The sequence below is a fragment of the Cyphomyrmex costatus genome, unplaced genomic scaffold, assembly GCF_001594065.2.
Source record: "Cyphomyrmex costatus isolate MS0001 unplaced genomic scaffold, Ccosl1.0 scaffold219, whole genome shotgun sequence".
NCBI lineage: Eukaryota > Metazoa > Arthropoda > Insecta > Hymenoptera > Formicidae > Cyphomyrmex > Cyphomyrmex costatus.
The window spans coordinates 713,164-826,809 of NW_017276246.1; the positions used below are offsets into that span (position 1 = coordinate 713,164).

The following is a 113,646-nucleotide window of genomic DNA, read 5'->3' on the forward strand; positions in this document are numbered from 1 at the left end:
ATATATATATATATATATGTTAAACGGGCTTAATTCGGCTGAAAGTGTAAAACGTTTTCACTGGTTGTATGCGCGGGGAATGCAGCGTTCGTAGAATTCCAATGGAAATTCAATATCGGAACCGGTAATCGGAACTCGCTGAAACATCAGGACGATTTAGGACGAGGAGGGCACTCCGCGCTGAAAGTCGCGATATTATTCGTTTTTTGTGTTGGCGATGAAATTTTCCAGGGAATATGAAACTTCACGATTTTACAGCTCGCGTTAAACATTAATTATTGAAACGGGTAATATCATGCTCGCTGAAACCGCCGCCGCCGCCGTCGGTAGATCGATAAACCGTTAGTGCGGATGTGCACGTCGCTTCGCTCATTCCGTTCGCTCATTTTAGCGTGCGCTTAACGCGAGCTTACGCCCGACCGTAAATTTCGATGCGGTAATTACCCGGTATTCTTCCGTCGAAACGGAACGCGTTTTAATTGATTTACGCGGAAATCAACGCGCGAGTGCAATCGCTCCCTCTTCAGCGATGTACAAATATATGATTGTCGCAAAAGGAAGTAACCGCGAGGTCGCGTAAGGAAATTACACGCTTACGTATAAAGTTACGATAAAGATATACATATATAAATCGGGATCTTTGAGCAAAACGTATTAAATATAATGTTGGCTAATAGAAATATATATGTACATTTGCGACTCATGAGCGGATAGTACGAACGGATTTTTCGCAAATACTGCACGGCTAATAAGAATACTTATAAATGACACTAAAATTTGATAACGATATTGTAGATGAGTTTCACTTCTCTCATTAGAAGCGTGTGTTGTATGTGTTATCATTAATTCAGGAATCTTTATGAATTTTAATAGTGAATTGTATTAGGGGAGATTTTTTAAATCCCTTTTCTGAAGCTTTTTCTGAAAAAAAAAAAAAAAAAAAAAAAATGAAAAAGGATCACACAGGAATATTTTGCATGAGACTCTTGTTTCAAACGGGCAGTGCTCGCATGAATGTATTCCCGATATCGGATTACGGCAATTTCGGATTTTTATATCCAGCGAAGTTCAGAATTCAGGCTTTCCTCGATCCTCGACTCGCCCTCGTCACCGATGTGTGGTTAGTCACGATTTCGAGTTACTAATAGCGTCTGTACGGAGTGTTGAAGTACCCGATACTTCCGGCAACTGTCCAGTAGTGGATTCTCACCTACAAGCTATAGAATCGTCATCCCTCGGCGGAGCTGGACGAACGGACCGTTTCCGGTTTACAACTTCGAGCTTGGAAAGCGAGATCCGAGTCTCTAATTTCCATTGATAAATTATTCCGGTAAAAACGACATAAATGGATGAAACTGTCTCTCATTTTGCTCTACGATTTTTTTTTTTTTTTTGCATACGTAATTGAGATAAATAAATAAAGCTGTTTTGGGTGACAATATTGATCGATACCGAGAAACGGTGAAACCTTTCGCTCAACTCCGACGACATTTTCTCGAGAAAACTTTCCAAGCGAGTTCGTTATTCCTCCCACCGTCGTTGCAGGAGGCGAAAGAGATTCTACGAAGTGCTCGCCGAAAGTTTTCCGATGGGGACGATGGGGTGCATTGCGAATGGCCGATCGGTAAATAGGGAAACGGCGTAGAGAGACGCGTCTTGGCAGGGTCGCTGTCTACGACGTGCGAGCGGTAGACGAAAACTTTATCTATATATTTGCCACAATATTTAATATGTGAATGAGTATATCTATTGAATATATAACATTGACATATAATATAGATATATATATATATATATAATATATGAGAAAGTGAGAGAGAAAGAAAAAGAGAGTGAGAGAAAGAGATATAGAATGCGAGAGGAAGAGCGAGCGCGAAAGAGTGTATGGTAATATCATAAAATTATTATTCTCTTTGTTACTTCTTTATAATTAAAACAATAAAAAAGCTACTGAATAAAAAGACGCTGTGCACGTTGTTATTTAAGCCGGATGTGGACGGCGGTGTTCTCTTCTGTGTGTCTATCGGTGTGTAACTGTAGCGCTACGTTCCTCCTTTCCGATTTCCTCGAGTCATTATTATCGAGCTATTTGTCGTGTTGTATAATTCAATTGACAGCGGAATGCCGTAGTTATCCTTAAAAAGTGAATAAGCAGTCACTTGGATTAGCGACGGTCACATAATGTTAGAGTAATGCTAGTCATGGATGCGCTTATCTGTTAATTTCCGGTTGTTATCGGTACTTTACTACTTTATATCGAATATATAATCTTTTTGTAACTCTCTCTCTTGATGATAATGATGAAAATGATAACTGTGTTCTTTAAATTAGAACATGATAAATGCAATAGATTTTTTAAGCCGTTCTTCCTTTTTAAGCCTTTTATCTTTTCTAATAATGTTTTATAAATGGTATTTTTAATATTATTTATATAATTATAGGTCGATTTTAATTTAATTACATTATATACTTTTAAAGACTCAATTTCTGTAAATTGGACCGCGTGATACTAACGCGATTTTCGATTTTCGATTTTCAATGACTCGATGAACCCGCAGCACATTTCCGAGCAAACGATAGCATAATGATCTTTGGATATCATTTAATTTCATTCCTATTTTTATTTCACAAAAATATATACATAATGACGAGAATGTTTCGTGACCGAAATAGTTGTTAATCTTCTAATTTATTCTCCAACGTAATATTTGGTCAGTTTTTTGTGACTACGCTCTATGTTTTCGTATGCAAAGATTAAGGGCGATTAGGCTATTTGAAAAAAAAAAAAAAAAAACAGATAAGGGAACACGAAAGGGTATGATTGAACGGAGGAACAAAAATCGAGCTAATAAAAAAGGAACCAGTATTTCGTACGTACATATTTCCTCGTTATCTAAAAGTAAAGGTGAGATAGAGGAGGAATAATTAAGTATCAACGGCCAAGGAAACGCGTTTTTCATCCTTCCTACTCTTGCGTATGTTTATATACCTCTTGAAACTTAATTATGTGCGGTGTAACTGCGCCAGTGGAATGCATGAGAAGTGAGAGAGAGAGAGAGAGAAAACGCGGAGGACAAAATTAAGCGAGTTATATTTTTCACTCGGAGAGGAAGCGGCGAGAAGAAGAGAATCGTTAAACGAAAGTGATCGTTTGTTTAGAACGGTGGATTGAGAATGTGAATGTATACCGATGCATTTCGCGGCATGTTGCACGTATATACATATACATATATATATATATATACACACATACATATATGTATATATATATAATTATGTGCTGAAAAATCTATATTACGTCGTTCTGGAATGATCCTCGTATTACGATGTTAAAACAAGCATATTCGACTTTATATTCTAAAGTAACGCTAAGGGACGCATACTTTTTACGCCGTAGGGCGTGTACCTACCATTAGATGTATGTGAGGGCAAACATGTGAGTATATGAATATGCATGTAATACCTTCGGTATTATTAAAAAAAAAATCGAATCTATCGAATCTCTCTCAGTTGACACGGGAAAATAAAAGTAAAGAAAATTGCCATAAATATTTTCCATGAAATGGAAATTGAAAGTCTGTTACTTTCTTATTGACAATGTGACGAAAAGCTTGTGGAGCAACTCGCGACTTAATTGCCAGTTGTTAAATGAAATCATCCAAGGAATTACGTTATCGGGTCGCGCAATTTTTTTGTATAATACCAGAAACTGCGATATTAAAAGAATTTAAATATACAGAACTGTGCTCTAAGGGGACAAACATTTTCTATACGCGTGATATTAATCCAGGTACTCTGATGATATTTAGAGAAACTATTTTCCCCGCAATTTTGAGAAGTCGACAGATCGGTCACGCGATTTTCGTGATTAGCACATACGATCGTTGTTCTATCGCTGCGAGAGAGATGCGTGGTCCTTGTATAATATTCGTACCATGTCTGTGTTTTGTGTCTACTTACGTATCCATATCTATCTGCCTACCCGCCTGTATTAATCTCGCACACTTGCATACCAGTGTTGTGTCGTTACGAAATCAAAATATATAAATCAACCGGATAGGTCGGCTGAAGAGAGAACGGCAAGTATAACTCCGTTTGAACTCCGCAGATGCATGTAAAACGATCTTGCGACTTGCACGATATCGATTTACATGGAAGTAATCCGCAGGATTACCGATTGGGGATTTTGGAATTCTATTACAATAACGGGAGAAAAAATTTGACAAGTTCGACAGGCAAAATAGACGACGATTAAGTGATACTGCGTGGTATTGCTTTATGTAATTTGTTGTGAATATGTATTATGGAATTATTCAAAATGGATTCTGACCAGAATTATTCAGTTATTCCTTAAATTTCTATTGTATTTTCTAGGGAAAACGGAATAATTCCAATCAGAATCCATTCCAACTTGTTCCATGATATCGTTTATTCGGTTCGGGCGTGGATTTGAATCCATAAATGTTCGCGCAAAGAATTCTATAAAATTCTATGTTGTATACAGTTTATTGAATGCAGTTTGTTTTTATAAGAGTTATTAAAAGGAAAACAGCTCTCTCTAAGGTACTCGCGTCCACTCTCTTCAGCCGAACGACAGTGTCGTATTTGGAGTTCCTGATCAAACAGCATCTATCTCAGCGCTTTTTAATCCTCAGGATATATCTTCTAGTTACATGACGAAATATATGCGTTTCTGTGTGTAGACAAAATGACAGAATACAAAGTGCATGTACGATACACACGCACGCACAGACACAAGCACACTCTCACACGATGGAAAGCAGTAGAAAATGGGGCAGAAGCCACAAGAGCGAGACAGAAAAAGAGATTATACATACATATACTATAATAGAGGCCGTGGAGTTGGACACGGCAGCTAGATACTTTTTTCACGGATTTTAATAGCTGTACGACATTCGTGCGTAGTTCATAAGTATTATTATTATCCTTAAGAATATCATAAGATACATTAAAATAATAAACAGATGAATATATATACGCCGTATATTCTATCGGGGGACGTAGATGTTTAGCGATAATTTCTTAGCAAGAATTTTCACGTATTCTTGTAAGACGACAATGTATACGCGACAAAGAGAGAGAAAGGAAATGAGAAGGACACATATAGTTTCCCAATAAAGCGGCTCTCTCTATGATACGAAAAAGCTCGTACCATAGAAATCACTTTAGGTCTGCACTACGACGGCGATAAAATGATCAAACGACGATAAAGTTCGAAGTCCGGAAGACTCTAAGTGCCAAAGAACGCTAAGGGCGATTTAAGCGTAAGGAGAATTTTCTCGAGTAACATCAGAAGTACATCGACGACCGACCGAAGACAACTCTTCATCGTTTTCGAAATATTCTTACCGTTTGGATTTCCTTATGCGCGCGTACGTGTAGTCGTATACGTTATGTATTTGTGATTTCACATCCCCTTTTGTATCATACTTATGCTAATATAATTTCCGCATGAATAACTCGACTCGAAGTTTGTAACTTCGGAGATCTCACGAAAGAGTCTCCCCGATGAAATACTTCCCGAATAATCTCCGAGAATAACATCCGAATGGAGTGACCGAGAATCACAAATTTGTTTTCCATGAATATCATATTTTGTCTCTTTTTAATAATTTTTTTTAGCACAACATACATTATAAAGTTTGGACATGTCGTTTCGCTGACATGGTTAGCCTTGATAAATTAATTAGTACATCCCGTGCTCCGTACGATTACTATAATCAGTCGCTGTATCGATCGCAACTGATAAGTGCGCATTCAGGTGTGTTATCCGAATGATTGGAAAACGAATCTGGTTTCGTCGGAAGGATGAAATAAATCTTCCTCCGAGTATGAAGACGTGAGCGTGCAAATACCTTCGACGTTAATTATCCAGTCTCCTGTGAGCCCTGTGATGCTCGCGTGTCCTTGATGCGAATGTAACAGCATCACTCCAGAGCGGACGTTCCAGAGAGGCGAGGCTTGTCTCGCTTGTGGTGAAAACCAGAGAGAAAGAGAGAGATACGTTAATTAGTATCGTGATAGTTGACGCTGTTGCGTCAGTTTATTTATCTTCGCCTGAAAGATAGAGAAAATGAACGTAAAAACGAAATAAAGTTCAAAACTTCAATATCTGTTGAACAAACACGATAATATCGATCGCAATAAAACATAAATATTTTACAGTTTGTTTTACGTGAATTTAATTTATAACCTTGTGTCAAAATTGTCAACGTTTAGAATTTCCCGATAGTTTTCTTGAGATGGTATTTTTCGATTTATACTCTATATTATCATTCGCAAACTCTTTAATTAAAGATCTTCAAACACATTGCGAAGAGGAAACTAATCGTTTTATCGAAATTGAAAGAGTATTAGAATATCTATACCGTTCAGAATATCATACCGAAATAATTATTTATAAATTATTTATAAAAAATTGCAGCCGACTTAATTTAGAATTAAAGATCTTATATTTGTTCGAATTGCATGGCGTTAGATTGTCAGTATTACTATTTAAATATTATGCGCAAATGTAGTAAGAATACCTTAGGTAAATAAGTTTCAAGCGGCTTTAGACGTAGCATTAAGTAAACGATCCGTATATTACGCGATCACGCTAGAAAAATATCTTGACGATTCTGCGATTCATCTCGTTTCAGCTAGCATAATCATAGCTCCAGCTCGTTATTACAGGTGTGACAGGTGAATTGAATTGAGAGATTGATCGAACTTTTATAAGTTATGGTCTCTGCAACGAACTTCCGCGCTCACTTCGTCTTTCCCCATTAATTATTGCCGAGAAACAATTTATTTTCCCCATTCCAACATTACGCTTTCTCCGAAGGAAAACGCAAACTCCTGCGTTTGATCTCGCGAGTTCGCTCTTCGATTCCATTCACCCGTCGTTCCTGAATCATCCGATTGTTTCCTCGCAAAGCGTGCCGCGGCTGCGGTGCATTCCATGTCGGATTGGCTTGTTGCAAGCCGTAAATAGTCCGCCATTGAATGGAATATCGAGAGACCCTACCAGCAGCGGTCCGATTTTGCGGCGGAAAATGGATCCTGGCGAGAGAAGATTATAAAGAGTTAGAACCCACGTGAAAAGTCGATATCGCTCTTCAATCAGAGCCGTAATTTAGTATGTTAGTCGTACAAGTTACTTTGCTCGTCCTTCGATCAGGTTTCCGATTCACCTGTAGGACGTATAAATAGCGCACCTGTAGGATATACATACGCAGGTTCTGCAACCTATACTCCCGCGCTCAAAGTATGATTAACAAGCATCGATTAATCAACATTCACCTTGTCACGGTATAATCGGATGTGTATGAGAGAGGGAAGAAAAAAAAAAGAGAGAAGTGGGAGAGAGAAAGAGAGAGAGAGAGAGAGAGAGAGAGAACGACGACGACGACGAACGATCGCATTAGTCGCCCGAGGGGACCGAGTTTCTGAGTTCTCCAATGCGAGAAGACTAGCCAGAAGTATGGCGAGGACGGGCCCCGCGGCCCTTTTTTCTGCCACAATGGCGTCGAATTTGTGGGACCGAGAGTTAATTCTTTTCTTCTATTTTCTTTTCGAGCGAGTGTGGCTTAGTGTGTTATTAACAAATCGTTCATAAGCTCTGAATGATTTAGGAAGTGCATGACAATATGTATGACATCACGGAGAAATTACGGAATCGTATATCGAGCGAAAGCATGATATTCTTGAGTTCTCGACGCGGGCGTATGATAAGTGAGAGAGGTGCGAGTTTCGACGTTATTGGCGAATGAAAAATGAAGGAGAGGAGATACGTCGTGATTAAATATATATCTCGGGCGAGAGATATGCGATCGTTTCTCATTCAATAGCGATCAATCACGCGTTTCTGTCATGGCGCGCAATTATGTCCGGTCTCAGTTACACACACTGAGTATGGGATAGATAGAGAGGAGAAGAAACAAAGAGGGAGACCTATCACTTAACAGCTAATCGCGTTATCTTTAAGAAAACTACTGTTGATTCGATATCGATGTCGTATCTTCCTACATCTAAATTACGATCTCTTTAGAATTAATGAATGTGACGTAATAATGTTCGATAGTCAGTGTTATTAGCGTATACCTAATAGCGCTTTGATTAATTGCAAACTGCCCTCGCGTAAATCGTCGTGTTAGTCTTTTTCCTTTTTTTTTTCCTTTTTTTTCATAATAGAGGCCAGAGATAGGCTGAGTGAAAAGAGACTCATAATTAATTTATGAAGATCATTAAATAAACGTCTAATTAATATCCGATGTGTATGCCTAAATCTTTAATTGTACGCTGAGATCTTCTGTAACTTTATTCTTGGCGAAGCGCTTACCAGCGAGTATTAAGGGCGATGTTTGTTGTCTGAAACTGAACACGGATACAACCGTTCGCGGCGTCGATCAATTAATTAAGCAGCGACACACGACGCGTTACTCAAGGGCGCCTGATTAATCGGGCAGTCTCGAACAGCGCAGCTACACCTCGTACATGATCTTAAGGGTTAAAGTACATTTACGCAAATAATTAATAGATAATGATTAAAGTTAGGCGGCGAAGTCGACTCCACGCGATAATCGACTATCCAAGGGTAATTAACAAATACGTAAAACGGCCATCGGTGCCGAAAAAACCAACGTCGATCGCGTCGAAATAATATGCAGTTGTTCCGTATCAAAGTATATCATATATATATTTCATTTGAAATTTTATTCATATCATTTTTGTATCTTGCTTTACATTCATATTGCATTTGAAGTCGCACGTGTGCGGCTGCAGCTGCGTATAGATTCTTCAATTGAGTTCCAAGCGGGAGTTCGTCAGCGATCTATATATACGTTATTCGATCGGGGTACATCGAATCAATTTTCTGGAAACCTTAATTCGTCCGTAACATCGCGATTCGTTACACCGGATTTCTCTCTCACGGTATATCACATCGCGGATTAGCCTCGACACGATCGGTCGGTGGTGACGTAACAGCCACTTTGTATGCAAACCGCGTTCTCTCCTGGACTTTTTCAGCGCGCGATGCCGTTTCAGAGAAGTAGAAAAAAAAAAAAAGAGTGCTGGAGGAAATTCGCTGTTTTAGAGGCGAGAGAGCGCGAAGAAACGAATAATGCAGAATCCCAAGAACCGTCGACGAAACCGTTTAACGTATATCCCTGGTGTATATAATACTGTGTGTGTCATACATTCCTAGATGTACTTACTTTTCTCGTATGAGCGAATACTCGTTCAGCTTCGCTAAACGACCGATGGAAGGAGCGAACGGCCGCGAGAGCAAAACGTACGCGAGTGCAAACGTTCCCGTTCGAACAGGCGAGATTTACTACGGATATTTTTCACGAGGTGCTATCGATTGCGGTTAGTCTTAGTTGCTTACAGCGGATGAGCGCGTACGAGCGACGGCGAGTACGACTAATGCTACGGGGGAGAGGGAGTGGGGGGCAACCGGAAGTGGGCCGGAAACCATCAAAGTGTAAAGGGAACGACGATAGAACACGATTGCGCGATTAGAAAGCCGGTTCCACATGCATACGGAGTGGCGGACTAGTTAAAAATTCGATCGATATACCGCCTCTCTATAACTTAACTCCCGCGTATGCTGAATAATTAAATCGCGATGGAGGAGGCCCTTCCCCGATAGCATTCTCGTAACGCCAGAGCGAACGGGGGTAACGTAGTTGTTAAGAAACGGGGCTATACTTTTCGTGATTTCCCAAGATAGGGACGTGCGACGAATCCAGATGGATAAACCGATAAAACTTTTCGTCCCGAAAAAAGTCCTGTTTACCTTGTAGAATACGCGGCTCCGTTGAAGCAAGAACTGTTAGTTCTTCGAGGTAGCGCGGTTCAGCTTGGTTCAGCTGTATAACGAGACACGGAAACATGTTTTATATCGTTTCTATTCATTAAATCGCAGGCAGCTTCTTTCTGTGAAAATTGCTTGCGTTTGTTCTGCACCGCGCTGTACCGCTATTTTCTGAAAATTGTAACTCCGCGGCGTGTCTATACGACACGGGGAAATTCAACCGGGAACGTTTCACTCGTTCGAGCGCTACTCCAGCCTGATTATCCTTCTGATTGTGAGAGATACACGCGAACTCACACTTCTCTGTATTTTCATCCGAGCCTGATAACAGCACAACGATAATACCTCTCCTCTTTACTCGTAAAGCTCTTTGTATGTAGCTATACGTATTCTAACTCGTGGAAGAAAGTGAAATTTTCAAAGTCGCGATCGAATGTGTATGTGCGAGGTGTATCCCTTCGACTTTTTTATCCTCCGATCGTGCTCTTACAAACATCGCGATCTACGCCATTACGACGCGATCTAAAAGTAGATTCGTGATCTCCTAATCAGATCCAAGTCATTTTAGACATTACTCGTACCTGAATGAATTTTGAACTTGAAGAAGCGTTTAACTAAATCGAGAAAAAGTAAAGGAATCGACGAGGAATTATAATCATGGATCAAAAATGAAAAAAAAAAAAAAGAATTGTAAAAATCAAAACAGCCTTGCGAAATTACGAGATATATTCCTAGTAAGTTTTATAGTCTGGGTATCGGACTGAATATTACACCGCCGCAATTTTGCGACGCAGTTTATAAACTCTGTACATTATTTAAAATTATTACTTCCCACTTGGAAAGGAAAGTTCTCTCGTGATTTCTAAACTAAAGGCAAGCATTAGCCGCGCACCGTTCCATTTATTTCGAAAGGATACACCTACAGTTAGGATGAGACGGAGCAACAATACAACCGCAATCGCGAGAGACTCGCATATATCAAGTTGCAAAAAAGGCGAACAATCGCCGTGCGGCGCGCACGAGCACAGCCGAGACAGGAAGACGAGACGGAGGGACAGGAAAGATTTGGCCTAATCTACGTCTCTATCGATATATATGTTATCTACTGTTTAATCCACGTTCGCGCTGCGATATGCATACGCATTGTGCGGTACGTCATGCCCGGCGGGAAAGAAAGCGCGAGGCGTCTGTATTAAAATCCCCGAGCCCATCATATCCACCGCTATGCAGATATACCGCATAATGCGTTAACAACGTTCACCTGACATCTGACATCGCGCGCACACTCGTCCGCATCACGCACACGTACATCACGCACGGACAGACGTGGCTCCTCGATGCACTCCGGCGATGATCACACAGCGTATTGCGACACGAGATGCATACAAACAGACGCGAAAGCACTCGCGATACGAACGATCCGACGAGCGTGAGCGCGACATTCGCGCACCTTTTCTCGCCATCCTATCGTGAAAAAGAAGAAAAGAAAAGACAAAAAAAAAAAAAAGAAAAAAAAAAAAAAAAAGAAAAACCTTCCCCCGACGTGTTGTTACAAGATAAACTGTGCGCGTAACCCCCGCCCTCCTCCCCCTCATCGCTAATTACTGTCGTTGTTAATGATTAATTGTCGGCGTTACTGCAAGTACGATTATCAATATACAATTATTGTCTCTGAATTTAGTGAGTTGAAACACTCTGATTGTAAGACACGACACGCGGAATCGTGCAATGGTTCACTTTATATTTCTACATTAATACATACCTATAATAATAATAAAAATAATAATGATAGTAATAATACTCTAATAATAATATATATAATATACATATACTTAGTGAGAGACGGAAGTTTTCCATCCCGTTATAATAAAAAAAAGATATATAGCAAAGAAATATAAAAAAATAAATAAATATATATATATATATTGATAAACCCGGAAAATGGAAAAAATAAAAAGTACGACATATAAATATATATATATCTATATACATGTGTATAATAGTCTATAATTTTTCATATTGTTGTACGGATTTTTAAGTTTATATTAAAATGTTTTGTGCATTCATAAAAAAAAGGAAGTACCAAATATTCGTGTGATGAATTCTTTACCTGTTCGCCTTAATCCCCTCCATCTCCCCATAAGATTTTATCATTGCTAAATATACCATTAATTTATATGCAAAGTTACTATTTTATTGTTTCTCTTATAAATAATTAATTAGTCTCAAGACAATTAAGTTACAATTTTAACAATTTTTAGTATTATAGATATTAAGCATACATCAGATGATGCTAAATAACTTAAAGCATCAATTAAAAGATTCAATCCGATTATTATAATTGTCATTTCGAATACAACTTAATTGAGGAAAAATAAATCACATCGTTATTTGAAGTTTACAATCTTTTTTTCTAAACATCTAAAAATTATAATCAACAAAGAGCAAGAGAAAAAGTTGAAGTTTATGAAAAAACTTTTTTTTAAGAAACAAATGACAATTTAATTAAAACATTGTATAATACATATAATTCAAAAAATATGAGATAATCAAATATTATTTTATATATTACATTGTATAACTCTTATGATTCACTATACGAGGATAATTCGAAAAGTTCTCGGCATGACAATAAGATGAGTAGTTCGAAAAATTCTCGGCCTGGTAGTTTAAAAAGTCTCCCTGGTAGTTCGAAAAGTCTCGGTCTGGTTTTCGGTAATTACCGACCTGGTGTGTTCGAAAAGTCTCCGCCTGAAGTTCAAAAAGTTTAGCGTGGTAATCGGAAAGTCCCGTCTGGCCATCAGAAAGTTCCATCTGGTCACGTCTGGCGAACGGAAAGTTCCGTCTGGTGGCCGGAAAGTTTCGTCTGGCGGCAGGTAAGTTTCGTCTGGCGACCGGAAAGTTTCGTCTGGCGATCGGAAAGTTCCGTCCGACGATCAAAAAGTTCCGTCTGGTGATCGAACAGTTCCGTATGGCGATCAGAAAGTCCCGTCTGGTGATCGGAAAGTTTCGCCTCGTGATTGGAAATTCTCGGCCTGGTGTTGATGTACCGGCGAATATAATGGTTATGTTGAGTTGTGCTACGATAGCACAACTCAGATATAGTGTATCGATCACATGGAAGCACTACAAACCCGATTATGGCAGAAATTTATGGGCAAAAAACCGAACACGGAGGGAAAAACTATTTTTAGTCATAACTTTTGGTGTTATGAAAGAACGGCTGAAATCTTTGCGGCACAATGTAGCACAAATCGAGCACAACTCAGCACAATGTTTATTTTACCGATTAAACAAAATGGCGGTGCTGGCGAAAAAAAACGTTTTTTTCAATTTAACGCTTTGTTTTTTGAGTTATGTCATTAATTCTTGCGGCACAATGTAGCACAAATCTAGCACAATTCAGCACAAATTTTATTTTATTTTTTTTCAAAATGGCGGTGCTAACTTCACGCACATAGGGTTTTGTGCTGCTGGTATATCACCGTTAGTGGCGTCGCCGCTGTATGACACCTGGTAATGCGGAACTAATATTTATATTTAATTATTTAATATAGCTATTAAAATCAACATAAACGCGTTATTCACAAGATTTTCACGTTCACAGTGATTCAGCGATCAGCGATAAGTCTTGAGCGATCGCTTGAGTGAAATGGACCTGTTTCGCCTCGTCTCGAGTGTTGCAGCATTATTTTTGGAAAGCGTTGTTGGCTTCGATTGTACCCAGCAAGCTTGGTCAAGTTTACCTCGTCACCTACAATCGTGATGTATGTACTACAAGATCAAGCGTTTTATTCCGAATTTACGTAATAATTTGTTGATCTGCAACATAGTTAATAAATTAAATATTAAATTAATTATTAATTAATAACTAGTTAATTAATTTTGTTGTATGCATAATCGACCCAGTTACGTTATGCATACAACAAAATTAATTAACTAGTTATTAATTAATAATTAATTTAATATTTAATTTATTAACTATGTTGCAGATCAACAAATTATTACGTAAATTCGGAATAAAACGCTTGATCTTGTAATACATCTCGATTACGGGTGATCAGAAACATCTTGTTATATGTGCCTATATATCCGTCAAGGCACTAGTTTCTGATCAGTTAAGGAACACTTTCATGTTACTCTCAATATTTAAACGAAAATACAAACTTTTTTATTTTTAGACGATAGATCAACATTTGAACTTTAAATTGCATTGGAAAAATTATATATGTATAATAACCATAATTAATTTAATAATTAGATAAAATCGTCGTGAGTCACATGAAACCAATTTCTGATCAGATATTCTCGAGGGATAAACTGTTGAGGGAATTAGGTACGAGGCATTACTGTTGAATTTTTATGTAATGCCCTATGTTGCGTGGTTATTTAGGTTAGGAAATCTATCACTGACAGATAATAAATTAATATATTGTAATTTCCATATTTTTAATATGATAGATTAATATATTTTTATATTATTTTAATATATTTTTACGGGCTATACCTCGAGCGGCTGGAGCGTTTCTATCGGAGCGCTCTCATTTATTAGTACAATTACAAACATTAATATCTCGATTATTATTACGATTTACGAATTTCGCTAAACAGTAAAGGACTTTAATGTTTATTTCGATCCCATCTACCTTCCTGTGGCCGGCAGGAGAAGTCTCGCTGGACACCCTGTATATATCTGATATACAGTCTGTCTAGTAAGAGCGTGGCAAACCCCTATCTCAAAGAAAAATGGCTTATTAGTCTTAAATTTATATTGATTGTATTCAGTAGGATTATGGCCAAAATGCAATTATATTAATAAGGAATCCAGTCACCAGCTGAGTCTATAATAAAATACTAAAGAAATCGCATATTTACGTGGCAAAGACTTCCAGATTCGTCGAATTTCATTTTTTAAGCGCTTCGAAGTTGATGTCGGTCTTCCATGAAGCTTCCTCTTAATGAGTGACCACACATTTTCAGTGTTATGACAACCTATATATATAGCGGCTATATTGAGTATTAGTTTTCCAGGTGTCATATAGCGGCGGCACCACTAACGGTGGTAATGCCAAAACAATAGTCCAAACAATGGGTGGAAGCGGAAGTGCTCCAAAGAAGGCGAAAACTGTCCCGTCAGCCGGAAGGTGATGGCGACTGTTTTTGGGGGATTCGTATCGAGTGGTGCTCATAGACTATTTAGAAAAAGGCAAAACTATCAATGGAGAGTATTATGCAGCATTGCTGGAGCAATTAAACGATGCTATTAAGTATTAAGACCAAATGTCCACATTTGGTCGAGAACTTTTTGTATTTATACTTTTACTTTAAAAAAAGAATTATAAACTTCTATCTTATTGCAGCTACTTTTTTAATTGTAAATTTTTTTAAATTAATTATGAGTACACTATTTAACGTAGAATTAATTTATCTCATAATTAAAGGAGATATAATTGGAAATTTATCTAATTTCTCTTAAAAATTCAATAATTAGAATCAATAATTCTCTTTCTTTTCTTTTATTGCTAGTAATTCATACATTAGAAATACAAATACGCAGTTAGTAATAAAACTAATCTAACACATTGCTAATGCAACAAGAGAGGAAGATGAAAAGAACGAGAGGAATGATAAGTATACGCGCAAACTGGCAAGATAAGCGAAAACAATGAAAACAATAAAAAGGACATTCTTAATAAATATTGTTACATATAAGCAAGATATTCACGATTTTTATTTGCACACCATATATAATAATAGTTATAATTATTACCCAATGTGAATCTTCTCTATTATAGTAGATTAAGAAATTTGTAATTGTTGCAGCATTCCCGTGTTGATCATTATCATTATCGCTGCAACCAGGTAAACATGGTGAAAAATCTACTATAATATCGGTTAATACTTATACAATTATTTTATTTTATTTTTTTGAAAAAATTCAAAAACATACACGTTAAAATCGAAAAATAATAACATGATTCACGTAAAAAAACATATTAAAAGTTTTAATCTTGTGGAAGAATTGACCACGTAGATACCTGACTGCAGCAATCAACTTATTATAACTGCATCAAGAGGCTGCCACGTTTCATAAACTCGTCATACATATGTTTATTCTACCGCTTTGATATTTACACAGCTCATTGGTCGCAGTTATACAATCGCTATATTAAGCGGGTAACAAATTACTCATAATAAATCGTTACCTATAAAAGTAACTATGAAATAAAAGCTTTATCAATGTATAGAACAATAAGACAACTTCATTTTAATTACACACTGCAAATATTTTAATTGTTCTTTTCTCTCTCTCTCTCTCTCTCTCAATCATACTAGAAAAAAACTTTTCTAAAATAAACAACTAAGATATTTGAAGTGTTTATAAAATGGCACACTTTCTATATCTGAAGATAAGATAATGTAATTTGTCTTCTTATCGTTTTATTTAATCTTACGAAATTATAGTTTAACGGTACTTGCACATGACTTTACCTGTTAATCATAACTATTCAGAATGTATGATAAAGATTGAAATCGCAAAACAATGTCGTTAGATTAAGAAAATCTTATTAGAATATTATACATCAGAATCAAATCGAAATTACATTATGGATTAAAATATCGGTCTGATTACGACTGTGATCCGAAGCCAACTTTCAGTTCCAATGTTCATCATTTCCAATTTGTTTTAGTGATAACGGTAACAGGTATACAATATAATATACTTAAGATTTGATAATATACATAATGTAATATTATATCATATACATATAATATATATTTTTATATAATATAATATTATACAAATATCTATATAATTATTGAAAACCGAAATCGAAAAGACCAAAATCCAAACGGACCCGGTAACCGTTACAGTAAAAGAACAGAAACTAAAAATTAAATTTAATCTTAAGCCGTTATTTGAATCAAAATTTTTCGGTTTACATTTCTATTCAGAATCGATGCTATTTCGAGAATATATCACCTTATGTAGACAATCGTGATTTAAGGATAATCTTTCGATTTTTGTGATTACACTTTGTGATTAAAAAATCTTTCCGCGTCTGGAGCAGTCAATGGTCTGATTTTAACATCAATTTCAATTATTATTTTCGTGGAATTTAATGTAGTGTATCTTCAGAGCTCTGTTATTAGGATATTTAACATCACATAGCGGACAAGTAGCTCCAATCGCATCTTTCACTACGTAAGTGCTCAGAGTGACCTCCCTGTGGAACGTATTGCTATCAGCCTGATACACTGCGTTGTGCACATTGGTGATATGATTTATGATAGACTCCTTATTGAAGACGTGACACTGCTTGCACAATTTACAGCTGTACATTACGTTATTGTAGGCCACTTCACTGGTTTTCACATCCCTCGGACGTTCGGGTGTTGGGAGCGACAATCTTTCATTGCTCACTATCATTGATGTGTTGTTGGCTTCGGACGTCTTTTTGTGTTTGATTGTGAAATGTTGTCGCAGATTTGATAGACCAGGGAATTTTTTGAAACAGATGTTGCATGAAAATTGGCCATCGTGAGTCGACATCGGTATACACTCGGGTATCAATTCTTTTTTTGGTCGTTTGTGAACCATTTGCTTATGCTTATACAGCACGCTCATATTAGGGAACATTTTCTTGCAAACATGGCACATGACCGGCTTCCTTCTCTCGCCAGCAAAGTCCATGGCGAAAGGCGACAATTTGGTCTGTGAATTATCGTTTTCAACGTCTTGTTTCATACGCTTTACCCTTGGTTCATTAAATGACGGTAATTGACTGCTGTTGTAAAACTGTTGCTGGGCACGATTCTGCGGATCACTGTGGAAGGTGAATTTGTGCCGTTGCAGAGACTGATTGCTTGAAAAGACTTTACGACAGAAGTTGCACAAGAATTGTGTAGCCATCGGTTTTCTAGCTATAGATTGGAATTTAATTGAGGCTACAACGGTAGTTTTATGAAGCCTCTTATGCTTCCATAGAACCTTCTTCGAACTGTAAGACTTGCCGCATATATCGCAGGAGAAGGTCGTCTTTTGTATATCACTAAGAATAGGATTGGCCTTGTGCCATTGCATGTGAGATGCTAGGGTTTCCTTGTCGGGGAAAATGTTCGTGCAAAGTTCGCATTGAAGTTCATCATTAGAGAAACTCTTTTCTAGTTTGTTGCGAGCGCAATGGACATCCCACAAATGGGTCCTCAGTTCTACGACATCATTGAATTTGTCATTGCATACTTGACATTGATAATTATCTGATGTCTTTATTAATGATTGGAGTGGTGCATTAGGGAAGGACTTTCGTGCTCTCGCTGGCCGTTCTGAATTCTCAACAAATTCAACGCTACTTGATTCTTTTGTGTCATCGGACGCGTTCTGATATCCCAGTATAAATCGAGTGCTCAAACGTGAATTTGCGCGATTGTGCCAGCCCTTATGTATTTTTAAAGACGCTTCCTCAACAAAGACTTTACCGCAGATATCACAAGCATAACCGGTTCGTGATTTCTCGATATGAGCAGTACGGAAGTGATAAGAGAAATTCGAATGGAAGACAAAACTCTTAGGGCATTGCGGACACTGCAGCATTGTCTTCTTAGAATTGTGCTTGATTTCCATATGAGTATCATACAAATCTTTACGCATAAACATTCGTGAGCAGTTGACACAATCGTAGATCTTAGTATTCCGGTGAGCGATTTTAGCGTGTCGTCGAAGATTAGCGTAACTGGATAGTACCTTACCACATTCGCCACATTCATGATTTTGCGGACCAGGGTCCGACATGGCACTGATATTCACTGAATCTTTTTCAATCATTACATCCTCATCTAAGCTGCCGAATTCCATGTTAGAGACATTGGCGTCCCTTTCGTGCGCATCTTCGATACCATGATCTTTCATATGGCTCTCCAAGGCGCCGGCGCTGCTGAATAAGCTACGGCAAATGGCGCACGAATATATCTTCATTTTGAGATGAAGAGTTCGATGCTCTTTCAGTTCAACTCTCGTGGAGAACTTCTGGGAACAAAGAGGGCAAGGATACTGCTGATTTGATATTCGTGAACTAACCCTTGGTTTGACATTTGTTTCGTAAGCATTACGTTCTTTCAATGGTGTTTGAACTGAATTCTGCGAGGTACTCTCGTGTTGCATTTGTCGGTTGGCTGGCATTGTCGTGCGATGGGTTTCATAATGAGTTACAAAATCACTAGGCGATCGGAATTTGGAAAAGCACTCAGAACATGTAAAATCTTTTTTCTTATGATCGGCTGTTATATGATAGTGGAACTTTTTAAATACAAGGAACGTCATGTAACAATGCACGCATCTGTACAATGTTCTGCTGTCTGGGTCCAATCGCGCACACATCTCCCTGTGCTTTATCATATTGGGCCGATATCGGTAGATCATGCCGCATAAATCGCAGGCATGATTATGTTTTGGATCACCATTCATGTAAGGTCCGCTCATGATAGCGCTGGTTTTCGAGGATGGCAACGGTGCCATTGGCTTCAGTTTAGGCGGAGCTCGCGTCGACGATGACATCATTTCCTCATACTGCTTATCAGAATGCTTCGACAAATGGCTGAGTAACTCCTTCCTGCCTTGCATTGAGCGCAAGCACATATTACATGTAAAATATCGCTCGCTACCAAGTTTCGGTACAACTAGGGCAATCTTCATGGCGCATTCAAAGGAAGCTCCGCAATGTAACTGATACATCGATCGATCTGGAAATTCAGTCAAACAAGCAATACATGTGTACGGTCTTAAATCCGGCATATGTTGACGTATATGAGAAAGAGTGCTACGTCGATCGTTAAACGTCTGTTCGCAAGAGTAGCAAGAAAAAGTTTTCAGTTGACTAATAATATCCTGTTGAACTTGTGTCAGCGGTGAGTCCTTCTCCATACTGATCAATTCATCTTCTAGATCCTCGATCATCTCCTCATCGTTGTTCTGTATCTCTGAATTCTCAATGCCGTTTTCTTTGCTGTGGAATCTCTTCATGTGTTTCAAATATGAGTATTTAGAATGCAAAAATATCTGGCAGTGCGTGCACTTCTGCTTAAAAACACGCGTTCCTCTGAAATGAGTGTGAGGACCGCGTTTTAATTTCTTCTTAGGCAATATACCAGCTGCATTGGACTTTTGTGTAGAATCGGCCTCCATAACAATGTCCTCTGTCTCATCGATTGCCATAGGATTCAATTCACTGCTATTCGTGGATTCTACTTCTATAGTACCATCGGTATCGTCTTCATCTTGTGGTTCACTTTTAACGGAACATAGAACTATGGAACTCTGCTGATCCGTTTGATTCTCTTCCTTATCAGTTTCTTTTTCCGTTGCAGATGAAATTGGTTCCGGGTCCTTGTCAATATTATTCGTAGTATCATTAGTACTACTGTTATCTACTACATCTTGTACCTTTTCACTAGATTCATCGTTTTCCACTATTTGAATTAGTGAATGCTGAAAAACAGATAATTTTTATGTAAAAAAATCGTTTTAATTATAATCAGTTTTTCTAAATTATACTTACCACTTGTTCTGAGTTATTGGTGGTCTCCTCAATAATTTCTGTATTATTGATGGTCATTTCAATAATTTCTACATTATTGGTCTTTTCAATAATTTCTATATTATTGGTGGTCTTTTCAATTACTTCTTCATTATTGATGGTCTTCTCAATCACTTCTTCATTATTGGTAGTCTTCTCAATCATTTCTTCATTATTGGTAGTCTTCTCAATTACTTCTTCATTATTGGTGGTCTCCTCAATAACTTCTACATTATTGGCGACCTCCTCGATAATTTCTACATCATCTTCATAATCCACGTCCATTGGTTCATCTTTGATTGTGTTAACCTATAGATATTAGAAAAACGTGAGGATAAGTGTGTGTATGTGTGTTTAAGGGTCATTGTCAGTGTCAAAATAAGTTATACAATCAAAATTGATGCTAGACAGTGAAAAATGCTAAAAAAATAATGTAGCATCGTGTACATAACATTAAATTATTTTATGTTTGATCCGAGTAATCGTTGGATGTTAAATAAATTCATCCAAAAAAAAAAAATTAATTTAATCAGAGTACTTTATCATTTTTTATGAAAGAAAAAACTGATTAATGCTTTCATGCAAAAGTCTATATTATCGTTCTTAAGCCTCGTCTGAGCCTCGTATTGTATTTGTACAGCAAATGTTTTAAACTTGTTAATTGGCTACAGGATAAGTAAGTTCTTTGATTTCTAGAAATCTTCTAATTTGTGGCTAATCGATACATACGCTTGAAAAATTTATCATATAGATGCAGTATGTGAGATTCGGATGTTAAAAGTCAGAGTACAGATATTTACATAAAGCATAATGCATCATGATAAAAGAATAAAAATCCTTATTTCATGAAAAGAAGAATTCTGATCTCTTATGCTTATACTTTTTTATGTATTATACTTGTATGTTATACAAATGTGTGTGCTAATGATGCGAATTGATGATTTTTTCCCGATTCTTGAAGGTCGATTCTTTTGGCAAACAATCAATTATTAATCGATTTCTAAGAACCTTGATTCTTACTAAAGCGATTCTCCTTGTTTAGAGAAATTATCTTTTATAACTTTTAATAGCCGATTGGCCATTCTAATGTCAATCCTACGTCAAGATGTAATGAAAAAAAAGGTAAAAAAAGAATCGATTTTTAAGAAATGCTTCTTTTTGTATCGACTCTGAAAAATCGATTCGGTAGAAAAGGAGGCGGGCGATTCTTCAGAATCGATTCTTTCATATTTATGCATTACTAGTCTATACTTCTGTCCTAAAGTCCTATGTCCACGGTGCTACAACTTCGTCTGAGTTCTTGAATCAAAGAATATACAACTACCAATATGTAGTTTTTACAGAAAAACGGTAAGTTGATTGACTGCACGTTTCTCGGTTTGAACCGAGTTTTAGCACCATGGGGACAGGATACAGGACTTAAGGACGTTATTTCATTTGTGCATTCTTGTCGTATGACAAATGTATACAAAATAGAGAGGTCCTCGGATCTCTTTATCTTAGAGCCAATCAAGAAATTAGAAAATTTGTCGCACGATAAAAACGCACAAATAGCGGCTTATAGCCTTGTGTTCATGGTGCTAAAACTTGGTCTGAATTCTCGGTTCGAGAAATGTACAGCCACAAATCAACCTGCAATTTTTCTGTAAAAACTACATATTGATTCACTACATGGCTACATATTCAAGAATTCAAGCGTCTCAAGAGAAAACAGATTTAATAGTATAGTAAAAATGACTTAAACTATTGTATTCTAGTAAATTTTAAAATACAACATACCGTAGAATTTGACTGCAATTGATTTGTCAGCCATTCTTTCAGTTTGTCCTGGGAGCGCAAACACGATTGCTTATAGATGTGCCATTGATTAACGCTTTTTACACAATTTGCGCATATCCATGTGGACAGCTTATCGGCTGTTAAAATCTAAAAAATTGAGCATATCCATCACTACATAAAAATCTCAACAAAATTTGAAACACATTACAAATATTAAAAAACTGTAAATAAAACTGAACTTATTCTGATCTGCAATTTCCTTGTTTTAAATTTTTTTCTTGAAACTTTGTACTTTTATATTCTATCAAACGTACAAAACATAAAATTTAATTTAAAAAAAAGTAAATGTTTGAAACTTTAAGGTGAATATGTTATATTTTTTGCTCCTAATAATTAGAACTAATACATATGTCCATTTTTTGAAAATAGTTAAACAATAAAAATCTTATTGGACTGTATATGTAAAAAAAATTAATTTAAATTTTGAATTTGTTAATTTTCTGATTTTATATACAATTTATACTTCAAATAATATCGATATTATTAAAAAAATTTTGACGATGTTAGCCTACAAAAACAAAAGAACTTCGTTTAATAATGATTTTATACAGAAAAATGTGATCATATTATTCTGCAGTTTTAGATCAATAAACTTTGAAACGAGTAAATGGATTTAAATAAATTTATGCAGAAATATTTATTGATGTTTTATTTTTTAATATATATATGTAAAATTTAATTTAATCCTTAGTTATTACTTTCTCAATAAACTATGATTTTACATAAAAAAAAATTAAATAACTTTTAAACTAATAAGAGAATTGTGCTCAAATTTTACATAAATACTTAGATGTAAAAAATAGAATCTGTAAAATTTTTGTTAAATTTCTAACACATTAAAAATATTGTAGCTGTTAAACATTCTTATAATACAATGCTCATTTTAAAGTCATTTCTGTTAACTGATATTACCTAACAATCTTCTTATAGCCCTAACATGTATCACTCTTTTCAAACTTCAAACACCTAAAAAGACGTATTTAAAAGAGTATTTGAAATGTTTGATTCGCTTATTCGTAAGAATGAGATAGATGCTATAATTACGCTTCACATCAAAAGAAGGAAAGAGATAGGACATGAGTAATGTGCGATTAGGAGGAACAACCAGATTGTATGACCCTCGACTGTGAATCGACACTTATGTAGACATAACCTCAAACTGTGCGTCGCAAAGCGGCGTACCACGGCGAGACTGTGTAGAAATCGGTCATGGATGATCGTGACTTTCTCACGTCTCGATCATCAGAGTATTCCAGTTCCTACGTGGAATGAATGCAAATCGCGTACATACGCACCTGAATCGACAGGCAGGCCTGAATTTTAGCAACCAGCGGCACACTGGATAACTCCTCTTCTTCCTCCTGCGTCGCAAACACCGAAGATCTAGGTCCATCCGTGGAAAGGCACAGTCTGCAGACATTCTCCACGTTCTCGAACTCCATCACGTCTTCGTTCATCGTTGTCCGTTGACCACGTTAACTCTCGGCACAGGACACCACAATGTCCACAATTAGGACGCCGTCGCTGACGCCGACGCCACGTAACTCTTTCAAAGATTCTCCCAGGTTAGGGACACGTTGTGTTTGCGGCGTTTGCGCTAACAGAAGATTAGTAATGGCTCCGAACGAACGCCGGACCGGAACTAGACTGGATTAAAGGCTACTAAAGAGGCGAGGGAGCGAGCAAGAAACCGTTTCCGTGCGTCCAACTTGCCGGTGATGCGCCAAGATGGCGCGATCGGACGCTTGACGAATTCTGTGCTCAGAGCTGTCCAATTAGATCCAGGGTCCTTAGGCTAATATTTTTCATTCGCAGTACGACAACAATTTTTTTCTAATTATGTTCATTGTGAACGAACATACTGTACTGCAGGATAAAAACATTCTTCAATTCCTAGAAATTTTCTATCTTATAGTTAATCAATGTACTTGAACAATTTGTTATTTAACAAATTAAATAGCAAGAGTTAATATGGCTAGTATTACATTCGTCGTATGACGTACAATAAATTTTTCATAATTATAGAAGCATCTGCACACGTTGGAACACGAACCTGTCGACATTGGTCATATATGATCGATGACATATATTATACATGTGTAAATTATTCCGTTTGAAGGAATTTTTTCTCTACTTCCCAAACTTCCTAACTAAAGGATACTATTTATCTATTTTATTATTATGCGTTTTTTTGTCAAATTTTTTTAAGCCTGGTTGGCCATAAGACAGAGAGATCCAAGGACTTCTCTGTAGGTCTGTGCTGTAAACATTTATTGCATGACAAAAACGCATAAATAGCACTCATTAGATGCCTTCCGATTCACACATGATGCATTAACGTCCTTGTTTAACATTTGGTGAGCAACAAAGATAAACGATGCATTATGCGCATCATGCGAGAAACGAAATGCATCTAAGGACTCATGATAAACCTAGTATCCCCCATGGTAAAAGTGAAACTGACAGAACAGCGACTACGTTTACACTTTTAATCGAGTTTAATAACATCAGTAGTTAGAAACTGACCAATTATAATTTATAGCTATTCCTCCTGAAGAATGAAATGACTGTAATTGGCCAGTTTCTAATTAGTTTTTAATTTAATGTTATTAAATCCGATTAAGAGCGTCCGTGTAAACATAATCATTGGCTGCATTCAGCAGAAAGATCAGCTTTACAACTGTTATAAAATTCTTGAATATAATTGATTTATACATTTTTAGGTCCAATGAGAAACTAAGAATAAGGCCATATTAATAAATTTTACAACACAGGTGGCTTCACTTTTATCATAGGAGCATATACTGTGCCAATCTAAAGCCCTGTGTCCACGATGCTAAAACTCTGTCCGAGTTCTTGAATTCAGGGAATGTGTATCCAATCAGCATGCAGTTTTTACGGAAAAACGGTAAATTGATTGGCTACACATTTCTTGGTCCGAGAATTCGGATCGAGTTCTAGCATCGTGGACGCAGGGCTTTATAAGTCTGTTCTTTTTTGAAGAATTCTGAACTACAGTTATGAACTGTGATTTTAACTTATTGCACTAGTTAGTATACTACTGACTATAGTTACTACTAACTAGTGCAATAAGTTAAAATCAAACAAACTGTAGCTGTTCTACTTTAATTCATATTGTACCACTGTACACTATTTCAGAACTTGGAGTGGAAAAAGAACAGACCTTATGTTCTTAACATACACTCCCTCTTCTCTCTCTTTCTCTCTAATCTGATTCGCATGGTCATTTAGTTTAGATCGTACCCACGGATCCGAGCACACTGCAGATATTCGCATATGCATTTACAATCATACACATACATTGAATAATTGCACAATTAATAATGAGGAAAAAAAATAAGATTTAAGATTATATTAAAGATTTAAGATTATATTAGAATAAATCAATCATAAATATCAATCATGTCAACTTCAGGTATTTTCGAGGCAAAACGTCTTTGTATTTTTAAAATTTCAAACACAAAATATTTCTGCAATAGTAGATAAACAAATTCAACGATTCTGTTTTTATTCGAGTTCATATAAAAAAAATTAATTCATAAACATTGTGATAATCAGGAGAGATAGGAATATTAAAAAGGTATATATTGTATGCTTGGTCGACTTTTATTTCATATATTCCTTCTGATATATATTTGATACACGAAATTGTCATTTGTACACTGCAGGTAAGACAGATTGCACGTCATATACATCAGGATGTAACATACGTGATATAATCTTTCAATCTTCTGTTTAAACCGACTCTAAATTTCCGGATTCCTATTTGCTATAAAATTAACATCCGCGCATCTTTGGTATTATACTTCCGTTAATTCTGTCGCAAAATAGAGGCTTAAAAAAATTAAGAGCGATTAAACGGTCCTTCGCAATAACGTCGGTAGAGCTTTATTAAACAGTATATTAAGCTTATTGACTCTTCAACAGACAGCGGTCCTCAACTTTGGTTAGAACTCTGACATCATAACGATCGATAAATTTCCCGATTCCTTTGTTGTCGTGGATAACCATGTTTTTTTTTTTTTCGATTAATTGGCATTAATATGTCTCTCTAACATTACATAAATATCAGTTTGTTGATTATAAAATATGCTTTATTAGCTTGATAACAATCACAAAATGTACGTCACAGATTTCTAAAGAATATCTAGATCACCAAACATTCTCGCAATTTGTCACAAGTCATTTGTCACAAGGGCAAACGATATCTGGTGAAATAATATTGTGACATAACCACTGATTATTCTAAAAAAATATGGTTCAATGCTGACGATTTTGGACTCGTTAAAAATGACCGTCATTCTCCTCTTGTTCGTCTCATTTTCGTTTTTCACAGCTATCAGAGTGATATTCGTGTAGAAGCCTGTAACGTACTTTCGTCGGCTATAAAGAAGAGAAAGAAAAAAAAACCAAAGAAGAGAGGAGGAAGTAATCATAGGAAAACTTGAGCGTATTCGTGCTCACTCCGTTCGACTGTGGCTACGAATCGTTTTCTCAACGTTCTCCCTACGAGATGTAACTCTCTTCCCTCTCCCTCCTCCCTCTTTCTCTATCTCTTTCGACACGCGCTACTTCGCAACTACTTGGTACGTCGACTGAACTTGCATTGACATTTTGTTCGCTCACGCAGGCACCGCGAAAGAAACACAACACCGCGCCGGGTTATAACTCGTAATAAGCACATTGTATGCAAATCGAAGATTATTCGCGCTCCTTTGTTGCGAACAGCGAACGCTAATGGAGCACAACGTAACGAACGATTACGGAATCGATATACGACAATCGACGTTATACAACTTATGCTCGTAACAATCGTTTAATGATCGCCTTTGAGCGCTTAATGATATATATGTATATGCATGTGTACGCAGATGTGGCGTACATGAAATTAGAACCATCAAGCTAAAGCCTTATCTACGGGGGTATCCTGCGTGTGAAACTCTCTCTATCCTCTTAGAACTATTCACATTAATATACAGCGTGTGCGAGTAACCATTGACACATGTTTACTTACGTTTAACGAGAACTTTGTCAGTCCCCCCTGACGCTATGCTAAAAAAACAAATTCAACTCTCTGACCTTGATTCTTTTAAAAGCGCAAACGGATTTCGTACTCGTCGAGCCTATCCACATATATGCGGTTTACGTTAACATTCATGACTTTTCGTTGAACGAAACAATATCTCGTGTTTCCCAAAAATCTTGACCACTGGGTGGTGCACGCTTGTGGTTTCGATTTACCCGACGAACCTCTCTGCTTGCATTGTGGTTTATTCGCAAAGTTACTCTATGAATCGAGTATAAAATTTATACCGTCTCGCAACGAATGTTACACCGATGTTCTCTTTCACGCGGAAATCAAATGAATGCCTGGCTCACAATGGCAATTTCGCGCCGTATCTCCTCGTGATCAACGCGGTTCCAGTTCGCGTGTCCTCTTAATTTAACGTAAAAAAAGGAAAGCAGTTCAAGTTGACAGGCAGCTGGAGTTGAAGCAGGAGCTTCGTTGCGACTGCTGACGCACATAGTCCTGAACGTTGAATTTCATCCCATCAGGATTGTCGCTTTTTCTAGCCTTCAGCTCCCTGAAAACAACCAGTATCGTTTAGTTCCATCGATTTTATTCAGCCCTAGTCTTCCATCCACAAATACATGAAACGCTTTCTAAGTTCGAATAAACTTTTATTTCAACTCGTTTATCTTTCGTTTGTTTTCGATTCTTAAAATTTTCAATTTCAAAGATACAGTGGAAAATTGAAGCTAAAAAAAGAACGTTGACGCGAAATCGATTAAAAATCAGTGCAGTTTCAAGCATTGTTTGTTCAAGCATTGTTTATTCAAGCATTGTTCGTTCACTCTATTGTAGATTCGTCGATTTTGTCGAAATCATACCGAGCAACGGCGAGGAACGCCAATTCGACATTGAGACCAGTCTTGGCAGACGTTTCCATGAACGGCACTTTGTACTCCTGCGCTAATCGCTCGCCGTCTTCCCGCTTAACGGCACGCTCTGTCCCACAATCAGACTTGTTACCTACGGTTTAATACAGCGACGAGAAGATAAATTACACAAAATATTCACCTTTTTCATGATGAAGCTAACGACGTTCTCAGTCGATCTCGACTGCCTACGAGCAATTAAGACCAATTTGCATGAACTAGTAGTTCACACGTGATACATTCGGATCGAAATTGAATTTTGAATTAAAAGCTAAAAATTACACGTGAAAATGCGAGAGATTGAAAATATTTATATTCCTTTTACACTCATAACGAATTCATTTTCTAGCTAAACGCGGACTCGTAAAGATTGCTCTTAATTGCTTTCCAAAGCAGTCCAAAATGCATTAAGCGAAAACGCTACGAGTTGAACTCGATAATACTTCCAAAAACTTGGATTGTTATATACATATATATATAGCTGTAAATTTTTTATTCAAATTGGATTCGATAACTGGATGTATATCAGCTTGAGACAAGCTGATCGATAAAATCAAATCTGGGTCGTTCGTGTCGTTTTCCTGGTGTTTAGCCGGAGATCAACCATTCCAAGTGGGCAGATCTATCGTATCATCACGGGAACCATAAATATAAACGCAACTCACCCAGCAGCATGATGACGACATCCTCGTTCGCGTGTTCCCGGATTTCGCTTAGCCAAGCCCTGATGTTGTCATAACTCGTCTTATTCGTCACGTCGTACAGCAGCAAAAGCGCTGGAACATGCAGTCTTGTGAATTGCCTTTTTTATCGACTACTTAATCGACTTTACATCACGCGACGGTCAGAAACTTTTTACGAATAAAAAGATGCATCTATTTACATCTTATATACACATACATATAAAAAAGTATATTAAAAGATAATCAAATTCAATGCAAAAGTGCAAGAAATTGTAATTTGTATTAGATATTTTCTCGCTTTAAACATTATCTTGAAACAAATCTTAATAACATTACGTTTCGATCTTTAGATTGATTATTCAATTATTTTATATTTAAACTGTAACTGCTATAAAATGTTTTACAAATTACAAAATCTATTAACTTTGGAACTTTGGATGTTTCGATTCTGCATGATCTCAATGGTTTAATCTCCTAAATGAGTGACGTGTCTAATTATTGCCGAATTCACTCAACTGGAATGATTGCTTTCGAAGTTGGGATGCAACGTAGCGTTATTGTCGTAACAACTTCAGAACTCAGATGGATAAACAATGAGGTTTCCCCCCTTCAGACTCTCCGTATTACCTCTCCGCTGTCTATATAAGTAAATCGAATTTGGCACCCGGCCAAAACTGACACGGGAGTAACAAAATCGAGAACAGCTAGGATTTGGGTTAGGAAGTTACGAACGGTTCATGCATTGTAAAGTTGAGTTCGCCGCGAGTGATAGTGGTAACGTTCCAAATTGATTATCCTAAGTCCGAAAACGGACTGGATTCGTCTCGGATTCGAGTGTGAACAACAAAGTCGGGACGAGCAATTAAGATTTCCCCGGAGACGCAGCAATGTAATGCTTTTGTTCTACGCCGCACATTGGAAAGTTCGTTGTTATATGCACAAGAAGTCTCAAATTCCCAATCCCAAAACCAATTTGGTATAGACGAGTCCTTGAAAAACAAAAAAGAAAATAAAAATCTGAATTCTAAAGCACGATATATTATATCCATTTCTATACTCTTTTCGTAACACTTTAAGTACCCGAAAATTAATTATACGAAATTAATTCTGAAAATTATATATAATAGACATTATAATCAATTACATTATATTAAATTAAATAACAATAATTTAAATTGCCTCGGAAGTTTATTTAAAATTAAAAAAGAAGACATATATAGAATCAAATCATCATTTTCTTGTTATGGAAAAGTCGATTTTGAATCAATGGATTCGCCAATTAAGAGAAAATCCGAGAAAAATTTGAAACTTCTTGCATAAAGGACAATCAATAGTAATAATTGGATAAAATTCCACATTTCGTAATTGTAAGAGAAAAGCTCCCCTATTATATAAACCAAGCGTGCATTAAACATCCGACGCGACGTTCCAAAGCGTCATATCTCTCGCCAAGAGAGATGTTTCTCATTAATTTCCGCTGTGTAAAACGAGGAGCTAGTAAAACATATGCACAGCTTCGAGACCGGTGGCATTTGCAACGCGATAATTAAATTGTTACGAGACATTGCAAAATACCGTATATTTATCAATGACGCGAAGCTGTGATAAACATATTTCTAATTAAGAATATCGCCGCGTCAATTTTATTTCAATCAGTTAAATTATAATATAACGAGAAACTTATACAATATATGTATATGTATAATATATATAAAATACATTATATTGCTCATTTGCTGCAGTAAGAAATAACTAAAAAATTATTACATATATCTACATCTAGTATATATTTAAAAACAATCAAATATTTTAAGCATAATTCGCTTGCACAATATTAGCGACCAAATATTTGTGCTTAATTTATTTACAAATTAATTCCTTTAAATGTTATACCAATTTCACTTTCGATCTACTTATCAATTTATACTATGAACATCGTTCCGATCTTTATCGATAGCAGAATTGTTACGTAAAAGAAAAGAGTTTACCATGTGCGTCTCGATAGTAAGCGTGCGTCACGCTTCGGAACCTTTCCTGGCCGGCTGTGTCCCATATCTGCAGCTTGATCGGCGTGTCGTCGACGGTGACAACTTTGTTCTGCAAAGGTAGGAAAGGTACTTCTTTGAATTTCTGTAGTCCTGCGAGGACTAAGCTTTAATAAATCACGGAGACACCGTCGTCCAATGTGAGCAACATGCGCTTCATTGCGTTAAAGAATCATTAATCAAAAGTTCATCAGCATTCTCTGCTAATTGCATACAGAGTAAATATGTAAGGTAGAATAAAGTCTCACCCTAAAGTCAATGCCGACGGTCGTTATATAGTTTCCCGACAGGAAGCGACCGTCACGGAAACGCGTCAGAAGACAGGTTTTCCCAACGCCGCTGTCACCGAGTAACATCACCTGCATCGAGCAACGATTATTCAAGTAATCGTTTCATTCTTATTCCATTCTTACTCGCTCATCCGCGTCCGCGTAATGCTAATCAAATTTTTGTTTCGATCAAACTAATATTTCATAGAAGATAAGAAAATAGATAATATATAAATATATGTACATAGTAAATTCGGTTGCTTGCATTGTAATTTGTGTAGCAAAAAAAAATATTTTGCTGCTTCAGCTAGAATTATCGCTGGTTTTTGTATCTGGTAGAAAATTATGTGTCATGTGCGTAGAATTTATAGCACAACATTCTAATAATTATACAAGAAAATTTTGGTCTCATAATCTAACATGATTCACTGCTAAATATAAATCACAATCACCTGATCGAACTTACAGAGAGACCCTGATAAAAAAAATTGATAAATAGTTCAGGTGTAAATTTTATCTGTCATCTATATTGATTAGATACAAAACATATTCGATATATTGCAGTGCTTATATTAATAATTTATTTATTTCAGCAAATTTTTCGTATTTAGATAATTTTTCTCTATAATTACAAAATCATTTTTTCAGTGTACATACACATAATATTAAAAACTATTGTACATAAAGTTAACAAAGTTAAAAGCATATAAATATGTTAAACAATTAAACATTCAATAATAACAATAATAATACTGATACACATGATTTAACAAAATAAACGTGTATAATTTCATTGTCAAAGTTGATTATATTATGCCACTTTAGATGATTTATATAAAATAGCCTTTAATGTGCTAATTCAGGGTGATGCAAGTGACCGAATTCACCAATAGTTAACTATCCAAATTTACATTGTTTATTCACTTCCTGGAAAAAAATACATACAAGTTTCCAATGAAGAAAATAAACAAAGAATATTTAATTAAATCGATTAAATTAAAATAATAAATTGAACAAAATAGAAATAAATAGAATAAAATAAATAAGACTGCATTTCACGCGGAAAGTAAGAAGCGATTAACATCTGACGGAAGGTCGTTCTTGGGATAGGCGAGAAAGAAACAGAAGAAGCGACAAATGCCTGCGCGTATCATCGTCGTAAGATGAGCGAGCACACAATAAGAAAACGGATATCAGGGAGCAAGGTAGGACCTTGAAGAGAAGGTCCGCGTGATCAGGTGGGGTGTGCTGGCCGGCGGAGTCGACGCTATCGCGCGAGGACTGGCGTCTGGTCGGGCCCGTGATATCTTGGGGCCTGGCGAAGGCGGTGGACGTGGCGGCCGGCGCAGCAACGGGGGTCGGCTGGGCCGGGCCCCGTACGGCCGACGCGGACCAATCGGCGCCGGTCGAGCTGCCGCTGCCGCGCGTGCCGTGTCTGCTGCGCCTCGACACGTTGCGCAACGTTTCCTCCACGGTGCTCATGGGCCCCTGCTACCGGGAGCACCAATTTGCTCTTCTTCTTCTCGGCCACTCCTCGTCGTCTCGTTGCGCCTTGGCGTCGTCGTGCTTGCGCCCGTGCTCGTTGTCGTCGTCGTCGTCGCCGCCGCCGCCGCCGCCGCCGCCGCCGCCGTCGTCGTCGTCGTCCTACTCCTTCTGCTTCTCTTTAGGACGACGACGACACGCCGAGGTCACTAAACCTCTCCCTGGACTCGCGAGCGCCCACTCGTTCGTTTCTGTTCGTTTCTCGTACGTACGCGCGTAAGTGCGTATGTGTGTGCTTCCTCTTCTCGCGTTTCTCCTTCTACCCGGAGTCCCCTGCCTTCTCGCGTCGCGCCCCTCTGCGTCCCAGACGTTTTTCTCTTGGCGTTTACGGCGGCGAGGGCTCGCCGTGCCACGGGGTACGAGTGATCGAGTGAAAGTACGGCTCGCCGTTCGAATCGTGCAAATGCAACCCGACTCTTTCGGAGAGCCCTTACTTTAGTGGGAACAAAGCGCTGTGCCAACACGGTCGAGACGACACGGCGAAATCTCCACGGAACAACCTGGTTGAATGACAAATCACGGAAATTCATTCACCTAAATTGGTGCAAATTTTCTAAATAATTTTTCATTATACGATATTTAATTATTTCCGGTTATTAGAACCTGCAGAATAGAGGGAGTTATGATACGAAGAGCGAAAATTTTTCGAAACGCTTTTTTATCACGCTTGATATTAATCCGCATGCACTTTAAAAATACCATATTTAACTGGTGTTACGTTTGTCGTAACGAAGTACGCGTTTGTACAACGTACAATGCGAAATCAGAAGAGAGATGGCTAATCGGAGCAAGATTGGAAATTTTTCGGGTGTAAAATTGCGCTGTCACCGCTATGAACAGCCGCGCGAGGTTAATGGAGGCCGGTCGGTAGCTCTACATAGGATTTTGCGAATATTAAAACGGAATTCAGTCGATGAGTGCAAAAGGAAAAGTATCCCCTTTGATCCCCGACGCATAAACCGCGCAAAGCCGAGCCGCGCAGTGTTGAAATATTCCGACGTTTGACGTTTTGACGAATGGGAGTATAATTCGTAGCGTCAGGCATCGCGTGCGTCGGTGGACAGCAATTTCCATCCAGTGACGAATTGAACCGTCTAAAGTGCGTCACGACCAGTTACGTAAACGTAAGCGCCGGCGGCTTTAATGAATTCCCGAAACACGGGAACGTCAGTCACATTCGCCGGTAACGAGTTTCCCCCGAAGACCGAAATCGATCTTCGTGACGCGATTAATCCGCTCGGAGGAGCGCATCTGATAAATTCCGTCCGAGCTACACGTATATATGACATATGTCCTCCGAAAACTAACAAGCTTTCTCCTCTCCTTCGCTTCACGTAACAATAATGCATGCGATTATCGCGTCGTAAACGATATCAGGCTCGATAAAAATTTTCTTTTTCTAGCTGATGATTAATCACTAAACTGATGATTTTGTGATAAATGACTCCAGTAGGTTTTTTTTCTTTATAAACCACACCATTATACGCTTCAAGTTTTAAGCCGTAAGAAATCAACCACATAATACACAATTTTTATATTATCATCAAGTGAGATTAAGTCTAAAACCACAAGTTAATAAAATAAAAAGCTGGACTTAGGAATTAGAAGAAGATGAAGTGTAAGTTGAACTGACATGAGATTAAAGTTAATCCACAGTGGCGGAAACGGGCGTTAATCCCTCGCAGAATTGAAGCCCTACACACCGCGTTACAGCAAAGCTGGATCGAGCTGCAACTGCAAGTTCGTCCCTGTGTATGTAGTGCTTGCCGCGATAACGAGCTGCCTAGCTTGCGTGTAAATCGAGAGCGGAAACGGTCTTTGTTTCTCGGGGAAAACATCGAATCGCTAATAGGCATGTATTCTCCGCGGCCCATGGCCGAATCCTTTTACGTTCTCGTAAATTACTGTATCATCCGATAATAACGGATACACGTGTCGCGTATCGCAACATTGAAAGGGAACGCGCGCTCGTATAACGCTCTGAAAAAAACACCTTGCATTTTCTATGCCGTGCTCGTAAAAAAAAATCGTTTCGGAATTTGCCCCATGGTGAAGTCCGTCGAAGCCGACCGCCGCGGATCATTTCCGGTTCGAACCCATCCTTCGCGAATCGATATTATCGGCGACCATTTTACGCCGTAACGTATCAAAACTCGCCCCGCTAAAGAAAGATCTTCCGAGCCTAAAATAATCCCGATATTCGCCGTCGAGTTTTCAGATATCGATATTTTCTAGCTTTTATTATCATGTGATACAATACTGCCTTATGTACCTATCGTTATTTCTTTTTATTTATCCACATCCGTTCGCGGCAGTAAAATCTCACGAAAGTGTACCTTTCGCTGCCTCTCGCGTTGCTCTGGAAAACAACAGGAAGTAAAAACTTTCGTTTCCCCATGCCAATTCGCTGCAAATCAAAATGACCTCATATGTGTAGCGTTTAATTGTCCGTGTAGAAATAACACACTGTACTACATACAAAAATGGATTTACAAATTTAAACGTGTAGTGTCATTTTTTTCAGGAAGGTTTAAATTATAGTATACGTATGTTAAAGTCACTTTGTACTCTTTTTAGTTAACCAAAAAATGAAATCATATTATATAAAATTACCATTGTAAAATTATTAATTATTATAATCTAATTATTAATCATAAAGATATTTTAAATAATTGTATAATATAATATTAATATTAAATAATGATATATAAAATAAATTATTAAAAGCAATGGTAAAATTTGAATAATTATCAATTATTTATTTAGTAATTAATTATATGTAGGAAATCACAATTTTTATATTATGATCAAGTTTAAGTGAGATTAAGTCTACGTTAATAATAAGAAAATAAAAAACTATGTTAAAAAATTATAGAAAAAAAATTTTATTCAGTTTAATTTGCAATGTTACGAGCGAAATAACGTAAATGAATCCGATGGGACTCGAGCTTGTTTTGTATCTTTCTAATACAGGCACAATCCGAAAATACAAAAAAATCGATGCATACGTGCAATTCGCACGGAAGATATGATTCCATCACGCGATTTAACTCCGTCCAATAATTTCGATGAATCACTTTTCGGCGTTTTTCCATCTGTTTGCCGCCGGACGACGCTTATCGAACTGGACCCTCGGCAGGCGCTAAAACTCGCACTCGACCGCCCGATCATTTCCGACTTCATTGGGCACGAAATAACACGGGCGATTTGGCAATTTGCTGGACGTGGCTGCGACACGTGCGGATTCGCGGTCGTGCAATCGCGGGAAAGAGACCGCCGACGATTCGACGATTGCATTCAGTGACCAGATTGCTTGACCGTCCATTTGCAACGCGTATTTCGAGAGAAAACTGAAAATTCCGATTTGAATAATTTAACGTATGAACGCGCCACGTGTTTTCGAATAATGTATAATGCAATGTATCGCACGGACAAAAATAAAAATAAACGTGAAAAACATTCCTAATAAATTAACGATTTATCATCTATGATTATTCAAAAATACGGAAAGAAATCCTCGTAAATGGGAATCTCTAATGTTACTCTTGGATTAACGTTTTTATACAGATATATAAATACATAAAATTTTATGTATTTACACAATGTTATGTATATTTTACTTTTTCATATTATATGTACAATGTATATAATAATACAATAACATATTTATCTATCATTATGTGTGTATAATATAATAATTAATAAATTTTCTAATGTAAGTAGTTTCGAGAAGTTTACTTTTTCGAGGAGATCAATGACGTTTTGTACGACGACAAAGATTTCCCAGATTTCCTAAAAAAAAAATTGCACCATGTAACAAATTGAGCAACAGCGCGACTCGGAACCCTCGTAGAAATTTCCTTCGACGTCGGCTGCGTCGCAGAAACCGGATTGCAGTGCAGATTCGAGGCCGGCAGGCCCAGCCTACCTCTTTTGGGCCCACCCACGCCGTGGTCGGCACCGAAAAGGCACACCACTGTGAACCCAACGGTTACCCGACTGGTGGCGCCCTTTTACAGCATACCTCGGAGAGAGAACGGGTGTAACCGTGGACCCTCAGGAACGCGCGTCACGAGAACATCAGGCGCGATTAATTAATTAATTATGTCGGCGCGCGGCCCAGCAGCGGCGTGATTAATTGTGCCGTTCGAACGAATCGCCCGCGCGCACCGTGTCGGTTACTGACACCATCTTCTCCCGTGACCCTCTTGTGACTCCGAATTGCGTCATGCACGGTCACGCGCCGGTGACTCGCTTATCCCATGCCACTCGTGCGATTCTTCAACTTTCCCGACTTCAATGGTGACATTCTAACGTTACTTAATTAGCACGTATAACATCGTGCGATTTATATATGATTCGAAACTGCTTACATTAAAACTTTATTATTTTAATTTTTGTGTTTTAATAATTGCATAATTATATTACAAATGTATATTATTGCTCATATCATATACATATATCTAATTAAATGAAAAGTAAAATATATATATATATATATATATATATATATAAACGTGAAATTTTATATTATACATATAAATTTCTTAAATATATAGAATATAGGAATAATATATGTAATCACCTGTAAATAGGTTCATTTTATGTAACAGATGATTACCCTATAAAATCAAGAGAGAAAAGTGAGTAAAGTTACAAAAAAAAGTTAAATCTTTACTCTATACTGTTCGATTAATCTAGATTTGCCAATTTTATTTTTATTATTTTTTTATGGAACTCGTTTTACCAATTTTCCCTCTGTGTTTAATATTTTATTTTCATTTAAATATGACACAAACATAAAAGAAGAAAAAACATTCTTTTTTTTTTTTCAATAATAATTAAATATAGTATGTAATTTTTTTATTAATAGAACAAAAAATGCTTTAAAAAATCATAAAAATTCAATTTAATTAAATAACCTACTCTAAGATTTAATTCGCATCATCACTTTAGTTTTAAAATCAGCTAAATCTTTTTTCTTTAATTGCAAAACATGACTTCTTTTTAATTTAAAAAAGGTCTTATTAATAGTTTGAGTGAACAAAATTATAACAAACTTTTTCATAAAAAAAAAGTGTTTCAAGTATTTCAAGAAAAGATAACTACTTTTGCAAATAGACTGTTCAAATTGTATATATGGTATATATATAGTAGTTATGCACCTCCCAAAAATGGACTTTGGTGGCTCGGGATAAGAGACTTGTAGCGTCTCTCAGTTTTTGAATATGGCCGGAGACACTACCGCGTCTCCTGATATATATGTGTTATATATTTTTATAAAAGATTATTAAATTACATGTTCTACATATTTAAAAAATATGCACTTATATTTATGTTATATAAACATCATACGTATTTTATGTTTTAATATATATTATGTTCTCAAAGTTGCATTTATTTTATATTTCTTTTTTAAATATCAAAATTAAAACTATTTTTACTTTTTAAAACTGATTTACTAAATATACGCATGTTTCTGCGATTGATGCACTGCTGCAAGATACATGAACAGTTCGACGAAACTCACACTGCACTGTATGATGTATTCCGAACTACATAGTTAAAAGGTTAAGAGTTGACGTGGAATAATAAACACGCGGAAGATCTATCTGATGTAATCGGATGTTTTTAGGTAAATAGCGCTTGCACATAAAAGTAGGATGTTGAACCCGGACTGATTTCAGTTGCGATCGCGGTAATCCACGTGGGGTTCTCGACACGTACCGACGGTGCTTGGCACAACGAGAACATCATGAATGTTCGTAACGAGACGTAAAAGAAAAAATTAACGACCGTACGCTCTACGAATATTGAAATATACACAGTAAAAGAAAACGAATATATTTTCTAATTAGAAATAGGAATCATATGAAAGGACATTCCTAATTTTAATTGGTTCCGCTATTCTTCAGTAAACTAACAATACAAAACGTTTTTAATTGCAATTTAGAATCAATATGAGGTTGATTAATGTTACATGTTTTAGAAACTTTTTGGTTTCTAATTAGACGAGTTTCATGACACTTTCGGATTCCGGGTTAATTGATCTCGGATCAAACTAAACCCGCTGCAGTCAAAAGCTGTATGATTATATTATACGTATTCGACATTACCGCAGTGGTACTATTTTTGTTAAAAAATGGCGTTGGTGACCTTTGATATTATTTCGTGACTCTTTCTAAAAGGTCTCTATTTATGATGAATCGATCACAATTTTTCACGATTAGTTCGTCGGCATCGTTGTGTCATATTGATTAACATAAAAGTAAAAATATAATAAGTAAAAAATTATTATGCTTTCGCTTTATTTTACACGCATGATGCGTAAAATTTCATTTTGTCTGTCCATAAAGTAAAAAAAAAAAACTTCTTTGTGCGTGCTTGAAACGAAAAACGAATTCCCTTCGCAGCCTTTCATATTGGCTCGTGACTTGATAGATAAGATAAGGTAAACAGCATCACTACGGAGTGACGAAGAGCTTATTTATCAATCGCATTTATATTCTAAAAATTTGTGAAAATGTCTCTTTCACAGCGCTTTTATATACCTTGTGAACGATGAGGCTATGAAAATCACAACATGAAAACCGTATCTCGTTATAATAAAGATTTTTTTTCTTCATTTTTTTCGTGACTGTCTCTATAACTCGAGTTAGATAATATTTATCGCGTCCGCCTATTAGTCATAATATCGATAATATTCTATTCGGGACTGCATGTTGACTTGTCAGTTATATCAAAGTTGCGGCTGCCTACAAAGTCTGCGAGTTGACGCACCGATTTATCTCTGCGAAAGAGTGTCGCCCTTTATTTTTCTTTCGCGCGGCCGACGGCCAACGACCGTCCGACAAAGCGCACTCATTAAGTCGACGCAGCGGCCATTATGGGAATTAATCACGCCCTTTCGGAGGGTGCCATTGGACATTACAGAGGCATCGGCCGTGCAGTTGCATGGCATTACCGGCGCAATGACAGCGCGATAAAAGCTGTTGCGGCTGCTTCCGGCCTCGTAGAAGAGGAAGAAAGAGAACGCGAAGTTTAAGGTCGGCTCGCGAAAGGTCAACATTGCATTGCCGTAGCACAGTAGTCATTACGGACGTCGCTAATTATCGAGCTAATTAACGTGTTGATTGCGACGAACCGCATTTATCATCACCGTCTGTGCCGATCACTCTTAGCGCTTTTCTTCATTTATCGTGTTTCTTTAATATGCACTTCCCAGTTTTCTCTGTTGCAACTTAAGTCAATATTTTACTATTGGCACACAAAAAAAAAATAAAGAAACAACAGTTTAGAGCTTGTATTACGCCGTACGACAAATTTTTCAAGTCTGTTGATCGGCTATAAGATGGAAAGATTTAAGAATCTATATCTTGCAACTTTATTAACACACCTGAACAATTTATCATATAATCAATTATTTAAATGTGTAAATTAGCAAGATAGATCTCAGATCTCTCTATCTTAGCAGTCAATCTATTGTATATTTTGCATAGCTTAAGAGGAAATTCCATATAAAACTGTTATTCTTTTTTTTCGAGCGGTAATGAAAATAATATTATATATAATAATTAATAAATATAGAAGATTCTCTCTGTCAATGGATTTGAAATACGCACTTTGTAAGAAATAAATTATAATGTACAATAATATAATATGTAGAAGAAAAAATAGTAATCAACAATTTTTTTACTTTAATATTAGTTATAAAATAATGTTTATTGAACTTCATGCTCAGAGTAACTATGACAAGCAATTCACTCACTGGCCACGATGCATGATGCAACATCGAAACCTCAAGTAAACGTTAAAATATCATCATTGCATGAACTTCTCAAGTGAGAGAGAGAGAGAAATTAGACACATAACGTGTTCTCTGTGAAAAACAAGTTTCTTGGGTCGTCCCGTCTCTTGAAGAGAGTGAGATTCGAACCCGTGACGGTGGCTCTAAAAGAGTGTGACGTTACCGGCAACGCACGCAAGCTTCGTAGCCAAACGTGGCTATTGGAAATCGTTCGTAAGAAACGTACTTAAGAGTGTATCTGAGAGTCATTTTATATAAATGTGGTTAATATTTATACTTTAAAAAACTATATACATATAAAAATTATGTTTATAACATTCTGTGTTTATTAAGCAATAAGTTTTTGTAATTTATTTATTTTATTTGTTATTATTTTCATTGTTATAAACAAAAATTTACAAACTTTTATTTTGAAATTTTAGTTTATAACAATAAAAACAATTACTAACGATAATTATTAACTAATTTTTTATAATTTTTTTTTCAAAATCTATGTAAAGTTTTACTGCGATTCACTGATTAATTACAAAGATTTACAAACAAATATTTTGTTTGATAACTAGTCATCAAACAAACCACGCATCGCAATATAATTTTACATAAATAAAATCTGAGTACATAAAGTAATCACATTTAAAAAATTGAGATTTTTGTTATTTATTTTATAATACATTTCTATATTCGAGCAAGGATTTAAAAAATATTACTACTTAGTTTTTTTAATAATTTACATAAGATACACCCTTAAAGATATCGGGAGACAAAGTAGTGTCTTGCATTCATATTTTTATTGAAATATTGAAAAATTGTTGAAAACATGTTGATAAAAAAAAATACGAAAAAATAAATAAATATATAAAAATAAATACTGTTTTTAAATATTGAAACTATTATAAATTATATTTTATCGCATTAGACTAACGCGAACAAAATGTTCTGATATATCAATAAGAGATACAAACAAAATGCTAATCATATCAATCAGAATTCTGATTACTGTAACTGAAATGAATCTGATTATCTTGACTAAAATGTTTGATCGATTTAAACTGTAAATGTTTGATATGTACCATTATGGTTAAATGTACCCATAATTTCAATTAATGCAAACTTAAGCTCTGATTCTAACGAAGTTATTAAAATTTTTCTTAAAAAATAGATATCGTCTAAAATGTTCTTTTAGATGGAAAAAGCGTATTGAAGCTTATGATAATTATTACGATTAATAACAATTAGTTGAAAAATATACAAATAATTTTTTTTTCAATTTATATTCAAGTGTGACAAATGATTTGCATCCACATGGACACATATGTTTTTATGAGCTCATAATACACATAATTTGTCAATATAATAAATTTATAATATATTATATTAATAATAATACATAAGTACATATATTTATATATTGTTTGATTAAAATGTATGTTTTGAGAACATTCTTTAAATTCTCCATTCAAATTAATATAAAGATAAAAAAATAAATACATGAAAATACTATATCAATTATATTTTAAAATACATTTGATATTTAGAGAGATTACTACGAATATATCGTTTATATTAGAATGGCAAAGAATTTGATGTTTTTTACTAGGTTCTTTGCAGCATATTACAAAAAGATTTATAACAAATTAATTTGTTATTGGTGAAAAGATAAATATATAATAATGAGTGTTCAAAACCTCAAGCTACAATTTCTAATGTTTATTTACCAAACAGTGCCAAATAGGAAATGCAATAAAAAATAGATTAAGTGGTACGCATTCGGCAACTCTCCCGTAGCTATCGAATCCAACTAACTTTATTGCTGCTAATTGCTTACCTAACATCGAAAGGAAAAGAGCGCTGGAAACGTAATAAGTTGTCAATGGAAATTCCGGCGTATGCGGGTGTTCGAATGGAAAATAAACCGAAACCGAATTACCTCCGGTAATTGAAACGAATCGAAGTTCGTCGAGGGATTTCGCCTGAGGGATATCGGCAAAAGTACGAGCTGTCTCGTACGCGGATTGCGAATTTTAATCGAAACGCGCGCGTAAATAAATATACGGCAGCCTCTCTCGCGATTCCGATCTTGCCTCCATGAAATATGTCGCTTCAGGGACTTTGCCGGGCGAATTTTAGTACGCTCTATGTCATTTCATTTCTTGTGTTGTATTTCACTTTAGAAACAATTTGGAATAGATAATTGCTGTTTGTTTCAATTCATATGCGATTTTGATGAAGAAAAAAGACAACCGTGAGAAAGAAAGAGAGAGAGAGAGAGAGAGAGAGAGAGAGAGAGAGAGAGAGAGAGAGAGAGAGAGAGTGTGTGTGTGTGTGTGTGTGTCTGTGTGTGTGTGTCATTTTTTAACACTCTGAGACGAGTTCCTTTAGGTGTTATAATACAAAAAATTAATGAGTAATATAAAAGAATTAATAATAAAAAAAGATGGGCATTACAGTTGAAAATAAAATAATGGAATAAAAATTAAAGAATTAAATCAAATTAATATACAATGTATATGTATGTGTGTATAAGAAAAATGAAAAAAATGTAGAAAATAAGACAACACTTGAATTGATCATCAAAAGAGTACAAGATCGACTTTACCTCGATGTAATATATTTCACAAACATAATATAAAATCCTATCTATTGATTGAAACAATAAATAATCCTTTAAGCTCACAGCTACTTAATGCAATAAAATTTTCATTTGTCGAAACGCTGAAATCACACAGCTGCGTTCAACGCAAATACGTCTTCCGTTTTCGTTAACAACTTCTGTTACTGAAGCATAGAAACAGAGAATGTACGGCCTGTTGATTGAATCTTGTTGAAATATATTGTGGTTGTCGAGATCGACCGCGAATTCGAGTCTCCGATTGACACCGACACGATGGAAAATATAGATATTCTCAATCGTGTGTGCGTAACATCCTCGCGACTCAATCGCTTCGGGCAAAATTGTTTATCACCGGGATTTTAAAAGCCTGGTTTTTGAATCGCCCACCGCGCTGCAGCAGGCAACGCTCACTGGAGCGAATATCAGGCGCATCAGGTTGATGAATGAACATGTTACTCGTACCATTACGCCAACACGAATCTAATTCTTTCGACAGACGCACAACGTTGTGACACACACATTATCAAAACTGCATTTTCCGCCTTTTTTTGTTTTTTTTTACAAAAACAAACAAAACGTGAATGTCAAACATCAGCTAATGTGGTAAGAGATGTTACGCGCGCGCGCGTTGTCTTAAATTTTACACTTGAAATTTTTCTATATTTTTATAAATTCGCAACTTTGTATAATTGTGAACATGCGACCTGACGTATGAAAAAAGTATTATTGTATAAATTGTATACTGCGAGTCATAAATATCATCATATCTTAAAATTGGCGTATCACGCTTTTTTGAAGCCTCTTTTCGTTGAGGCTGCTGGAATTCTCTGATTTTGATGTGGTTTCGTATTCGGAGATTTTCGGAGTCGATTATTTCGAATCTGTACTCAAAAATTAAAAATTCGAAATAGTGGATCCAATATGGCGGAAGTAAAATTAACGTAAATCCTAAAGATTGTTCGATTTTGGAGAAATTAGATATATTGGTGATTTAGAGGGTGTTTGTTACGAATCCGTTCTCAAAAATTGAAAGTTCGAAATAGTTGATCCAATATGATGGACGGAAAAGTAACGGAAATCATAAACATTTTTCAATTTTGGTGAAATTTGGTATATTGGTGATTTAGGAGGCGTTCGATACGAATCTTTACTCAAAAATTGAAAGTTTGAAATAGTTGATCCAATATGGCAGACGGAAATGTTACGGAAATTCTTAAGATTCTTCGATTTTGTTGAAATTTGGTTACAGGTGATTTTTGGGAACGTTCGTTACGAATCCGTATTTAAAAATTGAAAGTTCAAAATGGCGTTTTGATTCAGTTTTCGTTAATCTGGCGGATGGAATATAAGGAGGATTTTGGTTTTAGTGTTTTTGAAGTAGAATTTAAATTAGCAAAAAAAAGCCCTTCAAGAATATGTACTTGATTTTTCATTTGCTGCTATTTTTCTTTGTGGCTGTGCCAACTTTAGTCTTAAGTCAGCACAGCCACACTGTGGATCGAATCCTTCGACGTAAACGATGAGCAAAAAAATCGGATTCTGGATATTCTTAGAGCAAATAATTCTAGAAACATTTTGAGACCAAAATGATCCCGGCAATTGATTGCTTTAATGTACTTTACTCTTGTACGCGACCCAGCACAGCCACACTGTGGGTCGAATTTTTCGACATAAACGGTGAATAAAAAAATAAACTAAATATTGTTTATCAAAATGGTAGAATTAATGTGGCGATCGAAAACAATAATGAAATTTTAAACGTTTTCAAATTTCAGGGAAATTTTGTATTAGTAGGAATTAGAGGAGTTGATTTCAAAACAAGTTTCAAAGAAACATAATTCATAATATTTAAAAAGAGTATAATGGACCATCGTGCGTGTAGCGCGCGCAAGGAATGTGCTAGTATTTTAAAATTTTGTAAGCGGGTTTCTAGATAAAAGGAAAAACAAATTTTTCTACAAACATCAATAAGTCGCAACTGTTTTATTGTCGAAATAATGGACACAGTAGTACCAAATAATGACTTTACTTGAAAATTTCTAAAGAGAGTATTCTTTGTATTTATAAGAAATATTCAAAATGTCCTCCATTATTTTCCACACGTGTCTGAGCACGACTTTACGTTCATTATGGAAACATTTGTGTTCTTATGTTTTATCCAAGAACATGCTTACAAAGTTTTAAATACACTTATAACTCATGTTTAAAAAATATGTGCTTCGTATAATTTATAAAAAGTTAGAGAGCACAACAATATTATAACAATAGTATAATACATGAAAACTGGTGAGCAATTGCAAGTGCATTTGTTACATTAATTACATTAGGAAAAATTGCAATGCACATTGTAAAAAGTGCGGAAAGTGCATTAGGAAAAATTGCAATGCACATCGTAAAACGTTACGATCAAGTATTATTATTTCATATACAGGTACCTATATAATATGTGTGTGTGCGAGTTAGGAGATTGCGATGGAAATGTTAGATATACGTTTGAGAATTTCGGAAATGTAGGAAATAATATTCGCTTTCGAACGGATGGCGAAATCCACATTTCATGTGTAAATTTACATATTATTACATATTATGTGATAATTTTCAATGAATTGTATGACCACCAATGTGACATGAATAGAAATTAATTACAATTGTCAGCCTGATCGATCACCCTGATCATCATCAACCGATTATGCGAATGTTGCAATAAATCCGTCGCAGTTGACGTTTAAATCACATTAACATTTATCTATGTCAATTTAATATATATGCTGTTGTAAAATACATTGTTGATAACGAGGTGTAATGTAGCATAATAATTATCGGTCTCGTTCCGACATATATCATATATTATAAACAATAAATAAAACATAAAGCATATAAATAAATATAAGAATTCATTACTCATACATTCTATTTGTTATGCATACAAAATGTATGTGTCATAATAAATGATCAGTCGTTATTTATATTAATATTATTTAATTAATTCTCTCTCTCTCTCTCCCTCTCTCACATTCTTTTCTCTATATATCCATTAACAAATTTGGAAATATACAAAACTCGCCCTTTTAATTACGTCTTTCCACAATGCATATAGTCATTTTCATTTAATAATATATCCAATCCTAATAATAAACACCGTCAATTACTAGAAAAATATAGACAAAAACTCTTACAGCGAATTAGCTTGGACGCAGCAGTGCGCACTAATGTATTAATACAAAGTTGTACGCAAATCAACGTAAAAATGTATGTTTAATATAAATATGCATTAAATCGTGAAATCCTCGATACACTTTATCATGCTATAAAATACGTACTGGACATTTTATCATTCTAGATATTTACATTTCATTTGTATACTCAGACAAGATCCGCGTAGAACGGCTTCAATACACGCACTAATGCATCCAATTAAATTCGCCGTTAGCCTGAATTTGAATTATAGTTTAACAGAGGCAACATCTTTATCCCACTAGTTAGTTTTCAGGACTGTTACAAATCAAAAGAAAGAACTGTAATTTGATGTGTTAATGCGGCGATTGCCAAATCCATGTGGCACCTGCACTTCCTGATGGAAAGGTGCAACGCGAAATGCAGTCAATCACTTAGGTCGACAAGTTGCGTAATGAGAGAGCGGCCACACCCCGCATTAGCAGTTAAGAATCGCTCGCGTAATGTCTGTCATACCCTTCATAAATCACTCGCGTAACGGACCCGGTTGACAGTGCTCGGTGCATCGCCACACCGAGGACCGATTGACATAGACAAATCTGGCTGTTAACGATAAATGGCAGTTACATAATCGATAGCTCCTGTGTAGATTTTTATCTCACACGTTTCGCATTGACGCCACGTACATTCTGAGCGTACAAATATGTTTAATAATTGAGCTCGCGCGCATTGCAACTGTTCAATATGTGTTGGCATACAAAATATCACAGGAGAAATTACTATAGATCTTTTTAATTCAATGTTGTTTAATTAACGAATAATTACGGGAATTATTGCTGTAAAATTAAAACACTGACGAGAATTATTACTTCAAAATTAAAACACTGATGGAAGTTATTATTTTAAAATTAAAACATTGACGAGAATTATTACTTTAAAATTAAAACGATGACGAGGATTATTACCTTGAAATTAAAATATGGACGAGATACTTATTAATCTACAAATCGACAATAATCGTAATATTAAATAATACGAGATATATATTATTTGAAAATATTTTTTATTTCAAAAAGTCGCTTTAATTTAATTAGAGTGAAAATATTGCTATCGATTCTCTCGTGTCTTTTTCCATTGCCAGTTGCAAATATGGACGGCGAGATATTCTTAAGAGGGCGTGTAGAGTATACGGGAAAGTACTAAAAGAAATATCTGAAGTGCCTTGTTGCTAATTAGCGTGGTTTCAGGAATTCGTAGAAAACGTGCCGTGCACGGCATATCCAGATTGCTGCGTACTGGATAATTATCGCTTTAAATCATATTAATGCGATAGACATTGGATCGCTCTTATCCGACTTGTTCCACGAGAACTGGTTCTTTCATGGACTTTTCCGTGATTCTCGATCTCGTCCCTTTTTACTGATCACTTCGAGTCCCCTTCGTGCTCACCGCGTTTCCACTTTGTTGATTTCCGTTCTTTCCGTTATCTCGTTGTCTTTAGAGACGATAATAAATCTGGTGTGTGCATCCTTCTGGCAAAAAAGTAATGACGATTGATAGTATCATCGACGATTGAATTCTTATCAATGGAACATCGGCACGTTGAAGCAGCACAATGGAATCGCGAGAATGTAAATTACGGATCAGAAGAGAGAGAAGGAAAAAAGGAAAGGCGCGCTTTTTGCATTCTTTTCGTATTTTGGAGATTTCACATTATAAGTTCATTTAGTCCATACAAATATTGCATTACGATCAATTTTATAAACCGCGGTTTCACGATTTCTGCGCAAAGAACTTTGTCCCATGCAGAAGACTGCGAGTTAATTTTAATCCGACAATTGAGAGTACAGGATGTAAAGAAATAAAGAGAGGAGGAGGGGGGGATTAACTGTTTCACTGGAACATAAATTGTTGTAGGTCGGTCGGAGAATGCAGCTACCGTGTGGCGCATTCACATTCCACTACATTCCGCGTTTTCCTCGCCCCCGAGGACAATATTATGACTTAAACGATGCAGCGGCAGATTCTACCCGCGATGGACATTTCCTTCTCTGCTAACGTTTCGCTTTTGCAGCATAATTTCGGAGTTCTCGTTGTATCTAAAGCCGCCCGGTAAGATCAGAGAACATTGAATTTCGCAGCTAAAATTAGATGCAACTGCATTCGAGTAATTATAGTTACGTGTTGCCTTCCTTAAAATGGCACACCGTAAGCGTACGAGAAAATTTTAAACTATTGATCGTCATGAAACTACCGCTATAATCGTTCAACAATCTCTAAATAATCCTTCAAATTTATATCGTTAATCAGTAACACAAGTTTCTTTTCAACGAGCTGTTTGTCCCCGTAATTAATACGAAATAAAGAGATGCTATGATAAACATATATATATATTCTACATTAAAAAGATATTTATAGCATTAAATCTCAAACCTATTCTCGAAAAAAAGCGCATTTGATAGATAAAAATATGAAATATATGTAATACACGAAAGTTATGTAATAAAAGATCGTGACACATACATTAGACAGAATTTGATATGTAGACAATCAATTTTTGTTACTCGTATATATCTTCGATTGTTTTTGTGTGAGAAATCGTTTGTTTTTCGGATGTCTATGGAGTGTTATATACGAAATGTTGTATCCCGCAGAACTTTGGCAATAGTCGTGAAAATGCAAGGCATTGCTGCAATCGACAGAAAAAGCAGTATTGTACCTATTGTGTAAGATTCTTTAATATGATCGATTCATATGTATAGATCCAGTGAAAAGCTATAAGACCAATCATATTAAAGAATTCTACGGCTACAGTTGCAAAGTTCCTTTTTCTGCTTAACGCAGCCATTCAAAGGCCGATCAGTTACCGTTGGCGAATGATCGCATTAACATGTTTGAATGCGAAATCCAACGCGCGTTAGCCTCTGTAATCTATTATAGTTGTATATCACAATGTCGTTATCAGTGCGAGCACAGGAGTAGACGGTATATCGCCCGAGGATAACCTTCAAGGTAATACGAGATCCACGGTAGCGCGAGTAGCGCGCTTCCTCTCAATCGCGTTCAAAATGACAGTTAAGTCAGTTTAGGTATTTAATAAATCGCGACGTCGTGCTCGCCAGGACGATCGACATCGGCGAGGGATCGATATTCAATTACAGGGAGGCGGATACTGGAGTCTCGCGAGTGCGAGATACCGAACGGGCTAACGTAATTCGACGGGTTAACGAGCGAGACGGCTTAATATATTATCCGTCCCGATATAGGATACATTTTGCAATATCAAGCGCCCCGCAAGAGACAGCTGTCGCCTGAGGCGACATGCGAAAGCAAGCGTACTCGCGTTCGCGCGATATTATCGCTCGTCAAGACCATTTTTTCCCGTGGCGAGAGCCGAGGCTAAAACGTCACGAGGTACCCCGAAATTAAGCGACTTTATCGAACGATCTACTTTCTACGTATAATACGATACGATGCGATGCAGCGCGGGCAACCTGAACGTGCTGCGGGATGAATATGCAAGGCCGGCGCGGCGGCAGCATTATGCTAATTCACCGAGGAGGAATAACGCCTGTCTGGATGAAGAATCAATAGCCGATAGAGAAACTACTAGAGCATTACCCGAATGGTGTGAGCGGACCCGTTCCACTGTGAAATGATGGCTTCGCGTGAGATTTATATCTTTGACGATCAGTCACGACTAGATCGTCCACTTATAGCTCACAAAGTTCTATATCTCTTACTTAATTCCATTTAGGCCCGATCGCACCAACGTTACTTTAACTAGCTAAAACTCTCTCCCATTTTGTGTCTCTCTCGGCTTTAAAAAGAAAAAGAGATTGTTAAGCCTCGTTCAAAGTCAAAGTAACGGTTGGTGCAATCGAATCTTAACTCTGAAACGTTTTAGCATATCCGACTTTCTTTTCCCCAATGTTTTTCCAATGCTTTTCCATTATCTATATTCTTTTTTTATTAATAAAAGGAGCTTCTAAAATGCGTTTTGTCCAAAATTTATAATTTTCAGAAAACGAGAAAAAAAAGTCATGAGAAAACCACGCGCCTTACAGAAAATAACAATTTGTCAATCGATAAGATGTAAAATGTTAAACGAATGCATTTTGTTTGTCTCTATAGCTAAAGAATATAATGCACTTCGAATGTCTAGACTTTTTTCAGCATATAAATTGATGGTGAAAAATGCTTTCAGAATATCGTAGGGTAGCTTAAAATATGAGTCTTTCAAAGTCTAACTCAAAAAGTGGTATTTTGGGCAAAATGCATTTTGGAAGTCCGCTCCTCATCTATGTACATTTGCATATACCGATATATTTCTTAATATCTAGCGTTTTGAATAAAAACGATTTTATATTTATTATTATGAAAATGATCATATAAACTGTCATGAGTTGTTCATTTGCTACATATACCGTATAGTGCAGTATTTAAGGGTCAAAACACATAACCGGTGGTAACGATTAACTATGCGAATTCGATTGGACGCACTAGTGCGTGTATTGGTGCATATTAAAGCCGTTGTACACCGATTTAACCTGAGTGTAAAACTAAAATGCAAATATTTTGAATTATAAAACGCATACTCTTTACCTTTAACAGCACGATAAAGTATATCGAGCATTTCATAGTTTAACCGGGTTCCATGTTACAATAAACGTACATATATCTTATTAATTTGTGTACTATGGCTTTTAATGTGCACCAATACGCACTGAGTGCATCCAATCGAATTATAAAAATCATTACTGTTTGATAAAAAATAAAAGAAAATTTCGTAAACGTAAACAAATAAAGTACTATTCTATGTATCTCTTTAAGAGATTGTCATTGATGAGTTGATGACGGACGCTCTGTCGAAATTTTTTCAACCCTCTTTTTAAAAAGTAAATGTTATCTACTTAAAATTTTGAATTACATAAATGCTAGATAATTACGTAAAAAGCGCGCATTGATGATTATTAACTTTATTTTGAACTAAATTATACAATATTTTATTGTGACATATATTCGTAGATATATATATAAAACTCGTTGCATAGACACTCCGTTAAGTAATTTTTTATGACCAAAATCGAACGTTTTTTTCTTACAACGCGGCCGACAATCGAAACAATGGATAAAGAGACCGAACTTTCCGCTCGAGCCGCAAGAGTTCATCAGACGAAATATCTCTAAGTTAACGAGAGAAGGCTGACCGGCCGACCGTGAGAAAGGAAGCAAAAGTCGCCCGACCGACGCCGAATGGGAAAAACTCGTTAAGGTCGACGAGAGTTGTACCTACTGTTTGAGAAAGAGGCGGGGGGGAGAGAGAAAGAGAGAGAGAGAGAGAGAGAGTAAGGCGACTCGCGATCGAAATCGGCCTCGACTGGGCGATTAAACGAACCTATCTCGTGCTGCCTCAAGTAACACGCGCCGCGCGCCGATCGGTCGTAAAAAGGAAAAAGGGAAGAAAAGGACGACGAAAGGACGTCTTCCCGCAGGCAAAAAAACGATCGCAAGTAGGTACGTTAAAAATCTAAAGGGAGAAAAAATAGTTATAGGCGAGAAAAACTGGCGTACCCCGATGAAACGAGCCAGTGGAAACAATTTAATTGCGCGGGCATCGCGAACCGAGCGATAAACGATTTTACGAGTTCGCGCGCAGTTTTGCATGTGCGCGACCGCGGAGCGAATGTGAAAATTGCTCTCGTAATTCACGGAGGCGGCGTAAACTGTGCGAAAACTCGCCTCCGCTTCTGCATAAGTGAAAAGTAACTATACTGCTACATGGTTGCGAAACCATCACCGCCACCGGAACTTCGTAAAGGACGTAACAAAGCAGCTCGATTCGGTTCTTGAGCGCCTTCCCGTCTTCAACGGCACGTAAAGGTAAACGCATATTTGTCATATTTCGGCCCAAAAGTTCCTGCAAATTGTCGACTGAAAGTATGTCTCATCGTTACTTTCGATTCTAAAAGTATGAAAGAGTAATATTATTAATTGAAATGTTGTAGTGAAAAAATGAATAAAAGAAAATCTGTGATATAAGAGCTGTCTTTTCCAGCATAATCACCAGCACTTAGCTAGAATTTTGTTTCAAAATAGCAATTATCTTGCTCCTGTCTTCAGTGGTTCAGTTATGGATTTATAAAGAAAAGATGGAAAATAAATATTTGACTTTCCGATACGTTTTTTTCCCGAAGAGGTATTGAAATATGTATGTTAAGAAAATTAAATGTTTCCTCTCCTTCGTGAAATTATCATCAAAAGTATACAGATTTTTCATGAATCGATGGATAAGTCTCCGCGTCATAAATATAAATGTATTCGTAAGATATTCTCTAACATTTCTCTTTTTCCATAATGGAGCTGTTAAGAACCGGAATAATGTAACAGGTCGCGGATCCTCAACGAAGATTGCGGAAAGTTGACTGTAGGAGCACGAAGTCGCTGCGTGACGAGTGCGAGCGTACGTGCAGAAACGATGAACGAGCGATGGCAACGCGAAGGATGTGTAAAAAAATAAGATTCCAGGGATCCGCAGAGTTTCGCTAAGAACGTCGTGTGCATCGAAGGTGCTTCGAGCTTAAAAAGTAAGCTCGAAGTATAAAAATCTTCGGTGAGACAGTTATTGCATGGAAAGAAGAAATTCTGCCAGAGTATCTAAAAGTATAACAGATCTGAAAATAATTTTGTTAGACTATCAAAATAATTGTAAGACGCTGAAACTCTAAATTGCCAGCGTATCAAAACTTTTTACAGCATTACTCATCATACTTAAGATTTCCATGTAATTGACTTGATAGTCTAATGGCTTTCTACAGTGAGCCATTACCTAAACTTCAAGTCTCGTAAGCCACGAGAAATTGACCAATCGTAGTCGATTATTTCTCTTACATTTGACTGTAATAGTTCATTTCTCATGATTAATAAAACTTGAAGCTTAATAACGGCTTATTATAGAAATATAGAAAACCCATAACAAATCATTTTTTAGATCCAAATCCAGTTAATTTTCAAGATACTTTCGTAAAAACGTTCCTTCCATGTACGCAACCGTGTAAATAGGTAACGATAAATCGCAACGATATCAAGACACAGACAAAATTTTACGTTTACAAGATTAGTACTAATTCGCATATTTATTCTCGTGTTAAACGTGTAAAAGAAATTTACGTTGAAATATCGTTAGATCCTCAAGGGGGCAGAATGACGTCGAGCTCTGAAACGATGACACGTGCTTTCATTACGCTTCCACATGTGACAACGTTTGAACAAGTGCCGTCTGTCCTCTAATGCGAAGCCGTTCGCAGAGACGTTTATGTGCAGCTGGTCGCCCACCGTTCGTAACGCTACGGTACCGCGTGTCGTACGCGACTCTGGTGTGCAGTCGCGAAGTGTGTACAGCGTACACATTGCACATATTGTCACTTGCATCTCAGTTCACAGTCTCACGCTGCACACCCGAGTTAACGTGCAGCCGGATGCGCGGCATTCGGGGACACGAAAAATTCATTCCTTTAATCACCAAATAAATCGTTAGCCTGCGTTCTTAAATGATCGCATCTGATCCAGCGAAACCAGTCACATTAAAATAAGAACGATTAGCGGATTGTCGGATGAAAATAAATCCAATTTTATGCTTTTCTCGATATTTTCGCATATGCTCCTATATTGAACTATATTTTCCGGAAATATCAAACATTGACGTAATCACGTATCTTATGCTTTATTAAATATTTTTTCCTACTGATTTGCGCACTTCTTATCGCGTTGACTTTAGCCGATTTACATTTTCTTGGTTTTATTGAACTATATGAATTAGATCATTTCTTAGAAAACAGGTTTTTAATTTCAAAGCGATTTTTATATCTATATCCCATGTGTTCATGCAATTTATAATATTTGCTAAATATAAAAAGACGAATGTGCAGTGTAATCTGCTGATTGTAAGTGTTAGATGTACATAGTATTATATATATACATATATATATATATATATATACACACAAGGAAAACAACAAACTGCTAACGATGTTGTTTCAAACAAGATATAAGAGAGAACATAATAATTCGACTTCAATTTAATTTCGTTGCAGTATTAATGATGTTTGCGTGTAAAAACATCGGTGCGTATAAAAACATTAATGAGTAAAAATAAAATATAACTAAATAGATAGTTGCTATGTAATGAAATTGTATCAAAATTATCTCCAAATAATCTTAGCAATATTATATATATATATATATATATATATACATATAAAATCCCCGAATGTTCGTTGAATAGGAAAAAGTAGATTGTGGCTCGTCTTATCGCTAATTAGATAATAGCGTAGCGATCAATGGAACGATTGCCTTACATGAAAGTAGGTTAATGCAAGACAAATTGCGGTACAATTTCACATTTATCACAAAAAGAGAATACCGCGCGTTGAAAAGTCTAAACGAGAAAGGGAAACAAGCGGGACATAATTAGAAGATACAAAGTTTATCCGACAAACGCGGCGCGAGCAAACAAATGACGCGACTGTAGAGACAGTCCAGAAAAGGCAAATCGAATTAAACGGACAAATCCTATAAAGCGTTGCCGTACAAATTGTGAAATTCTCACGAGACTAGCGAAGTGTCCCGAGATGTAACAACAACGGTGTACAACGCTAATTGGAATTAAACGCTAATTCGTTAAGTGAACGGAACGGAATTGGGAGGTAGTTTCCAACTCGCTTTGCAGCTACATCTTGTTTACCATTTGCAAGCGAGCAGAAAAACGATGTGAAATATTGAAACAAACGTAAATTTCGCCCGTCGGATTTTCCAGGCAGGAAAAAAAAATGCATTATTCCTAATAGACTCCTAATTTATCGGATAAACATTGCAACGCACTTTTTGATCCTCTAACAAGACTCTAAATTTATTTTTTCATCATTTATGACGTTAATCGATCGCACGCTCTTTAATAAAAACATAATTTTCCAATTTGTTTCATAATTCAATAATTATTCGAACATCTTGCCGAGCTATTGATTTTGCTATAAAACAGCTAAGTTCTTTGACATCTCTCTCCCATCAGAAACTCACCCACCCACTTAACGCTTTTATCGTATAAAGCCGAGATTTTATCGGAGAGCTACGTCAGATCATCCGTATAGTAATTCTCGGTGATTATCGTATGAACCCACGACGGTTTAAACGTGTTTTATTCGCTCGCCCTGGAGCATCACGCAATATAAACCTGGAGAGTCACCCTTTATCACGTCCTGATTATTATTGGTACGAGCCAGACTTCCTGCTCCGCATCGCGACGCGACCGAGGCAAACGGGGTAGGAAATTAACGACACAAACAACCCCTCTACTATCTATGGGGAGTAAAAGGGAAGAGAGGAAGAAGAGAGAGGAAGAGAGAAAGAGGGGGAGGAGAGAGAGAGATCGCTTTGATTCCCCTTGTGGTTCATTAATGGTCCTTTTGTTGGATAGCACGTGCTATCCTATATACGTATATAGGAATGCATTAACACCTGATCCGCATGATTCCTAGAAATTAAACACAGCATATTATCGCATTATAAATCGAAATTATATCGCGATAACGAATCCGAGACGAGTCGTGATATGGACCAGCGATTCTTTTCACATAAAAATACACGCATGGAGAAATACTGTATAGAAGTAATAATTATTTGTTTCAAGTATTTTTCAAAAGTTATGATCGTAAATTATATATATAACATATGTACGTAAATTTATCGTAAATTCATCACAAGCGTCATTCAAAATAAATTCCACAAATCCTAAATAATTTAATACTTCAATCAAGATTATTAAATTAATAAATTCGATTTGTTCATTATAAATTGCTTTTTGCGATTAATTTTATAATATATTCTCCACACAAAAAAGAAAATAAATACTTGTTTGAAGCACATAACAATGATTTTTTCTATTTGTAATAAAAGTATATCTATGTTTTAACATTATAAGAAAATATTCTCTTTATTAAAGATAGTCGTTAAATTTAAAGGGGAAAGAAAGTGAATTGAGTTAGTCATTGTTCTTAGCAATGATATTTTTCTACGTACGGGAGGAAAATTTACAATATCAAATATCTTAGTCGGTTAGCTAATCCTCGCGGTTCTGAATCTTTCAGTCTATCATCATCCAAATATGTTAAGGATCTCTATATTTTTACTAAAGAATATGCTATTACAGTAAATAATTAACGTAGAGGCGATTTTGCGTGCGTTTACTTTGATCGGAAAGGAGGTTGTCCGATTAAGGGTTAAGAGCATACGAAGAGAGAGATATATACCTTCTCGATGTGTGTCTCCCTTCCTCCGTTTATCCATCCCAGCGACTAACGAGCGCACACCTCCGGCACGGATCCCGAGCGCTCGAGTGAGCGCAATCATGTATCGGGCCGATTATCGGTATATCGATGCCTCTATCTATCGCTGCGAATAATATATGAATAAAGTGCCACTTCTCTTCCCGAGAGACTGTCGTAATACGCGTGGCGGCGGCGATGTCGATATTCAATCACCGGCACGTAATGTGTATCGCTCACCAGGTTATCCACGTGTGCCTTGCTTATATATAACGAAATACGCGAGGAATCACTTTTCTCTTCGACCGCGCCGAACCATATCGTTTCTTGTGACGACTGTCAGTCGCTTCGTGTAACGAACTTAATGTCCGACTTTCCGATATTCCTGATTGACGGAATGAACTTTCTCATCTTTGGAACTAAACGCGATGGCGTAACATCGATAAACGGAAACTTGTGCGATCGAAGCCATTGACAGATCTTCGATTAAAACGAATAGTGAAAACAAAATTAGTATGCAATTTGGCATTAAATAACTTTATTTAATGCCAAATTGCATACTAATTTTGTTTGAGACGAGAAATTAAAGATATTTTTCTGTTTAAATTTTCACTGAGAGAGAAAATTTCTAAAACAATTTCACATTAAAATGGTCTCACAACCTTTTGCGCGTGTACTTGTCATACACATTCGCCACTCGTAGATCTACGTCGAGTAGCGTATTTGCGATAAAATTCAGCAGCTTTCATTCTAGACATGCCGAATATTCCGTCAGATGTAGAAGTGCACTCTCTTCAAAAGCCGATTAAAAGCAGTCGAAATGAATGGAAACCAAGAACTGCGATGAAGGCAAAGTTTCACGATGCACGTGCAAGGAGCAAATAGTACAAAGATCCTAGCGGCAGGCACTGTCATTATCGTTGCACAGCTCGATAACGCGCGTAATAACATAACGAAGATAACATTGGTTTTCCAAATCTCGTGTCGATATCTTCGTTACGTCGAGTTTCACCGCGCGGCCGTAAAAATCCTTCGAGAGGGCATCATCGGCTCGCCCGTCCAGAAAATCATCTTCGCGTCGCGCTCGTGCTAAAAATCTCCGTCTCCGTTCTCTTTCGACGACGGGAGAACGAAAGAGAAGCTCGGCAATCACTGCAACGGCACGATATGCACGGCGAATCGCTTTGTAGCGACTATTTCCAGAGACAGGCGTCGTCACTCATAGGTGAGCGAAGGGTAGACGAGTGGGGTGACCGCAGGGGTGACGGACGAAAGGAAGTAGAGGGTGTGTATGTGTAACGGGACACGGGATGGCGGGGGGTAGAGAAGCGCACGGGGGGGGTAGATCGTCGTCGTCGATGTTGTATAGGGTGCAACGAGCGCGGAGAGGGTGCGCGAGGGTAAGTGCATCGGCACGGAAAATGTGTCGGTCGCAGGACGCGTTTGCCGGACGCCGCAACGCGTTGTGTTCAACTGCTCTACCCTCTTCTTCCACTCTTCTCTTTTTCTCACCCTGTCACTCTTTTTTTTTTTTTTTTTTTTTAACGATTTTTCCCCCTTTTTTTCCTTTCTTCGCTACAGCCGGTTTGGCGATCGACGCGAGACGCTCTCCGGTTAACATTCGAATTGCACCGTGACCGAAGAAATTGCGAGAATAAAATTAGGGATTGGAAAAGTGACAGCTTGAAATGTCTCTCTTTAGAAAATAATTATCGAAAAAGAATTATGGAAAAATTATTAAATAAGCGTGATGTCAATATACGCACCGTTAATAAACGGAGTAAAGAATGATCGATGATCTAATTATATTTATAAGTTGATCAATGGAAAAAAAGATCTCTCTCATTGAGATTAAAACGGTTTATTTTGAAAGCTCCTGCTGTATGTGTGATGAGATGACGTGTATATCCCACAGATTATAAATAATGCTCTGCCTTAAATGATAGCTTGTAAATCCTCTTAAAGTATGTGACATGATATTTGAGGCATAAAAGTGCATTACGTTTAATACTTGATGAAAAAATAACAGGGAGACAGAGACGGATTTGACGTCTTGATGTTTCATGAGTTTTATAGCAGTTTTACCTGGTTTATGCGATAATACGAAAGGTTAACGGAAGTAATATGCAGTCGTGACACAACGGTTTAAATCTGAAATTTAACTCTGCGAAGTATAAATCGTCTATTATTCGACGTAACAAGTGTGTCACGTGAATTACAAAATAGGATGTATATATCCCTGCGGCTAAATCACAATAAATGTTTAGACTCGTATCAAAAGTATTATATATTCTCGAATATATGTATGTATAAATATACGTTATAAGTATAGGTATATGTATATAATACTCTGATTTATTCAGTTATCAGTCAATAACTGAACGTTGAGTATTATCACATAGCAATTTCATAAATATTGATCGAGAGGGAATCCGATTAATTACAATATATGCAATATTTTTCTCTATTTGCGAGAATAAACATCCCGTTTATCAATGCATTTATTTATTTGAGAATTACTGCAATAAATATTTCTTTATTAAACACAATCATCGTATGCCACATAAAAAATATTCTAAATACATTTTGCGGAAAAGAAAAGAACTATTCTGTAAAATACGGCAAATCGTCAATTAACGCGACAATTTTAACGCGACGTTAATATATTACAATGAGAAAATTAAAGTTGTCTCTCATCGATAGGTCATTTTCGCACCGGATGTCAAAAATTAATGATTGCTTGCAAGACTACCTATTGTAAACTACAAGAGTCTAGAATTCTAGATATAGAGATGAACAAAAGCGAGAGGCTTGATATCGATGGCGTGTTGATTACGTAAAGATCGTACTTGAACGGGATATTTCGATGATCTCTCGGTGCACTGCCAATCGCGATTTTCGCGAATCGATGTTCTCTGCCGTGTCGCGTGCGTATCCGTTTTCCAATGGATGAAACCGAGAGAGAGAGAGAGAGAGAGAGAGAGAGAGAGAGAGAGAGAGGCCGAATGATGGTACGTGTTTCCTGTGTTACGCGCGACTGATGCGAACGCGAACGGTAACGCATGCCGGCATTTTCTCTTCCCTCCGGCCGGCCTCGCGCTACAAACTGATGATACACGCGGTTCGAGTGGCCGCTCTCCAACATACGCCGACCGATGAAATTAACTCTTATCGCCTTTATTGCCCATTGTTCACGTTGCACGAGCGAGCAAAAGCCGATTTCCTACGGTCGCATTCACACCAACCGTCGCCAGTTCAAACAGCCATCCTCGGCAACTTGTTTAAACTATTACCTAGTTAGCTAATAATCTGGCTCTTTTTACGAACTGAATTAAATCTCCCATTTTTTTTTTCATTTATCAATTAATAACATCGAATCTCTACGAAGATTGTTGTTCTGATATTTAATCAGTTTTCGCCATTTCTGTGAATTCTTGATGAACTGCGTGAATTATTGATGTACCACAGTTACGTGACACTTGTAAAAAAATATCATTACACGAGATGATACAATTTATAAAATATTGCACCAAAGAATCTCACCATTAAAACGAGGAAACGGTAACAGGAATAATCTCTAAAAACAGGTTAAGCGTGAATGTCGGGACAAGAGCGACAGTAATAATAAAAAAAAATAACAGTAGTAAAAAGAAGAGCAAAACAATATTACTTGCAGAATGAGAGAAAACGAATTTGCGAGACTCCGCAAGTTCGAGAGTGGCACCGTCTTATATCTTCGTGAAAATAAGTTACCGCCTACGAAATGAGATATCGCCCGAGTTTGGCGTATAAATATGTCGAAAGAAATCTTGCAATTTATATAATAAACCATAATTCATGAAGGAGCCTTGATAAGTCAATCGGTAAAGTTGAAGTTAAAATTATCTAAAATGAATACACACAAATACGTTCGACTATCGATGATACACTTGCGAATTCATATTTAATAAAATTCCGATCGAGAGGAGCATATTGACGATCGCTCGCAATATTCTTGCATCAATGAGAAAACATGTTGGAGCAAACACAAATTGCACGCTCTTCGTGTCGCTCGTAGCTGCTTACGATGGCGATATCTGAAAAACGATCGATGAAAAGCGAATAGGAATCCGTTGAGTGCATCGAGCAACGAAACGAAGCTCTATTCTTATCAAGATTCTATCGTTATGAACGACGCGGATGAAGCGACGATACGCGGGATCGCATCGTAAAGTTGAAAGGTGTACCGATTTGCAATACCTCGGGGATACTATCGGCGCAAAATCCGTGTTCAATCGCCGGAGAAATTCTCCGAAACAAATGAGACGGATCTGCGGAAATCTTTCTTGTAAGAGCTGAGGAAGAAATAAAAACGACGCGGCTCCCAAGACACATGTATCCGAAAATCTCTTGGGATACATCTCGGTGTACAGCTCGGAACTCCCGAAGCGAACCCGGCTGTTACATGATGGATGAGATGGGCACGTGGCCGTGGCTCGTAAGCATAAGTGTTGCGATGTTTCGCATCGCAAACTAGATCACTGCAACTTGGAGGGACGATGCATTATAACTTGATAGAGCTTAACGTTTGTCGACGATTCAAAGCAGGCCACACACAGTCCAATTTGAGCTTCGGGACCAAAACGGAAAGCTATCGACGCAATAAAATCAATATGGATAAAATTTCTATGGAGACTAAAGTGTCGATACGATGTCGATACCTGAGCGATGATTATCAACATTTTATAGTACATGAAATCTTATCCACATTACATTATTTTGCGTCGCCACATTAAATTACTTTGCGTTTTGGCTATGGAGTAGTGGCTCAAATTGACCTGATTTAAATGAATATACATCGCTGTTTCTCGGAAACCGATTAATGTAACAATTACCATGCGAGAAGAGCGATTTCTATTCAACGGAAATATTTACTCTCGAAACAAATAACAATGCCTCTCATGTAAGCCGATATAAGTAAGAAGAATCGAGGTTTCTTGTGAAAATGCACTGCAAAAGTAGCAATTTGATTCGCTGTAACCGACACGCGGTTGGCGTTTATATTAATAATAAAGGAGATTTTCGAAGCTAGAAATCGGATATTTAACAATAATCTGTTATAGATAATCTTTAACGTTATATCTCCATTGTAATCATCATTTCGGAGAACTTAGTGGTTGAAGTGGTTCTCCGGAGAATTTAGGTTGTATCTCGGGTTTCGCTTTTGTATAAGATATTCCACTATGTAATAAGTTGAAATGCGAGGTCGTCACTTTGTAACACACAAACACACATACACATACTCCCTTTCTCTCTCGTACGACGTTAACTTCAATTACAGGACTCGCGACATAGCATTTCCAAAGCCATAATCAGTATTACGGTTGCTGAACGGAATCGAATTCCGTTTGACATGTATATGATTCCAGTTTTAGCTAAATAATACGAGACAGATTAATACCTGCAATGATCTAATGTGATGTGTGAGATCAATGGCATCAATTTGAAACAACACTTTACACACATTCATATATTACGAAATAATTTTGCTTAAATAAACGTTAATTTATTTAAGAATTTATCGCCATTTAGGCAAAATTAGCAGTTTCCTTTTTGTGTTGAAAATTTTAGTAATTATTAAAGGGAAAGGATTTTAGAAATAGCTGTAATCTCTCCTTGTTTAATTGTAGTTGTTAACGCAATTATATGTATAATCACAAAGAGAACAAATTTGCCATGAACACTATAATAATATATTATAAAGGCAAATTCTATTTGCAAATACAGAGATTAAACATTATTTGCAAGTGTAATAAAAACTTGTTTTTAACTCACGAAAAAATTATTTGCAACAAATATTTATCAAATATGCAAATTTGTTTGCTATAAATAGTAAATAAATAATTTGACAATTAAATTTCGTAATCTCTTTTGCAAATGTTTTCTCTCTGTGATATTCAAACTATCTATAAACCGCGATAAACAATCATATATGGTCGGATTTGTCAAAATATCCTCAGGTTGCAATAAATACGTTGAAATATTTCTTAGATGTTAACACACTAGTACAACTTAAACTACAAAATCGGTCTATGTTGAGAAAACATTTTTCGCGAAAAATGTGAATAATAAATGTTTCTTTAACATTTCCTGTATACCTATAAATCGATTTTCAGATTCAATTTGAAAATATTCGTTTCATTTGTTATTTTAACTTTATCTTTCTTCACAGAGCGCTTTGTGCGATGCCGAGCACACTCCTGTGTCTTCCAATAAATTTATTCTATATATATATATATATCTTTTTCTGCGAACGCAAAAATCCCGTAGTTTCACGACGGGGATGCGCGGATAACGTAGTTATTGTATCCGCTACAAAAGCAGAGGTTTACAGTAAAATAAACCTCCGGATGTCTCCACCCATTTATTCGATAAATAGTTTCGCATGTTCATTCAAAGTCAGTAATAAGGTCGCGAGTATTGTGACGCGTGGCACCTCGCATTCCCAATAGCGCTTTTTATATTGCTTTTTTTTTCTCATCAATCAACAAACCCTCAAATGCCTTTCAAATGTACTCGTAAATAAATCCGCATTTGGGTCGTCCCTTCTAGAAAAAGAATCACAGTCGCCAAAATCATGGCCGGTAGCCAAACGCGACGACCGTCGGATATAAATTTCGACGATCGGGTGGCTTGAGGGGTCAGTTTCACGATTATTCGGTCCCTCTATTCTTATTCTTATATTGGTTCCTACGGGATAAAATGTTGCGTGGAAGGCGGTGGCGCGGCCTGAAAAATGGTCGTCCTACAACCTGAAACGACCTTCTAGAAAGTGATGACGGAATAGCGACGCGTACAAGCAAGATCGGCGACCGTATCAGCAATCTCACCCCTTGGAAACGCAACGCCTGGAAGGAGCGGTAATGTCGAAGCCCTTTCATCTCGAAGAAAGAACCAGGAAGTATGGTCTCTATGGCGCGCGCGATCGCGAAGACCTCCTCTTCTCTTTCTCTCTCTTTTTTCCCCCCCAAGTATATACAGTCACATTCGAGAGAAAAAAGTACGCGTAATTAACGTGTCGACCGTAGAACGACGAAGTTTCCGTTTTGCCTGAAAGAAAAAAATATTCGCGACGAAGATATGCCACTATTCGCGAGAAATATGTCGGGGAGAAAAAATCACGAGAGACTTGCAGAGCGTACTGACAAAAAAAGTAACGCGAGTAAAAAAGGAGAGATCTGTTTTTCTGCAACTGAACCGGTTACACTTTTGCGAATTAAAATAAAATAAATATATATTTGGTATTTGTGGTGAAAATGAGAAAGATAATTCTAGTACAGGGATAAAAAGTAAACTTTACGTATAACTGGAGAATTTAGTGAAATGGAAAGTCTGCGGTATCAAAATATCTCAATTTTGCAAAGATTGAGTGTCGAATTTCGATTGAGATCACTCTATCATGGGAAATATCTCTGAACAAACGTTACGACTAACGTAACGTAATTTTCAAACGAGAAAAATATTTACCATTCCGAAAACGCAAATAAATCTGAAAATATGCGATTTAGAGAAACTTTACTCCCGCAGCGAAGTGTCATCGATTCTGTGAATTTGCAAGCGGCAAAGTTCAATCGTTGAAGGGAAACTGCATGTTTATCTTCCGCGAAGTTGCAAGTCTTTCACAAACAGCACGGAATGTCACGATTTGCATCACAATTTCCGCTAACTGTTTACTGCAAACTATATGAACACGTGGTAGCAAGTTTATTTTTTAATCTCGGACTGTTTCATCAAAATATCACATTTCTATATTCAAATGAAGTAGCTCATAAATGCGTGACGTTCTTGCTATTTGTATTATGAGCGTCAATTTTTTTAGCTAAGGAAAGAAATCTTCGAAAAAAATTCACGCATAATCATGATGACTAATTTTCTTGAAACCTACATATAGGGTAACTCTGGTATATACGCCGCACCTAACAAAAACTTTATTTATTAAGTATTATTTATTATGTTTAAGATAAACGAATTGTATCAATAAAAACTTTGTACTATCTACTACTCTAAAAAAAAATTAAAAATTCGAAATATTTATTTTTCGTGTAAAAAAAAAGAACTTTTTAAAACCCTTGCATTTTTGCCATGTATCCTATGGGGGTGGGTCATGTGGTGCGGCCACTCTTAAGGGGGATGGGGAAAGTATATATAGCTCACGAAAAATTTACAAATTCTTATAAATAAGACGTAAAATGACACGATAACTTATAAAATGTGTTTACAACGTTTTATCAAGGAATAAGAATAATAAAATGTATATGAAGTAATAAATAATAATTACAATCTTCCTACACACACAAATATTACAAGTGTTATGACATGAGATATACATGTATATTTCATGTAATACGTTTATTGCATTTAGTGCACTGAATCCAATATGCGCACTTTGTATGCTTTGGGCATAAATCCCGCCTTAAAGCATACTTGTATTTGGCTGTACAACATGCTTTACTATTTCTCTACACTTGTGTATCAAGAAGTAATCACTAAGTCCTTTACATATCCTACAATAATTGTTTAATGTAAATTATAATTTATGATGACGCTACTTATTACAGTGATAAATCGATACAATTCACAATAATTTCGTTAATACTAACAATAAAAATCTGAAACCATAACATAAAGGTAATAGAGTAGTTGCCAGAAAATTATCCCCATTCCCCCATTTTTTTCTGACTTTTGCGGCGTATTTGTCAGTTACCCTAGTTTCTTGATCGTTTTTTGTCGTTTTCCATTATCTTATCTTAAAAATTCTACATAAATAAATATAATTTTGCAGATAAATAATCTGTTGTAAACAATAATGTTTTTACTATAAACAATGATAATAATATGAACAGTAATAAATTGTATTATAGAATAAATCACAATTAATAGCTAGCCAGCCAACTTTACGTACTGTGTATACGTAGACACAGACCAATTCCTTTTGGCCCGAATTCAAGTACGCGATTGTTAAAAAGGCAAGACAGCTCTTTAGAAAAAGAAGAAAAATTATCAAAGAAATTAAAACGTTCTGACATTACAAATTGCCAATTACGAACGTATTATTTGCGTTAAATCGTTCGCTTGCGAAACATATAAAGTATATTAGCAACGAGTCGCGGGAAGCTGCCAGAGATAACCGCGTCAAGGTGATTTCTTTTCCGCGTTTCGTCCCGATTTTACATCCTTGTCGTAATAAGAGATAAAAAGGTGGCCTACCACATAATGTCTGTGACAAATGTTTTACAGAGACGGATGCGATGAAATTATACGCCGCTTTATACCGATCGTGCAAGAATTCCGTTTGCATTCAGCGGAATACGCTAATCCCAATTTAATAACTTCCGAGAGTACCGGCTTACAGTAATAATCCATAACCCAGTAATATCTGTTGGAGCATACATTAGCGATTATCTTCTTCGAGAAAATTAGCAGCAGCAGCGTGCAGTTATAATTTACTGTGCAGTTTATAATTTACTACGCTTATGTAGAAACATGTATGTACATTTCGTTTAATTTATGGATTAAAAATCATAATTTTTATCGCTATACTCCACGTATGATTTAAACGTTGTTGAATGGGATACTACTACAATATAGATTCCCGCTGCATTTTCGTAATTATCATAAGATTAATGAAAATCGAAGATAGCATAGGACGCAGGTGTTCAATTTTGTGCGAGCTAATCCAGCGCGGCTATATATAGATTGTCCCCTCGGGTGATTTTTGAAACAAGACATTTCTGATTGATTTGAAGACGATTTTTCTTTATCGAAACTGTCAAAGAAACCATTACCATCATTCTCAATTTTTGCTATTTCTAATACCTGACATTGTTACATTTTTAACATTTAAATATCATTTTAGGACTACGCTTCGTATAAAAATCTCATTAAATTAAAAACTATTCTTATAAATTAAGAATATGATTCAAACGTTCACTTTCTTCTTCCAAAAATTACTCTCTTAAAGGTTCATCTTCAATCGACAGTCATGCGGAAACTATAAAGACACTTCGAATCTCATAGATAGAATCGATCTCAAATCGGTCAGAGGATTAATAATCAGAACGTCCGGTAATTCTATACCAATCTGTATGTAATAAATTGACTCACCTCTTTTTCCATACATCGCCTATTACTTCCGGAGAAGCGATCGCTTCGTTTTGGTATCGATCGACAGACCTTGATACCATCTGAATTTCACGATTCAGCGCTTAACCAGTCATGTCAATACTTGTATCTCGCCTAACTAATAAAGTCGTTAATGAAATAATAATTGACTCAAAATTCCGGTTTGTACTGTTTTCAATGGCGAGAACTGCGCACACAGTCAAGCTGTACCTCGTCGTTTTTTTCCTTGATCACTGTGAGAATAATTAATTGGACACCGTCCGCTGTAAATCCGTTAACGATGTCTTATGCATGGAATTTTCAACTTTATTTTCTTTTCTAATTTAACTGTATTTCTCTCACTGCACTAAAATATGAATTAATGATGTATTTATCGTTTCACTAATGCAGTGTTACATGATAATATTAAAATATCGATGCACGATAAGATCTGTTAATATTTTTCTCAGTTATATGTTCAAAGATATAAAATTGATTGATGTAATAACGCACGAACGACGTAATAAAATTATAAATGTTTCGCACAACATGATATTTATGATCGAGTTTAGTGTAAAATCGAAGAAGTTTTAGCTGTATAATATCAGCTGAAAGTATCAACTAAAAAATTAGCAAAAAATTTGTGTAGTAAATATGCTCCGAAATCAATAATTAACAAAATAATAAATAACAAAACAATAAATAATTTGGCTTATAACGATTTCAACCAGCAAAATGTTTTGCATTTTTGGGTAATATTTAAATGAGTTAAGAGCATTCAAATAAACTTTTGCACGAATATTTATTACAGTCTTATTATTGTCTATATATAAAAAATTTGATTTAATTTATACTACATATCAAGTTTGTAAATAAATTTTACACAAAAATCAAGGCGAATAAAAAATTAAATAACTTTTAAATAAAAAATAAGAGAATTAATTGTTAGAATTAATAATTAGTTGTAAATGTAATTAAATTAAATGTAATTAAATTTTACAGAGATACTCATATTTGTGGAATCTTTATATTTTTGTATCGCTACACATCTCTTTAATTATTGAATTTATGATCATATATATAATAAATAAATCTTCATATTATTTTAAAACTTAAATTTACCTCTACTTCTTCTACTCTACATTAAAATGCAGAAGCATTCACGGATTTACACAAATTAACGGCTAAATTCTAGTATATATGTATCTATATACGTTTGATACTGAATTTCAAAGCGCAAACATCCGTATAGCTCTATCTTGCAAACGTAAACTTCGAATATAATGATTATCCAAGTAAGTTGAATATTGCATATAACAAGCTATAATATTTAGTATTTGTCTCGTATGATTTCCGGTAGGATGATTATTCTACTCGATAAACGGTGAAATAATAACTAATCCGCGAATTTGGCGGAGCTGGGGCGATTCTAGGAATTTGGGTTGATAGGAATTATTCGAGACAACTAAATCAGTTACAATTACAATCTGTCCGCAAATTGGAGAAAAGGCCTCAATAGAGCGGTGCATAAAATTGGAGAATCGCGCCGCAGACAAAAGAAAAATGCACACTTCGTCGCGCGGCATCGGTATTCCAAATTTAATCAAATCATTTAATTTGTCAGATTCTGAACGACAGCTTCATTTGTGTATAATCGAAGAAAGAATAATTTAAAGAATCTTCATTGCTTTCACTGATCGAGCAAAGAGCAATCTATCGATATTTGTTTAAATCTTTTCTGAAATATGTATATTCGTTACACACAAGTTTCGTTAGTTATGTTTCGTTAATTACATTTCAACAAAAGTTGTCATGTAAATCATCCTGAATAATGGAAATTTTTATAAATTCAATATACGGATAAATGTATTTTGTCTATTTAATATTTACGCTTACAGATACACATATAAGTGAAGAGAAATATAAAATTCCAGTTTTATTATAATTTCAGCCAATTTTTCTCTTTCTAAAATTACGAGATAACAATGTAAAAGCTTCGAGGAACTTCTCACTAGCAAGCATACTTTGATCTAAGCAAAAGACAATTAGTTGGGATTAGCATTGTTAAGTCGGGAAAACAAGATTGTTGGAAACTTCACAATGCAGAATGTTTTGGTCAGAAAACCTTTCAAGAACGTCTTAAACTTTCGGAAACTACCCTACATCGATCGAGCGAAATTGACCGATAAAAACTGGTTGCGCCTGACTTTGAATAACTACTTCGGCAGCCTGCAATTATTCGGGATTTATCACCTGGACTCTCGCGATGGTAAATCAGCCGAATGTACTGACCTCGAACTCGGAATTAACTAGATAGGCGTCGAGAACGTGTGAGACTCAATGTCGCTTTTCACAAGTATAAAAGTATACCTTTTTCTCTGTTCCTTCCGACGTGCGTAGACAGACAACGATAAATATCCTCCGTTATATTCCGTACCATCAATCTTTTAGCAAATCATTCCGTCTCTCGATTCTACTTGATGTCGTACTTTTCAATAAAATATGACGTTAACGTAACATATAGCCTTCCATCAATCATCATATGTATCATATCATACGAATCCATTGTGACAATTGCAACATTTACACGAACATTAATCAAATATATAGAGAGAATGTTGCTACGATCCAGCATCAAAAAGATTATAATACTTATATAATATATATTGCTCAAAACAATTAACTCGTCACAAATTAAATTAAATATCAAAAAGCAAATAACTCAAAAAAGTTGAACCCATGGATACATTTATATACCATAAAAGATATACATCTCATGAAAAGTATTCACTACATTTATTCTCTAATAAATGATATGGGCATCTACATTTTTAAAAATAAAGTGTCAATTTTAACTTAAAAACGTATAGTGGACTTTCCAAGACATGCAAAACTGTTAAAATTAACATTTTTGTATAAAAAAATGTTAATGTCTCAGGAAGTTCACTATTACACGTCTTTAAGTTAAAATTGACATTTTATCTTCAACAGTAATAACTTTTAATTATTTAGAGCAATGTATAGCTATAAAATAAAATTATATATCACATATATTACATATATAACACCATAGAAAAGAAATCCGAGCACAACACCGATTAGCCAACAAATACCTTAATACGCCGGTGAAAAAAAAAAAACGCGCGGAAACTTTCAACGTCGACTAATTAATGAATAAAATCTACGATTAGAACCATCACGTGTTACTCGCGTCGGAAGAATCGAGGCGTCGAGATGCCTCTTTCGTCTCGCGCGAGGCGCGAGAGTCCGCGAGATGCCGCGGAACGGGCGCGAGTTCGGGAACTGCCGACTTCGACAGTTCGGGGAAACTGTCGGCGCTCTGTGTGCGATGGGGGGTTTCCTACCCCCCCCCTATAGCGCGCGCCGGGTACCTGACGTTCCTCCGGGGACAGGGGAAGGAGAGGGATATTCCGTCTCCGCACCCGTTCCGCCGCTCACCCACGCAGGCAACAAGAGTGTCTCGGTACTCTGCGCTCACCAGCCAGGAACCACTCACGTTCCCATGACGACACGCGCGCGATTCATCCCTTGGCCCCGTCCACCCTCTTGTCCCGTTCCAACGCACCCTCTCGAGCGCACGCGCCACCGGGCGCCTCGTGGCAACAGGTTTTGGATCCCGCGCTGCGAAGCACGGATTGCCCGAAATCGCGTACAGTCGAATCCTGGGATGAACGATCGATCGATGTATAGTATATCGACGAACGGGAATTACGGGAGATGCGAGAAAGACGGAGAAGGGAGAGAACTTGGCGAGAGGAAATCTCGGACCACACACAGCGGGTTTGCGGCGTCGCATGATCTGGATTATCGTGGCTTCATGACACGGATTTCGAGAAAATAATGTATGCCGCAATGAGAAAGGGACTGACAGAGATTATGATGAGATATAGAGATAATTTTGCTGGCGCAGGAAGATGCCTGGACCCTTCTCTTTAGGGTACGGTTTAGAGGCGCGACAACTGGGATTTATTTTAGGGGTAAAAAGTCGAATCGTTAATATTGGTGAGGGTACCATCGTGCACTTTACGATTCTATATTTCCAATTTATTTCCATCCGGCTTAGTCTGTAGATTTCGCAAAAAAAATATAGAGAATTCATAATTATTTTCCACACACATACATGGTGAATTCATATGCTTTCGTTATATTGTAATACATGGTACTATCGAATATAATAACAAAAAAACTCTAACAAGTTAAATAATAAATTGTTACAATTATTAAAAGATTAGACTTTTCTCACACTGTAAAAGTTTGGAAAACGATTTCGAGAATCTAATTTATATATAGTTATTTTTTAAATAATAAATTGTGTACCTTTCTTTCTATTGTATAAAATGTAACGAAGACAATTAATATCAGTTTTTAATATTAAAACACAATTTTATTTTCTATTTTCCAAATAAAAATCCTAAAATTAATTTGTTACATTGGTCTAATATTTTTCAACGCACAGGTTTCTATTTATTCTAGAATAGTCTCGAAAAAAAAAATGTTCGTTCAAAAAACAAAAGAATCGTATAAAATTAATTATTCATATTTTTCTCTTATTCTAACTGAGCAATGTGAGGAAAATGACCGAGGATAATGTTCAAAAATTTCCTAATGTTAGAGCGAAAGAATTATCTTGACTTCAGCCATTAGGAGAAAACAGCGGGGGAAAAAAATATACGAGTGTTTGCACCCTACAGTCATTTTGACGAGGCTCAGTAGGCGGTAACGCGGTCAACGATTTTCTCAAGAAGAAGGAAGTGCTCTTCAAGGGTGGCCCCAGATGATGGCAGGTACGAAGGCAGAAACTCCTTTGATCGGTTCTACACGTCATCGCCATGCGATAGCTTAGGTTTCGACCTTGCGATCATTGCCTACTTGACACGATTGCAGCGCACGAACGTTCCTCCATCGATCCTTGTGGAATCGCGGTTTATTGGCTCTCATGGGAGATTACGCGTGTTGCATAGCACGAGGATTAATGCATTATTTACAACCGTAATTAAAGGAAAATTAGTTAGACATTAATTTATTCTCCAATAAGAACGATTTGCGATTTTATATCGACAAATAATTGTGAAATAATGATTTTGCACCTGTATGATTTTAATAACGATACGAGGCAATAATGTGTACGATAATATGTTAAAATAATAATAAAAATAGAGAAATTTATCTGTATGTGCATCACATTTTATCCAACAATATTTCATGGATAATATATCGTAAATATCGTAAAATAAATCACCACATGGGAATGAATCGCGATTCTTCATTTAGATAACTTATTTCATGTTCTTAAACACACCTGAGATACTTTTTCTTGATCGGAGTTTTTTCCAAGTTTTACAAACCTGCACCTGGTACACTGCTAGCTCGTGTAACAGATTCCGTGATTAGAACTGGAGTACTTATTAATCCTTCAAACATGTCGCATGATTTTCTAAAAATTTTTTTGTTTTCAAAGATGCTTAAATTGTCATCGATACACTTGTAATGCTTTTACTCTCTTTCAATGTTTCTAACAACGGAAAAATTTCTTTATTGATAGTTATCTTTCTTCACAAATCAGGAAAACTAATTATTTCTGATATGATAAGTAATTTGTTAATGGTAATTCAAATAATACATTTTAGTTGAAAGATTTTTCACGTATATAACAATATACGTGAAAAATCTCAATATAACAAAAAGAGATGCGCGATTTTTAGCACGGTGTTTACGGAGTTTCAATCATCAAACCTCAATTAACGTCAAAGTAGGTGATTGGCTGTGTCATAGAAGAGAGAGATGTAGTCTAAAAACGTCAAAGAACAAAATTAAAAAAATCCCCTTCCATCCACTGACATTTTTCCCGACATCCGTGGGGAACGCAGGATGCGAACAAATTGGCCCGAATCTTTCTCCGTGGAAATCATTTCTATGACTTCCCTCATTCCAGGAGCAAAAAAGGCACTCGCGACTCGTTCCTTTTCAGCGATATCCGAAGCGATTTATATGATTTCCGATGTTGCTATTTTTGCGCTTGGAAAATTCATGCGTCACTCTTTTTCATTCTCCGCTTTTCAAATTAAATGTTTAATTAGCAAACACAGCTATGGATAACGCAATTAATGCTGTTCTTGTTATAAGTTTTCTGTTTACGGAAAATAAGCCACCTCCGAAAAAAGAAAATTGCGAAAAATATTTATGGATTTTTTTCAAGCGTAAATATAACATGTACAAAGAAACGAGTCATAAAAAAATCCATAAAATAATGAACCATTTCTTCTATTAATAAAATAATTAAAAGTTCCGTGTGTATATACGTATCGTTCTCAATAAGCGATCGTATTTTTAATAAAAACATGTTATTTAAATTCGATACATTTTTCGTTCGATTTGAAAAATATTTGAACAGCTCTTGAGTTTTAGATATTTCATATACGAGTTCCGTAGAACGTTAATAGCCAGATTCGTGTTTCATTTAATTCGCAAATATTTTAGATTAAAATGTCGCTTGTAAAAAAAAAACCATTTTTTTTTTAATTCCGACAAAGTTTCGCCTTATTGCGACAATATTTAGTCATTTTCCAAAACGCAATGTCGTTATCAAAGCATGAATTATATATGCCGCGATATTCACAATCAATAGCTGTGTTTTCTCGTTAAATAAATGAGCTGTATAGCCGGATATGAATAATGACAATCATATTTGTACGAATGTGTACAATCTCGCTTCAATTATTACAATTCGTCATTATGATATGAGCATCATTTGGAATTGTTAATAATATGTACATTTGGAAGGCTCTCTCTTATGTGTGACATTTGTAATTATACGATACAAAATCTGCTAAGTATAATCATATTTTGCGACATTCTATAAATTAAGAAAATTACGTAAATAAATCGCTTGTATACTCACGTAAAATTTTAAAGATATTCATTAATTATGTATAACATATTTAAAAATACAAAACGAAATCATATCACCGATGAAAGAAATAAATTCCACAACTACATGTAAATCGGGACAACTATAAATTTATTTTATTCAACGGATTAAAATATACGACTCTCTGTCGTATTAATTAAATTTTACGCATAGGAATTGTAAGTAATAACCTTGTTCACAATAGAGATTTGTAATCCGTTTATAATTAATAAAATTAATACGTCTGACATTAATAATGAGAGAATCGCTGTCAATCATATTTTCAATCTCAACTTGCATATAAACTGTAATTTACTTTACCGCTACAATTTTGCTTGCACTTTGCAATGCAAATCGACTTACCACTAACACCACAGGTAAATTCCCTCATAAACAGGCATAGAGAATGAAAATTTAATTTCCTTCAAGTTGTAACCATGGACGTTTATATAATCCTATAATTACATGTAAGTTTTAATATAGGATCTAACTATCGCAAAGCGATTACTCATGCACATAGCCGTCAATTGTCGCATCGTGTCGACAATTACACACATCGCGTTTACGTGACATGAATTCAATACGTGTACTAATACATCTCTAAGTTCAACAATTATCGCATGTAACGTCGCAAATAGTATACCATAGCGAAGCAATGAAGCACAGCAGGCGAGTTCTTAGGCTTGCATTGGCCTAACATTAAGCCCGCTTCAAACGCACCAATAGAAATTACGACGGTTCGAATACTTCGACGAACCAATACACTATTGGATGCCGATCTCCGTTATGTTCCTAACTCCTCGCTGTTTAAGCTAACAGCATTCGACAATGCAAGCTTTCACTTAAGAAGCTTCTCTTATAGGCGCATCTCGATATACAAAGTCGATACATATCATGCACTCGAAAAGATAAATCTGTAATATTCAACCCATCGTTTGTATATATTTACTCCAGTCTTTAATTTTATACTTCCGACTTTTATAAAATTGTAAATATATGGAAGAGGATAAATATAAAATATATAAATCAGGAAGAATAGATATAAGTATATTAGAACTGAAATTATATAACATAGATATTTTTCATTTCCAATTACTAGAAATATAATAAGAAATAGAAAGTAATTCGTTTTTCAATTTCGTTGATTTATGTTTTTTAATATTGAATTATGAAGGATGCCGGGATCTAAGCTTCAGTTCGAATTCGAACTGGATTGTCGCGAATCGATGAAAATTCAATATAAAGCATCAGAGTTGCTTATCACAATCAAATCCGTGCACTGAAATGGAAAATCAACGATGCTAGATTTGCGCTCGTATAACGAGCGCAAAGTTATGCGGAACTACGACAAATATACTTTAAAGCGTTTGAATTTTCATGGCTTTCTGCGTTCACCATGAAATTCTAGAACCTGTTTGATAATAAATTTTGATTGGCCAAACTCGCAGTTTCGCAAATTATGTTTGACAACTTTTAGTCCACTTCGGTTTTGTACGTCTTGCATCAATTTACTATACACTCACACGATCGCAATACTCAGCTTAGCTTTTCCACTATTGAATATCTCGTTCTTTTTACTCCTATTTATTGCACGGGTAGCCATGTTTCGCTCGGAATACGCCATTATACTATTAAGTGCCAGTTGAAACGATCAATTCGTCGTTCAAGCGACTTTATATGTCTTCATGTTCTGTATATAATATTTACAAATCATCTCTTAATTCGCTTCACTTTTCTTTCACGTTTTATTCAACGAAATTGGAGACTTTTGTTTTCATTACGTTTATTTCCCTTCTCTTGTCGTTATTCTATTGTTATGTTTCAATTCAAGTTCTTAATGCAACATTTTTGTCAATTGTTGCGAAAATATCAGTGTATATCCACGGGGATACGCCACCGTCACGTACCTTGTAACATACTCGTTTCTTTCTTTCCATATTTCATTCTGTTTCTTCCTTTTATCTTATGTATATAGGTTTTTAAACGTACACACAACACATACATATACGCACAAAAGAGAAGACGAAATGGGCAAAGTCTACTATCGGGCGTCCCACTGTGAGGGGAACCCCGGAGGCCGGAGTTTATTAGCTCAACCCCCGGTTAGCGATGGCAGTGACGTAGGAACGTGTATAAAAAGACAAGTGTCATCAACTAAAAAAATTAATAAGGCATAAATGCAGGAGGGTAGAGCGCACGATACGTCGGCATGGCGTAATCGACACGGTAGACTGAAGGTTGTTGATTTCAACGAACAAAAGGTTAACTAAATGCCAACCGCTGCACTAGCACACACACACACAAGTCGATAAAATAATAAAACGGCGATCCGAAGAAACCAGTCGTAAATGCGACTGCCGCTACAAAAGTCTTCGTTTTCTACGAAGAAGAATGCGGTTGAGTTGCGGTCTCGCCAAATCTGAAGGTACTTGCTACTAAAGAATATTATCGATTTTTGACCAAACGTTGATTCGTCATCGATCCCATCACGAGCGACTCCAATCCATCACTATCAAAAGGGTGCCCCACTGAGATCCCGGTCCCCTTCCACCGTTTTACAACATGGAAACGGAAAACATATAGGGGCGCCTCCAGCCATATAAACGAAGTGTGTTTCTCTATCGCGATGGGAATATAGAGGAGTGAGCGGGGGGAGCCTCTCCTTTAGCAAGAGGGAGAGAGAACACGCGAGTGGGGAAGGAAGACAGCGGCTATTTGCACACCGCGAGCGGTCAGATGACTTCGTATATACCACCCCTTGACGGCAGATGTCGGATGCCTCTCTAACATGGGACCGCGTCTCTCCTTTCTCGCTTGTTTTCAAAATGGCAGAAGTACAAAGTACTTAAGGGCGTGGGCCGTGCCGACTGTTCACGCCTGACCTTTTCATCATATGGGTCGAGGCAAGAGGATAGGAGCGATGGGCCTTAAACATGAATCTGTAGGATTTGCCGGAGTGGGAGGAAGCCGTTTCGAAACAGTCGTTTAAACGGTCGCCTTCGGTTTGCACAATCATTTTCTTGCGGTTGTCCAGCGCGCGATAATGAAAGGTAAACGTATACGTAACGGGATCTTAAATGAGAGCTCAAGAGTCGAGAAATAGAAGAGTCAAAGTCGACGAGAGAGAATAAGTCTGTATAGAAACCACAGCGGAACAGTGTCAAAAAAAAAAAAAAAAAAAAACGAGAGATATTTGATAAATTCAACGAGAAAGAAAAAATATTGAAGAATCGCGATTATTCGCGATTGGTGGGCTGAATATTATTCATTTATGCAACATCGTGAAAACAAAACCGTCCGTGACACTATCGCAGCTATCGGCGGATGGATCAAAGTAAAATATTAACTTCGATCAAATATCTGTCGATTGGAGAAATCTGCAAACAAGAAAATTTGTATGCGCTGCATGACAAAATCGCAACGTCAAACACTAGAACATGATTCAAACAACACGCGCGGCACTAATTCAATCCCTCTTAATCGATCCGACCGTGCGGCCGCACGTGGCCGATTATTTTCGAGGGAAAACGCGCTTCGGAAACGCGCGCAGCAACAATATCGAAAACCAATAATCAACGACAAATGTTGCCGAACCACCACCCGCCACCGCACCCCGCCGCGTTCTGCCGCGATATCCCCCTCGCTGTCGCGCGGTCTGATCTTCCAGCGATGTAGTTTACACTCGGCCTCGATTAGATTACACGGGGCAGAGCAACAGGCAGATGTGGTATTAATCCCCGGCGCAATTTATCGCGCTCGTGCTGCCTGAAAGAGTAATTCGATATCGTCGACGGCGGACGTCGCGCGCTCTCGCACCTTCGTGTTCCGTTTCGTGCGAATTCGCTATTCGCCGGTGATTTATGAGAAGCTAAATGATCGGCGATTATATCGCGCCGATAAGAAACGTGAGAAATGTATACACGATGCCCTCTCGGTCGATATTGACCTTCGAGGGATAACGACGTGAGTACAATCACCTTGTCTCAGAAAAATGCGAGTGCTCATGTTCCTCAAGCCGTAATCGCACTACAGGTTGCCGGTTAACGGTTCTATTTTAGCCAATTACGATGCGACGAGTACGAACCGGCGGCATCGCGATTGGCTAAAATAGAACCGTCAACTGGAAATCGCAACCGGCAATCCGTGAGTCCGAGACTCATAGACGGCTTCATGTCGAAATAAGACTCGATATTCATAGTCGGTTCTTATTTCAAGATCGTCTTAAGTAATATTTTAAGATACCAATAGGGCTTTGTGATTGACTTATGACGTCTTAAGGCTGTACTTAAGACGATTAAATGTCTTATAAAGAACCGACTATGAAAACCGGCCGTGTAGACTTTGCAAACTACAGCTATACTGTTCATTTGATGCTATAAACGCTTTGAAGCATTCTCGGAATGGTCAATTAGCAAAGTTCTTTCTTCTGATTGGTCAATCAAATGCTTTGAAGCGTTAAGTGGACTGCATCCTCTGTAACATTGTCCACAAGTGCTTCGTCAAAATGAGATGTAAATAAGACATTAATATTTATAAAAAAAAAAAGAACTTTTAGCCAAGACTTCGATTACTTGAATCTGGCGAACTTTTCTTCTTTGTTCTTTCCTTTTCTTCTTTAAACGGTTTCTTTCATGATAAAGTAGCAAAGAAATAGATGAGTTAGGAAGTTCTTTTTTTTTTTTTTTTTTTCGATATTTTGACCAAATTGGCATAAATATTGATAAGCGGTGCGGATGAAGCAGCAGCCGCAAAATGAGTGAAAGAAGTGGAAGAACACGAACGAAGAGGCGGAGTGGAGCAAGAAGAATGAACGGAGAGCGAAAAGGGGGGCCCAAGTTCGTGACCAGAATAACGTCCAAGCCTCTCTCGTACCGTCGATGCATGCAAGAGCAAAAGATCCGAAACGATTCGAGCAACACGAGCACCGTCCGGAGTTGGCGATTCTCGTCTGCGCAAACCGCGCGCGTTTGGTTACAGCGATCCGCATCGCTTCTCTCACAGCGAGGCGCACCGGGAAGCCACCGCGGCGAAGAAACCATCGATAAATCGCGCTTTGGGGCTATCTCGTATATAGGAGAAAGCGTAGATCCGCCTTGCACCGCGTTGTACACTACGAGAGAAACCGGAGGCGGATCTAGGATGGAGGGTAAATATCGCATCGAAAGCGATAAATTTGAATTCGGTAAGCCGCGGATTCATCCGCAGATAATAGCAACCGTGGGAGATAGATTATTACAAACACGATGCGAATACGAATCGGGGATCCGAATGCAATTAATCGGTGAGTGAAATTTGAATACGAGGTAGACGCGGAGTGCTCTTTGCACGACTGCGATTAAATGCGCAGTCAATTATTCAGATCGTACGAAACATGGTGTTATCGCAAACGTAACGAGCAGCACATCCTACGTTCCCTCCCTGCGGATTTTCCCGCTGGGAAATAAATTCCACGGATGGTTGCTCTTGTACTGTGTTTCAATATTCGCTTGATGAGACTCTTTATAATCAAGCTGGAGATCTGTGGAATGATTTTATTTCGAAGTGCCACGAGCACAGTTAATCAGCGTCCAACGTTATAATTATGCGGGACAGGCGTGCGTTTTGACATGCGTTTCCGGCCTCTTCTCTCTCGCTTTTCTCGCGCTGTACGTTTCATATCATTTTTTTCCTGTCATAAATACGATCGCGACGCGCGTGATCGCAACGCAGCAACCTCGCAGGTGCTCGCCTCAAACAGATCGGCGAAGTTGCGTGTAATTAAAATCTTCTTTACGGCCGTCGCCGAGTATGCGATCCAGTTTGCTCTATAATCATATTACCTCGATGTCGTAAAGCGGATCGGAAATTTCCTTTAATCTCCGAGCAGATATAACTCTCGGCCCAATATAAATCTTCATTATTGCAGAATTCAAAAAGTGGAAAAAAAAAACAAGAAAAAGATAAGACCACGCACATTACAGTTACTTTAGATCACATAATGTTCGTATATGAGGGACCCTCATGCAAATTAAATATCATAAATAAACGTCACTAAACAAACTTTTAGATAAATAGGTCTTTAAGTACAGGCATTTTATATACATATTTTTTTTAGACATAATGAAAAATTAGATCTCTATACTCGCCGTTATTTCTCTTGAATTTCTCTATTCGATGAAAAATGAAGCAACATTAACAAACATGTGAAATTAATATCCCCATAAGTATACGCAGGCAATTTGATAAATATCATGGAAATCCGTACGATTCGCCTTGGGATTTTTCTTCGCGAGTGAGAAGACGCACTTGGAGCAGGAAAAAGGAGCAGAAGGATTGAATCTGCTTCGTCACGTGGCACAGCCCAACTTGGTACTGTCGGCCCGAGTGATTTATTGCTCACCTTCCCCTCGCCCCTTAACCCTCGATATTCCGGTTGCACACAATGAAAAAGAGAGAAAGAGAAAGAAAGAAGAGAGAGAGAGAGAGAGAGAAAGAGACCGAGCATGCGCTTACCTCCATCTTGCGTCTCTTAAAATTATAATCAATTTTACTCTTACTCCCCGCCATTCGCTTCTTATTTTGCGAGGAAATGTGGATTATCAGACTTGATATCAGAATTGATATCAGATAAGCTATAGGACGTGTAAATTTTCATACGTAATTAGCATTATCTATAGATGCATAGATATAGCTTATTTCTGTCTAGTCTCTTTTTATTTCTATTTCTTATCTACTTTATTATCTATTTAAAATATATATTGTATCTGTTATGTTTAACTCATCGTGCGACATACTTGAAACGAACGAGCTTTTCTATATGCTCTCAAATATCTCTGAGGTATTTTGCACAATTTTTTGCATCTGAAAGGAGACCACTGCTTTTTTCCGTGCCCAAGTTCGAGTTCCTTCGGTTTCCTTTATTCATCCCTCGATTCTCTTTGGCTTTTTACCTAAGTGTCTCAATGCAGACGCTAGCATACGCTTTGTCTTCTCCTCTTTCGAGTCTTGTCAAAGATCGCTCCGACGTTTTCTCACATTCTCTGCTTTATGCACTAGTAAGCCTCAATGTGATCACGGTCCATTTTACTCTCTGCCAATATACAAAGCTTGCACAGACGCTGGGATTTTTCTATTCGATTCCATCTCTCTATACATTTTTATAATGAATTTTGCATTGACTTTTAACAAGCAAGCGTTAATAATAAGAATAAAATGGTGACTCTAAATTTAAGTGGTTAATTCAAAATTTTAATAAAATTTGAAAAGAAACGTTAACTTTTTTTCGTCCAAGTTAAATAATATACGAATTATGTAATAGATAGAATCTATTAATACCGACTCATCGAAATTCGTCAATCACGAAACGCGGATAATCGTCACTATACAGATACTCGTAGTACGTAATGAAAATCTCGTAAAGTCGAATTCCCAAAATCAAGGGCAATTAATATTAATTAATAATTTCATATGTATACACTGGCTAATACGTATCAATTGATATATTTTTATCAAATATTCAGTACCATCAAGACAAAGCAATTTAACAGGTACTTGGATTAATTTTTCGTAATATGATTTCATATTCGCGTATTTAAGTGATAACTCTCGTGCGCGATGCATGTTAAGGATAATGTTGAGACATCGCGAGATACACTTAATTGAGCGAGCCAAGATTAATTAACAAGATTGACGTTCAGTACGCGTAAGCGTTTAATTAGCACTGTACGGAGACTCTTCCTCGTTGGGTGGACGCTGATTAACTATAACGGTCTTTAACTTGAGCTGGAATTCGCAGTAATTAATTAGCTCTGACCATCGACGCTTCCTCGGTACGGATTAAATGTACAGAAGAGGACACTCCCATACTAATTACAGAACACATTCGACTCGTCTCTCCGTCCATCTCTCTCTCTCTCTCTCTCTCTCTCTCTCTCTCTCTCTTACTTACGTCATAACAAAATTATTATTATACACTGGTCAATTGTAGTAAATACATAAGGTATTAAATTAAAGCATAATTAGTTTCCTTGTACGAGTATTATCATTTGTAAATTTTAATAGGTTTAAAATACAACTCGCTAAAACCACGTGTAAAATTTGCATAATAGCAAGAGAGAGGAGGAAAAGGATGAAACGAAGGGGATATTATTTGTGCAAAATACCAGATATATAAACACAGAAATGTAACTGTAAGTAATATCGCCGAGTTCATTTAAAGTTGTACTCGTGCAATATTGAAAATCAATCACTTTGTGTAATCAATTCCAATTACGCGTATGCAGACCTTCCTTAACCAAATATTAATTATCGTCTTCTCAGACGAAAATCGGGCAAGCGATTTCTCTAAAGTCACACATATGTCTGTCCGCGACGCGACGTTGCTCGGTTTGTAATGAAATGAAACTTTCATGCGCGGGAGAGCATTCAAGATAGACTTCTCTCGCGTTGCTGGAGAAATCCGCAGCGGGACGGTCGTTTTGATAGAGCAATTTCAACTTTCTCGACGAACTGTTAGCAAAACAACGACCGCTGTGCGAGCGCGAGTGAGAAGATACGAGACGCGTTCTTGTAACTGGAAAGTGCAGCGACTCGATGCCCTATAATCATCAACGACTCGATATCCAAGTTCTATACTTCATAATACTTTATCGCGGAAAGAAAGCCTCCTATAATGGACACACAACGAAGTTCTCCACGCGTGGAGAATGCAAACTAGGGGATTACACCTTATATTTCAAGATAACGTTCACATGAAAATTCTTTACGTTACTGTTTACATGAATTTTTGTTTTGTAGACAATATATTATAAAAGCAACGTAAATTATTATAAATTAAATAATAGAACGTAGAAAAAAGTAAATTGAATTAATTAATTAAAAATAAATTTTATGACTGTAATATATCTAAATTTAATATTGATAATATATAAGAGAGAGATAGTAGTACGACATATTGAATAAGAGTAGCGTCAACGGGTAGAAATGATTAAAAATAGCTCAAATTAGATATAGATAATTTGACATTATGAATTAAACCGCGTAGATATAGATTATTATATAGTATAAATGCATAACCAATTGCGTAAGTGCGGCGTACAAACAGTTTTGTGGCCTTGTTTTTCTGTACATTCGATAAAAAGTACCTTCGTTACTTGACTTTTTTATTAAGATATCTTTCCGTGTAAGCACAAATGCCATATCAACGAGATTCGTGTAGCGGACTGTTAAATTCCACGGATAATCGAGTCGATGAAGAAGAATTATGACCGACTGCGGGCTGACAGACACGTGCTATGCGCTTGATAAATGCCAAGGTCGAGTTGAAGCTACTCCCCGGACGATTCACAAGTCGGCCGCTACCGACGTTCCTCCCCCGTAATTGCATAGTTTATCACAAAGACTTTTCTGTGCCGGCGTTTGCATCAAAGGCGGGTAACCAACCACCTGAAAACCTCAATACAAACGCCTCTGTAAATCCCACCGACCTGTCCTCCTCGTCTATCTCTCTCTATCTTGTCGCTTTATCTCTCTTCATCTTTTCGGTGACTCGTGAAAGCTCGTGCCGTGGGGTAATCGGGGAATCGAGTGGTGAACAAAAGGGAGGGGCCCCTACTCGCTCGAATGACTCTTTTTCGAGGCTGGTGCCCCCGATAATCGTCGGTCCGGCTGCGAGAATATCAAATGCAAATGGCTGTCACGGACCCTCGCAATGTTTCTCGTCCTTTCTCTCTCCTTCAAATCGGTGACGTAGCCATAAATCGAATTTTTCCCTGACAAGAAGTCCGAAGGAAATGCCATAAATATTCATTTGACGCCACGACGGCGAACGGTGCCAACGTTTCAGATGACATGCAAATCTATGTGATGTCTACGGTATTCATACAACACAGCATCGACAAAGTCTCTCTCCTCTCATGCTTTCGCAAAGATAACTAAATTCCTAGAGTGAGCATGGCACATTTGATGTATCGTCGGTATTTGGGATATGAAAGTGGTAACGTTACCTGCAGCAAGGTACAGACAGCAATTTGCAAGTGGTACTTGTTTGGTTTTGCTTCTTATCGGCTCACCCGAGAGAAGTTTACTTTAAGTTAAGAACTTGAAGTCAAACATATGCAAACGCATATAACTCAGCCTTAAGAATCTCTATTTAGATATACATATATGTATGTCAAATGATATTACATTGTTAGACAAAATTCATATTCGCAATACAATCTGAATGATAATATAAAAAAATGTAATCGCTTAGATTCCTTCCTAAAAATAAAAAAAATAAGATGTTTTTAGAAATTTTTCAAGAGAAAATGATTTATTCGAACGTTCTGAACTCTTTATACATAAAAGATATATGTTTCATCAATATTTTTGAATTTCTGCGTCCATATTCTGCTTTTTTCCTGTTATTATGGTTTAACTAATGATGGTCCGCGGTGATTTGTGAGAGCTTGTTACTTTTATTTTAAAATAAAATATATATATCAAAGTTTTGTTTTTCTCGTTGAACATTATTTTTGGTACTAAATCTCTAAAATACTTCAAACTATGAAAATAACAGAATGACGGCCTACGTCAAAATATATTTTGGCAGGTTGTCATTTTATTATTATTAAAACATTCAACGAGAAAAACAAATTTCCTTATTTTGCATTTATAGAACAAAAATGAGAGAGAGTTCTCTTCCACAAATCGCTGTGGACCATCATTGGTTGAAAATAGCAAAAGAAGGAGTTTAAAATGAACGCAAAAATCAAAGAGATTCATGAAATACTTTTGTGTATAAAAAGTTTAAAAATTCAAAATAGTTTTCTTTAAAAAAATTCCTAAAAATATCTTATTTTTTTTTGGTTTCTAAAAAATGTTTCCTTCTTAAAATAATTAGACTTTGTCACCGATAATAGTTTTCTCGTGATTTAAACGAGAAAAACTTCAATTTCATAAATAATTATTGATTAGATTTGAAAAATCAAATATCGGGCTGAAACTTCCCTTTGGCTTCAAATTTTTTATTTGAATATTATATCACTACGTGATTAAAGATCTTCAAAGTTAATACATATATAACGCACCGAGACAAAGCTTTTACAGAACGCACGCGAATGTATCTCATGGCCGTTGGACTCGTGCATAAACGTGTTGCTCACATTGTCAGACGTTGATACGTCATCGTGTGGTGACATGTATTGATATCGCAACAGACAAAGAACATATAACTATGGAAGTTCGTATTAACACTTTCCAGCTCATACATTAATCGAATATACGATATGAGAGAATGTCCAATATATTAATCTTAAAATAATTATAAGCTGACTAAGATAGCCGTTCGCTAATAAGACGGCAAGAGTGAATAAAAAATAAGAGATAGAAATTAAATGCAGATAAAAGTACTCTCACTGAATCTAACTTCGTAAAATAATACTGAGAGGCTTTCATTACATTCCGTGATTTCATCGAGCTGGAAAACTTTAATTAAATATCTCGGTATTGCAGTATTACTTACCGTAAAACCGATACCTACGGTGGCCGCGAAGTTTCCCGGCTGAAATCTTCCGGTATCGAACTGGACCAATAACGAAGTCTTGCCAACTCCGCTATCACCGAGGAGAATTGTCTGCAAACACACCATGCACGCGAATGAACGCTGGATTACGAAAACTTTAACAATTTAATGGAGAACGTATATTTGTTGCAAAGAAAAAGAAATTAATGTAATTTAATATCTCGAGCATACGCGCGAATCTTCAAGTTTATTTTTCAACTAATCCTTTTATACAATATACATACACACGTTCTCCATTTTTCGCGGACCACGCGTCGTGAATTTAATATTTCTCTCTCTTCAGAAGTTTCTTTCCCAATTAAAGCATCCTTCCGCACGTATGTTCTTCGTTTTTCGCGGGCAGTCGTGAATATTTCCTCAATTACATTTTGCATTCTAAGCGAGAACAAGCGGGAATATAAAAGAGCGCTCACGAAACGCAATTACGAGGCGCTAGCTCAGTTTTCTAACTCTAGTGAAGTTAGCGCGTCTCCCCGAGCGCAATCACTATTCTATTTTGAGATTGTTTTGTCCATTGAATACGGTACAAAAGAGAAATAGGAAGAGAAAGAGAAACAACGTGGTGATAGTGCACCGGATAGTGCACCAGTCGCAATAAACCACAGCAGTTGGTGCAATCAGTAGCAATGTCGAAGTCGATTGCGACGATAAGCGATTCAGCGTAGCGACGCACTGAGTCCATCTTTCACCCAATATCAATTCGTATTTACTCGAAATCGAGATACGCTTGTTTAAAACGATACTGCGGACTAGCAACGTTGTTCTCGACGGCAAACGACGTTCTGTTTAAAATGAGCACATCACATTCGATATCGGACTTGATATAAATATATTAAATAAAAATAAAATAACATCTCCTTGATTTGATTAGCGTTGAGTATTTTTTACGACGCGGATTTAATGTAAATTTCATCTACCATATTTTGGGGAGGATCCCGTTTGCCTACGTTCCCGATTGCACACATCACTCACATCGGTCGGTGCCAAGTAACTTTTCTCTGCTTCACCAATGAGGTTATATTATTTTTAAATTGGCCAATCAGCGAGCAATGCGTGCAATCGTGCATGTAGGTAATCGAAACCTTCCTATATTTTATCTTATTATACGAAACTAGAGATAAAGAACGAAAATTCTGCCATGTCTTTTTTTATTCATTTGTCATTTATGATTTATATTAGTGTAAGTATTCTGGGCTAAAATATCGGAAATATACGTTGCAAAGCGAAAAGTATAACAACTTGGTGGCAGATAATATATAACAGGAAGAAAGGAATTTGTAGAATTCTCTCTCACTGTTTCGTAACTTCCGTACCCCGGACCTACCATCGTCGTCAGACAATAGTGGTTGTGGCAGGAGATTGATATGTGCGTTTCGAGTGTTCCGCGCCGCGCACGCGAGAATATCAATGCCAACGCTAAAACGGCGGGATAAAAAACGAGGGTTGCAATAACGCAGGTACTGTGGTACATCGATGGTCTGGCAGGTGCGCCTCCATTGTCCTAGTGATGGAGGCGCAGGATCGTCGTTCCCTTCCTCGTAAAACGTCAGCGCGCGAGCAATAAGTGGTTAAATAACACAAATGCTCTCGACACTCCTGCGCATCGTCCGCTGTTTTACTGCTGGTGAAAGAGAAAAAGGGACAGAGGAAAAGAGAGAAAAAAATGCCCGCGTATGCCAGATATTGAAATATAAATGAATGTACTTTTTTTTATGGACATACCGGGGGCGTCATTTTGGACCTGACATTTGCTTGTCGTGTCGCGTGATTCCCGCGGATTTTCATATGACTCGTCATGTTCAAAATTTAGAGAGCCGTTATTATTGATAGTATTCGCGTTACGCTCGGGAATAAATTCTCTCAGAGTAGCCGAATGAATATACAAAGGCTGTATCCCGATATGCACTGTCAGTACTGAAAATCTATAGTTTACGTTATGTAAAAAAAAAACAGTTTTGTTAAAGCGTCTAAAAATTTAACCAGACATAGATTTGAAAATAATTCTATTAAACAAAATAATTGTGTGGAATGCTTAAATATGATAAACAGTGCTGTCAAAAGTTTTGACATTCTGGTAATCAGCTTCAACGTCGTATATAATTATTTTAATAGTCCAATAAAATTATTTTTAGATCGAGGTAAAAGTTTATATTCGTATATAGAAATACGGTCAAAGTACACAATGTAGAACATGACGTTCAACTAAATATCCTAGAGATTATAAAATTGTTAGTAAAAGTCTCACGTGTGTGAGAGACTCTTGAAAGAGAAAGATCGAACTTAATTGATAACTATGGGCGACATACATATTCCGTTCTTATTTTAAGACCCTTAAGATGACTGTACTTAAGACGGTGTTAAATATAAGATCCGACTATGAATAGGCCCATAACTGTTTTAAGAAAACAAAAAGCAAAGATTAAATATGAGAACAAGCGAGTAATAATCTCGACATTCATTTTCCATTGTAGACAAAATTTTTTATCTCTTGTCTTATCGGAAACTATAAATTTGTTCGTATCGCATGCTCCAACATGCTAACGAGTATGTTAAAACAAGTATAGGAACTATGATAGGAGCATATTGGAGTATGCGACATGAACAAACCTTATGTCAAAGTTATTGCGAAAAATTGCAATTAGCATTTGCAAAAAAGTGTACAATTACATGCATGAAAAAATGTGGAATAATGAATTATAAGAAATTAGAAAATAAGTTTACTAAAATCCGCGAACGGGACACTTCAAGCTGGTTCTTAAGATCTCGTTCTTCAAACGGGACTTTTTTCGGACTGTCGAGAAGATTCTATATCATAATACCGTAGATTTATAATCGCGCCTTGAGGCGGTGCGGCGTCCCCTTCGCGACAGAATTTCCATTGAAAGATTCACGGTACCCTCAGGGGGTGGTCGTGACGAGTGTCAGCGAATGTGTCGGCCTCAGGGGCGGAGAAACTTAATTCACTGCCCTCCCTATCCCATCTCACTCTCTCTCTCTCTCTCGCTCCCTCCTACGTGATCCCCCTCCTCTCGTTCTCTTTTTCTCTCTCTCTCTTCTTTCCCTCTGGTTCTCTCTCTCTCTCCTCTACTGTTGTAATCTACCTTCGTATTCTCCCCATTTCCTCCACCCTCGATGGAACCCCGTTGTGTCTTTGTAGAGACGGCTGCGCCGCCGCGCGTTTTCAATTAATTGCCAGTAATGAAGGTGGGTGATCGAACGTTAAAAGCTCACTGCGATCCAGAGAGGATTTCGGTGTGCGACAATTGCGCTGCGCGAAAGCGCTTTATAAAGACTATGAGTTGGATGACTGGAAAATTATTGTTCTCGTAAAATCCTTGAAAATTAAATTTAAAAAAGGTGTGTGTAGATTGGTAAACATGATATGATAAAATCTTATATGACTCGCTAATAAAATGTAATATTTTTTCTTTAAAGATTTATCGTAATAAGTTTATTTTGCTATAATTTAACGTATCGAAAACGCACCTCATTGGAGTCAATTCTTCAAAAATAAAAAAATTATTTAACATATATTTATAATTAATTATAATATCGTGAATCTATTGGTCACGGTATTTTCTCTTCTGAAATTTAATTCGCCAAAAGATTTTTCTTTTTAATTATTAATTATGTGAAAACACACATTTCATCGTTTCCATCGCAGAAATTAATTAAAAATCAAAATTAAAGAATCTTAAAGGTATCTGACATCTGAATTTTTATAACATTTCAATATTACATATAGCATGTCGATGCTATGAAAATTTCCACGTACAAGATCGGCGAGTTTAATTTTTCAAACAAGAATACGAGATCACAAAGACTTCATCTATCTTTATCGATGACGGAGAATTTATCAACGACCATAAAGTCTGGCTGCCGTTCACTTCTTGCAACGAACGCGTTTCTTGCAGCCACCGTGGAACGCTATCGATTAACGATCTCGTGCAATCAGTCGCGATTATTGTTTCTTCACAACCCATCAATCAATGACGATTTACGGTGGTGCTTTTCGGAGTAGATAAATATACATATAATTACTTTCTTGTACTTGAAGATTTATCTGAATGCATCAAAGTCAAAGATTTTATGTTTCTTTCCGTTTATACCTTATCTGTAATGATTACTTATCGTTACGAAATATTAAAGAACACATGTTAAATTTAACATATTTCACATATCCACGGTTCATCTACATTTTTTGTGTTTATTTAACACAAAATGAATATACCTATTAGAGACAAATACAAATATTACATAAAAAATCAAAATTTAAAAAAATTAAATACTTTTACACAATTTGAAAATAAATTATGAAACATTCGTTTTAGTAAAATTTACCATATATACTATATTAAATTATAATATGTTAAGTTATAAAAAATGAATATTTTACTCTTTAACATAAAATATTCAAATAACAGTCACATTAATAATCGGACATTTAAAAAATTCAACAAACATCTGTTTTAATACAAATACAAAATGGTCTTCACTGCAGTGTATAATTAAGATCGCAAGTGTTAAAATTTCGACCTAATCATCGGCTAATCCGTTTTAAGTCTATAAGTCCTTCCGGTGAGAGCGGAGGATTGTCAATTATTAATAATACCTTATACGGACCCTTGGTCGAGTATATCTCGGAACGGCTCGTAACCGCGACGGAAGTGTAAAGCTGGGTACGCGATCGGTTACGAAGCCGTCATAAAAGTGCGATCGTAAAACCGACGTACCATGAAGACAAGCCGTAAAGATTTACGAACGAGATGTTGTAGGATTCGCAAACCCGTCGCGATCGTCGATATTACTCGGATCCTGTTGAACGAGTCATTCCTGCACAGTTTTCGATGAAGTGAAGGACCTGTGACCCTCGACTGAGCGTTTTGTCGTACGTGCTTCTCGTATAGTGTTATTTGCTCAGTAAAAAGTATTTTCACATAATATGGAAGGACAGACACATATATGCTTTTGCGGAATCTTGCCGTAAAAAAAATATAATTACATTCTTCTAACAAAAAAGTTCTAAAACTGTGCGTAATTTTTTTGTCAAAAGATATTGCGAATACCTCTATGCTTTTAAATTCTGAATTCTTTTCTGAAGTGCCGTTATTAAAAAAGATATAATTATACCTTCTTTTCTAGAATATGAAATAGTTATAAAATAAAGATGTACATATAATTATACAACGAAATTTTTCGTGCGCTGAAAGAACAATTTTGTTGAAGAATCTAAAAATTTAGCTGAATACCTGAAAAACAATTTTGCTGGACAATCAAAATTTGTAGCATCGCTCATCATGCATAAGATTCTTGAAACAATCAAAATTAACTCAAAATTATTAATTTTGATAGTTCCATAGAATTATTTACAGTATATAACTAAAATTTCAAATTTCTCCGAAAATTGCTCTTTAAGTGTGCGTGTTGAAGGGCCTTTTTCTCATTATTTTGCAGAAATGCGATGTTAGGTCAGAAAATCGTAGTAATCGAAAAGAAGTTGCTCGTTAACGTCGTAATACGCGCCACGTACGGCATACGGGTCGCGTTGCGATTTACATGAAACGTTCGCGTGCACGTGCGATCGCGGCGTGTGCATGTATGTATGCATGTCCAACAGCAGTCGCGTTCGAGAGCGCATGAGATATCGCGTTACGTGCGCATTTAACGGCGACGCATTCGTAAAAAAGAGAGAGAAAAAAACGAGCGTGTGTGGTGCGACGCGGGCGTGCAAAAGAGGCGTTAGCGGTGCTCGATAAGCACCGCTCTTTAGAAGAATGTCGACGTTAAATGGACAAATAAACGTGGGAAAAAAAAAGAGAGGTCGCCCCACGCATATTTCACCGTGACAGTATTTTACTGGGAGGGAAAATTCACGTGCGCCGTTCGTGCAAGCTGCGCAATCCTCTTCATCCGATAAATAGATCGAAGGACTTGTCAACGGATAAAGATCCGTCGGCAAGATTGCACAGTTTGTGCGACGACCGGAAACCCTGCCGCGAAGGAAATGTTCACGACGCGACGGAAATTTAGAGGACGCGAGAAAGGAATAAAAGGAGACAACGCAAAATGTATAGGAATTGCAGAATGATTTTATGTTTCACATTCTGGCTTTGCAAAATGTACCATAAAGGAAAATACGACGGAGTCATATAGATTTAAAAGAATATTTGATGCTGTATTTATACGGCAAGCAGCATATTCGTGACAAAATCTAAGAGAAAAAGAAAATATACCCTTTTCATATATAATAGATATAAAAGCTTAGAAAATTGTTAAAAAATAATAATAATCCTTATCTAAGAAATTCTACCATTAGGTATATTAATATCGATAAAATGAATAATAAAAATATATTAAAAATGTATCAGGTGTATAATCTGTATAAACGGCTGGAATTGGAAATTTATACTTTTCATGTAAAAATGAACGTTATGTAAATATAAAACAGTTTAATAAACAAGATTAATATTTATATTTAGCAATATAATTTTATAATTTAAATGAAAATTCTTATATTTTAATTATTTTTTTCAAATATGTCACTCCTTATGGAAATAATTTTTTATCCAGATTTAAATCGTCGGGTCAAAACCAAATTTTTTGCATTATTAAAAACACAATATAGAAAAATCTATATTAAAAATTGTATAAAATTTTTTCATAATGTTTTCATTTCGCGTTCAAAAATAGGTAGAATTAAAAAAAATACATTTTTTAAAATTCTAGTAGAATAATTTTTTCAGAGCTAAATAAACCTCATCGATATACGATATAGTATTACCATAGTTTTTCCATTACCATGGTATTTCCATACGTAAGCCTAAAGTTTCTCGAAGACATTCGCATTTTTCATATCCAGCGGCTTTCAGACACCGCAGTGGCGCGCACAATACCGCTTTTCGTGGTGTCGCGACATCCAATGGCGCGACAAGGTCGTGTACATTCGTATGCTAATCGTCGACGAGGCAGAAGGAGAGAAACGCACGGACGAAACAGAGGAGACGACGATGACGACGGCGACTATTCGTGCGGCGATACGACCGATAAACACGAGCGTGGGTTGCCCGAAGTGTGCGATTCGCATTTTGCCTTGAGCATCAATGCACCACGTAGTAATGCAGATCAACTAGATAATCAAAGTAAGCGTTAATATAGCGTGCAATAGCGTACCAATGTAAAATGAGTATATTTAAATGTATTCCTCATTCGAACTTAAAAGTCGAATGTGATAATTTTTTTAATTGAAGACAAAAAATCGTAATTAAATTTTTTGCCGATTAAATAAATCCATTATTAAAGTCGCAAATCGCGAACTTTCCTCCGTGGGTGTTTTGCCTTTTAGACGTGGTGTACATTTCACGTGCATCACGTTCTCGAGAGAAATTTTCAAATTTTACGATTCTCACATAAATATAGAAAACCATTTCTCAATATACTCTTCTATTTATGAGAATCATAAAGAATTCCATTCGGGTTTCCTAACACTATATGGAGGCAAAGAGGAGAGTTGTCGATACGCACGTGCGAAAATATGATCTATCACGTGGTGTCTGCTGTCAAAGCGATTTCGCGCGCAGTTATCTGCCGTGCAAGCTTCGGTGCAAGCTCGGTGCCAGGTTACGGTATTAAAGCCCTCAACGGTATTTTGCGATTACGAGCTGCGTGATCGTGGATCGGTTTCAGCCTACGCCGCAATGAATCGAGCTATTTGCGAGTGCACGTGCATTCGCTTGGTGGTGCTCGGCGTCGACGCGACGTGACGAGAGAGCAATGGGTACGCATCGCTGCACGTACGCACATATACGTCACACATATACATACGTCCATTATAATTCGCTTTAGTTTCTCGATATCATTTGCCATTCGCGCGTATCATTTTTCTTTCATAAAAATTGAAGGACGATAATTCTCGCGCTCTGCGGAATTCTCTCTTTTTCCGCGAGTTCCGGTTTTTCATTCGCTGGTTTAATTTGTGGTTTAGATTTAACCTCGCTTTAATTTAATATAAAAATTGCGTCCTAGTTATTATTAAACTGATAGATCTATAATATAATAAATAAATTACAAGTTTATATTATTACAAAACCTCCCAGTTTAGTGACTAACCGTAATTAGAAAATACATTTTTTATCAAGTTAGTTCTCTAATCACACGTTATAAAACCAGAAAATGAAAAATTCGAGAGACGCACAATTTTAATGTTTCTCTTTTTTTTTTTTACGCAATTCCGAGTACATCCTCTCGTACACGCGTAACAGAAAGATTGAGGATTTGATACGACGATAGTCGAATGTCATGAATACCGTTACAAAAATAATTTATATGAGAACCGTGCATTGTTCGTCACGCATACTTTTACATGATTCATCGATCTTTGTACGTTTCTCGTTGTAGAGTTTCTCATTATTACATAGCATAACTTCACCTCTACAATTTGTAATCTTTATTTCGAAATACGAAGCTTTTAGTACTTATACCTTTAAATCTTTTCTCAAATAACGAAAGCTTCCGGTGCAACGAGTGACTTTCATCTTGCAATTTGTACGAGTCGCGGTCTTATTTTAAGACTCTTAAGTTCTTACACTTTTTTAAAAATAAGAATTACTTCTGGTGTGATGCCATAAAATTCTTAACCCCAATAGACTCTTTGTATCTAAATCTGATTCTTTGTTCGGCCATCGCATTCTCTTTCAAATAAAACGTAATAAAAAAAGAAAGAAAATACGACAAGATGGAACGAAGAATTGGCAGATAAAGAGTCCATCGGAGTTAAAAATTATTTTGGTATTTCGCCGAGTTTTACTCTTTTCTCTCAAATACGTTAATCATTAATGTTTTAAGAAAAATTCTGTTGCTCTTCAGAAATTATTACCGCAACTATACGTCTTCGTTCAGCAATATTTCTGACATAATTCTTGCCAAATCGCTATACCTACAGTAATGAAAGAGGACACAACTCCTCGTTTTATTTTACCCCTTCAAATATTACGTAGCGCCTCGTATATAACAGTACCAGGTGCCAGCGCCGCAAGTTCCTCTTCCTCCTTCGTCGTCGTGGAGAAATCTCACGAGTAGACAACGCCATGCGTGATAAAAATAACTCGAGCCGCATCGTCGCGGTTGTCGAGCGCTTGTTTAATAGAGACTCCGCTGTTCTTCGATGCAACAGCTGCGGGTGGTTAGATTATTACCAAACGGGATTGAATCAGCCAAGCACAAAATGAACTCAAGTCCAAGTGCGATCGAAAATACCGCCACGCGCGTTCCTTGCAAATGAAACAAACTCGACGCCATCAAAGGAAAGAGAAAGAGACAGAGAGGTAGGGAGACGATTTACAAAGTTTGGAATTACATTAAGCATTCGCGCACTATTAAAGAGCTAATTTGTCCTCTCTTTGAAGACAAGATCATAAACAGGAAAGATATTTATTTTCTACGAATTGACGAGAAAGAGAGAAATGGAAATTTGATATATTCCTTATATTCAAAATCACAGGAAAAACATCTGTCGTAAACAAATATTACATATATTATTATATTATAATTACGATTATTAAAGACATGTCGTGAATATGTTTATCATTTTTTGCTTATAGCGCAATTCGTCATGTCAGAGCGCGCGAAGTGTCAATTGTGTGATTAGCGACATTTAATTGCGATTAATTTGAAAACTATTATAGCCTTATTTTTATATTAAAATTTTCATCATAAAATTATCTCAAAAATACGTCTTTAAAAAAAATATAATAAGAATAATATATATGTATACATATAATATAATATATATGTACGTATGTAATATACATATATAATGAGAGATATAGATTTATAAGAGATATTTAACATTAAAAAAAAAATGCGTGATATCAACAAAATTACCTTTTTAAAAAAAAGAGGAAAAAGGCGCCAAAGTGTGAGTGCTCGCCTCACAAAAAATCGTTACATATATTATTACAGTATACAAAAAATGAAATAAAATCTTTAAATTGCGCCAATTGCGAAAGGAATACATTTTCTTGGCGCCTTTATTTCTTTTTTTTTTTTTTTTAAAGGTAACTTTGTTGAGATTTAATATTCTTGAGAACGAATCTAATCATGTTTGCTCAACTTATTTATTGTTTAAACGAAATTCTATTTTAATGTTCACGTTTTCCTTCTGTATCTTTGTCAACCACAAGGAGTCATCCGTTACAGTCATATTCCTCGATAAAAAGTATTATCGATCAATATCTTAGGAAAACGTACAATTTTCTGATAAACATTCCGAAGATTCCAAGTGTGAAGCAAGTGACATTCACAAGGAATTTTATTATTTCGTTTTATCATCGAGGTTATCGTCCCTGGATTACTATAATCACGGCTGTGTATCTACAAGCGTGAGTCCTCTTATCGAGGAATCCGTCGCGCCGTTTCCGGGACGCAATGGCGTACGATTGTCACGACCGACACGAGATCTAACGAGCAAATGCGGTTCCATACGCGGAAAGATCGCGCATCTTCCTTGCGGCAACCGTAAAACCGCGAAGGACGTTGCAATTTCTCGCGGTGGATGTGGTCGCAGCAGTTTCATTCTCCTCTTTCCATCATGGTTTTTATCGTACGTCTCGCTCACAACAGTGTATTAACAGCAACAATAAAAATATTTATGTGCGTTTTTTGATAAAAATTCTTCTCTGAGTGTTTCGCTCAAGACCGTCTACATCACTTACAAAAATAAAATTAATTTCAAGTTTTCGTTGACTTTAAGCGAAACTTTAATAATCCAATTGAGGTAATATCTCTGGCAATAATAGTTTTAAGATGCTTATTAACACCATTATTAAAATTGATAATCAATGTAATTTGTGATGTTATTTCCAACTTCAGTTTACAATTGCGAATCGACGCACGTATAGAATAAAAAATATATTTATACATTTATAGCATTGAAAAACACATTTGCAGTTCGCAAGTAAAATTCGCTTCGACTAAAAATAGGATTCTTCTTCTTCTTGTTTGATAAAATTCAAGACTCTTGCGATTTTATTTTCAAACAGAAAATTGCGCGGACCAGTTTCTCGATTTAAAAAATTACGATTTCGGCAGGTATTCTTCATTAGCGACATCGAAGAATCGTGGACCAAAACCGGAAATCGACCGACGAGATAGCTCACCCCACAAACGGAATGCCTCGCTGTCTACGTGTACATGCTGTTGGTCTCACCGCTTCATCCTCCCGCCGTCTTTCTGCATTACCACACGGCCGCTAACTCAATTGGTATGCGACTGCGCGAGCCCGCCAGATGCACAACCGCGTCGTCGTTGAGGTCAGTGTGCGGTGCGTTGTCTAGCCGAGTTTCAACCGAGTGTGCGTGCTGTATCGTAAAAAGAGAGAAAAAAATACGCACATCTCTTGCCAGCAAATCTCGGAAAACCGATCTCGATCCCCGCAGCAATCATTCGAGAGCGATAGTTCGAAGTTTGAAATGTATGTATAATGCATGCAAAATTTTTTACGAAACAATACGTCTCTGTCGGAACTTATCAGAACGTGTGCGGACGGAGTAGAATCGAGGCCGTTGAACGCAGAACAAGATGAAAGGCACGTGGGTGGGAAAAGAGGGGAAAGGCTACGCACAGTTCCCTTAATACGATATTTATCTTCCCCTTCTCAGGGAGAATCTGCAAAAATCAAGCTGGTTGCTGTGCGCGGGGTCTTCAATTATCCTTTATAGGCGGTACGAAGTGAGTACTGACGAGGTGCCCGGACGGCCGAAGAAAGTGCAAGGCAAGAACCGGCTCGAGAGACGGTAGACCCCCTACCGGTTTTACTTGGTCCCCCTGTGTAGTAGCTTATTCAAGCCCGCCGCCCCTCTCTGGCTTCCCCTCCCGCCGCTCTTCCGTTCCACGTTGAGCAGTCACGAGAGAGAACCCTCTCCTTAATTGCAGCGGGACGGCCGGGAAAAAAATGCTCGATGGCTTCTGGGTTCTACTTTATTGCGCGTTGAGTCGCGTATACGGCTCGCAACATAAAATTAAATGTCACGCGCGGAAAAGTGTGACGGAGGCCCCGATCCGCGTCCTATATTTAGCGCCCGTCGCGTGAAACGTTATCGCTCCCGGTCGATCTCAGCTGAAACTGATCGAAAATTCAGACCCCATAGATCTAGGAGCTTGTCAGTGCAGTGAAATATTCGTCCTGCATCGTGTGATATATCGCATGTAATTATTCATTATCGATAAGAATTATCAATTACGCTACAAATTATGCTGAGAGTTTTGTTATTGAAATATTTAACCATCTTGGTCTTACAATATTGTCAAGATAATTAAGAATTTGCTGTTATAATATTTAGAAATATGTCTAACGTTCGCCCTTTTCTTTACTGCATTATATATTGATAATGCCTATACTTTCTCTTGTTATCGCCGTAGTTATCGTGCTTTGTTTAACTTCACACTTGCATTCGCATATATTGTTCATATACGAAAAATTAAGCGAAATTTTTTAAGTATATCTAAAGACCGTAGCTTTAAAGAAGAGTAAAATTGAGTGCAGAAATGTACGTAATTGAGAAAGATCGTTGTTTCTTGGACGATCAAATTTATAAGACAAAGCTTAAGACGCTACAGGTGTTATCTAACGCGCGTTATCCGCGAATCGCGTTCCACCGGATGCGAATGAAGACGACGAACGAGCAGATAAGAAGGCGGCGAAGACAGAGGAATCTTACGAGCTGGAAGCTCGCGAACGAGGCGCAGAGAAGGACGTGATGAAGCGAAGAAAAAGATGGGGAGAAGACGGGAGAGAGAAGCCGTGAGGAGCGGACAGGAGCAAAGAAGAGAACGAAGATGCAAAATGAAGGACGGGGGAATCGTCTCGGGGGCCGTACCACAGCTACCACGGACCTCTCTGGCATTCCCGATCATTATTCCACGGGTTTACCGAGGGAGAGGTCGGCTTGTCCTTGGCACGGAAGGCAAGGTTAATCCCATTGCATCTCGGAAGCGTGGTGATCTACCGATCAACGACGAGTCGGTTTGCTGCCGAATTGCGCGTATCAGCTCGAGATATGATTTATCATGAAAGAAACTTCAGAAAAAAAAACAAAAAACGAAGTGCCCCTCGATATATTAATATATAAAAAGAAATTCCCTTTGAATTAATGTATAAAAGAATGAAGGGATCCCTCTCTTTCAGGATGTTAACAATAATACCCTCGAAATTCTTTGGAGTGGAATTTCACCCGATAAAGAGTACAAAATTAAGCCGTTTTGATAAAGAGTGGCTCAATTTTTAATCTTTAATACAATGAGATTTCACTCTTCAGAATGAGATTAGCATATTAAAAGCTTTAGAGAGTACTTGAGTACGTGACGTACCTTGTGCGCGAAATTATCATCTCTCTCTTGGTCCTTCTTCAAAGAGCTTCTTACGCTATCGAAGTCACTCGTTGTCTTAAAAGTCGTGCTGTAGTTGTTACTCAGTACCTCGGCAGGTGGCTTATAATCGCGGTATCCGGTAGGTGAGGGTGTCTTCTCGAAGGGTCGCTCTATGCTTGCGGGCGTGAGACCTCCGGAAACGACATTCGTGATAGTAGAAGAGCGATCGTCGTCCATTTCGAATACGTCGTCGCTCATGCTATCCTCGGTTGTCAAAAACTGCAAATCATAATGAACGTAAAAGCGTCTTTGAACATTTCTGAATGTGTTCAATATCACTGATCAACATATAAACATAGTTTATTAAAAATTACCCACTTTAATATTAATATACATATTATTATATAATAAAATATCTTATTATATCTTAAGATATAATAAGAATAGTATTTATAGCTACTCAAATCTCAGTAGTACACAATTCTCACAAAAGTTTAAACGAATGATCGAGAAAATCCACAATATACGCTATACAATGTATATATATATTCTCCTCTGTAATTATATATATATACACAATCCCTTTGATCGTTTTCGAGTGTCGTATCGGTCGCGAAGAAATCGCGTTCGCGGTCTTTCTACCTACAGTAACTTTCCGCGAAACGAGTGCCGCTTGTCGCATTATCGAAGCCTACCGGAGAAACCAGTTCGGCGGATGCTCTCCGTAAATGCCATTGCCGCGCAGCGAATGCTGAAATAACTGTCCTTCGATCGACCGACATCTCCATCTCCAAAGTCCGTGCCGTAACGCCACGGCCTTGTGTAGTACTTAAAGCCAATTAGTAGTTAGTCCCCGACGGCTCCGATGTAGTAGCTAGATCACTACATGGTTGCGCGCCATCATAAAGTGACATGAAGATAGGTGCCAGCTGAACCTTTATGGAGTCGCGAATGCGCTCACTTATTCGCGTACAGCACCCTGGAGTCAATCACAGACGAAAATTGTCACGAGGACTTTTAATTCATTCAAGTACTTGACCGTCTTCCATGTATACGATAAGGTAAAAGACTCGTCGTAGACGTGTTCGTGACGTCTTAGTCGTAACGTCGGCAGCGTCTCTTGAAATTGAAAGGGCTCGCGTGGAATCGATAAATTTACATGGTGGAAAGCAACTGGCATACATGATTTATGGTTCGCACTGTTCCCTGCGAAGAGGCACCGATATAATCTCCCGGGTAGCCAGCTCCCCGCTGAATATTTTAGCGGATACACTCCGTGAAGGTTACTTTAGCGACGTCTGACTACTTCGATTCTTCACGTTGCGCGCCTTAATGGCCTTTATCGATAGCGCGTACAAATGATAGCGTCGCAGCGGATTACTATTATCATCGTTGCATTACGTCTCGTATCTCGATTGGTATTATGAATTTAACATCGCTTTATTTTCTATCGGAATATATTTTATATGAAAGTAAAAATATGTTTCGGTCATTCTGCGTGCGTGTTCTGTGTATTTTATTCTATACATCGCATAAAATCGTAATACATTTTGTATAATATGTATGTGTAACAAAATTTTTCCCCTATTTTTCCCGATCCCTTTTCTCTCTTACTTTCTATTTTACCATATATACAATATAAAATAATATTGGTTTTGCAGAATTGTTCACTAATCTTGAGATTTGAATTAATTTATACTTTATATTCCACAGTTGAATCCCGCAACAGTATGATGGGACAAAGTAACTGAAATGTTATGGTAATGAATACGTGCATTATCCCAACATCGTTTCCCTTCCGAAATAATTGTCTTCTATTTCATTTTACCCCAGTGTTAGACCTTCATTAATCCCACCCCTGAGATGTCACGTGGCGTGCAACTTTTGAAATCAGTTCAACCATTAAATAGATTTGTTTTCATGTATGTAACAGGTTAACGTACAAAAAATATATTTATAAATTATACTGTTCTGGGAAAAAAAAAACACTATAACAAGATTAATCATTTTCCATAATTTTTTGGATGTTGAATACAAATTCAATGTCCATTTGCTTTTTCACGTTAAAATTGTGAAGATCGGATTCGTATACAGCGTCCAAAAATTTAAAAAAATGACTACTTCTGTTTCAATTAGGAAGTTATTTTTTATTATTTAACAGGATTTTATCAATAGTATTAGAATAAACGCATTTGTGCGCAGATATATATATAGGTATATTGACTTGGAAAAGCAATTTTGTTAATGGATGACCGAGATACGAAATGATCTGTTTCGGTGTGTATAAAGAACAAGAACCAGTGAAGCAAAAAAAGGAGATGGAAATTACAGCTTTAGAAGTGCACTATTGATCGAGCCAGACGCTTAATCGAATACGATCGATGGTGACCTGTGTACGACTACCGGACTCTTGGGATACTTGTTGCACCGGTTCTCCATGCTCATTACTCAACTGACGGTTGCCCATATACCGGTGATAAAGCCGGCAGCGATAATTGGGTTGCGAAAGTACCGCACCGCCGCGATACCACGACACCTCGCGTGGTCGATCGATTCTCCCAAGAATAAATTCACAGTTATACAGACTGAATCAAATGTTTTAACATTTTTTATCAAATCTCGACAATTTGTATATTATTTAAAAATTCAAATATCCATAAAACAGGGCAGGTTTTTTAATTAATTTTTTATAACACATGTTATACTTATTCAATCGCGCAAGTCACTATGTACATTAAGGGTAGATACATGTATTATACTTACGTTAACGGATGCCGAAGCGGGAACAGTAACCGTGTTTGGACCATCACCATCACCAGCACCACCTCTCATCGTGCTCTTCTAAATACGAATATCGTCTCTCATTAGATAACTGCAAACAGCAAGATGCTATCCGTTAGTATAATCTATTCAATCAATGAAGATAACAAGATTAAAAAATTATAATGTAAAACTGTGCAAATCAAAAAAATATTCTCTTCCCTACAATGTTTTGAAAATAAGATTAGTTGCTTCATTATTACTTTCATAAATCTTCCAAGCATTTCATTATAATGCATTTTAAAAAGATCAGATTCTATCTCTCGATTCTTTTATAAGTCCCTCTTCTGCGAAAAGTTTATACAAAGGCGTTATCATAGTTCTAGACGATCGATTTTAGTTCAAGTGTAAATTTGCTCGAAGAGAGCAAGTTTGCTTCACAAGATCAAAGTTCAACTATAGAAGATATATGTATGCATTTCGATCGCGTCAATTGTGATCCCGGGTCGAGGAAAATCGAGAAACTGTACTCTGCAAAGTTCTCCACCCTGCCTGAATTCGATGAAGTGGTTCTACCCATTCAATTTCAACCCTCCTTCGACCCGCAGTCACGCAACACGCGCGCATTTTCACGCAACATTACAATAAGCGCTCGCGAGGGCAACTCTCTATCTCTCATTCTATCGACACTCCATCAGGACGATGCCATTTCTCTTTCGGGAGTACTCGTTTTTCCTCTCCCGCTTTTTCTCTCTTTCTCCCCGTTCTTCATCACATTTTACAGCCTAACGCGTTCTACGTTTCCTATACGCTCGTTCTACCATCCCGTTCTTTCCTCTCCCTTCCTCAACACGTGTGCTTTCTCATCGTCCTTTTCTCCCCAAGCATCGCCGAACTTCACATACAATCGCGCACGCATCATCTTCACACATTCACACGTATAATATACACCACATATAAAACGTCCCGCGTGACATTCTATCCCTCTCAGGTGCACGCACACTTAGCCTAACCACATTCGAGTGTCGTTCGTCACACGTCCGACAACAGAGGACTACTACTCTTCCATTCGTTCTCGCTCACTCTTTCACCCGTAACATCTTCACGCTTCGCTTCATCGTTTGTCTCCCGCGCTCTCTCGCTCTCTCTCTCACTCGCGCCATTGCGGTTCTTCGGCCTCTTTGTCACGCGCACGATCAGAGAGACCGGCACGCTCTTCATCTCTGTCACACGTTCTCTCTCGATTGTGGTCTACCCACCGCAATAAGTTCCACCCGCCCACGTTACCTTTCACGCACTTCTCGCCGGCCGATCATCCGTTGCGGATCGGGAAGCAGGCGATTCGCTTATCTGGCCGCTCGATCTTTCGGCGACCGACCGATCGGCTGGCTGACTGTCCGAAAAAGGGAGACAAAGGAGCATTTTTATTTCCTTTGCCGAGACCAATCGGATATAATGCCGCTGGGACCTCTAATAATAATTATGCACGTAATTATAAGTTCACAGATTAAATAGATCGAAACTGAAAGCAATTCGTCATACTTTCCAAACTCATATAGGCAATCTTTTCATAATAAATTTTTTGAGATCTTTTTCTCGAATAATGTCAAATCTGAAATTGTATAATTTTTTATCGATTTCAGCTTAAGTTAAGCCTCTCGAATCGTCATAAAGTAACAGAACTGACTCGACAAATACGGAGCAACTATAAGATCGGAGTAAAAAGCGGCTTTTCTAGTAGAATGCATCGTTGATTTTCTAGGGAAATTATTTGCCCTTGAAGTTGATACTCAGTACGCTTTCTCGGTCTCCTGGTTTCTTCTCCGATCTTCACGGCCAGTCGAGCGAAACGTACTCATGGCCGGAAACATTAGTAGAATTCACGCTCGAGGAACAAAGGATGTCATTATTTTAATCGATAAAGTTATCGATATAATTTGTAAAGATGTTCGTGCAAAATAGATTTTATTAGTGGTTTAGTATTCAATTAATATATATTAGTGGTTTAGTGATCCATCAATATACATAGCGATAATTTAAATGTTTCAGATCTTTGACAATTTTAGAAAGTACGATTCGTCAATAAATGCAATATTTTTTTATTACTCATGTTCTAAAAGTGTGTGAATACTCTTATTGTCATATTTATTAACCCGTATTAACTACGAAAACTACATCTAATTTTAACCGTTTTGTTTGAAGTAAAGAATGTAAGTGAACCTTCAATGATCAATATAGAGAAAAATTCAGTTTTTTTAAAATTTCTTTTTTATCTACAATTTAAGATATCGTAGTGCCAATTATACAAATTTTTAGCTACCTAAAAATTTTCGTATAAAAAATGTCAGAAATTTTTTTTAAACATCACATTCATCACGCACCATAATCTTTTAAGTAGTCAAATACGATAACTGTAAGAAAAAAAAATCATCACGTTACAAACAAAAATTCTACAATTTTTAACGTCGCGTATAATTGTATAATAATTTCGTTAATTAACGACGCGATTTCCAACAAATCTCGTTTATTTCATCAATCGGTTCCCGCATTGGCAGAAAACGCCACGCACGAATAAAACGGGACCGTGCACTTCGGCTTCGCGGAATCGCGCCGGCGATGTCGTATCTCGTGCTACGAAATCGCATGGAGAATTTGATTGCACGATGCTCGCGCTGGCCTTAATGAGAGCGAGCCTCCGATCGAGTACCTAAAGGCCATCGGGGTCCGTCGGATCGTTCGAGTCCTCGCGGCACGATCGCGCGTACCATAAAAGCGCTCTTTCTATATTTAGCTACGGCTTCGTATATATTCCCCACCTACATCGCCGCCCTCTTATTTGTTTTACGAGTCCGCGCGCGTCACGCTTTCATTATGTTTACACACGCGGCGAAATTGTCGCGCGACGCAAATTACTATAGCCAGTTTATCGATCGCGTTAAATGATTACGCAACAACCGCTCGTCCACATTGCAAATATCTCCTAGAGATATCCTTTTCTCGACGCACAGTTGTGGCTGCGAAATCATGGCGTCAACCATCCACGTAAAAAATTATCGTAATCGTAAGATCGTGTAAGCATATTGATCAATCGGTCGACCAATCTAAAAAAAAAAAACGTACACCGAAAAAGAAAAACCGCTGCAATGATTAATTTTTATTGACTGCATTGAAAAAAGACTGGTTGAATATGGGGCATAGCATTTTTAATTTATTGCGACAGCCAATTTTTGCTCGAACTTTTGGTTACGTTAGTCCTATATTTACATTGTGAATAGGTTAACGCAATCAAAAACTGGCTGTTGCAGCCAATGAAAATACTATGCCATGTTTTATAAGCTATATACAGCAGGCAATTTTTTCTTTAGTGTAAGATCATACTCTTGATTGTAAATGATCGACTTATTTACAACTTTTAGCAATTATATTCCGCAGCATAAAATTTTGCCTAACACATATCGCACAATACATGAAAGAATCCAACGATTGAAAATTTCTCTTTCTGTGAAATGAAAGGAAAAAAAAAAGAATTCTAATCTTAGTTGATTCTCTTATGTATTATATGCATTATGCAATTCTGCAAGTTTACAACTAAAATTTTTTTATACGATGACCTCCTTTAGATATATTGATTTATCCGCGTATACGATCCGTGTGCGTCGTGTAGGTTATCGCGATCGGGGATACGAAATTAACGATGGCATGTAACATCTCTGGGAACGAGAGATTACATCGAGTCCTATTGTTATCGTCATTTCGAAGTCACGTCCACGACCTCGCGCAGCGCACCCGCGATCAGTGCTTTCTAATCTGCATCTATACGATGTGGTCGTAGATCGCGACTTTTAACCGCAAATTCTGTCGGCATAATAAATTATTTCTTGTTCAGTATCTAGTAGTCTAGTTACCGACCCGCAGGGAGATTTCCCTACGATCAATCGTGCGCAGAATCACGATTAGCGAAATAAGGAAGTAAAGGAAGTGATCGTAATAGTTACGAGAGCCAAAGATTACTTTCTTATACTACACTTCCTTGCATCTCAAAGAAGCTATTGAAGAACTCGAGAAAGCAACATTTTATCATTAATAGATTTTTTGTAAGACAATCTTTACAATGTTTTATTTAACATGCTTATTAATATCATTATTAAATAAACAATTTAATTTATATTATTTCAACATTTATGATTGCGTTTTTCAAGTCCGACAGTAATCGCAGTTTGTATAAAATTGGAATGCATTTAAAATTCATATATACATATATGAAAATATTAGATATTAAGTTCTAATTTCACAATATTTGGCTCTGCTTTGCTTATTTGATTTAATTACATAGCGGTCTATTTGATTATTAATTTTATTCCTGTGAATATTTGTTTATTTTACATTTAAATGAAAAAACAAAAAAATAAAACTATGTTGTAAAGAACAGAAACTCGGTCAAACGCCTGAACTGGAGTTATGAATGCTCGACTACTTGTTACACTTTTCACTGCACATGCGCATTGTCGGAAACAATCACAATTACAAAATATATAAACGTATCTTCACATATTGTTGCTCTCTTTTGAAAAAACTTCACTGTCTAATTAAACTATGAAAAGCATTAAAAGTCAGAACAAGAATTATAACTGATACTCTTAAAAGCACTTCACAAATAACTTAAAAATAATTAAATTATAGAATATTAAGTGATATAGAAAATGAATTGTAAAAGGTTAAATATTGTTAATTAAGCTCGCTCAGTCCTCTCGCATTATTTCTACGCTTCTGTCGAGAAGATATGCGGTGGGCATAGGCGGTGACTTTGAAATAACGCTTCGATATTGATTAAATGCCATTATGAAAGTCTATGCTCGTCCCTATGTGCGTGCTGCTCTATCGACAGTGGACGCCAAGGTCGCATATTAACATTACGTACTTCTATTTCCAGTAATACGCGCGTGCACATGATAGCATTACGTGGCAAACAGCGCGGAGATTAAATCTCACCTGTACTAAACGCTATCGCGCGGAATGCATCTTCGCCGGATATTTCTGTCGGGAAATTACCCCGAAGTAACTATCGGATATACCATCGGTCGTGCACTGGTCCCTAACAAAATCGATTACGCGGCATCGGGATGTTTCTCAACGAATGAAAACGAGCGTAAGATTGCCGAGAGTGACAGCTGCGCTCGCGAGTTTTGAAAGCGCGACGCGCCAAAAAGTTCACTTAAAATCACGTTCAGAAATTTCACCCAGATACATTTATAGGTGTTACGCTTTTAAATGTTAAAGAAGAATATAAAAGGATAACTGGGTAGAAACGCGAAGGATGACGTCACACGATTCAATTAATCCGTAATTATTCTAATTGACCCTACCTTCTCGGTGGACCTGCACCCCCTACTGGCGCGCGCTGTTGGAATTCGCAGCGACAACGCGCACGCACCACCCCAATCGGAAATCGCACGTTGACACACCTACACTACGTAAAGCGGAGTCCTGTCACCGCGGAGCCTATACGATCGCGCTACTACCTTTGGCTCGCCGCCACGCCGTTTCCCCGATAACGCGACTCCACTCTGCCCGATAACACAGCAATGACGTAACGACGCGACGGAGCCACACTCACCTTCCACCAGCGTGCGGTAGGTCGACCCACTTTTCCCATGAACGGCCGACGAAACGACAGACGAAACACGGGAACCTCCACGAGCTTCCACGTATTTCCTTATCGATCTCGCCGTGTATTTACGTCGTCACGCTGCCCTCGGACGAATAAATCTCGTATTTCGCCCCGTGGATCCGAGACAGTTGGATGCAGTGCACGGTGTTACGTCGGCGCGGTAGTTCGCGGCACTCTCGGGAGGATAAGGCTGGCCTCCACCCTTCGAGACTCAAGAATAAGCTTCGTCGGCGACGAAGTGTCCGTCGTCGTCGTCGTCACGTGACAACACACAGGCCTGATCGACGCACACTCGCGACAGTCATGGTAGTCGCGCAGCTGTCTGACGGTAGCGCAGTGGAACAAGGTGGAGCACCGCTGATTGTGTGTACTGCATCGCAAACGCGGAGGCGATGCCAGTTTCCGTGAGATGTATCCCTGCGGGGGTGCAAAGAGCGTGAAAGACGACGGAAGGGTGCGAGCGCGCGCGCGCGCGCGCCCACACGCGTGTGTGCGTGTGTGCACGAGAAGAAAGAACGAGGGCGCACGCAAGCGCAACCCGCAGCGTCATCGCGTCGTAGTTGTGTTGTCGACTCGTTACTTCGCTGCAATATCGCGCACGTCTCCCTCCCACCCCTCTTTCTCACTCTCTCTTTCTCTCGCACGCTTATCGTTACGTCATCGCGTATGTACATGTTGCGTTATCGAATGCGTGAGCGCACGTGGTCGGACACGTAAAGTTGATGATTTTCTGAATCCACCAATGTAAGATCAACTTTAATCTTTCGGCTCCATTTATTGCGTATCTTTTTCTAATTCTCAGGAAGGACAAACAGTAAAGTAAACCGAGATTAAATTTAATCTTACATTCATACGACCAAATAACAATGATAAATGATTCAAACTCGTGAAATGCGATACAGTATTAAGCTCAGAAATGGGAATCATTTCTTCCCAGGTATTGTCATCAAAACTTTCTTTCCTATTTGAATTAAACTGTTTAAAAAAATGAAACAAAAAAAAATTAAGTGCGAAAAACATTTTTAAAAAATCATATACTTATAACAAAACAATGAGAACATTAAAAAATAAATTCATTTGCAGATAGCATTCTTATTGTAAAACAAAGCTTTCTGGATAGATCATTATCTTCTGCAAATCCTTTTCTTTGTCATATCTGTTTATATAAATTGAGCTCTACTAATTGCTTTTCTGTTGATGTCAACAAAATGCAACAACAGCATTCGCAAATAAAAATAATGATAAAATAATAGAAACACAGTAATGAATAAAACAACTTCGCAAGAGTATTTCTTAGCGATGAATAAAAATGAGTTTTCCGTGAAAATATAATCTGTTAAGGTAATTAAGTTTATTTTTAATTATTCACTAATTAAAGATTATTTTCTTCCTTAAAAGACAGGAGAAGTACTAGATTTTTCCGAATGCATTTGATTTCATGCATCACACTATATATATATTTTATGATTTTTAAAGCTCAAAAGTGCTTTGAAATCGAAGCATTATCTTTGCACAGATCGAGTTTAAAAACACTGTGAACGTCTCGTGTTAATTTAATACCATTTCATCATGAATTATGTATGACTTCGGATGAGAATAACCGCCCTGTAGTTTTCCAAAGCTATTTGGGAAGCAGATGTTAAATAATTATTTTGTAATTTTTTAAAGCTCTCTGGGATATTTCATTATCACATTTAAGAAGTTCTTCCAATATCCAATATGTATAATAAAATTTACCAATTTTCTGAAAATTTCATTATCAAACAAATCAGTACGGTATAAAATCGTATATCAACATTGCAACTGTAAAATAAGTTTCAACCATATCTCCATTGCAAAGATAATTGTTGATTTTACTGTATCCTTTCGCGTTATTAAAGCAAGTAGCAAAGAAAATAACCATGGATTCACGTGTGTGTGATATCGGATCTAATTCTGATAAATTATTTAGACAGAAGAAACCTAGCTGTGCGAAATGTGAAAAAATATTTAGTTTTACAAATTTATTAATTTTTCAAATAGATAAAATGCTCCTTCGAGAGACAAGCAGAGCCATCGTCATCCCTCTGCGAGCTTTTGCACAAGTTAACCCTCGCGTATTCGCGGCCGATAAAATCGCGCTCCTGCCAGAAATTACCAACCCCTCAGCCCCGAAATAGGTAGAAACTCGCCGAGGAGGGTGAAGGGTCAGGCGCGGAGGGTGGATTTGATGAATAATTCGCTTGCGTGCAGGGGCTTTCCGTACTTTGGAAACTCACCACAGGATGGCGACGCTTCTCCAGCACGGCAGGAAGTGACTTCGACCCCCTGCGAGGACCAAGAACGAATCGGCCAATCGGCGTAGTAGAAGCGAGGGCCGAACCCGTAGTTTCTAGAATTCAACAACGGCATGACCGCCATTTTCGGCCGTTCCTTCCAATCGCTGTTCGACACATCGTTCCTCTCCTTCTCTCTCTCATAACAACGATTTCGTTATTTCGTTACGCAATTCAGCAGATACATTATGTATACATATAAACAAACAACTGTGCTGCGATTGCATGATGCAGATTTTACTACAAGCAAACAGGCAAGCAGGCGGGATCCGCGGCGCGGCGAAGAGATCTCGAAGAGAAGTCGACGATGTACGATCGCATTGAAACACATACGACCGCTTAACTTTTTATTCCGCCACACTGCGGACGAAATGAAAATAAAGAAAGAAAACATTATGGTTTAGACGAAACTCTCACGAAAGATTAAGATTTCGCGAATGCTTCGTGTAATAGTCGTAATATGCAGTTTTGCTCAAGTCACACTCACAGCTGCACGTTCATATCAATAAATTGACATACAATTACGTGCTTTCAAATCATAATATTCTTTAGCAAAATAAATAGGCAGCTTGAAATAAATAGATGTACTAAGATAATTATTTAATTAGTATTGGCGAAAAATTCAAATTTACAAATCATTAGTAATCCGCTGTTGTGTTTATACCTATTATTTAACCGAAACGATATTACCATTGCGGTAAAATCTCTTTTAAAACAATAAAAGAATTAAAATTTCAGAAATTTTACTTTTTATTTTTATCGCTATATCGTTAATAATATCTGATAAAAAAAGATCTATGCTGAGAGCTGAAGCGTGTACACTTAATGATATACTTCGAGAAAATTGTTCGTTACTTAATATACTGCAAACTATAAAACATCACTTCAGACTTTAGGTTTATAACCCATTTTTACTGTTTCATTTGTCTGTTTCAGAAGTCGTCTCTTGTGTGTGTGAGAATATAAAATTTTCAATCCAAAATGAAAACCAGTCGCAATTTTATTAAATGCTGACTGCCAAATATCAGTTAACATTATTCTTAACTTTTTTAAAGGTATACGATACGTTTCTATTATCAAAATGCATATTTAAAAAAAAAATCAAATCTCCAATTATACCTCCTCTCTCTCTCTCTCTCTCTCTATTCTGAAGAATACTACACTGGAAGCGTAACATTTAAACGAAAGCAACGCTATCTTACTTTTTCTCTTTATACCTAATGCTAACGAAGTTTTTATTCGCAATTTGTCTATTAAATTTTCATCTCTGAGCTCTTCTCTTTCTTTTATTTATATCGCACCGTCTTCGAGCTTCGGTCGCGACGAAAGAATGAGACACGTCGGCACGTGAAATCTCCAAGGAGATTCGTCCGTCTCAATTATGCAAATCCGCGCCGATGTGGAACAACACCACTGTCATAGCGATAACAACAGGAAGAAACGATTTACATATCGCGAAAATATGCATGCCACAGAGATGTAAATTGTATGACCGTGGCGGCGGTAATGCAACCGTTGAGGTTTATGGAGAGTGGAGTTTTGCACCGACAAGAAGAACAGCATAATCGACGAAACAGGAATATATGGCTAACAAAGGAAAAATCAAACGGTCAAATACGCAGGAGAAAGACAGAAAAAAGCTCGTGATGGAAGCTTTCCAATTAGCATAAGTGTGGAAACGTTCGCGGTTGGACGACAGATTTAACGATTCAACCGAAATTCTGGATACAAATAGAGATTCGAAAAGCAGTTTAAAGTGATTAGTGAACGAGATATTGTTTAGCAAGACTACATATTTTTCAGTACTGCCTTTCTCATTAAATGCAAGTACTTGAGCCTTTGCTATCCTCTTGTTTTTCTGCAACTTCCCTCAGATATATATTAAATAAGATTTAAATAAATATCCCGATTTTTTCGTTTACTACATTATAAATAAAACTGAACCAACTGCTTAATATGAATTATTGAAGATAATTAAGGGACCTCGTACACATTGTATTTACGAATTTTCATTATAAAATAATGAAAAGGTATGTTTGTGATATATATAATATATTATATATATGTATAAATAAAATATAAGAATATATATTATATGAGAATATAATGGCGATGCTAAAATAATTTCGAGAAATATCTATGGAAAAGATATTGCGCATTTAAAAAAGATTAAGAAATGTCTAGCCAAATAATCTGTATCATCATTAATTAACATATAATCACTTTCAAAGTTTTATGCGCTGACTAAAATATGTAGTACATAGACCAGTATTTATAATCAAAATACACATGACGTACTAAATTCGACATATTAATAATTCAATGTACCCAATGACTTGCTTCTAAAAATCTAAAATATTAGATTTGTCACATGCATTTTCAAATAACGAACGTCTACAAATTCTTTTACATTTTTCATAAAACTGATACATTAGTTTTAGGATTTTAAAATAAATTGTCTTTGTAATTATACATATGTCTCTTTGATCAAAACAAGTTACAATAACCGCGATTCGTTCTGTTTTTTATTTAATTTATAACGGTACATTTTCTAAAAGATATTCTATAATTTCTGTTATAATGAAAATAATTAAACTCATCAATTTAGTTTGCCCCCTCCATCTCTTCTTTTGAAAAATACATATAACTATGGAAATTACGAGTAATATAGTCTAGTGCTAAAATTATTATACTTTGGCATAAGCGTAGTCAATCCTTAAGCCGTAATCACACTAGTGATTGCGCGATTGTGATTGACGATTGAGGATTAACTTTTCCACCAGTTAGAGCAAAGCAATCGATGACTGCTTTGCTCTGATTGGTCGAAAAAACTAAACCTCAATCGTCAATCATAATCGCGCAATCGCTAGTGTGATTACTGCTTTACAACTCAATCAGCACTTATTGTTTTTGCCGTGTGTAATGGAAAAATCTGAATTCTTTACATGTATATACTTATATACTGTTATACACTACAACAAATACTTTTTCCTGTAAGTCATATGTTTTTAAAATCCTGCAAACTTCGATAGTCCAAGAAACAGATTTTGGATTAATGAAATTGGAATTGGTCGGCGACCGAGTTACAGCGCAAAATCGATTTTTCGCAAACAAAGATTGATTTCCGTGCGGTCTCGCAAGATCGCAGCGCTATACGAAGGCGCGGTATCGCTCGGCATTGCGCGGTGCGCACGCGGCGAACATTATCACTATTATTAGCTATGGCCATGCCAACGCTAACGCGTCACTCGCGATAGCAAGGCCGTGCGTGATCCCAGGAACACCACGACGGGACACCATGGCTGGTATATGCGATCCTGTTGCCGTGGCGGCTGCCAGCGTCGACGGCGTCTGCGTGGCGACAGCTGGGCGTGCCATCTTGCACGTCTGCGTCCGGCTGCCCGTGGTATCAGGCGAACATAACGCGAACGTCGCGGGCCAAGCCATCACGCGAATGCCGCGCGGCGAGAAATAACCGAGAAGAAAATTACATCGTCGCTCAGGCAAAAGAGCGCGCGGGGCCGTCCAACTGTCCCGTCATCGAGGCGAGTTACCTCCTCGTTACCAACTGTGGCCGCAAAGTGCATGCGCGTCAAACACACACACATAGCAGGAGCGATCGAGCGCGCGCGCGAGAGATAGAATTTTATTAAATGTTCGATATTTAGTTGTGCGGAGCTTGAAATCGATATAACAATAGCGATCAACGCGAACCCAATTTTTCGCTGCTCTAATAATTAGCGGAAGGGAGTTGTATCGGTTATCGCTGTTATTCATCGTCACGCGAGCTAATTCCGCTCCGTTCTCCTAACATCGCGGGTTTGAATTCGCCGAGATTGTATCTAATGCTGGTATTACGTCATGGAAATAAGACAGCCTAACGGCGGACGTGACGGCCGAATTCGACGGATGGAGACGTATACGACGTAACGTCGCATGCACGCCGCGCGTTAAAGCGTTCGAGAACACGTCCGACGTGGCGATGGTGGAGGTCTACTCCGGCAGTGGGGAGGAGAGAAGCGGGACGCTTCTGGAAAGGAGCGCTATAGCGAGCGACCTCCTCCTCCGTGGGATCGTTAAGACCAAACCGGTGCTGCCACGCGGGAGAGAGTCACGCTCTCTCTACCGTGTACACGGTAGAAACGAGGAGAGGGCCTGTCCTAGAGCAAGATCACAGGAGCGGCAAGAAGTCGTTCGGGAGTTTCATACGATCGACTGGGTCCTATGGGCTGCGGATGGTTGATTAAGGTCGGCCGTCTGCAGTCCCCCCCTCCCTCCCTCCTC

General features: G+C 37.1%; 2 protein-coding genes across 4 annotated transcripts; both read right to left on the reverse strand.

Annotated features, from left to right (window-relative positions):
* Positions 1-16,742: 16,742 nt before the first annotated feature.
* Positions 16,743-23,693, reverse strand: LOC108773742 (zinc finger protein 160). Its single transcript, XM_018539658.1, has 4 exons — positions 23,532-23,693; positions 22,177-22,323; positions 20,503-20,706; positions 16,743-20,156 (listed from the first exon to the last, which is right to left on the reverse strand). Exons 1-4 carry the CDS (start codon positions 23,691-23,693, stop codon positions 16,923-16,925), a joined length of 3,747 nt encoding a protein of 1,248 aa, XP_018395160.1. The 3' UTR covers positions 16,743-16,922.
* A 3,958-nt stretch (positions 23,694-27,651) lies between these two features.
* On the reverse strand, positions 27,652-107,063 carry LOC108773785 (ras-related protein Rab-37). Of its 3 annotated transcripts, XM_018539718.1 has the most exons (8): positions 106,994-107,063; positions 101,383-101,491; positions 98,620-98,898; positions 85,198-85,308; positions 30,869-30,977; positions 28,863-28,973; positions 28,150-28,291; positions 27,652-27,842 (listed from the first exon to the last, which is right to left on the reverse strand). In XM_018539718.1, exons 2-8 carry the CDS (start codon positions 101,449-101,451, stop codon positions 27,725-27,727), a joined length of 939 nt encoding a protein of 312 aa, XP_018395220.1. In that variant the 5' UTR covers positions 101,452-101,491; positions 106,994-107,063; the 3' UTR covers positions 27,652-27,724. The 3 variants fall into 3 exon arrangements, with proteins under 3 accessions (XP_018395220.1, XP_018395221.1, XP_018395222.1); XM_018539719.1 differs by lacking the exons at positions 85,198-85,308; positions 101,383-101,491; positions 106,994-107,063 and adding exons at positions 31,174-31,284; positions 32,407-33,236 and having other exon boundaries at positions 98,620-98,660; XM_018539720.1 differs by lacking the exons at positions 85,198-85,308; positions 98,620-98,898; positions 101,383-101,491; positions 106,994-107,063 and adding exons at positions 31,174-31,284; positions 32,407-33,236; positions 69,845-69,885.
* Between the last annotated feature and the right edge of the window lie 6,583 nt (positions 107,064-113,646).

Coding starts and splice junctions, on each gene's coding strand:
- LOC108773785 (XM_018539718.1), bottom strand. CDS start 101,451: ATGAGAGGTGGTGCTGGTGATGGTGATGGTCCAAACACGGTTACTGTT. Junction 85,309..98,619: donor ATGATAATTTCGCGCACAAG/GTACGTCACGTA, acceptor GTGTGTTTGCAG/ACAATTCTCCTCGGTGATAG. Junction 30,978..85,197: donor CCGTAGGTATCGGTTTTACG/GTAAGTAATACT, acceptor CTACCTTTGCAG/AACAAAGTTGTCACCGTCGA.
- LOC108773742 (XM_018539658.1), bottom strand. CDS start 23,693: ATGAACGAAGACGTGATGGAGTTCGAGAACGTGGAGAATGTCTGCAGA. Junction 20,707..22,176: donor AATTGCAGTCAAATTCTACG/GTATGTTGTATT, acceptor TAATATCTATAG/GTTAACACAATCAAAGATGA. Junction 20,157..20,502: donor AGACCATCAATAATGAAGAA/GTAATTGAAAAG, acceptor GATAAGGAAGAG/AATCAAACGGATCAGCAGAG.